This window comes from Prinia subflava, chromosome 1 (assembly GCF_021018805.1).
Source record: "Prinia subflava isolate CZ2003 ecotype Zambia chromosome 1, Cam_Psub_1.2, whole genome shotgun sequence".
NCBI classification, from domain to species: domain Eukaryota; kingdom Metazoa; phylum Chordata; class Aves; order Passeriformes; family Cisticolidae; genus Prinia; species Prinia subflava.
Genome location: NC_086247.1, coordinates 29,658,914 through 29,770,637, shown reverse-complemented (window position 1 = coordinate 29,770,637; position 111,724 = coordinate 29,658,914). Strand labels below are relative to the sequence as shown.

Here is a 111,724-nt window from a genome sequence, read left to right as displayed (position 1 = left end):
CTTCAAGCTGAACTGGTTGCCCTTTTGTCATGGACTAGTTACTGTCAACCTAGCACAAATGCCAGAAGGAAATAGGATTCTAGAGGTTTTTTTTATAGTGTTACTTTATTGATGATCCATGAAATGTCATCAGTAAAATGTTGCAGAAAAAGGCAAAAGTGAAATAAGTATTTACAGTATATTAAAATGATGGTTTCCTTATTTTCCTTCACTGCTTTTCTTTATTTCAATATACTTTCCTTCTTAATTCTTTTGTGTTGTTAAATAAAATTCATTTCAGCCTTTCCTCTCTATTTTGTACCTGTTTGTTCTGTTTCTCCTCTTTTTTTCTCTTGTTTTTAAACAAATTATGGAGGCTTTTGCTGGTTTTTGAAACACATCTCTTTGTGACAGAAAATAGCGTTAGTTATAGTGGAGTAAAAGGCTGTTTATATTCCTCTTCCCCCAAAAGTATATGAGTGCTTGATTTATCACTTGAACTGTGGTTGATGTCTTAATTTTGGATATTTCTCTAGCATCTACAAGCAGGTCTCACTTAATGTAAACATGTGATTAGTCTGTGCCAAGTCACAGCACTGTATCTTGAGTATTATTGTTACCAAAGCAATTACAGAAGAGCTGCTTTAAATATATTCACACCTTTACTTCTGTGTAATTGCATCATATAACAGGGACACTGAAGGCATAACTAGACTTTGACTGAGTTATTTTGCTTTTGTTAGTTACCTTTTTCAGTTAACCTTACACTCTGGCTTCTCTTCCAGTATCATCTTTTTATTTTATTGTGTTCATGATAGTTAAATGTCTGTTTAATCCATGCTTATCTTAGAAAGATCTTCCCCAAAGGCTATATAGACAGAACAAAGTGAGGTCTGGAATATCAGCATAATAGAATACTCCTTATCCTTATAAGGTTTGGCTTTGGTGGGATGGTGGCGGGTTTGTTGTTACTTTTTTGTTGTTGTTGTTGTTTGGTTGGTTGGGTTTTTTTGTTTGTTTTTTTAACAGTCTCTTGGGTGTTTTCAGTGCTTTGGTCACTCTGAATGATCATCACTTAAAAAGTCTGTTCTTGTTTCCATAATAAAGTCTGTGACTGTATCCACAAGCATTGCACTTACGGGGTTCAGGTTCCCTGCCCACTTGAAACAAACAGAACTTTTAGCAAGCACTCATGTTTGTTACTTCATCAAACCTTCATTCCAGAGCCAAAAGTTCACCATGACCTTTGATAACACAATCACTGAATGTGAAAAAATGTCAGTATACTTGGTCCTCATCTGTGGTGTAATATCTCTTGCATTTTTTTTTCAAAATACTGAGATGGGGAAAGGTGTATCCTCATAGGTGTGCAAATGGATAATTAATTGTCTGGTGCCCAGAAGGAGCAACTACCAAAGGGGTTAAGATGGAATTTCTACAGTATGAATGCCTTTCTCAGTTAAATCGGAGAATTTGGGGTGTTCTTACTGTTTGCATTTTATGTTTCAGAAACATCACTGAATTTTGTTCAGAAGAAAGACTGAGAGCTGCTGTTGAGACTGAGCACAGTATAGTAACCTCAGCTTTGACAGTTTGCCTTACCTCAGCAGTGTTCCTATGTTGAACTGCTGTGTTTTTGCTGACTTGTTATTTTGTTTTGCTCTGCATCTCTTTCTGGCTGGTTTATTTTCTGTCCTGTAGTTCCTTGATCTAAAATAATACCCTAGAAATACATGGAGTGCTGTACTGTATATTGACTGACTAAAGTATTGTAGTGGAAATATTATTTCACTTAATCTTTTTGGTCAATGCACAGGGCGGGATCTGTTTCAAGGTTCTTTTCAGTAGAGAAGCAATGGAGCCAGGAAGGAAGTGTGAATTCAAGAAAATAGGCCAGCAATATAAGGAGGCTATCTTGTCTTAGTAGTAAGGCAGGTGGGCCCAGTGCACAAAATAGCTTCCTCCATCATGTGATAAACAGTTAGGATGTGTTGATAATAGCTAAAAAACCCACAAATTGTTCAACTTCAGGTGATATTTTCATTTCAGAACCAACTTCAGGTTCTCAACAGTACTCAAGAACAGAATCATCCATAAATCTGTGGCACATACCCTTGAGACCAACCCTAGTATCACCAGGTTCTAAGAAGTCAAAGATACCTCTTGTTCTCTAACACAGAACACAGAATGCTCTTAAAAAGCAGAAACACTTAACAGATAAGAAAATTATAGAAATAAAGGTAATGGCAGGAACATTCTTACTCTACATCTTCTGGCTGAACTTTTTTTTTTTCCTGCAAGAGAGTAGAGACAGAAATTACAGAAATTACCAATGTGGATAGGTGTTAACTATCTAATACTGAATTAACAAAATATGAACAAGTTTTAAAGCAGAGAGTAAAGCAGCAGGACTTCATGTTCTATCCTTTTACATTGATTTTTACATGCTTTGGAGCTGCTGATGTTTTAGGATGGAGGACAGGACAGACTTGTCAACACATGACCTGTGTATAAATGATCTCTTGGTATTTTCAGGCAACACATGCTTCAGTACACTGAAACAAAATGTTTATAAAAAGACCAGTACTAGTAATGACTTGCTTATGAGTTCTTAAGGTAAGCTTTTAGCAAATTAGCCATCAGTATACGCTTTCAATCCTGTTTGCTGTTAAGAAATTCTCTGGTGCTGATCCATGAGTGTAGTGTGATGGCAAGTAACTTTACAAAAGTTCAGCTGAGGCAGATGATCTTGAGTTCTCCCAAAATGTGTGAGAAAAAACATTCATAAAAAATCCACATCACCTCCTTTCAACAGCAAAGAGAGATGATAATTTGTATTTGCTAAATAATAAACCTATTTTATGGTTAATCAGTTAATGCTTAGATCTAGTTTGATGGAAAAACCTTTTGAACATGAAAAAATATTCAGGTATTTGCATACAAAAGAATAAGAGATGAAATAAAAAATAAAAGGTAGCTTGGCAGTAATTTACAGGAAATAGTGACACATCACCTACAACAGGTATGGGCGATCCTTGTTGAGAGATCAAACCTTGAGCAGCTCAGCATGTGAGATGATCTATTCTACATCTAGTTTGTTGCATTAGCATGTAAATTATGTCTCATTGTGTTCATCAAATATGGATATTGCAAACAGATACACAAAACAGTTTTTAAGTATGAACTTAAAAAGACAGGCTTCCAAGGCAGCAAAGAAAACATGATATTTTTAACCATACAGCATGCTAACAGAGCCATTTCATTACTCATATATTTTTATTTGCAGGTTCTTTTTTTCAATAAAAAAGAACAACACATGACTGTGCAAAGAAATTCAGTATTAGAATGTGCACATCAGCAAAACCATGCCTTTTTCTTAGTAGAATTCAGTTATTATTACGGTCCTCAAGTGGCAAGTATCTAGCCAATGTGTATTAACCATGTCTTTGATGTGGGAATCTTATCATTAAGTCTCAGTGAAATTTCACTGTGTTTCCTGCTAGTTCAGTCAACTCAGTTGCCTGTAAAATGTCTTCTGTTATCTACGTTCTTTCCAGTTCAGTGAGTAGCTGGCTGTTGATGCAAGAATGCACAGACTGGGATGATAGGTATCTGCTGCTTTAATGTTTCTCTCTGTCAATAGAACAGAACACAGATGAGTCCTTGGGGTCAGGATCTACTTTAAAACGTCCTGGGCCTGCCATCATTTGTGGGAATCCAATAACTGGTCCTGGAAGAGGCTGTGCTAGATTTTTGGTGGAATGGTATTGTATTACAGATGAATATAAACCTTCACATAAATTTGGGGAGGGAGGGGGGCTTTAAGCTTGAAGTGTTACACAGGTAGCCTGAAAACCATATCCTCACACATATGTGGTTACTAAAGTAGATGCGGCAGACTTGAAAAGCTTTTAACATTTTAAGAGGTTTTGCCATAACCCATACAACATACCATTGTATTTGGAAATTGATTTCAGGCTAACTATTTCTTCTCAACAAGCATTGTGTGCACTTTATCAAAATACATTGATTAGGAGATAGAATAAAAAGTGAGAAAACACAATCTGGCTGTACAGCCATGAAGAAGAGTCATTCCTGCACATGGCCCTCCTTCAGACACAGGACCTGCAGGTAATGCTTGCAACACACTGTATTTTAGTTTGGTTGGAACAGGATTTTCAAGAGACCCTGTGGAGTACAACCTTCTGTGACCAGGCATACTTTATCAATTAATTCTTTCTTCCTATCTGATGTTCAAATGAAAATAGATTTACTATTCATTCTGATGTACACTGCTGAATATCCATGTGGTAATAGAAATGGCTCGACTTCAGGATGAAGTGTAATAGAATTTCTTGTATTTATAGTGTCCTGTGGATGTTATACCTATATTTACACTGAAACTACACTATATACTTTCCAGTTAAACATCACAGACCAAATAGGAATATGCAACATAAAAATACTGTGAGATATTTAGCTTTTTGAAGTATACACTCCTGTCTTCTTGAAAATTATACATAAGTACAAATAAGGCACAACTTAAGTGTTTCAATAAAAATCTTTGTTTTCACAGCCTCATCTTTGATCCTGCAATGCAGTCAAAATGTAGACTGTGTAACATCTGATTATAGTCATCATTTCCCTAGCAACAGACTGATATCCTCACTCAATACATTATACAGTATATTTCAGAGAACAGAGCATGCCAACAGGGAGGAAGATGGATGACTCAACAGGTCTTTTTCATCCGTAATTCTCTCGTCTGTGGAATGAATTAAGAACTCTGGACACAAATACAACATCTTCATTTGTTTGGAAGTGCAAACATCAACAGGGTATAATAATATTAAGAATAATGATTCTGTAGAAAGTGCTACTGTTAATGGCATTATTATGGAGCTCTCCCCCTGAAAATTAAAAAAAAAAAAAAAGGTAAGCACCACGGAAAGTGCCAAAAAATGGCACACGGACACCTCCTGGTGGCACTGGGGTGTATTTTTAAATAGAAGGATTCAAAATTAGCCAACCCGTAGAAACAAAGGCCCAAACAGCCACAATAGATCTAGGGTAATAAAGGGTTTGAGAAAAGTCTTTGAAAATCATGACAGTGGAGTATTGTAAGTACATCTTTTACATGATTGAATTATGGCCTTGGCTTTTATACTTAATCTCTTAAAACACATTATTTTTCAGAATTTCCCCAGGCACTGCATCTATACCCCATAAATAAGATTCCCATAACTACTGGAAATAAACCTGGGGTTTTAAAGTAGGCCTTGCAACTGGTTGCAGTAGATGAACTGTAATCAGAAGTGAGTTATTGGCTGGTCTTCATGCAAACTCTGATAGCTCTGAGGACAACCAAAAGAATCCCAGCCTATGTTCACCAGTCAGGCAGCACAAATGAAATACTGTACCTTCCTGGTGACATTTACTATCAGGAAATTAACAATCTGAGTATATCAAATAGGCTATAAACTTAAATAGTCATCATAGCAAAACCAAAGAATAGTCATCAGAAATTTGTGGAAAGTTTGTGCCTATGGGAATTTCCCCCCCAAAAAATTCAGAACAAAACAAATTAATGGCCCAAACAAGCAAACAAAAAACCCTCAGAAATGTCATCAAGGCAAATTCGGAAGAAGGGAAATTCCAAAGCATTACAGAGTGTTTATGATAGACCTCTCTTTCCTTGTGCTGTTCCCATGATCTGTGCCAAGCAACTAGGTGTTAAGACAAATAATGAAAGAATTTGGTGGCTATTACCATTAGTAACCCAAGATGCTTCAAAGAGAAGGGGAAAACAGAAAAGAGCTCTGGTGAATAAACCTATTTTATACTTTCCTTCCTAAGTTACCTATGTCTGAAAGGTAACTTAGTGCTGCAGTGGGTTCAATTTTATATCAACAATTTTTTTTCTCTTTTCACTATCTGGAATATGTTCCTTCTCCAACAAGTCTTGTGACCAATCATTCAGGATTACAAAACAGCTCCGCATAAGTCAAATCCACAGAGAAATTTCATTCCCTTTAAAGTAGCCTATCTATGCTTTCACAAATAGAGTCCATAGAATATTGTAATACGAATTATGATGGGGATGGTATGTTGTTTTGCATTGGTACTTCCAAACAGAATCATACAATGGTTTGAGCAAGAAGAAGCCTTAAAGATCATCCAACCCCCCCCCCCCCGCCGTGGGCATGGACATCTTCCACTAGACCAAGTTACTCAGAGCCCCATCCTTGAATACTCCCAGTGAGGGAGCATCCACTACTACTTTGGGTAGTAGTTTCAGCATCTTGCCACCCTTATAGTAATTCATTTCTTCAATATGTAGCAGAAGTGTTATGCTTGTATTACCCAAAACCCAGAAATTGTTCTTTCAGTATTGCAAACACAGTTCTACTGCACACACAGCTTTCTCCCAAGGAGTTACTGGCAACCTAAATGTACACAGCCACCTGTGAATAATATCAGTTGTGAACTCTGTTGCTTTTGTTTGGGAACACATTATTCCCGAAAACTTGTTTTCTCAGAGATGCAAATGATAGATCTGTCTGATGAAAGCTATTTACTTTCCATATATGTATATGTGTGTTTGTGTAAGTATTCCAGGACTGGAAAAGTAGGTAGACATTCCATACCATCGAGCACATGGTGTCACTCTTGGGAATGGTGCTATGTAAGGCCAGGAGTTGGATTTTATGATCCATCAGGGTGCCTTCCAACTCACCTTATTCTGGGATTCTTTGTCAAAGAAAAACAAGTTCAGATATTAAATATTATATACTAAATAGCATTCTTCTACCAAATTTTGGCCATAAAATATCTGACATTATTGTAAATGTCAGTACCTTGTACTGTGCTGTGCTGAAGACACTTGTCTTCAAAAGACAAATTACCTTATTTATTCTACCATGGCAGTTTAACAAACCCTAGCCTTAATTATAGTAGTTTTGCAAAACTTGCATGCAGATCTATCAATACAATACTTTTATCGCTGTTTGACCTGCAGGAGACCTGCTTTCATGTCAGCTACATGCAAGGCCAGTCAACATCTTCCCATGACCTCCCAGCCTCTTTACAATCCCTCCTTACCATTAGATATTCCCTTCTAATATGTCCCATCAGATATTTAGGGGCTGCTCTCTGAAGCATTATTCTGTTTCTCAAAAATACTTCAGTGACTGCTGTTCATGTGTTGTGAGGTCAGAAAATATTTAGAGATGATTACTTTTATCTCCCATATTGAAACAGATTTTTTTTTCTCTGCTGCTTTTATTTCTTTAGGACATGTAAAATTATTCAGTAGATATTCCAGCTTCCTGAATATTTTCACAGTAATAGTGAATGTAAAGAACAGATCAGTTAATTTCAAGCTAGAAAAAAAGGAAGTAACTGCTTTGAGTTTTATGCCACAATACATACCCAGTAATTTCTAGACTCTGCTCAGCACATTCTGCAAAAATTACACTTTAAAAAAAAAAAAAAAAAGCAAATCTGACTTCTACAGGTTATAGAGAAATCTCATAAAACCTCTCTTTACTAAAGATAACACATTTGGAGAAGCATAAAACTTATATGGAGATACACTCTGACTACCAGAAGGAGATTCAGCTGATAAAGTTTTGGTGTTCGAGTTTCAATCACAAGGTGAATTAATGGGGTATTTGCTGCCTGTAAGTTTCACCAAATAAATTGCCCCAGTTCAAATCCAGAAACTCCTATCCCTCATCTAACCAATTGTACTGGTTTGGGCTGAGAGAGAGTCAAGAGAAGCTTCTCCAAGGGATGATTAAGGAGCACAGTTGAGTGTAGGTTCTTTGAATTGCACCCTATAAAAAGTGTTTGGTGGGACTTCCTGTTTAGTTACACGGACAATTCCCTTCAGTGTCTTTAGCACAAATATTTCTTTATACCTATGTAATGAAGAATCAGGACTCACAAACTTGTCTTTTCACCTTCACTTTCTATTAACTTTGCCCTTTCTCATTATAAAATGAGATAGCAAAGGCTCATATTGCAAGTGGAACAGGTGTTTCAAACATATGTACCAGTTTCTCTACAGTCATCATTATGTTTTATGAGCCACATTAACTGGGTGAATGGAGTCTTGCAGTGTCACCCTGTTCTTTTGAAGTTTTCCTAGCCTTCTGAATTGTTTGCCTTCTTGGAGTCAGTTTCTCACGATTCTAACAGTTTCTTAATGTAACTATAGCTCTGTTTACCCAACGGTGTTTTTTTCTTTCCAGTACTTTCTGGAGGAGAAGTTGGTTGACTGTTGTTTGACCAGTGTGGTTGGAGGGGTGGTGATTCCATCCTCCAATCCACAGCCAGTGCCACAAAATGTATAAATATGAATGAAAAGAAAGTTATTCCCTTCTTTTCCGCTTGGACATCTCCGAGTCCCTGTGTGGTTCTTTCATGTCATTTTATGACATTGCAGATTTAGACACAAGATGATTCACAAGGTAGCAGTCCATAAACACAGTGATCAACTGCTGAACATATGATGGTCTACCAACCTGAAAAAACCCAGCTTGAACTGGAAATCAAAGCAGTACTTCAAAAGACACTAATGTGACCAGCTGTGCAAGGTTCTAAAGAAAGGACATCAATAACCCCAGAAACAGGTATCTGGAGTTTTTTCATTTTAGCAACTGCATTGCATCTAAAATACATCACTGAGCTGACAGATAAGTGTCTGCCGTGGTAACAGCTACAAGTCTCTGCTTTTCAGAGTCACAGGATGGGTCAGGTTGGAAGGAACCACTGTGGGTCATCTGGGCCAGCTTCCCCGCTCAAGCAGGGTCATCCCGGAGCACTTTCAGTGCTATTTGATGTGAAATCTTGAAAACTTCTTCCTTTATGAAAAAGCTGTGCATTGAGTTGTACCAATGGTTTTATTTTAAAGAGACAGGATGATGCTACTGTGTTTAATATTGTCTTATTTCTTTGCACTCACCTGCAGAAGGAGGTAGAAGATATATGTCAACTTGGAAGGTGTTTCCATCTATGCTGTGCTCTTTTCTATGTGAACATTTGAGTAGTGCAGCAAAGTGAATGTAGCAGAACTAGCATAACGTATTAAACCAGTGGTAATATCTGAAACTGAACATATTTAATAGAATTCAATACAATTAAATATAATCTAATACTTTTTAACCAATATATGTTTCATCAATATTAGTAAATTGATTTCATTTTTACTATTTCTGTACCATATACGGACATTTCTCTCTCCCCTTTCTGAAGACATTGCTTGTTTAAGCCTGAGACATCTACTTTTAATACTTTAAAATTAGCCCATTTTGCTTGTTTGAGTCCAATATAAAGGCTTTTTGAACATTTTTACATAGGAAATATGCAATTTGAGAGAAGCATGTGCACTCTGCAGGTAACAACTTTGAGGCTATTCTGCTCTTTTGCCTACAGCACAGGGAACACTTAGGAAGGGTTTCAGAAGGATACTGATGAGGCTTTTTCCATTATGTGGGGCCCTACTGACTAAGAAAAGCAATCTATTCCACTACTAAGGCAGGAGCAATAGGTTTTTGGCCACTGAATATGTGAATGAATTCGGAGCAATGAAAGGTGCCCTATCTTAATACTTGATTCTTGAACCATGCAGTGCATCAATAAAATAGCTGTATTTATCTTTAAATTTATATATCTTTATTTCTATCTGTATCTCCATTTAATCATATGGATTAGATATAGTCATAAAGAGATATACTACCCACATTTATACAGATATAAGTATATATATATAGGCATATTATAGGGATATATTACATATTCTGTAATCTACAATGAGTAGAACAGTACAATTTCCCAAGCAGAGAAATTGCTCAACACACCAACCATAATCACATGGCAATTCAGCTATTATTTTTTTCACTTTTATCAACAGGAAAAGCAGATAATTTTTTTTCTGGAGCATTATAATACCTGACAAGTTCAGGTAGGATGAGATTATTTTTTCTTTGTTCAAATGTCTTTGTTAGTTTTTATATTCCAGTAAAGATAATACACTAAGCTTTTTGAAGACACATTACTGGACAAGGAAGCAATTTTATCTTAAAAGCTTTCAGGGTGCAGTTTGACAGCTTGGGGTTTGAAATTTGTCATTTCTAAGAACCAGTCTGCCAGGCTGCATCACAAGAAAGTATGAATGTGCTGTACATGAAGGTGCCACATATAACCTTGAAGCTTCACACATAGAAAAGGTTAGACCTCTCTTTCAATTACCATCTTTTAGCCATAAGCCAATATGCTCACTCGACCTTGCCAGAGAGCTGAAATAAGCGTTGGAGGGAAGAGTTCTGCACAAGGATTGTTTTTGACTAAGCTCATTTAGTGGCTCTGAATATGACAGCCACTGAGTACAAGACTCAGAACTGCTCCCTAAACCCTTTATTCATCAAAAAAGTCAAGTTTCTGCTCTTTTGGACAGCTATTCATCACTTTTACCAATGATCTTTTAAAGTAAAAACTCAAAACCTTAAATAAGTGTCTTAAACATAGCTCAAGGTCCAGATGCTGTGTCCTTTTGTGACTGAAAGTGAGATCTCTTCATTTTTCCTGTTGAAAGCCAGGAAAATTGGGGCATTTTGCCCTTTAAAGAAAGTACCTCAAGCATACATGAAAAAACAAAGGCCAGATGATCGTGACAGTACAGTGTGTCTCAATCTAACAGTCATTCTTCCTAGGACACCACTTCAGTTTGGATGGAGCAACAGTGCCTGTTTCCACAATAGTTTGAAAAATAAAGCTTTGATCCATGGCATCAAAGGTTTAGCTTAATTCCCATGCTTTGTCTGAGGCTTTGAATCTCCACCACCCACCTTCTAGACAAGAAAGTATTCTGGTGCTGAAATTCTCAAGACTTTCTTCAAAAGCATTTCCCCACTGTGTAAAAAGAAATTAAAGGCCTTACTTACCTTCTCCCAGGTGAATGCCATAACCAGGAGATTACCTCACAATGGGTCTAAAACTACACTGATTATTTTCTTTAAGGAAAAAGACTAGAATTGCTAATCTCATCTTCAAAGAGAACTACTCAAAGGAATTTGCATACTTAATAAGAGCAGTCAAGCCAAAGCAGAGAAAGACATCCCAAGCTCAAAAGGAGACATTTACATCCTTGACAAGCAGGTCTTAGACATCACCTTGTGTTATTCTTTACAGGCTTATGTACAGGCACACAACTTCTGTAGATCCCGTTTCTATGCCCATAACCCAGGGTCAGTCTAGGCATCCTCAATGGACAAAGAATTGCAAGAGTTGCATCCTCCTCATGAACACAGTCCAACATTTATTAACTCTTCTCACAAAAGAGATCACAAGCCACCACTGATCCAAAATTCAGATATGACCAACATTTTCTGTCCAACAACAAGAATAATAAAACATCCTTAAATTATAACTATTCAACTAAGCATTGGCATCCAGGAGCATCTTCTGGCATTAATATTCCAGGCTCATTTTGGGAGAGGTTAATGACAAACAGCTGATTTTGAAGCTGTCAGTTACTCACTGCTTCTCCATCCTAGGGTCTTTAATTTAATAACACAACCTGCCTTTTTCATGTGTGATGTTGATAGTTCATAAAAAAAATCACAAAATATCCTTTACCAAGAGAAACATGTAACTGGAAGAACGAAATCTTGGAACAGAAGAAGAAAATAAAATCTGCGAAATCCTTGGAGTTAGTCCTTTTCTGACCTGGCAGTTGCTTTTATAGCATTCCAAGCAAATATTTTGACATTTTTAAAAATAAAGACCTATTCTTCACTAATAAAATACATTTAAAACTAATAAGTAAAATATAGCTTATACAGCTGTGTTTAACAGAAAGATATATCTGATGTGCACATAAATAGGTATATATGTAACATATATAAACAGGTATATGTGACAGAAAAGTATACCATAAATCTGTAAGTATGACTGGAGAAATGGATGAAGTGAGATACTGAAATTAAGTGGTCATCTGAAAAAAGAAAATTACAAGTGGGCAATTCCTCTTCATCTCTCTAAAATCCATTGCTCCTGAGTAGATGTGAGACTGCTGAGGCAAATTCACCTCCTGTGATGTAAAGTTAGGGTAATGGTGTTGAAGTGAATATTACATTTATTTATTGGCTTTTAGGACAGGAATTGACTGTACTCTATAATTTCTGCATCAAACCCATGCTGTAAATCAGATTCATATTTTATCAGGATCTAAATCTGTGCATAGATGCATTTATTCTTAGGGCATTTGCTGCAAATTGCTACTACAGGTCCATTGGTGGAGGGGAGGGGGAGATGACCAGCATATCCAGATATGTCTGTATCCTAGAAAATTATCCTTATCAGAATCCAGTTAAGATATTTCAGAGCTCACTTCTTTCTTTGAACATATGACTACAAATACTGCTACTGTTTACAGCTGTATGGCAGTATCTGAGAAAAGCATATTGTTCTCAAAGTTCAGAAGAGCAAATAATACATTTGAAACACAAACAAAATCCCATTCCTCAAACAAAATCTTGATTATTTTCATTCCCCTCATATTTATTTGACATTCAGCTTTGAGACTTTAAGGAGTCATGAGGAGGGGGATTACTATTATTATTGTTGTTGTTGCTATGTTTTTATTATATAATGCTGAGTTCATTTTTCTTTCATCATAGCTTGATTATGCAAAACTTTCTCACAAAATAGTCACAAAATAGTCAACCATGGTGAAACCCATATAACAGTAAAAAATAAGATCACTGCATGCATATATTTAATACATGGCAACTAACAAATTTAATATATTAGTACACATGAGCAACAGACATCTTCTACATGCTTGCAAGTTTTATCCTTAGTTCAACACCACCCTGACTGACAGATCCATGAACCTGAGTAATGACACCATTCTACACCATCCTCACCTGGTTATTGCTGGGAAGGGTAAAGAGGAAGGTCTCATATGCTAAATTATTTTTACCAGAAACATGGTGCTTCCTAGGAACTTATCAATGATATTTTCTGAGGTCGCGTGATATCATCAGTACACTTGACTTTCTCATTGTCCAAAACAAGGGGTTTATAGGACTGCAGATGTGATTTCCTCCTAATGGAAACCATTAGCATGAGTGTGAACAATGAGCTGGTACACACGGAAGTTTTACTTCCCAGTAGGACCAAGATCTGCAAACCAGATCTTTTCTAAGATATGATGTCTGGTAATTGTTACACATTTTTTGTTCACTCAAAATACAGAAAGAGGAAGGTAACCTTGTCAACATCATATACTTCCAACTTATGCCTTATTACAGTAAAGACATGTGAGAGCTATTGGAGGAATACTTCATGATTTGAATGCTTTAGAAGAGATGACAGAGGACATTTGGAAATTAAACACTGATAAAGCAGAGAACACAGACAGACAGGCAGTGTGCACAGAGATTCTGGAAACCTGATAAACATCACACTTCTGGTTCAAGTTTCTGGTTTACAGCAGCATTTTGGAGAAGGGGGCAGGACAGTTAGATTTTTTTGCAATGACAGCTCTTATTTGATGCTTCTGTGAGGACCCTTCCTCTGACTTTCCCAGCCTCATTCTTCTTTCTGAAGTGTGTCATTAGCAACTCCAGTTCTAGCAGTCTTAGGCTTTGTCTCCAGTCCTGCTGGTCACAGAAAATGTTACCTTTCTCTTTCAGCTGGGACTGAACCTCTCCAACACCAAGTCAGACATCCCAGACTGGAGCATCTTCCAAAAATTATACAGACAAGTCAGAGTTTTGTTTATCTGAATAACTGTAGATGAACCTTCCCTCTCTGACATTTCACCTTGGCCCATGTCATCTTTTAACTCTTCCAAGCCTGAATTATGTAGTGATATCCTTTTCTTTGTTTCAGAAAGCCATTTGTACTCACATAGCAGATGGATGCAGAATAGCATTTGCAAGCTATGAAGTCACATAGCAGATGGATGCCTATTAAGATCAGTCTCTGCCTCCTCTTTTCTACAAAAAATATTTTTTGTAAAGTTTCTCAAGCATTTTGCTTGACTGTCTTGCACTAAGGAAAGAGAACTTACAAAGCTTGTCCTGTAAGCCAGTACCAAAACAACAACAACTTACACTTCTGGGTACCTGAGCAGAAAGGCAGCACATTCAGTCAGGCAGAACATCCTCTCTGGGCAGGGACTCAGATGCCAAAGGACTACACAGTCCCTTTGGCAGCACAAGCTTTAATGCTAACATTTTCATAAAGTTTTGTTTGGAAGAGGCTACTGCAGAGAGGGCTCTGTTCCCCTCACAGTTCTTGACCAAGTCATAAGCTAAAAACCATGGAGGAAATCACTAATGAAAAAGCTACAATAGATTATTGCAGTTATGATAGTTGCAATTGGTGTCACGGGCTTTTTGTAACCTGTTAGTAAGATTTTGATAGAGAATGATAACCCTTACAAACTAACTAAGTCTTACTGGTTAATTAAGCACTGTAGAAGAGAAGGCTACAGAGTCCCTTCATGCCTCACTAAAAAGCTCTGGGATTGAATGCCTTCGCTGTAAGGAGGAAAAGGAGAATTCTTTAAGGCCTGCCTGGATTTCAGGAGGGTTGTTAGGCAAATACCAATAGAATTTTTGTAATGGCATTTGACCACACATTGTTTCACTCTCTGCTCCTACTAACAAGTTTCCTAACTGCACTGAACCTCTACAACTTTAAGAATTCACTTCGAATAAAGAAGATGAGCATTTCTGCACAACTCCTTCAAGAAAAATCCTCTTTGAAATGAAGGAAAGGTTTGCATAGTAACTATAAGAATCTCAGAATAACGTAAGAAACTGTAAGAATGTGAGGTCAGATCTCAGGCTGATGGCTTTTGAAGCACATACTGAACCCACAAAAAGATAAAATAGAGCTTTAGTGTCTGCTGATAACAAGGGGTCACATCTTTTTCTACACCAATTATGTGGGTGTAGCCTTCTTTAGATAGAAAGTCAAGCACACAGGTCAAGCCTTTTAAGAACAACTTTTCTAGTTGTTATTATCAAGGGGAAAAAAGTTGACATCTTGCAAAGTGAAAGGCAGAGCCTGCAAAAAAAATAAAAAAGATTTTGCAGTTTATTTTTCTACCTCACAGCAGATAGATGAGTAGTTATATACAGCATGATCAAAACATATAAAAATATTTCACATCTATTCTCAAGTATAGAGAAGAATTTATACCTTTTAATTATTAATATTTCTGGAATTATGGAGTTGCTGTGAGAAAAAGGCACAATAAACTTGTTTTGTTATTCTGATATTCAACAACAATGCATACCCATATCAAGTCACCTGGTTTTCACCTAGTTTTGGTTGGATAGTACTTTCCAGCTATCTGGAAATGCAGCTAACCGGACCAAGATTTTTTTTCATACTTTTAAGGATGTCTTTCCACTCAAAAAAAGCTTTCTACCAGTCATTTAAAAGAACTGTAGCTAAAATCGATTACTTCCCCTTTACTAGGTAAGGAAGAATTTTTGTTTCTAAAAAAAATCTTGTCTATCTGAAAATAAAGCTAAAATAGTTTCCTTGCCAAGGCCTACAATAATATTGCATGTAGAAAACCTTGTGTCTGTCAATATCACTTCACAAAGCATTACTAAAAGAAGCATAAGGACATAAATCATCTGTACCACACCAGCATCCAAATTCAGCTTCTTTGCTGTCTTCATGGTGGTTTAATGATCCATAGCAGTAATGGGAATATTTCATAAATAAGCAATGCTTTTTGTTAAAATGGTATTTCCTCAAACTAGGAATGGAAGGAGCTTTAAAGCTGAAAAAAAAAGAGAAAAAAAAAAAGAGAAAAAAAAAGAGAATTAAAAAAAAAAAAAGAAAAAAAAAGAGAGAAAAAAAAAAGTCTTGAAACAGTACCAGGAAAGAAAGAATTTCTCTGCAAACAAAAATTTCTCAGCAAACAAAAAATAGGAGAATTTGCATTAAAGAGTGTGCATATGCTATTTTGATAGCAAGTACAGATTTCTGAATTCTCAGTGCAAACAGGAACAATGCAGAACTCTTGCAAATTACTGTATCAAGTAGAATACTGCATGCTGATCCATATCTCCATAGATATGAAACAGTGACCTCATCCCTTCTACTAGAACTAAGAAATCTATTATATACAAAAATAGCTATGCAGTAATTATAAGCCATTGGCAAAGAAAAACCCAATTACCTCAAATTTCAGTGGTAGCATTTGCTTCTAATTTTTGTTTCTGTTTATGGCAAAAATGATAATCATTTTGTTAGCAAACCAGATGTTTATGCATCAAGCATATTAACTGAACTGGCACGCACACAACTATAGGATAACACACACAAAAGATGACTGATTAAGATAATGGATGATTAAACACATCAGCTGATGGAAATTACATTTGAGATTTCTGTGGAAGAACTTTGAGATAAGTACAGAACTGGAAAGAGCTAAAATGACAATTCAAATACACGGTCCAAAATCCAAAAGGTTTGAGGTTTGAACACAAGGAAACAGAATGACCTAAGACATATCTACTTATTCATATAACACTGTAGCTCTGACATAGAAATAATAGTACCAAGGGATGTTCAGGTTCTGCCAGGAACTGTGCTGGACTTTTATGTTTGAAATTAATTATAGAATCACAGCACGTTGAAGAGGGAAGGGACCTCTGGAGGTCATTTGCTCCAATTCCCTTGCTCAAGCAGGGCCACATGTAGCAGGCTGCCCACAACTATATTCAGCTGAATTTTGAATATCTCCAAGAATAAAGATTCCACAACCTCCCTGGGTAACCTGTGTTGAGAGAACTGACACCAGTAAAATAAGAAGTTTTCAGGCTTCAGGCATTAGCTTGAGCCTGTGAGAAAGTGAAGTAACTCTCCCACTCTGGCCTGAGAAATCATAAGACAGAACCAAAAAAAAAACCTTGCAGATATTCTCTTCCTGACACCTAGTGTTCTTCCAACTTATTTACTGGCAAAGATGTTTATAAAAGGTGTGAGGTCTAAATGACCAATCATATTCATTATACCAAAGTGCTGTATAAAAAGCTGTGTCTTTTGATAAACCTTCACTGTATGCCCTCTGAAAGAGATTGGAGTTTTGTATCATTATTCTTGCCATCCCCAATATTGTCACATTGCTGTGCTAGTGCTCAGCCACCTTCACAGAGTAAAAAGCTCTTTCCTGATGTTCAGAAGGAACCTCCTGTGTGTTGGTGTGTGCCCACTGCCCCTGGTCCTGTCACTGGGCACTGTTGGTAAGAGCCTGGCTCTGTACTCTTTGCCCACTCACTTGAGGTATTTCACACATTGATGAAATCCCTCTGAGCCTTCTCTTCTCCAGGCTGACCAGCCCCAGCTTTCTCAGCCTTTCCTCATCAGAGAGATGCTCCAGTCCCTTCAGCATCCTGATGGCCCTCCTCTGGAAGGCCCAGTACCTCCATATTTCTGCTGGGGTATGCAGAACGGGATGCAGCACTGCAGATCTCCAGACCGGCACTGAGGACCAGCGCTGAGTGGAGCAGCACAGGTTCCTCCCCACACCTGCTGGCAATGCTTTGTCAGTGCAGTCCGTCATTCCCTCTCTTTGCCAGAAGGGCGAAGACACTGAGGTAAGGTATCCTGCAGGACTGGTCAGCAGGGAGGGCATGCCTATCTGTAAATACGGGCTAAAGGCTCACAGCCTTTGTATTCAGCAGGTATGCAAAGGGCTGACTGGTAAGACATAAATGGAGCTTGTTTCACAGTGACTCAGTCACTATGCACTAAGCAAATCTCCACATCTGTCTGCTTGTACTGCAGGCACTTTGAAACCCACTTAGTCACATATTTATCTGTAGTGCAAACAGCCCCAGCCCCTCAGCACATGGCTCCATCTATCCCAGCTGCACAGGGTGATTTTATGTAGGACAGGTGAGAGAACTTGGGGCACTTTGAGATGCCCAAGAATCTCCTTTCACAAGATCAAATCACATTTGTATGCTTGAGTCTGGTTTCAGGAGAAGGTAGGTACAAGGAGTCTCTACTGACTCCGCTGCCCCAAATTTTGTTTATGGTGCATAAAATGCATACAAGGGATAATATAGACATAGTCATCCAAGCCAGATCAGAAGTGCAAATGAGGAGCTGGCCTCATTTGACTCTGCTTACAATACAGAAATCAGTGAGGGAAATAAAGATGAGAGGGAAGTAAAGAACCTGAGGTTGCAGAAGCAATCCTTGAGAGCAAAGTTCTGGAAATAGATGTTTGAATACCTGGAGGGAGTACTTAGGAAATAGCCAAATCTGAAATACTGAGAGAAAATCAAGCCAAGAAAGTAAACAAGAGACTGATTTTAAAGTATTCAGAGGAGCAATAGAATTCAGTGGCGTTTCTCCTTGAACTGCCAGTTGCACTGCCAGGGCTTGAAGCTCAGTTTCAGTTCTTTGTTTCTCCTTTCAGTTTTAATTAGACTTTTTATAGAATTAGTTCTCCAAAAGTATTTAAAGAAAAATCAAAGGGAGGAATCAATAAGAAAAGAGACAACCAGCAGTGCCTGCCAGCAAAACACTTTTCTTCTCTCATTACGGCCTGTATTTAATCTCTAACTCCTTTTCATTTTAATTGACAATATTTGGCACCACCTGATATGTTTATGATCTAAATGGCTTTCCCAAATGGACACAAAAATCTACTGAACACTTGAAACATGTTCATGTGTTAAAGACTAAGAAGAGGCCCGTAAGAAATATTGATGTACAGAGACACAAAATAAAAAAAATATTTATTGGAGGAATCTTTCCCAACCCATTTTATTTAATTTTACACAAAATCTGCTGAGAAAATAAAATTGAATCCCACTTAAAATCAATAAAATCCTCACAAATATCATGGAAGTGGCATCAGGAATTGAAACAAACAAAAAACCAAAACATTATCATCAATGTGAAATACGTTGATTCTCAAAATCTCCTTTGTGCCCATTATTAAATGAAAACCAATATCACATAATTAAGTTTTTATTTTGCAAATATTTACCTCTCTTCAAGCAAAAGGATGATTGTCAGCAAGAGGCAGAGGGGACAATTTCAGCTCTTCCTTCTGCTTGTGGTTTTTCGTGCTTTCATTTCCTCTTTCCACATCTTACTCTGCCAGTGTCAGTAACAGCTTGACATCCAAAACCTTCCATAGTTGCTGGATATTGCCTTCATAAGTAACAGCTTCTATATCCAAATAGGGTTTTTTTTAAACTCAATATCTTAGAACAAATATCAGCTTAATCATGCTCTGAATTCAAAGTGTGTCTCATGCTGTTCAATAAAAACAGAAACCTGGACTCCATTTCTGAGATCAATTTATGTAAATCTTTTGAATCAATATGAAATTTCACAGTAAGCCAAAGAAGAGAATCAAGGAAAAGCTATGTCTAATCAAATACTATCCAGTGAATCAAATTATCAAAGATTTTTTTGCATCTCTAAATTCTACAGTTTGATCAAATGGCATGAAATATTTAAGAACATATTGTGAAAATTATTCTGACCAAGCATGTGTCCCCTCTATTTCTGATTTCTGTGATTAAAAATAGAATTATGCCACAGCCCAGTTGCTGATATATTCCAGTACGATGTAGTTTGATGGGCCCATTCTCCAAAGTGAAAGTGTGGACTAATATGTCTGTGTTTCTTGCTTAAGCTCATGTATATTTGGGGAGCTTTTATAAAGATATGAAAAAGAAAACTTTCTGCCAAATGGCAAATTAGGAAATCAAATGCAACATTTTTTTCCTTCTATTAAAATCTACAGTAATTATTAAAGTCACAAATGAGCAACCATTCATCACCACAAATAACATTTTACATCTACTGTGTGCCAAATGTGTCAAGATTCTTCCATAAGCACTCACATGAAGCTGGAAAGATCTGTGAAGTTGTATTATACGGTGAAATTATTTTTTTTATCCAAGTATCTAACTACATAGGAAAGCAAACTAATGCAGAGAAAGCCATCTCAGATTAGCTCAGACTGAGGGCCACCACATTTGCCACGATTACTTTCAGTTTGCTGAAAATTTCCAGTGTACTGATCTATACCTGGAAAGAAATTGATTGCAATACCCCTTTGAGCTGGGTGTTAGAGAGGCTGGAGCATCACTTTTCATCCACACTCTCAGTAGGTGTAATCACTGACACATCTGAATACTAAGAAACAACATGGGGTATGCAGGTATCTAGCATTTGGGGGAAAAAATCACAAATCATTGTCAGACAGATGGAATTCTCACTCTGGCCATGCACAAATGTTACTGGTAAGTGACAGAGCGAGAAAGGCCAAAGAAACATAGAGAGTGAGGCTGTGGCTTTGAAAGGAAAAATAAAAAGAGACAATCACTGGGAGATCAGCTACAACTAGAACAGGCCTGGAGAATTCATTGACTGGGCTTTTTGTTTAACTTAAGGAAAAAGTACATCAATTTAATGATACTTGGATTAGACAAAACTAAATGTTCATCTAAAACTAGATGAAACTTTAGTGTCTTCTTTCTTTGCAAAACTATTTGGTAAAAATTATTTAAGAAGGACTTCTACTGGTATATCCATGGCTATGCATTCTCAAAGAACTGCAAATGTGCAAATTTAGTCCCACCATGCAAACATGATAAGGGATGATGTGCACTCCATAATCTTTTTTGTTGAAGAACAGATGGATCACAAGATCACATTCTGGGAAAGAGGCTGAGTATCTTAGGCGATAAATAAAAAAGGAAACTTTTCCATCTATCCCTTCAGAATATTTTATTCTGAAACAAAATCTAAGTTCAGCCAGAATTTCTAGCCTTACCATGATCTAGTATGACCTGATCCTCTGCATAGTGAAGAAATACACTATCAAATTACAATATAAATATAGATTATTTTGTAATGCCATTTTAATTTTAAAAAATTGCCTTAAAGGTTGAAATCACCTCATCTCATTGGCAGAATCATGGTACATATGTAGAAATTTAATTTTATTTACCATGCAAGGCATTTGGAGGGTTCCAGAAGAGCAGAATATTTCAGCAGCTGGGTGGTCAATTTGTTCATACAATACATAGATGCACCCAGGTTTTACATGTTTACCTAGCAAAGTTCATCTTCTAACTGAGCATTTAGGAAAGACAAACACATAAAGTGCTTTGTGGAACTCTCTGGCTCTGCAAAATCAACTTTGCAGCATTGTTTTGTTTCTCAGTAATCTCTCACTTTTGGCTTGTGCTGTGCCTTATAAAACAGATTGTGTCCTAAACCAGCAAGCTGAAGCATGGAAGTGTGTTGGAAATTAAACGCAAACAGTGCAGGGGATTTACCAAAAGTCAATTTGTTTGGCTTAGATATTCCGTACTCTGAATTGCCCTCTTATTTTTTAGAAAACTAGTCTGCTAGTAGAACTGTAAAAACCAACATCCCAACATATAAAGACTGTTATGCAGGTTGCAAAAGCCAATATATGGAAATAAGAATCAGCAGAGCTACATGTGATAAAGTCACAGTCCCTGGTCTCTTTTTGTTACTGGCTACTCAGATTGAGAAAAATCTACACAACAGCTGGCAATCTAGAATTTAAACTCATATTTTCTTTGTGTTTTGGGCATTATTAAAACTCATTTACTCTTATTTTTTCAGTTTAGACTCAGCTTTATAAATTGAGCAATTCATGTTCTGAGAGAGCAGAAACTGTTTACTCCAGTGCTGCTTACCAAGTTTTATTGTGCTCTTCGGTCTTTCTATCTAATCTGGGACAAACAAAGCAAACAAAACTATAAAACTGTACTGAAGAAAAAAAAAAATTGGGTTGCTAAAAAGATTGATAGCAAAATCACACTACTCCATTCCCGAATATAAATTGTGACTATAACCCACAAAAGAACAAAAGGCATTCTTGCAGGAATTCAACTGAGGAATTATTTTAGTAGGAGAGTAATCACTCTTGTCTGTAGTCCTCAATTAAAGTTAACTGTAAGAAAAAGCTTATTAGGAATATTTAAATTTTAAAGTCCCCCTGTGCAAGCATATCTGAATTCCCAGAAGCTAGTTATAGTGCAAAGTGTATTAATTAAAATACCGCTTTGGGAGAGCCTTCTTTATCTAACATGAAAGATAGTAGAAAGGTTTTGATTTTTTATAAAGATTTTATTCATTGTGACAGGGATTCAAATGGTGAGAAAGAGTATTTGAAATGTTAATGAAATTCTGATAATTTTACAGAACTTAGTAGTTTGGGGTTTTTTGACGCTTCTGCCCCAAACAAATGATTTGCGCTGCTTCACAAAAACCAAGGGCAAGGTATTGTCAAAACTCTGGATTCTGGAGTCTTTTTCTAAAGTGACTAAAGATTTGGAATAGTACAGTGTCGAGACTTTTCTATATTGATATATACAGGAAGCCACATTTATTCCACAGCTCCTCTTGGCCTGTCTAAACTGCTTATCAGATTCATAGCCCATTTCCCACAGCAACCCTCCTCTAGTTGGAGTGATGGCTGGACGTATGATTATTTTTAAATGTCAGAGCTTTTTCACATTGCATTTTACCAAATATATCCTTTACCTTTCTAGATATCTCTCACACAAGAGTGGTTACGTGATAAACAGGAAATAGGAAATTAGTTGAGTTTATTGTTGCCCGTCAGGCTGTGCCAGCCACAAACACCTACCAGTTACAAGCAAGCAAAGAGACAATTTTACATCTCAATAATACACCGGGGATCTGTGAGGACAGTCCTCCAGTTCTTCTGCAAGAGTTCTTGACAGATTCTAGCAGAAAGATTTGGCACCACTTCTTCCCTAAGTTTTGAAATTCAGGACACTTTCAAATCTTAGACCATGATTCCATGTCTCTAGGCACTTTTGAAAATGCTGGCTTACACAACCAATGATCTATATTAACCTGTAACTTTTATCTATGCCCACAAACCATACGGAAAATGGGATTTTCTAATTTATCACAAACTCATAATTTATCTCTAGCAATTTATCCCTGTGGGTAAACTCCTTTTTTTTTTTTACCAAAGAAACCAGAAAAACTGTCTCTTTACTGGCCAGCAGAAGGAGACCTGACTGTTTTTGGAAACTGTGTCAATATTAGGTGACCTCTCTACACACCTGCTAATGTCTGAGCATACCTCAGATTGACTTTTCCCTCTCTTCTTTGAAATTCCTTCTGGAACTTGGGCACAGATAGGCATGGCTGTGCTAGTGTTTGTATTTCAATTCTTTGAAACAAGTTTGAGTAAGGAAGATACAGGTTTTGCATTTAGGGTTGTGTTTTCCTGATTCTTCTCAGAGACACTCGGGACCCCGAACACTCAGGACAGTAGGTCTTCAGACTGCATTACTTTTTAGAGGCCAATATTTCTATCATCATTGCTGACTCCGCAAAACAACTGATATGGAAGAGGAGCTAAATATATACTGGTGCTTACAGGCTTACCATAGCATAGTAAACGTAACCCAAGATGTATTAATAGAAACATCCCAGCAGAGGCGAAGAAGTCTAAGTGAAGCGATAAGATCACTTCTCTGGGACAGTTTAAGATTCTGATCACACATGAAATATGAACTAACATGGAACAGACCCAATAAAGGATATCATGGTGCCTGTGGAAATGGAAAGCATAGCTTCTGAAGATAATTCAGAAGAGCTCTGAAACAGAACAGATGCTAATTCCCTACAAATTAATTAAAGCAGTGAATTAAAGCAGTAAATAATAAAATACATAAGCCAGAAAAAATGTTGGCACAAACATACATGATGCTAACTAACAATTAATAAATTTAGCATATGGTTTGGAAAAGAAATCCTAGATATTATAGGAATGTAGATGCATCAAAGACTTGAGTTTGGCAGAGTAGGTCTCCAAAAGGAAAACACAGGCTTGGGATTTTTTTTCAGTGTGAAGGTAAATTTGTGAAGGCATTCATGTGGCACAGTGGCTATGATCACAGAGGACTAGTCCCCTGTTCCCCACACAGACACCACATTAAAAGACAGCTACTTTTCAGCATCAGGAGTCCTTTAAAGTATGCTGTCCACAATTACAGTTGCACAACACATGTTCACACACCAGCCACAGGAGCCAAAAGAACCTTTTAGTTTTGCAGCAGAATCCTCCTCTGAGGCAGGTATTGACTATTCACCTGTCTTTTACCCTGGAACAGACGATACATTTGGCCAAGCAGATCTTGTAGACCGTATCAGCTAGAGAGACAAATCTCTATAGTCTGTGCTGGGGAAGTTGACAGCTACCTCAGATGTGAACATCACACTGTAGACACTTAAAGGTGGGTGACTTGAAGTTAATGCATGCCAGTTTTTAACAAAAATAAGCTTAAATTTCAAAGAGAAACAATAAACCAAACCAAACCAAATGCACCTCTAATATGAAACCCTCCACTAAACTGAGAACATCATCTGCTCTGGTTTTGAGTTTGCAATCCACATATGGAAATATCATGAAAGGAAGTGCACTTCTGGTACACTATCCTAATGGTTAATTTATCAGGAAATGCTTGCTAGCTATAGGCTTATTTAATTTCTATGTTAAAGATTCAAGGGATCATTTGCAAAGTTGGCAAATTTGGCAGCTTGGTGGCAAATTACTTACTTCTGGCATGGCCTATGATTTTATAAGCATAAACTCTAGAGACAGGCAAATCTGGAATGTACTTTTACTAAATTAACTAGAAAAAATTGCAGCTAGAATTACCATATATATCCAAGCTTTTGGTCACAAATGATGATTTTAATAATATATTAGTCATGATTTACATAGTGGTTGTTTGGCATGCAGCATCTGGATCTCGTTGTTCTGTGCTAAGAGGATGCAGAGATGACAACATGACCATAATCTCCAATTTAATGTCATTTTCATGTATTTGTTTCTTTGTGCTTCATTCACAGATGTGCTGTGATAAGGACAGTAACTGTGATTCTATGGACAAGTGAATCTGTATCAACCAACCTGTCTAGCATAAGAAGAGAAATAATTTGCATGCGCCTGTAAAGGCAGCAGTAATTTCTATAACATTTATTGTACATTAGAAAAACTTTATTGGTTGCTCATGGCATATTGCTGCAAGAAAGACAAATAAAAGATCTTAAGTAATTCTTAAATAATGGCTTGAAGAAAGAAATATTGAGATGCTTTGGTTTGCTAAAAATGTGGAGACCTTTTGTAGAAGGAACAGAAGAATTTCCATATATATCAACCATTATGTATATTCATTAGCCAAGAGCAATTTAGTAGCACTATTTTCCAAAACCATCCATACTCAAATGTTATCCTGTAGTAGGAGATTCTGTCAAGATACAAATCTTACGTTAGCATCTCCTTCAGTTAAAAAAATAAGGGGGGTGGCAGGGGGATGGATTCCATTGTCCCCAAATATTTTCAGGACATGAACCTGAAAACTTTTTTTTTTTCTGTATTTTTCCCGTAGTTGCCCTAGTTTTCCCAGAAGCAAGGGCCAATAAGGCCACACATCAGCACTCATCTCTTCAGCTACTGGGTGCGGAGGGTGGTGGGTCCCTGGCACCGTCCCAGCTGCTGCCCGTATCCATCCAGAGATGCTGTCGGCTGCACAGTCATTTCTCCTTATGGGCTTCGCTTTGGTCTTCATGTACAGGGAGGGTCGTGGAGACTCTCTCTCTGGACATGTTCAAAACCCACCTGGACTCGTGCCTGTATCACCTGCTCTAGGTGACCCTGCCTTGGCAGGGGTTTGGACGATCCCAAGAGGTCCCTTCCGACCCTAACGATCCTGTCATCCTGTGTTTCATGTACAAGCGCTGCTCTTGGAAGGAGATCCTGATCACAGCATAACCTCAGCGTACGGGCTTCAGGACGTGTCAGCTCGCCCCTGAGTCCGAACACGCCTGGTTTTTGCAGGGAGATGCTCAGAGCCGGTGCCCTGCTCCCTTGGGAAGACCCAGCGGGGGCGCAGCCTAAGGGCGGGTGACATCGCCGGGCCCGGCGAGGCGGAGCGGGGCTTGTGACCCGGCGGCGGCCGGCTGGCGAGGAGGGCGGGCACGCCGAGGCAGAGCGGGCGGGAGGGCGGCGGGGCCAGGGCAGAGCAGGCGGCGGTGCCCGGGCAGAGCGGGCGGGAGCGCGGCGGGGCCAGGGCAGAGCGGGCGGCGGTGCCCGGGCAGAGCGGGCGGGAGCGCGGCGGGGCCGGGGCAGAGCGGGCGGCGGTGCCCGGGCAGAGCGGGCGGGAGCGCGGCGGGGCCGGGGCAGAGGCCGCCCGCCCGCCCGGGGCTGTGGCCGCCCGGCCAATGGGAGCGGCGCTTGTTGGCGGGCCGGGAGGTGGCGGCGTTGCCACAGCAGCGGCGCTCGGAAACCGAGCCCAGCCCGAGCCGGCGGTCGGGGCGCGCCATGGAGGGGCTGGAAGGTGAGCGGCAGCGGCGGGGCCGGGGCAGCCGGCGGGCGCCCGGGGCGAGGCGGGTCCTTTGTGTTGCGGCCGGGGCGTGCTCGGGCGGCGGCGGCGGGCGCGGGGACCGGGCACCGCCTTCCCCCTTGGCGGAGCCCCCGCGGCCGGGAGTGCAGGGGGGCGGCGGGGCTGAGGAAGGCGAGCGCCGCGGGAGGGGGCAGCGGACAAGGGCAGGGGCAGCGGACAAAGCAAGGGCAGGGGCAGCGGCGCCGGGCGGCAGCAGGAGCGGGCTCCCCGCGCTTTGTGTCGGGCGCCGCTCGGCTCCCGCACCGGCCCCTCCCTGCGGCGGCCGCGCTCCGAGCCCGCTCGCCGGGGCCCCTGCGGGCGGGGTGCGGCGCAGCGTGCGGGCATCTTTGCCAGGAGCCCTTTTTGGGGGGTGTGGGGGGTGGGCTAACAGATGGCTGAGGTGGGTGTTAAGATCCGCTTATCATGCTAGCGAAATGTTCAGTGCGGTGAAAAAAACTAGGTATGAATTTGCTGAGAGGGTATTTTCAACTTGTCTTGTGCCCGTTGAATTAATGGAAACGTTCGCCGAAATGATACCATCATTTTAATCGGTGATGAAATCTGTCATAACATAGATATCAGCTTGGAATTCATGAAGTTACAGCTTGCAATCTGAGCATTTTTGTAGGCCTGTCTGCGTTTGGCAAGCTGTGTTAACCATACTACTTAAAAAAATGCAGACCTGTTCCGAGAAACTATACAATACAGTCATTAAGTCTTCCATGCTCTACTTCTCTCGAGGTAGCTGAGTGCTTAAATAGGAGTAAGCACAAACTAGCCTTTGCTCTTTATCCCTTCTACAACAGTTGGAGAACTGAAGTATTTTTCACAGAATACCTGTCTTCTGTCATTAGCAGATTTTACAGTAATCAGACCCTGCTCTTGAGCCTAGTGACTTCATCAAGACTCTAAATTTGGACATAACTTGGGATTAAAATCCCAAGAAGTTTCTTGGATTTCCTGGGCATTCTTTGCTGACTGTTAATGGCTTTGAAATTTGAAAGATTTTGTCCAGTGTTTATCAAATGATGCCTTATCAGGCATTCCAGCTCTCAGGACAATGGTATGTTCCCTCTCCAAAAGGGCAGAGCTTGCCTTAATTTTGAGTTAGCTACACATTTGACTGCATTTGAGACTGTACATCATCTGCAGTGCATCTATCAATTGATTTGGCTGTGTGCTAATTTACCAAGGCCATCTATGCTTGCTGTGTTGTGTAAGCTCTAGCACCTTAATTACAAGGGGTAGGAGAAAAGTACATCCAAAGATAACAGCAGAATACTGAAAAAAACCTTGTGATTATTTTCGTAAAATTTGTCCAGTTTCTGACTTTGTTGAAAAGGTTTTATATCTTGTTTGTATTTCAGAAGGTACTGGAAGTGGCGGGAACTGCTAAATCATAGGTGAAATCTCATGTTTTACTGAACCTTTTCTGGAAAGTACTTTCAAAAGCTAGAGCATTTTTTCCATCTTGTGAAATGGTTCTTCTGAACACTTGAGATTACTTTCAGAATAGCACAGGAAATAAGTCATGTCTAAAACTTGAGTTGTGAACACTCATATCTCACACCGTTATCCAGTGTCCTTGAATGCAGAAGTTTTTGAAACTGAAGAACAACTTTCTGCATTTTTATGGGTCTTTTTGTGCCATATTTTTATTTTTTTAAAACCACCACAAAATAAAACACTTCCCTTTCTGCTTCAAAACATTTGAAGCAAGTGGATTTGCTTTTATTTACAGTTTTTCAATTTAGGCTATTTCTGTTCATGTATATTAGCTTAGGCTCAGATTAAATTTTTGTGGAAAGATTGCCCTAGGGCTGAAAAAATGTAGACAAAGCCAATAATAATAATAAATTATTTTATTGGGTATTATGCTTTTATTCAGTCATCGCTCCATTGACAACTCAGAAGAGCATTGCTGGTTGCCATCTTTGATTAAATTTATGTTGGGATGTGCAATTGCACAGTCATACCCATCTGACATAGAAGCATGGGCAGCTTCTGAAATGTGGTTCAGCCTGCTCCTCCTTATGTGAGTGCTTAGTAAAATCGTTTCCCAGAGCTGATGGTGCAGTCAGCTGTGTGTGTGAGGGTCGTGGTTACGGGGATGGGCAGGGCTTTGTGTGCAGTCTCTCGGTGTGTCTGTGATGGTGGAAGACCCCCTCAGGATCAAGATGCTTGTCCTGGACTTTCCAGCCTCAAAAGCTGGTGCTTTTCCTTTGCTGAAGATCAGCATTATAGATGAAAGATCTGTTTTACTTTGGTTTATATAAGTATGCTATTAATAAGAAAAGAATCTACCCAGTTTATAATAATCCTTTCCAAAAATTGGAGACATGAATGTGCAAAAGTTGGCATGTGGAACTGCATTAATGCCATTTAAGAAGCTAAATAATATTTTCAGTGTCGCAGTTGCATTTTCTCACTATGTGCAAATTTAAATATTCTGTGAAATGGCAAAGTGGGTTTCTGTATCACTTAAAAGTTTCTTCAAAATTTAGTTTCGTTGTTCCATTAAGGCTGTTGCTCTGTTAGGTTATTTTTTATCAGTATTGTTATATTACTAGATTGAGTCAAGTTTCTACCTTTAAAGTTTTGTAAAAGTAATGAGTGCATGCTTGTCATTAGAAGTTACAAATCTGATATTAAGTCTAAAGTCACTAGCTCAGCATTTGTTACTTTGCAGCTTGTGTGCTGTTTGGCTGTTTTTCAATTTTCATTTAATTTAGTGATGAAAATAGAGCAGTAGGCTGGCTCTGTCCGACAGTATAGTGATCTCCTAAGGTGAGCTTAAAAATTCATTCATGATTAGTTCCCCAGGTGCTGAATCTCAGGACCATTTTTGATGGATTAACATGTTCTTGTTGCTTTCACTGCTAGATGTCAAGAGAAAAGCTGTCACACTGGCGTGTCTGTTGCTCTCTGTTTTGCTTGAGCGAGACGGAGCCAAGCACTGAATTACTGACTTCATTTAAGCCAGAGCAGTCCAATGGCGGTGTTTGATCGGCTTCTCTCCAATCTGTTGTTTTTTCTGGGAGGATGCCTACAACAGCTGCTTGAGCCAGCTAAATGCCGCTTCCCACACTTACTCACAGCCCATCCCAGCCTAAGGAATAAGGGGCAGAGGGGCAGCTCTCTGTGGTAGGTAGTGGCAGTGCTTGCCCAGCCCCACACTTGGGCAGCCAGGGAGGGCTGGTTGTGGTTGGAAGGGGATGGGGATGGGTGGCTGCTGGCTCAGGAAATAGCCTGCAGTGTCAAACCCAGAGCTTTCCCTGGCGGATCTGCGGAGGGACCGTGCTCTGAGCAGTCTGGGTGTGTCCTCGAGGCCTCTCTGCACAGCATCCTCTGCTGAGAGCTGGGGTCTGTGCTGTGACAGCGTTTGTCCCTAGACCCTGCCCTGGCATGGGGAATGTCTGAGATGCCCTGCTCCACCCGTAACAGCACAAGATCTCTCCTTTGGGGTTTTAGGTTAGTAATGTGACTCCTGAGAGCAAGTGCTTATTCTTGCTTTGACAGAATTTCTGAATGCCCAATCTTATTTTTTTCCCTAATAGTGTAGCAAATTACTGGGGATTAAAACAAAAATAGTATTAGTGTGAGTGTTCTTTTCCTTTTAGAGCTGATCTTTGTCTTACCTCACTGGATCCAGGCAGCAGCTTCCTTACTTTGGCAGCCATTTTCTTTAGCTCCATTTGACTTCAGACTTCAGTTTTTATTTTTTTTAATAGGTATATCTTTTGTCCAACAGAAGAAAGATTTCATTTTATTGGATACTGTTCTTAAATCAGCAACTTGGAAATTATTAAATATTAAAAAGCAAAACTAATATTAATGTATATAATTTTTAATAAGTTGTTTGTCTCTGGTAGCCATTAAAACACAATGATAGATGTGTCTTTGCACTGAACTGATGCTTCACTTGGCATACTTGCACCTCTGTTAAATGATCTGAATTTGGCATTTAACACTCTATAACTGGTCAATGTATTTACTCTTTTTAAAGACTTCATTTTTTTTTATTAATGGTTATTTTACTTAAATAACCAAAAGCTGAGTTTATGCTGATACAATATAGGGAAGTGCACTACCAGAATATGTTTCACCTTTAAAGGAGAGGAAGTAGACAGGAATTTGAGCATTCCAGATTAGTTTCTTCAGTATCTTAGAACTAATAGAACTAATATGCCCTTTTCTATAGTGTTTTAGATTTCTTGCATTTTTAACTTTAATTACAGAAGCTAGATTGATCTACTAATTGACTTCAATGGATTGAATATAGCAGAAAGATGAATGTGTTTTACCTGCACGCAACGTGATGTGATTGTGTCAAAAACAGGTGTTGCATTTCAGTGAAATCTGGTTTCAGGAGCAGCTGAGAGGAGTGGGCTTACTTTCTAAAGAAACTCTGAGGGAGGGGCAAACTTGGAATCAATATATTATAAATTAAGTTTATTATCAGGGGTTTTTTAACAAATTATTTTTTGCCAATTAATATTCTGATTTGGGTGGGGATTGCTCTGTCCAATTACACTTGTGTTGTAGAGTGCATAAGCCCAGATTTGCTTTGGGGATCACTGTTGCAAAGCAGTCTTGGTTTAAGGCAGTCTTTGCCTGACTGCCCTCAGTTATCAGTCTGTAGCATAATACAGGAGAACAGTGTGTTTATGATGCCGAAGCAGAACTCTGTAACATTTCCAGAGGTTTTGCAGGTCACATGCTTTCTAGTGCTTCTAGTTGATCTTAAAGCTTGTTAATAGAAGGCCAGATGATGTATCTGGAATTCAGATCGATGAAATAGTGCTGCTTGTTTGCCTTTGGTTTAGTTGCATTTCCATGGCTTTGCAGGGGACGGTTTCATAGATTTTTCTGCATGACCGTCATGACTGAGTGACTCTCTAGAATGCCTGTACATTAACACTCAGTATGGGAACAAATGGGAGGAATTGGAGGTCTGCACTCAGTTGCAGGGCTAGGATCTAGTTGGGATCATGTGTAGGTGGTAGGACAGCTCACAGGACTGCAGTGCTGTGGTGGATGAGTACAGGCTCTTCAGGAAGAACCAGCTGGACAGCAAGGGGTGACTTTGCCCTTCCTGTGGGAGAGCAGTGAGAATGCAACGGAGCTTTGCTGCGGAACCACCTGGAGGAGTATGAGTCAGGGTTAGCAGGCAGACCACTGTGGGAAAAGCTGTTGTGGCTGTCTGCTAAAAGCCACTTCATGAGGAAAAATATGAGGTCTCCCTCATAATTGGAAGGCTCTATGTATTCACAGGCCTGGGTCCTTGTGAGAGACTTCAGCCTCTGAAGAGACTTTAGTCTGCTGGAGGAACAAATCAGCAAGGTGCAAGCAGCTGGGAGGCCTCTGGTATGCATTGATGAAAAATGCCTGACCCAGGTGATCAAGGAGCTGACAAGAGGAGGCAGTCCTGCAGTACTTCTGTGTACAGACATGTGAGATGTAAAGATCAGGGGCAGCCTTTCCTCCAGTGACTGTAGGATGGTTAAATTCAGGATCCTGAGAAGAGAGAGCTGGGTAAATAGCAGGACCTCAGCCCCAGACAGAGTTCAGGAGAGCAGGCTGTGACTTTAGGGATGTGCTTGCAAGAGTCCCATAAGATATGGCCATAGGGAGAGTTGGTTATTTTAAGGATGTGTCATGTGTCTGACATGTTTTCACATAAAAAAATTCGCTTCATATGAGGAAGGAAGCAAAGAAAGACAGACAGTTGTAGGAAAGGGGAGTACACCATGATGTGAGTTGTGTGTGCTGCTGTTACCATCATTCTTGACTGCATGGAAATCATTTCTCAGTCACCAAAAAAACCTATATAGAATCCTCCTCCAGGCTGTCACTTTGAGGCAGTGGGTCTCGCCTTGATGTGTTATTTTCAAGGAAACCAAACTAAATTTGCCATCATCAGACTCACTCATGTTCAGTGCAATAACAGGGTTTTTGACAAATATAATGCATTTTCATTATCAGACTGAAAAGCTGATATAAAAATTTGCAGAGGTACTATGAAAGTCTTTTCACCTTGAAGGAATAGATGCTGCAGTGCTTTGTGTTATCTTCTGGAAGCAGAAGTGACAGGTTTATACAAGATTGTCAATACAAGAGTACAGGAGAATTCATGAGGCTTTCCTCTAAAATTGGGAGTTGATAGATAAAAGTAGATTGATCTGCTATTTGTTAGACAATTGTGAAAACTTAGTTTCTTAAAAATTTCAATGAATATAAAATTGCATATAAAATTTCAATTTATATGAATGGTTGAATACTAAGAGGAAGAGCTTACCATGAGTTCCTCTTCCTTTGTCTCTTTCCTGCGAACTGCAGAATAGCACAGGTGAGAAGGGATGTGCTTCGTGGGGTGAAACACGTTCATCATCATTTATCAAGCAGACTTGACTGAAATATGGCAAGTACTGTTGAGAATTACAGTCAGTGTATTTGCTTTACTTGCATTTTCATTTCAAAATTCCTTTTGATAAAGTAATGCAAATTTGAAAAACTTCAATCGTTATTGGAATACTTTTTTCCTACTTTGGTACATTCATATTTTCATTATGTTATTTAATTCATTTCAAAATTGCTTTTAAAAAAATAATGCTCAAAATTAAAAAAATTGGCGCTCTAATTTAAAGAAATGTTCAAGGATCTATGCAACCTGGTCTAGTTGAAGGTGTTCCTACCCATGGGAGGAGGGTTGGAACTAGATGATCTTCAAGGTCCCTTTCTAACCCAAACCATTCTATGATTCTGTGAAGTGTTCCCTACCTGTGTCACTGCACTGGTTAATTTTTAGGTGGCTCTTGCTTGTATTTGCTATTTATTAGTCTATGTTTAATTGGTATGTTGATTAAAAAATATAACCCAGTCATTATTGATTGTTGGACATATGTTAGAGACTGGACAGTCCTCAAAGAACCAGATGCTGTGGCTTGATGACACAGATTCTAATCAATGTGGAGAATGAACAGCATTTTTTAATTGTACCATAAATATATGGAACTCTTAAGTGACAAATACCTTGCTTTTGGAGACGAGAATGGAGTTATGCTAAAAGCAATACATACAGTTTTGCAGCAGACTTTGGCAAGTGCTCCTCAAGTGATAACTTCTAACACTTGCAGATTACTTGCTGAATTCAAGTAGATGTCTAGTCCTAAGGCAGGGAATTGTACCAGGGTGTTTCTGCATGTTTGAATTCAGAGAGGCTTGATGCTTCTGATTATCACAGCTGTGTGGGCTAAATAGTTTAGTACTGTCACTGCTAAATAAGGTAAATACGGTAAACAAAAGGTTTTGAAGGGCAGTCAGATTTTACAACATGATGAAATACTGTTACAAAGTGCACTCCTGTTTCTGCATTTGTATCTAAATGCACCCACATACTTGTGAGTATATAGGGCTCTCCAAAAGAGAAAAAATGTAACAAAACTTGAGTTATTCAGCAATACTGAAGGCTTCTGCTCCCTCTCGGTGTGAAGTCTATTTACACAACTGCTTTATCTGTAAACATGTCAGCAAGAACAGGTGCTGTGGCTGTGACTGTGTCAGATCAAACTTGTATGTATTGATGAGTACACACATTGTACTGAGAAAGATAAACTGAGAACTGTCAGCTTGCCCTTTCTGCTGTAAATCAGTTGTGGTATTTGAACACATGAGGACAGAAAGAAAGAGGTGTTCTCTTGAAATCTAGGTTTCAAAGAAGTCTAAACTTACCTATAATATTGAAAGCACCATGATGCATCTCGAGACTGTACAGCTATACCCTCAGACTTAGTGGTCCACCCAGATTTTACAGCTAAACTCTTAACTTCAAGATCAGAAAGTATAGGCAGCTAGACTGTAACCATACTCAGAAGGAAAGTGTGCAATAACTGGTGTAGGAACAAACCCAGTGATTTGGAAGTAGCTGGAGGAGGAGGAGTCCTGACAGGGCAGTTTACAAACATGAGCAGTAAGATTATTGTAGTCCTGCTAATAAGCTTCCAATCTGGTTAAGTCAGGTACCCAGCATTGTACTAGGTTGTACACTGTGTTTGTATCTGAGACCTGGTCTCAGGGAGGCAGTGGAATAGCATGTGGAGCTCCATATCATAGCTCTGGCATCACTTCCACTGAAATGTATTCACATAACAACTTAGATCATATTTATCTTTTCTGTAGATGTGTTCTGTGAGTTATTTCATTCCTTCTCCAAGTTAACTATATTCATTCATGTTTAATGCAAGCATCTAAACTGCTGGTGATTAGTGGTATTAAAGTTAGTAAAAAGGAAAAGTAGTGTAGCTGCTAGATCTTGGGTTTTCTGTGGCTGTATAACCAAAATAATTTTTAAAAGTCCTGCATTGTTGCTAAATTTACAGACTGAAGAAAATTGCCATGGCACTATCTTACTACCAATTTCTATTCTCAGATGAATTTGTCAAGCAGTTTCTGTTCTTCTGTTTCCTGATTTGAGTGTTCCTTTTTTTATTTTTTCACTCCTCCCCACAGTGCATCCCAAAATAAAAACCATTTCGGTTAACTTTTTTCAGGAAAAAAATTGCAACAGATACCACACATGAATGTCTTTTTAAAAAATAAACATAACAAAGCCCGAACTATCTCAATTACAACTTTCACAATTTTATCTCCATGTCTTACTTTTAAGTTACCAGATTTCATGTGGATAACACTGCTAACACTTCTGTAAGGGAAGACTTGTGGATGCCTAGAAAAAAATGTTATGGTTTTGTGGTTTTGGTTTGTTTGGTTTTGGGGTTTTTTTACATTAAAAGTGAGGAAAATCACTTGAAGGGGCAAGTATGCAAATATGAAAGACACTTGGCTTCCTATTTCTCGGGGTGATTTTTTTCCCGAGAAATATTGGTTTAGAGTCTTTTTCTCTGAATGCCCGTGCCAGAAGCAAAAGAAAGAGTCAGAGTTCGTAAGCACAGGTTTCTCAAGGTTGTTTGTTGTCTCTTATCTCTAAGTTCTTTCAGTGCCCAGCAAAGGTCCTTGCTGCAGCAAAAGCACGAGGCAACTCCCCCCAGGTCAGGAGCGCTGGACCTTTTGTACCCTTTCTCTGACCCAACCATCGGCCACAACATTTTTTATTTACAATTAATTACCAATACCTACTGCCTATACTAGACACGTCACTTCCGTCCTAAACCAATCCCTTGTGACCCACCACAGCAGAAGATGGAAGACAAGGACAAGAAGGAAAAAAGACAGGGCCACACCCTGATTCCTCCATCTTGCCTTCCCCATTAGCACCCAGTAATAAACTAACTATTCTTTACATGAAACACTTGGGGTCGTAGTTCTTTGTGCAATGCTGGTAATTCTTCCCATGAACTCAGATCAAAGAGAGTGTCACTTTGGGCCCTGTGCCAGGGTCCCAGACCCCCCTGCCAGGGTCCCAAACCCCCCTGTTGGGGTCCCGGACCCCTCTGCCAGGGTCCTGGACCATCCAGGGCAGCCAGAGGGGTGCCCTGGACTCCAACACCCATTTTCAACAACACTGCAGGAACTTTCATTTTTTAGAATAACTTCCTTATGTGCTTTGGGTCAGTGATTTGTGTTACTCAGGAGATGTTGGCAGTAGAAATAGCTCTAGGCATAAATGATTACCTGCCAGCAACAGGGAGGGTGGGAATGCTGTAAGGAAATCCAGCTCTGTAACTGTAGCTGCACTAAGTGGTAATTGGCATTCCTTGTGCTTGGTATGTTGTATGTGAATACTCCTCATTCAGGTGAGCAGCTATCAAGTGTGCTTCTTTTAATGTGGAATTTAAACACCAAATTCTAGAGTTCAGTGAACATAGAAAAAAACTGTGGGACATGTAGCTTCTTTTACTAAGACAGCTATTTGAAAGAATTCTCAGCCAAATTCTTAATCATATACTGTATACCTTATGTCAAGATCACTAATTCTGATTTATTTCAGCTAATTTATTGAAGACACAAACAGTGTCACTTCATATTTTTGGGAAATGCCTCTCCCACTTGTTTCTGCAAAGCTGAGGGTTGGATCAGAATGATGTCATAAAAAGAAGTTGAGCTCTTTAGCAGAAGTGAGTTTGCAGTGATGTAGGTTGTCATTATTAAGAGTGCTAGGGACTCTGAAGTCATGAAATATATGACTAATACATGACATATATGACTTGAAAAGCAAGTCTGTGCATATCTTGTATTTTTGAGTGGAGTAATTGAGAAAAGGTTACAATCATTGCTGCTAACCCTTCAGATCAGTGGTGAGGGCTGGTTCCTAGCCATCTAAGCTTTGTACCGGTGTTCATGTGCACAGGTTTGTGGATTTAAGAAAACAGACCTATGGAAGAATTTTCAGACATGATTTTTTTTAAAAAGAGTTTGAAAAAATACAGTTAAAAAACAAGTTCCTAGTAAATCTTCATAGTTTTCAAGTATAATTCAAATGCAAGAATAGAAGAAAACCAAGATTCATCTGCATGTTTTGCATTTTTCCTACTCCTACTTGTATGCATCTAAATGCATGGATATTTAGATGGTACAAAAGAAAGCTTGATTATGACTTTCATTTGTAAAGCTTGGTTGCTGTCAGTGCAGTCCTGCTGTGCTGTGGTAAGGACAGGCTTATTCATATCTACGTGGAAAAAGTATATAAATTAATTAAAGGTATGAACTAAGTGTTTTAAACTGCACTTTTCACTTTTCATGTGATTTATGATTCTTAAAGTGCATAGTGCTCCCTAGTATGTTCATACAACTAGTACATGGTATGCAGTTACATACTGGGGGTGAATTTGCTTTAAGTAATTGAAAAAAATCAGAAATAGACAATAATTGCTTATTCGTAATAGAGATCTCATTCAGTTTTAATCTTTGCATTTGGACAAAAAAGGTTTTGGTGGGAACCATGGCTGCCTGAATGTATGTTTGTTTACTGTGAAGTATTTAATTAAATTATTCATTTCTTTAAAACTGGTAATACACTTGGTTAGCAAGTGCGTATGTTTAGATGGAAAACAGTTTCCCACTGGGAAACTGGGAACAAAAACTGATCAAATCATTGAACGTTGCTATGTTGATATCTTTGTAAGTTTAAGATGCTGCTTTGCCTAAAATACAAGTCAATTCAAAGTGGTTTTATTTTAATATAGTGTTAATAGAGGCAGTTGTATTATCTGTAATAGTCAGATTGAGTACAGAGAAAGCTACTAGTAAGTCTCAAACATAATCCAAATTTACTGTCTCTTGATGTATATGTGATATAAAAATATCCCTGTATTCCTGTGGTATATTACCAGGTATAATAGGTGGGAAACCCATGAGTTTTTTGTCTCTGCCACGACTCTGTTGCATAAGGCATGCTAAATAAATATATTTGCTTGCATAGGCAAATGACTTGTTGGTCATCTGTCTGGTTCTGTGGATCTGCTGTATGTCAAATACACTATTTTTTTGTTACCAATGCTTGAATCAGAAATACTTCTGTAAACCATCAGTAATAATCTGAATAAAATATATAATAAAAATAGCATTCAAGACAGTTTCTTGACAAGAGAAAGTGGAATAGTTTAACTTCATAGAGCAAAATAAATGATGAAATCTTTCTTTTCTGTATTTGGTACTAGATTTGATTTCTTCCAAAGACACAAGAATACCCACTAAATAGCTTTATACTTGGTGTGCATTTGAGCTGTCATTGGGACTTACAGGGCATTTTTTATTTGCATATTGATATGCATCCTTTTAAGGGAGTGGAGTTACATAATATAAATAAACAGAATTGCTGATGATGTGTTGCTGGGCCTGACAGCTTCCAAAAGTACCTAAGGACTTCAGTATATTTTTTGCCTTTCTCATCTGCATAGTCTCTGTACTAGTCAAAGAATGTATACTTTTACAGTAACAAGTGTTATTATGGCTAAGTGTCCATAAGGTTAGCATTTTTTAAATAATGTTTTGTCATGAATTTAATCAAATTTTCTTAAAGAAGTATGTTGGTTTTTTTAAGGTGAGGTTACAGTGCAAACTGGAGATCTGTTGCCATGTAAGATCTGTGGAAGAACTTTCTTTCCAGCAGCGCTGGTAAGTGGTGTGATCACTGTTGGGTTTTAGATTTGATAAGTTGATATGAAAGTTAAGCAGTGCTCACTATAGCTAAATAAAATAGATCTAGGTGCTTTGTTTTGGTGGGGTTTTTGTTTTGTTCCCTTCCTGCCAAATAATTACTGATTCCAGTTGTCTCAGGTTTGAAGCTCCTTTGAAGGGGTTTAATTTTATTTTAAGATCCCATCATTTTCTGAAATACATGCCTCTAAAAACATCTTTTCCAGGGTTACAGAATCAATCCTTGTCCTCTGCAGTTTTAAGTCTCAGCTTGTAAATGAGGTGTTTTGTTAGCCATCTCCAAAACTCTCTTCTCTGTTAATAGAAATCAGTCTGTCCTTAAATGTGGATATGAATTTCAGACACCTATGATTTGTTTTGCCACTCAATGCAAAAGCTGTCTACCTATCATCAGTTTTTTTCATGCAAGGACCAAATGTATATACCTTCTACTTTTCTTCTTCATTATCACCAATGTTTTTGTGACTCTGTATGCACATCCATGAATTCCTGTATTTCTGTTGTAAAAGTAGCGACTGGCATAAATATTTGAGTGAAAACAGTCTGAGCTTATTTATCAAAAATTGGGGTGCTTTTTGCTAATTTTTATATCAAGAAAGAGGGAAATAATGTGTTAATAGCTTCTGTTTTCAAAACTAAGTTCTGTGTTCTCCTTTTATTTTGCTTCTGCTTGTAGAAAAAGCATGGACCCATTTGCCAAAAAACTTCTGCCAAGAAAAGGAAGACGTTCGATTCCAGCCGACAGAGAGCAGAAGGAACTGACATTCCCACAGTAAAACCTCTTAAGCCACGGGTATGTTATAATTTACTCTGAACATGAACATTTTAGGCATACTATATATGCATTTTAGTTAAGGCTTATTTCTGCTGGCAGTTCATGTTAATTAGATCAACTAGGATTTGGAAGAAATCTAACTATGATTTTATGTACTAAAATAAGATGCATACTTGGCTTCAAGTAAAAACTTAATATACAAAGCTTTCTTTTTTTGCCTCTTAGCCAGAACCACCCAAAAAGCCTTCTAACTGGAGACGAAAGCATGAGGAATTTATAGCAACTATACGAGCAGCCAAAGGACTTAATCTTAAAGATGGAAAACTCCCTCCACCACCTCCACCATCATATGACCCTGGTATGTAAAATAGTCCAGTTTGTTAGAGACTTTTCTTTAAGTTAATGTGTAGAAATTTGAATTGAAAAGGAATTTGTTGGGCTACAACATTCACAAGTTCTTGAAGATGACTTATTGTCCCTGTGCAGATACTGGGTTGTGACTTTGGGTCTGGCTGGCTCACATCCTGTGGAGCTTTCAAAGCCCATGACTTTGTTTTTAATGTGTGAAAAGATAGCTGGGGCCAACTTGCAGCTTGCTGCTGTCTTGTAAACATAGGCTGGGCAAATTGTTTCAATCCTCTGTTTGTGCTCGCAACAGTGGAACTGCTCACAAATAGCAGACTGCCTTTTTGATTAGCTGACACCCACAGCATATTTATGTTGTAGGAATGCACTTTAGTGTTCTTCAAATGTAATCTCTCTCCCATTTCTTGCTGAATTCATCTTTAGTTTCATGTATGTAGTGTGTGTCTTAATGCCTTATGTAGTGGGGATACTTGTGTATGTGTGATGTGTGGAGTTCATGTTAGCAAGGGCATGACAGTCCTTTGAATTGAGACTGAGTAAAGTGTTCAAGCAGTCTGATGTGAGTGAGAAGGAAATACACTTTTCATTTAACTTCTGGGATATGATAATAGGTTGAAGAATATATTTCTTCCTTTTGTCCTAAGAGCTAAACTGTTTGATTAGCTGAATGGCTATTTTCAGAAAGATTGGGAAAAAGCTTGTGTTTGCTTTTGCCTGTCTGTGATCAAGTGAGGATGTGAAGTGTTCCCCACCCTGTTTCTTTACAGCAGATGTGTTATTCCAGTATTAGGATTGTAGTTATGCATTCATTCTGAGAGGCTGTATTATTCAGCATTCTGTACTCACAATGTTGAAAAGCCATATAGCTAATTTTAAAAAGTAAAGTCATCTTAAAGTCAATAGCAAATGCTGTGGATAAGAATCACAAGGCTTGATCATGGAAAGAATCATTAATAATCCATATAGCATATCTATAAACTATCTAGTTGTTGTTGGTTTTAGTCTTCTGGCATCATCCTGCTGCAGTTGGTAAGACTTGGGAAGAGAAACCAGGAATGAAGAGACCATGCACAAATGATCAGTGGATACTCGTCTTAAAATAGAGCAAGAGCAGCTACTGATGCTCCTGTTTCACGTAGGAGAGTGGGAAGATTGTGAACCTACCACAATTGAATCCATCCTCCCCTGCTCAGCTCTGTCTTGGGCACACTTGTTTCTAACAAGCAGCAAGTCTTTTTCCTTTTAATGGAAAGAGTCTCATATTCATATTTTCTATTTAACTGCTCTGAGCTGGCAAATAACGAGTATTGCTGCTTCTTCCATCTGCTCTTCCACTTTTTCTGAGGAAGTGCAGAATAGCCTCAGATTAAGACGGACCTTAAGTCACCCTGAGCTTGACTGTGTATGTGTACTGCCTTCTTATTTTGATTAGTTTTTGTTTTACAAAGCTTACTCTGAATCCTAGAAGTTCTTCTGGACAGTGTGAGCAGTAGCCAACTGCCTGACTGGTACTATATATTTTACAGAAGGATGAAGATACAATTCCTGGTTCTTAAGAGTATACATTCATCCTCTACAGTCTGATACATCTGTGGGCTTTGAAAGTTTTCTGTGGGAACTGAGCTCTGCACCAGCCGGAAATGGCATATTATCTAGGGGCTTTCACAGCTGCTTTCTTTTTTCTTCTTTTTTCTTTTTTCTTTTTTCTTTTTTCTTTTTTCTTTTTTCTTTTTTCTTTTTTCTTTTTTCTTTTTTCTTTTTTCTTTTTTCTTTTTTCTTTTTTCTTTTTTCTTTTTCCTTTTTCCTTTTTCCTTTTTCCTTTTTCCTTTTTCCTTTTTCCTTTTTCCTTTTTCCTTTTTCCTTTTTCCTTTTTCCTTTTTCCTTTTTTCTTTTTTCTTTTTTCTTTTTTCTTTTTTCTTTTTTCTTTCTTTTGCTTTTATTGGAATAATTTTGGTTTGGCAACATAGCTATTACAGTTCTGTTTCTGATTTTTTTGTTTCTTATAGCTGACGTTTGAGTGTTCTGACAGTAGCAGAGCGTATGTAAAACAAATAAATAAAAAATTGTTGTTGTTACCCCATGAGATTCCCATGCTGTCACTTCCCTGTGTTCTTCCTCTGTCCTTAGCTTGATCTTCTTGGGTCACAGTTCATGATTTGATGACCATTACATACTCAAAACTCTTTATAAATAATCCATATGTTCGTTAAGGGACAAGGATTTAAGCCAGATACTGCATTTTGACTAGTAACATGTAATCCAAAACTTACTTTAGATTTTATAATGTCTAATTGTAATTTTGGAGGCAGTGATTCTTGAATTTCATCTCAGTTTCTTCAATACATTTCAAAAATGACCTAGAAACACACTAATTTAACCTGCTTTGCCAATGTCAAGCTTATTTTAAGTTGATGCTTACGTAGTTTTGAATGCTCTAATCTGGGGCATATAGCATTAATATCTCTGAAATACCCAGTCTGAAACTGCAGTCCAAACATTATTTTCCAGGGACACTGTATTTTAAGGTGTGTATTTCCAGCATACAGATGATGTATCTTTTAATATTTTAAGCATTTATGTAGCCCTTTCTGTTTTTTCCCCAATGAGAGTAATATTTCCTGTATGTAATACTGTTTGCAATGTGATTAAATTAATCTTGCAAAAATAACACAGCCACTAGTTAACTTTCTTTTGCACATCTCTAGAGATAGCTCCTAATTTTGGCTGATTTTCTTCTGATTCTTTTTATTTGTTAAATTTCTGATTTTTTTTATGGTCGCTTCCAGTATTGCAGTTAGCATTTCTCAGTTCTTTCAAAACTGCCAGAGGAAGCAGATCAGTTGTGTTTTCCTGCTTGTGTGGGAAAGATTTTAATGTATTCCCATATCTTGAACAAACTGAATTGTTTGTGATTTTTTAAAAAAATTTCTGTTTGTTAATTTGTTTAGCTCCTTCTCCACTTCCTTCCACCTGATCTCTCTGCCATGTCCTTGTACTTCTTTGGGTACCTCCTCTGCAGAAAAGCATCTCTTAAAGTGTTTCTGATTTTGCTGAGATTATTTCTAATCCTCAGATACTCTTATCCATCAAATGAGAATATGCTTTTACCTACAAAGTGTATTTCATTTTCAGATTCAAGAAGCCATAATTTCCCCTGGACAGGAGGCTGGTCTTTAAAAGACTTTAAAACACACTCATTTTTAAAACAAATTATTAATATTAGATTTTTATGTTTTTAAGATTACATTCAGTGTCCATACTGTCAGAGGAGATTTAATGAAAATGCAGCTGATAGACACATCAATTTCTGTAAGGAGCAAGCTGCACGTATTACTAATAAAGGGAAATTGGCAGCTGATACCAAAGGGAAGCTTCCTGCTCGAACACAGGTGAGCTATAACACTTTTCTAAACTTGTAACTTGCATTCAATGTCAAATCAAGCTTTTGAAATAGTGTGTTGCTTTTAAAAAGAATTAACTATTTTATTCTGTTATTTTATTGTTTGCACTGACTGAAATTAGACACTAAGCATGGACGAAGCAGCAGTTGCAAAACCAAAACCAGTCATAAATGTAATTGAGAAATGTGCAATTGACAGGTAAAGATAGGAGGAGGAAATAGAGGTGCAGTTTTTTGTAAAGGAAGTTGAATTACTGTTCTGCTGGTTTCTAAATCCAATTAGAGACTTTTATAAGGGGCAGACAAAGCCCTGTACCTGACTACAGGACAACTGACAGCAGTATTGTGGCTAATTAGAGGCTTTAGAGGGACTCAGGTGTATTACACAGTATTTTGAATCAGTGCAGAGACTGGTCCAGACCACACAGGTGAAAGTAAGATTTGGATTTGAAAGACAAAAATAATTCTGCCTTTGAGTATTCTCTTTTAAATTAATTTGTAATGAGATGATACTTTTAATCTTAATTTAGCTTCATTCTAGCTATGGAAAAGGTTGATAAAAGCTGTAGAAAAGAAAAAATGCAGAAAGACATATAGTTGAACAACAAAGCCACTGAGTTAGAGAATGTTTCCTGCTAGTATCATCTGTAAGTATTAGAAAACAGACTATCAGAAACCATTTGCATGTTCCCATACCAGAAACAGGTTGCCTAGTAGGAAATCATCATCTGTTCTCCCACAGTACCTGAAAGAACTACCTGTTGTGTTATATAGATAGCTCGATTTAATTGCTTAAATTTCTAGGTTGTATTTTGTTACAGTACAAACCTGCTCCAGTTAAGAAGATGCCTTCTGTAGGATCAACACCATCACCATCATCACGCTTACCACAGCCAAGTGGTGTTAGCAAAACTGTTGTAGGTATGAAATTAATGTTGTGAATTGTTCCATGTCCTTTCTAAATAATAGTTCTCAAACTATGCATAGTTCTGCAAACTATGTTTATTTGATATAGTAGTATAGAATAAATTTGGAAGGGGCATTGGTTGTCATTTATCTAAAAATACTCTTGAGCACTTAGAATTCTGGGTTATATGTTAGGTCAATTTATTTATTTTTTCTGAATTGAATATGAAAAATTATTTGGTGTAGTAATGCATGATTGTATTGAATACTAATCTCTCACCTGAAATTTTTCTAATGCTTAATTCTTTAACTAATTTGTCTGTTGAATATGATCATAAGTTGGTGAAAATACATAGTTAAGGCATGTATATTACAGTCATGCAAACAGTGGTCTAATTTGCATTTCAGATATCATGGAATATCAAATGTTCTATTCATACATACTTTGACTTTTCTTTCCCTTTTTTTTCTGAGCAAAGTAATTGATATACAGCATGTTTTCTTAGAATACATTACTATGTCTCAATTACATATTTTCTATACATTTTTTGAAACGTTTTCTTTTTGTATTTTGATACTGGCTCATATCTCTGTATTTCTAAAACTCTTGTTTCGAATATTGCAATAAATTTTTTAATAAATTGTATCATTTCAGCAGCAGAGTCTTATATTTTTCATGTTTACTTTTCAACTGCCAGGTGCCTCTTCAAGTAAATCACCATCTTCATCTGGATCCAGTGGGAGCAAAATTCAGACATTATCACCAGCTCATAAAAACTCGCTGGGAATGGTGAACCCACAAGCAGGGTGAGTTCCATCTAATGTTGTCATTTGTGCTTGATTTTGTATTTATGTTATTATTCTCGTTCTAGAAGTCTCTCTGGTTTGTTTCACTTGCTTTTTGTTCTTTTCCTATGAGCTCCAGAAGTACAGTGTTTTGCATTTATTCTTTTTCTGTAAATACAGCTAAAGTTTAAGGAGCATTGGAGAGGGCAAAGATTTTATCAAGTTGATTTAACAACAAAGGAGGACGAGAGATAAAAATAAAGTATAATAAAAATTACAGAATAGGGAGAAGTGGTTGGAGCAATGACTTTTTTAGTGTAAAAGTGAAGGGTCCTAAAAAAGCAGAAAACATTAGACATAATTTCCTACACTTCACTGATGTAGAAGAAAGAGGCTTCTGCTATAGACTACCAGGCAACTGTGACAGGATCTTCTCTCTCAGCACAAAAGGATGGAGACTTTCTCTCTTCCCTTTCCTGTCTTAAGAGGCAATTAATGAATGAACACAAAGAAGACAAAACCAATGCACTTAAAACAGCAAGGAGTGCTACATGAAGATTATTAGAATTCAGTGTAAGTGCTGGTGTGATCAAGGTTGTGACTCATGCATTGCTGGAGGGGTAAACATTTCACAGAATCTCATAGAAAAATGTGGAAGGGATTGAAGAGAAGTAGTTCAATTCTACAGAAGTTTGAGGAGCAGCAAGGAGCACGGAAAGCACAAAACATAAAAGGAAATGATTGCAATTATAACAATGGTGATTGAGAAAGATTCATTCCTATAAAAATGAGTATCCGATTGGGGAAGACTGTATAATGTGAAAAAAAGCGGTATCTTAAGTTCATGAGGAAGAAAAAGGACATTCTGAAAACTCATGGGGTTGGACAGCAATTAATTACAAAACTAGAGATTTTTGGTTTATCACTCTTAAATTTTACAGGTTATGCATGACTATGAATTACAGCTCTGTCATGCTTCCTCCTAATGCCCTGCAGCATCAGGATTCAATTCTGTCCCTCTGTGCACTATCTACTCATGATAACTGTTCCAGACACAGGGCACATGCAGAGTCCATGAGGTTGACAAATGTCTTCCTTTTATTATTTTCCCCCCTCTCCTGGTATCTCACTAGTCTTTGGTCAGCTTCACTATCTTCTGTAGGCATCTATGCTACTGACTGTCAGAAAATCTCAGCCCCTAATTCACTGATTTTCTTTATTTCTCCATTTTTAGAAGTTGAATTAACACCTACTGATGAGTAGCAAACAAGCAGGTCTGCAAACCACAGTAAAAAAGTCAGTTGAGATAACTTGAAGTTTCTGAGTCCAGTATGTAACCCAGCTGTCCGGGAAAGTGTTTTTCCTGTTGAAAGTTCCTAATTGAAGTCTGTGTTTGTCTGTGAGGATGCAGCAATTTTAACAAGGGAGTTGTTTTGTTAACAAGGGAGTTCTGTTTAATTTTACCAGTCAGTTGCTGTTGCAATAAGCGTATGAAGTGTAGTAGAAAATAAACCCCCCATGTGTTCCAGCTATACCTCAGAAATCAAAGCGTCTGGGCACAGCTTGGCTCAATTTCTGATTATAACCAGTTAGGCATTATGGCTGGTTATATTCAGTAAGAACTTTTACAATTCCAGATTCACAAATAGTGTAGTTTATTGAAGCAGCAGATCATCGACTCTTGTTAGATTGCTGGTGATAAATGCAGTAGATCTACAAAATTTAAGTGTGCAGTGCTATGTATAACTGTTCCCAGCTATATTCTTGCTGCAGACGGAGGCACAAATCTTACCAAAGAGTTATCCCTGCCTTGGGGAGAGGAGAGAGGAGCAAGCCCATTGTTTGTGAAATAATGTCATGTTCTCATACTCTCAAAATGGAGGACTTCAAATATCAATTTTAGACCTTTTGGAAAAGTGGAGGTGTGACTATAGTCAAATATAATTGGTTAATAGTTGCTGTGGTCCTGGCTGGTGAAGAAGCAGCATTTTTCTCATGTTCATATTGGTGGGTGCATGTTTCAATATATTAATTATCTTTGGATACCTTTGGCTGAATTGGTTGTAGCAAAGGCAGCACTGAGCCCTAATAATTCAGTACAGGTGAGGGAGCAGTGAAGGCTGCCTGACATTACTCCTGTCAGCATGTTACAGCCTCATATCATTATCTTCCCAAAGGTACAGTTTTGTAAGAGAGGCTGGTTATGCATGGCTAAGGTGGACTGAGGTTGGTACCGAGGCCTGGGTGCACTCCTGTGCTTCACTGAGACACCACTGAGCTGTGAGACCTCTGCCTCACCCCAGGCATCACTCAGTTGTTAAGCTTTGCTCCAGCCTAGTGCAAGATAAGCAAGTGGCTTAGCTCACATTTTTGCTCAAACAACCTCATGATATCCCCACAAACTCACAGCATCTCTGTATCTTGACATACTAAGTCTGGCAATTTTTTGCAGTTGCTTACTGGGCTTTGTTTTTGGTAGAGACTTTTGTCTCTGTTGCTTGGAGAAAGAACTGTGACATGATGAAGCTAAAGAGCAGCTGGGGAGATGTTTGCGCAGGTTTTCTTTGTTTATGCATTCTGCTAAGCACAAATGCATGGCTTCTGGTTGGCACAGCTCTCAAATAATGATCTCTGCTGAAAGTCAGGAAATGTTAGCTTGGCTTATAACCTCAATTGTCCACACAATTTCCAGATTTTAAGCGTATGGGTGTGGTGAGTGTGTTTCTGCCTGCAGTCCTTCTCATTGCTCTAAAAAACTTGTTCTCTTCGGTTTTCCAACTAGCCCTTATGTTATTTGCTGCTCATACTAACCACTCTTCCACAGGTGGCTGTTAAATATGTCTTGTTCTAAGTGTTGTGTCTGTGACCTGGCATTTCTTTTTTTAGCTTCATTGCATTCACTTCTGGGGACAGATTTGTCAGAAGTTACATTGAAGCAAAGACGTGTGGGAGCCAGTTACATCATGGAAAAGTTAGGTTCCTCAGATTGGGCACTGGTGACAATTCTGGCCATAATCATCTCAACTTGTGCCTTAGTATTGGGCATGAGGGGGAAATACGTTGGGTTCTCTTGAAATGCCTACAAAATTATGCCAAAGCAGGTACTGAGACACTAACAGTCAATGTCCTACATGAGACTGAAAATAATTAATGCTTTAGTGACAGATTTTAAACATTAAAACATCTTATAATTTAGGCTATAGATATGCAGCTGGAATTACTTTCTAAAATAGAAAAACTTTTGAACATTAGCCTTCAGTAAGATTAAACAAGATCTATTTCTTTTACTACATTTATGATTTAACCAATGACATTTAACAATGACAAGCCTTAGTTTTGAGATCTGGGATTCTGTTATACCGAAGTCAGACAGAGCTTATGCTGGAAGGTACGGTGTCAAGCTCTTCTGAGCTATTAGTGAAAGTTTGCTGAGCAGTGTTGTGTGGGGGTAGTTTAAGGGCAATCTTTTAAATGGAATGTTAAGCAATCACTTTTTCTTTTCTCCTTGTCAAATATTGAAGAGCCTACACACATTATTTTCACCAGGTTAAGTTCCAGGTTCTGCTGTAAGAAACAAGTTCCTGCAGTTTGCACTAAGTGAAACTTACTTCACAGGGGGTGGATGGTTTAGGTATTGCTTCGGTATGTAACCTTCCATCTTTACCTAGATCGTTGTAATTCTGGATTTTCCAGAAACGTAAAAGCAGAGACGCTTAATAGTAGAATTAGAATTCTATTGTGCAGCGTCCAGGATGAATGAATTCTTTGTACGAAGTGGCGGGACACCCCTGGCTTCTCTGGAGCCGCGGTCGCCGCTGGTGCGGGGATGCGCAGAGGGCCGGCAGGGGGCGCTGTGCCGAGCGCGCGGCGTGCCCGCGGCCGGCAGGGGGCGCTGGCGCAGCGCTGCCCGCGCCGGGCCCGGCCGGGCTGGGGGAGCCCCTTAAAGGGAGGAGCTGGAATCACATCGTCTGTGGACATCGCAGCACACTTCTACTTTGTTTGCGCAGAAGAGGAGCCCTATTTTATGAGCTCACTTACTGTAAGTTAGTTTTACTGTGCGGTGCCCTTCTTGATGTAAATTTGAATTCTCCTGTTCTGCTCCCCAAGTAAAGGACGACTGGGAGAGGACAGCACAGTATCATCGACAGAAGCTGTGTTAGTGCCACTGAGGCTTACCTCGTAATTGTAGATCACAATGTATCAGCGAAGTTCCGCTGTGAGTTTTCTTTTTCTGCCTGGACAGAGTAAATTCACAGACAGGCCTTCCAGTATGAATGAAAGTGTTGCCTAAGGGCATCATTTCTGGGTCATACAGAGGCAAGTGAGGAGGAGCATGTAACTATTCTAGTCGGTAGGAAAATCTTCAGTCATTTGGGTGAAAATAGTTTTTATCTTTTTGATGTTGAAAAACTGAGAAAAGGAGAATTAATTCTATATAAATTATCTGTCAGTTAGGCTTATAATTTGATATCATGTTATGAATCCAAGTTTGATACATATTTTATAACAGTATACAAGTTAGTGGTGTCTTACCTTTCTTGAGACATATGGTGGTTGTAGTAAGCTGTCAGAAGTAATCAGATATTCAGGAGAAAAAAAAAATGGGTAGGTTCTTCCTAACCTAAGGGTAAGCAAACAGGTCAACTCCACACCCACATGAAGACTGTTTTGCCCAGCAGAACCTGTCACCACTGTTTGTGGCCCGACAGGGAGCTTTTGCATGTACAGATGCATTGTCTGTACAGGTTTCACTTGTGAACAGTTATGTTTGTTTTCGGTTTTTTAATGGAACTTGGAAATTATATGATTTTTTTAATATGGCAAATGAACCCTTAGAAATTAATTTTTAATTTATGTTTTCTTTTGGGGATAAAACATACACTTAAATGTTAATGTTCCCCTCCTGGGAATCCTGTCTGCTAATGACACATCCACTGTTGTCTCACAGTGGAAATACAATATGAACACCAAATGAATACCAGTAAATTTTAAATTCCACTTACATGTCTGCCATAAAGCATTCATAACCTTTAAAAACATCATCTTTTTAAAACAGTTTGTTCCTTTTTTGAAGACTGTAATGTACAGGGTTTTGTTCAATGAAATCAAGATATGTAAGTAGTTGTCTTTGAGATCTTTGCACTTCAAAAATTTCTTGTGATCATGTTCTTTTCATTAGAATGTGAAAGAGCTGTCAGCTTTGGGTTTTTGGTTTTGCTAAGGTGTGAAAGAATAGTGTAGTGCTTTATTTTGACAGTGTATGACAGCTTTTAGGATATTTCTTTGGTGTTCTACTCGTTTCACAGATTACATTGGTAATTAGTTAAAGTTCAAAAATAACTAAGAAAATAATATTAGATTGGAGTGTGTGTCTTACTGTGTCAAAGACCTCAGTCTTTCTTCTCAGTTTCTTGGGACTATGTAAAGAGTATATATTGAGTCAAACAGGAGTTAATTCATTTGAAATAGAACATCTGTTTGGGAAGCTATTTGAAGGTTCTCAATGATGATAGGATGATAAAAATGCAGAACTTAACCTGAAGATCTGATTTCTTAATCTAAGTTGTGATTTCTGAAAAGCTAGTTTTCCTTATGATAATGCGAGTGAGGGATTTTTTTGTTGTTGTTGTTGGTTGCCTTTTTAAAAATGTTTTTAAAATTTGAGTTTTGATTTATTCTTTTTGGTTTGGCAATGTTATCCATAATACTAAAAAAAAGTATTAAAGTATTGACTGTGTATACAGAACTGTCTATTGTGAATGGGGTTTTTGTTGTTAAAACAAAGCTGGATTTCTTTCAGGCTGTCCTCTATTCTACCTTTACAAATAAAAAAAAAAGAAAAAATTTTCTTCTTGCTAATTCTAGAGTTGTACATCTATATCTGTTATTTTCCAATTTTAAACTTATTATGACTTGTAATTATGAGCCCCCTTTTCTAGGTGTGTTGTATGACATCATGAAAGCTGTTCTTAAAAGAGTCCAAATGTGAATACATTGTGCAGGGTGTAACAATAATTTAGTGTTTGTTTGAAAAAGAATTTTAAAAAATGTATTAGTAACCTAATCCAATGTCTGTGAAATCCATTCCTCATCAAAGCAAGAGGAAACCCTTTTGTTTGCTGGATAATTAAAGTCTGATTTGTACTTTTTTTGGAAATATAAGTATTGAATTGTGAGTATTTATAATTCCTTTTTTTGCGCAACTTGAATAGCAATATAGCACTATCCTTATGAGCACCCCTTTATATGTTTTAATAGTAAGATGGACAAGTTAGGCCCACCACTGCGACCGGGAAGAGATGTGCAAAGGTTTTATGACAATGATACAAAAACAGACAGTACCATCAAAAGGCCAAATGAGTTGTTACCTGTAAAGAAGTAAGTATTACAAATCAGTGTGGTTTATCTTCTTTGCAAAAATGTTTCTCCTAAGCAGAAAAGTGTGCCCTTGATGAACATCAGCTGCCCATATGTCTTCCATATAAATGCTGAGGGAGAACAGTAGATTATATAATTAGTATCAGAGTGAGGTAAACAGCTTGATAGGACAGGGAAGATGAAGGTTTCCCTCAGATTTGATTTCTTCTGTCAGTGCTTGATTACAGATTAAAAGTAACACATTTGCATCTTGATTACGGATTAAAAGTAATAAACTTGCGCCTTTCTAAACCCAAGATAAAACTGATTTCCATGATGCAAAGCTGAAGGACGTATTTAAGCCTGTAACTACTGGTTTTTGACAAAGTAATTTTATTTTCTTAAGATCAGATATTTCTCTAACTCCCACAACTGTAAGGTAGGTGTGATGGTCCAAAAGCATAAGGAAGGCAGACTTTGTAATGAAAGGTAAAGTCTTTGGTTAATTCCAGTTTATGTCATATAAAGATTTCAGGATATTCAGAAGTGTTTATAAGATCTAAGTTTGGAAAGAAGGTTATTCCAATTATTCTAATATTTTAAAAAGGCATTAGATATTAAATTGTAGTTAAGCCCTTGTTATATTTTGGAAGATGCCAAATTCAAATCGGCTGCTTTTTCGTATCATAAAAGAGAAATAAGTAATGAATTATGTGGCACATACATCCAATGTATTGCTTTACATTGCAGAAATGTGTCTAAATCTCTTGATGCTGTAACCAAAGCTGTAGTATCTTTGAAAGAGATACAGAATATTTGACTTTGGTCTTGAAGAAGCAAAAGCAATGAAAGGAATGGGAGCTCTTTTTAGACAATCAGATTTTCTTTATGTTTTTTTTGCTCCTACATAGGTTTGGTTAGAGTTATAAATCTCATAAACCATCAAAAATTTGCTCAGTTTTTCATTTTATAATACATTATTAAGATGTTGAAAATTTAGCTTAATGAGTTGCTACATCCATAGAGCAGTGATTTGATTTTCTTCTCGAGAAAAATTCTTTAAAAGTATAGACACTTCTTCTGCTCTTCATACAATCCCTCTTGTATCCCTCAAGTATCTACTGAGTTCAAGAATTAAATCTGCCTTACTTGCAATAGATTATTCAGTATATTGCATGCCAACAGCATCCAGCAAGTGTGAATGTTAGCAAGATATGCTAACCATTCTTAAATTCAGCATAGCAGTGCGGATGGTTGCAGTTTATGCCAAAGGTTTCTGGACTTTGGGACACATGCCATTAGTCAGCAGAAAGTTATTTATGACTTTGCACAGAACTATAAGCTGTTTTGGGTAACAGTGACAGCTGTCAAGAATATCTGAAAACACTCTGTCTAAGAAGCAAGATTTATATATCAGTATTTTATGATAGAACTGAACCACATCACATGCATAGAAAAAGACAAGCTTCTTTTACAAATTACTTTCAGATTTTTATTTTGCAAGTAGTGGTAATTCAACTAGATGTACAACATGAGCTGCTTTAGGAAGGGAAGTCACTTTCAATCTTACTTCTTTTGAAATCAAAAGTGGATAATAAATTTCTTTAGAGTATGTCTAGTTTAAGAGTTCCAGCTGGTATTGGTACACACCTCATATGCTGTCAGGCATTATTCATACTTCATGTGATACAGGGTAGACCAGAGATTTATATAGCTTTTCAAAACAAAATGCAAAATCCAGCCAAACAGAAGAAATAACTGAAGTGAACAAGTATATAGAGAAGGCAGAGATGGGGCAGATCAGAAGAAACTAAGCTGTGGTGGCACAAGTTGAATAACCAAACAAAAATATCTGACTTTGTTGGAAGGCATCTGTCTCTAGAGATCAGATTGCTACTTAAAGATGCAATTTCAAGATTTGTCACCAAGCATACATGAAACCTGATGTTAATTGTGTGTCTAGATTTGGGCTGAATAAAGTTGTAGACAGTGGCAGCCTACTCTTTGTGTTGATTTACTCACCAAAAATGTCAGAAATCATAGAATGGGTAAGGTTGGAAGGGAAGTTTCTGATCTGAAAATATATTTAATTTTTCTTCTATATTTTTAGAAAATTTGTTGTGGAAAAAGACTGCAGAAATTATGCAGAAAGCTGTATTTAATTATCTTGGAATGAAGATGTCCTTTTAAACCTTTAATGAGTGATATTTTTTATCTGTTCATGAGACTTTGCCTCCTTTAATATACAGGATGGACTATGCACTTTGAATGTAGCTTTTCAGTATTTCAATTTCCTCCCCTCCCTAGCTCAGTCAGTGGCCTGAATGCTGTATTAAGACACTGATTTCTCTGAAATTTCTTTAGTATACACCTAGTAATAAAGCGCCACGTGAATTTTCAGAGTACTTAGTGAGATGAGGATATATGATGCAGTTGAAATACAGGGGAGAATAGTGGACTTGTTTTCAGGTCAGTTTATTTCAAGTGTCCAGGACTCCTAACCTGATGTTCAGAATGGATTCAAAGTATAGTCTGAAGAGACTTCAATTTAAGAAATTAATGCTATTACTTTTGAAAAAGTAGTATGTTCATCCCAAGGTGAAAATTCAAAGGAAACTTAGTAATAATTTTGATTTTTTTTTTAATTACTTTGAACTGTCTAAACAGGAATTGAGACACAATTCTATTCTTAGCTTCATTGCCTATCCATGATCCCATTATGTTTCTGTGTGTGCAGCTGAATTTTTCTTTATATGATTTTCTGTCTTCCATAACGGGTAAAGTAACAGTTCAGTAGGTTCTTTCTGCTGTAGAGCTGTAATGAATTTTACTCAATGATAAGCAAAGGTCTTTCGTCATTGTATAATGAGATGGGGAAAATAGCACAAGATGAGTATTTAGCATCTGTACATCGTAGCAATGTAATTTAGGTTACATTTGTGACTTTTATTGTAGAATCCTGTAACTTCCGAAAGGCTGACATAACTTCCAGTAAGTTTTAATTCTGATATAACTGATGTAGTGCTTTTCAGTCTGCACAGAATTGTTTTTTTTTAAATTTTTTTTTCAATTAAGTCCATCTTTAGAATCTCCTTGCAAAACAAGGGAGCGGACTGGAAAACTAATGGAGAAGGTTAGTGTTCTGCTTAGTGAGCCACAGTCTTTGATCATTCCACGCTACCTGTTGCAAGTAGAAGCCATTCTTGTTAAACTTGAATACTTCAGTTAGATATAATTTCAATTTATTTAGTCTTAAAATTAGTTTCTGATTTCCACCTTTGTGCTTAATTACTTGATCGCTTGCTTTTCCACTGGTTGAAGTGATAGAAGGAGCTGAAAAGTCGTTTGTATTCCATATGCATTACATGAAGGGAGATATGTTTTATGGAGCGTGTCTACAATTCAGGAGTTACTACATGGTCCTCGGTTGTGGCAGTGTTTCACTTGAAGTTACTGGAGTTGAATGCATTTCCTTATATGTGATTGGAAAACCAAACCAAGACCAGATAGTTTATCATTCTTCAAGAAGCAGTTAGGTTTTTCTGAAGGGAACGAATGGTCTCTTGGTGACTATTTTTTTCATGGAGTCTTGTTTTAATTTTTTTTTAATGTCCTTGAGTGAATCCCAACTTAAATTTTATTTATGCATTGGTGTTCAAGAATGAGAACAGAAAAACTTAGTCATGCACAAGATGTCATAGTATGAAGATTTGCCAAAGAAGAAATCCCAGTGAATGGTAATTCTTTGGAGCAATGATGAAAACTTCTGTCCTTTATCACTAATGATAAAACAATACCTCTTCCAATTTATTTTTCTTAGTGCTACTCAGATTTTTCGGGGGATTCTGATGTTTCACTACTCATCAAAATGTTCTCAGTGTTTGGGATGTGCTGATCACTGTATACTGGCTTCTCATAATTCTCATGAGTCCTGAGAGAAGCAGTTTTCATATCTGTATGGTCAGGCTATTGACTCCAATAGGATCTTTAGGAACACTGGGACAGTTTAGAAAAAATTGAGGCCTTAATGCCCACCTGGATGCACTTTTGGGTTTTTTTCCTTCTATTTATATTCATAAATATAATTGTGCTTTGAAGAAAAAGGATTTAAGGGATTATCTAAGAAGAAAAAAGTCTTGTTCGCTCACTTCATATTGGTCACAAAGTATTGAAAATATGGCATCCTTTCTACAGATCTTAAACTACTAAAATGTGCTCTCTATTTTCCTAAAAGACCTGCCAGTCCTAAGAAGTGACTTATAATTTGTCAAGGTAGAATATACTGAGCAACCAATAATGCAGGATCTACCTGTTAGGAGGTGAGACACATGAAGAGGAAGGGACTTGCTTTTTCATTTAACTTGTCATTGTAAGGTTCAAGTCATAACAGTTCAAACCATGCAAGTTCATGCCAAAGCTCCTCTGTCTGCTGTTGGTAGGAAATGAGGGTTTTTTCACACAGTTAAATAATGGTGTGTATGTATATATATATTTTATGTGTGTATGTATATATATATATATATATTTTATGTGTGTATGTATATATATAATTTGAAAATGCATATTCTTGTATGTATTTCTCTGTGTGTATAACTCATCAGATATTTTTTCTATTTTAGAGGCGCAACAAAAACCCGAACATCAACCCCTCCTAGTGTGGCAAGAGCCATGAGCACGGGTGCTTTAACAAACAGAAGAAAAACTAGCAATTCAGATACTTGCTTAAGGTAGCTTTTAACTTTGTGGATTTTATCATTAATAGAGCCTTCATTAAAGGGGATTACTTAGTACAAAAGAAATTGGGGAATTATTCTCTGCAGTTAATAGATGATCAATGTTATCTGGCTTGTATAAGATGCTCAATATATTTTGCATGTTTATCGTCTGACAGCACACTTTTGTCATCAGCTGTCTCAGATGTGCACAGCAGACTCTGTTGGAAATGTCAAAAACCACTTGGGAGCTGTTGAAAAAATAACCAAATATTACTTCAGTAGAAACAGAATGAAATCTGCCTGCTAAGCACACAAATTGTCTTGCCCTTTTAAAGGGTAGGATGAAAATTATACTGCTGGTTTAGCCTTTCTTTTTTTGACAAGCTAAGTTTTTAAGTTTTCAAACACTCCAGGTTAATCTAAATAGTCTAATTTAATCTAATGAAATATTTGATCCTGCTCCTAGAACTCTGGTGGTTTTTGTTTTCTTGCAGGGAAGGTGGGTATCTGGAGATACGTATGGGAGCCTGGGTAGCGTTGTATGTAAGATATACCACTGTAAATAGGAAGTGCAGGCATGAAAATGATAGCAACAATAACAGGGATTAGACTAATTTTATATTAAGTTATACTGAACTGACTTACAGAGAACGTTCTTCATCTGGGAATTTTCAGGTCTGATGGGAAAACTGGGTATGACACTGGAGACTCCCCATCCTCAGTCAATGGAGGAAGTGCAAAAAGCAGTGAAGGAATTTCACCTGTACACTTATCGAAGTTCTGCCATGAATGTGGAACAAAGTATCCAGTGGAATGGGCAAAATTCTGTTGTGAGTGTGGAATTCGAAGAATGGTTGTGTGAACACATTCTTTAAAGCAGAAAGAAAACAAGAAATTGGAACACCTGCTATGTACTGTTGCATGGAAAGCTTGAGCACTCCATCCAGTTAGACTTAATGCTGCAAACGTCGAAACATCATTTTGTAATTTTCTGAGTGCAATCCTCTGGTTACACAGTTATTTATAAATGATATATACTGTATATAAAAATAGCAGCTGTCTAAAACTGTGCCATTCAAGGAAATACTCTTTACTCTTTGTTGAAAATATTTAAAACTAAGGTAAAAACGCATTAAATAACCTAAATAGCAGAAAAGGTTGAATGTTTGTTTTTTTTTTGTAAATCCTACTAGGCAAAGGATTTTTTAAATCTCTTATATAGGGTAACACTTACCTATGAGGAACTAGCCATGAACAACTTGGGCTTCAAATCTTTCTCTGTGGAGGCATTTCCTTCATCTGTGACAGTAATTTAGATGCTGTGTTCTAAGTGAAAAGAGCATGAGCAACATCTTATAAATTCCTAGATGAAAGTGTGAAAAGTTTGGCTCTTTAAGCTCTTTAACAGTGATATGCTAATTGGACTTTACAGTTGCTTCCTAGGGTTTTTTAAAGACTCAAAGTGGAAAGACTACCTGAGAATTCTCTTTGCATCTAAGAAGAAAGGCAAGATTTTCTTTTTGTGACTTTTCATGTTCTGTTTTTCAGTAAAAACATTATTTTTTAATGTATTTATAAAAACAAATACGGTATTAATTTTATTATTATTCATTTTATTAAGTTCCTTTTGTTTTGAAATACTTGTCTTCCTCCTCCTGTGCTCCACCATGACTAGCATATCTAAAGGTGTTGTGCATTGTCTTTGTCCTGTTTATAAAGGTCCTGCTCATTTTTTTTTCTTTTCCTCATTTCTTCAAGGAGAGTCAGTCTTTGCTTATTCTACCTAAATGTTGAACTATTATTTTGAATACAGCCTTCTTGATGTATCCAATACCAAAAAAAAAAGTTGTATAAAAATGAATGCTATTAGAGCAGTAGATCTTGATGTAAGTAGTGAGTCTTTTTTATTCTTATACACATATGAATGCATAGGGAATTAACTGTGCTTCGCTCGTGTATGTGTCAATACCTGACTTTTTTTTTTTCTTTTTCAATTGTGTATTCCTGGTCCCAAAACAGCAGTCTCTTCAAGTTAGTAATAGACTTCACATCAATCCATTGAGAAGAAGGGAGAGGCTCAAAGTTTTTTGATGTTTTACTTATTACACCGTAAATTACTAAATTACACATTTACTAATAAAACCATTCACGAGCCAAATCACTTAGCTTGTATCTTATTATAGTAATTTATTTAATGGAGTTTTGCTTTGAAGTACTTGCACCATCTTCATTATGCGTGATAGAACAATCTGAAACAATTTAACTGTGCCTTTCCTACAATAAATACATTTTTGTCAGAAACTGGTACTTTCAGCTCACAAGCACCATTAGTTTCAATTCATTTAATTTCTTTACAACTTACACAAAGTATAATGTAGTGTTCCATGTAGTGTTCCATGTAGTATTGTGGTTGTTGCTTGCATTCTCAAAAATTGTGATTAACAATGAGGCCAATTTGGGAGAAACTGTGATTTAAGAAAAGCATCTTTAAAGCAGATACCAGTCTAAAAGAATGAGCAATTTAAGAGACTTGATGTAGTTATGTTGCAGGCCACAAGCTATTGATGTTTTAAAATTAGTTCAGTGAATGTCTTGCACGTTTTATACATTTTTTTTTTTTTTTAAGAAATTATACTTCATTCAGTGTAGTCTTTTCATAAGATAATTGGTGTAAACTGGCTACGAGCATGATCGGAAGGATGACTGGTAATGATAATTAGAACTGACAAATCCTAGCCAGTTTATTTTCTAGGAGTTTAGATTCTAGGATCCATATTATGGCACATTCATGTCTGTATTTGGAAAAACTGGAACTCTGCATTTTTTCCATAGATAAACCTGCTTTGGAAAACTTGCCCTGGACTTGGGCCATGGACATTTGCAGACTGAAGTATTGGACCTGGGAGTCCATCAGCAAAGATACCAGTCCAGAATAGGTTTGATCAGATAGTGAATCTACTCTTAGCTGATGAATTTGCAGTTGTTTCTGCTGGAAAACGCATTTTTCCACTTATTAAACTTGCTTTCTACAAAGGGAATATTTAGTATGGCACTTAACACCTTTCAGATTTTCCAGGACTATAGTAACAGTAGGAAAAAACATATTGACTCTTTCTCCTTTGAATTGTAGGTGGCAGATTTCCTAATTTCAAATCAATACTCATACAGTTCCTGTATTTTCTGCTTTGTGAGCTGTATGTGAAATTTTTTGCTTTCAGTGCAGCATTTAGTAAATTACTTGAGTGGCACGTCATTTGTTTGATTTACACTTACGTGATTTATCATGAGGATTAGATAGGGAATTAACCTGAACAGAAAGAAGGGTTTTTAAAACTGATCTTTTAATTTGGCCCTACAAAGAAAGTCTATGAAACATAATTGACTGTTGAGAGTAACACTGGATAATGTGTGTGTGTTGTAATCCACAGTAAATATAAGCAGACAATGAAGTTCTTTTTGACTGTGTAGTTTGGTGCTGTATGGTAAGACTTATGAGAGGCCCAATGTTTTGTGTCTGTCAGCTGGTTTTGTTAGTGAATGACATAGCTTTCTGAAGTCTGTGTTGTTACAGACCCTAGCCTGTATTGCTCAGGGTATCAGCACAGATCATTGTAATTCCATCTCAGTGGATGTTCGTACAGAATAGTGGATTTGTTTTTGTAACGTCCCTGAAGAACTGAATGTGGGAAACAAATTTGTTATATTTAAAGAAAAAAAAATTCAGGGAATTGGACTGAATTTTCAATCTTTAGTGTATTATATGTGTCAAGAAGTTCCCAAATTTAATTTATTGGTGATCTACATCCTAACCCTCTTGCCCTAGTCTTTTCCACACCCATATGCCTTGGTTTTCATGGGAGGAAAAAAACATGAACTATGCACTGTCTGTTTATAGTGAAATTTAGTGATGCAATTGTTGTGATGATTCCTATACCTATGTATAACCCTATGACAGATTTACTGTCTGCCATTTTATCTTCCAAATGTTCTTACTAAGGTTCCTCCATTCATTAAAGAATGGGGAGCAGGCGGAAGGGTCAAAGGAAAAATTCCATTTAAAGAAACAAGGAAGAGGCTGGTTTTGATGTTTGGCCTGAGGGAGTTTGCATTCTCTTTCTACTTTTGTGATTTTTTTTCTTATACAAAGGACCTCTCTATGCCAGGAAGTAGTGCAGGATCACCGGAGCTATGCTGATAGAAGTGCAATGGAGTTATGAAAAATGCTAGCTTCAGTAGTAGAAACAGCATAGCACAAAGCTTAATCTCTGTATGATGTACCTTACACAGGGTTATATTTATGCATGATGCACACACCCTAGGTAGTTTGAAAACTGGAATCTCTAAATATACAGCAATTAAAATATGTATTTATATGAATAATTAATTTTACACACCACTGCAGGAAGGTGGGCACAGGGAGGTGCTTTACCCCCATTTCAGGTTGTAACTATGAAAGGAACATATAGGCAGAATTTTTCAAGTTTGCCAAAGAGAGTCAAAGAGCCCTTGAACTCCCTGGAGGGAGTGGGAAAGCTCCCCCTCAGAGTTCCCTGGCCAGGAGGGCAGCAGGCCGGGGGAGCTCTCCATGGTGCTCCGGCACTGAGCCACTCCCGCAGGGCTGCGGCAGCGGCTGCTCCAGCGTGGCCACGCGTCCTGTGCCTTCACAGGATGGGAGCTCCAGATCCTAGTGTAGCACCTCAGCCAGACTTTATGCACCGTGGAAGTTCTCTGTCATCTGCAAGGGACTAGCTCCTAATTCACCATCACACCTGAGAGCTGGTGCCTGAAATGCAGGGAGAGCATTCCCGTGATGTCTGCTTACCGAATCAGTGGAAGGAGGTATGACTGCAGTACTTCAATTAAACAAGATATGTGCACACTGATGTAGACTATATAAATAGTCTGCATATAAAAGTAAATGGTACTGTCTATGTTTTACAAAGTGCTAGTTTCCATCACTAATATACAGAGTCTGAGTGTTTTTAATCTTGGCTGAAAAAATCTGTGTTTAGTAAGAGCACTTTTTTAAAATTTTATTTCTATCCAGTTTGACTAAGCTATGAATAGTTATATGGGTTGTATGAGAAGGTAGAATTTTCATCTTTGTTAAGATTTGTTTTAGTGGCTCTGGTGAAAATAGTTTTATCGCCTTTCAAGTACAGCTTATTCCAACTTGTGATTGTTTTGTTGCTGGTTGGTTTGGTTGGTTTTTGCCAACTTGCTAAGTAAGGTTTGAGTGACCTAATTGTGTTGTTGGAAGAAGTGTTAGGTAAAAGACTCCATTAGCTGAATTCAGTAGTTACTTTGTTGATATTTTCATTCCAGTATTCACAGAATAAGAGATTACTCTTGCATACTAGTTCATTTTTTATTTTGTTTTGGGTTTGGTTTTTTGGTGTTATGCCAGTCCAGAATAATACACATTTCTGGCGGATCCTATTTAGTCCCATTCCACTTTATCTTGCCAGAAAACAGCTTCTTCATATTTCCTCTTAATAAGTGTTCATTCTTTATAAAAATGAACAGTAGAGAAATTAAATTTCCCCAATTTAAACATCTGAGTCAGCAAAATCAAATACTCAGTTTAATATAGCTGAATACTGAACCCACGTTCTAAACAGAAGTGCGTGGTTTACCATAGTTCTATATTTCAATTTGGCTTTCTGGCAGAACCGTGAATGGATTTGGGTGGGATCTGTAAAGTGCTGAGTACACTACAACTGTTACAAAACCTACTTGGTGTGATTGCTCTAACTCTTGGTGTTCATCCTTCATATGACACTTAATATGTTTCTCTTCATAAGTTTATTTATTAATGTTCTGTGTTTTTAAATGTTCATTCATGTGTTGGAAGTGATTAATTTTTTCAGCATTGCATTTATTATGTTTGCCTTGCCCCTCAGTACATGGAATATTTGTTTGTGACCATCCAGTGAGGTTTTTTTTTGCCTGAATTCCTCTGTTTATTTGCCTCTTATTTTGTATGTTTATTTTAAAGTGTCATTCTGTTTAAACTAATAAATGTAAATCACCACCTAATGCTATTTTGCCACTTGTTAACAATAAAGCAAGTATACCAATAAAACTTTGTGTGATGTGCAAGTTTTTGTAGTCAAATGTAAAATTATCTTCTATAATGTAGCATACAGGTAGGTAATATAATTTTAGCCTTATGAATATTGTGATGTCTGATCCCAGGTACACAAAGAATAAGGTTTTTAAATTGAGTGAGGTGAGATTTAGATGCCTCAGTCACCTTGAAAAATATACCAGATATTTAAATCAGTGTGATCTGCTTATATAAACTTAACTCTGTATCTCCTCTATTTCCCCAGCTATACTGAGAATTTAGTTTATGTAGAGCCCATCACTGTGACATCTGTAGTATTTAATTCTTTTTTTTCTTCTGTTTTCTCAATATTAAAATTGTAAGGGATAGTAACTTAAGCTTGGTCTGGGTTTGTTCTCCTTCATGACATTAGAGCACAGTTTTGTTGATGAAACTATTTAAAAAAAGGCAGAACTTTGTATTTACATTCTTCAGAAGTTCATTTATGTGAGCAGAAAATACAATAAGGTTTTGGTTTGCTGATTTGGTTTTTTGGGGTGTTTTTTTTGTTTGTTTGTTTTTTGTTTTTGCTAGATATGGATGAATAGAAATCAATTCCTCTTTTCATTCCTTTTTTTTTAGGGGAAATTTCCTTCTGCTGAGCTCTTTAGTATACTTGGAGAGATACAGATTTGCAGGGTACACTGTTCAATGGAAAAGGAATTGACTGGATGCATACAGCTGGAAAGTTGTGGTCAGTGTCTCTATGTCCAGGTGGAGGCTGGTAACAAGTGCTGTTCCTCAGGACTCTTGTTTTTAGTTTCAGTGCTCTTTTAATATCCTCATCAATGACACAGTGATGTCAAGTGCACTCTGAGCAAGTTTGCAGATGATGCAGAGCTGAGCAGTGCAGCTGATACACCAGAAGGACAGGATGCCATCCAAAGGGACTGGCTGCCATGACTTCTCAAATATCATGGATAGTGACTTAGACACTTCCTCTGACAGTTCCCTCAGAACCCACAGATGTATCGCATCAGGTCCCGTGGATTGTGCACCTTCAGGTTTCTTAGGTGGTCTCAAACCTGAACCTCTAGCAACAACATTGTGAAAATTCTTTTAATACCAAATTTTTTATCCTTGACACCTTCCCATGTACTTCTAAATCGTGATTTTGACCTACTCATTTCTTTTCTATGGCTAAATGAAAAAGTGCATAAGTGAAAGGGACAGGGAGCTAGGCATGATGGTGATAGTACCATGCACAGTTTTTGTCCCTTTGCCAATTCCTGAAAAGCACTTTAGTGCCACATTTGTAAGTTCAGTAGACCATAGGAAGTTGTCAAATGGAAGGAACAAACCAAAGAGAACAATTCACTGCATTTAGCAGTTAGTGTTTGCATGTAAGCTATGACTCAGGAAATTTGGCAACAAGAATCAGACAGGCAGGATATTAAGAGAAGTAATCAGAAGAAATCCACAATTTCATAATCACTCTATTTTAAATTTCTGCTCTGGATCTACCCTTGGTTTTTCCCCCAGGGTAGTCCTGGAATTGATTTATTTCTCTCAAGACTTAAGTTGTGGACTGCTGCTTAAGTAACTTAAACTGACTGACCTTTCCATTTCGTAGTAGTTAATACTGCATCTGTGTATTTTTGCTTTAATTCACACTGCCGTTTCATTGCCAAGTGGTTATTAGGAAATAAGTGCTGGCTTTCAACTATTCCTCAATTTCCAAAATATATCAAAACAACTGTGCTTCAATTTCAGAGACCAACTGAATCTACAGTCTCCTGGGTCATCTTTCAGGAGAAAGTATTTCCAGCAAAGTCCTTACAATTGTGGTTATGTTCTCATTATCTGCATTCTTCTATCACTCATCTATCATTATCTGAGATTATTATTTCTCAGTATGATACTGAGAAATGTTTCCTTTCCCTGTTCCGTAAAAGATTTATGGGTTGGGGTTGGTTTCAGTTTTCTAAAGTGTTTGGAGTTAAAGTTGCTATTTCATGAAGAGCTAAAGAGAATATGTGAAAGTCACAGTTTACAAAGTTACCACTCCCACCTCATCATCACCATAAATACGTGGGGGATTGGAGTTGGGTGTATTTCAGGAAAGTACGGTGTGCTTGCATTGCTCTTAACCTCTTCCCTCTCAGATTCAGTACAGCGATCTTATTCCAGTCAAATACATAAAGGCAGAGCTGTCTACAGTCAACTGAGCAAACAGTTCTTTGATGCACATCCTACTGCTTTTTCAGACGTTTGGTCTGAATACCAAAATTTTTACAGAGTAGTTTTACATAAAAATTCTTTAAGCACAGATAAACCAATTTATATTAGTTTGCTTTGAACAAGGAAACAACAGGCTGACTTAACTAAAGCTTTCCTGAAGTATTTAGTCCAAGGCAGATGGCTGGTATGGAAATGTTTGCCTAAACTGGGCAGGTTACAAGCAGCTAAGAAATGGGTATTTTAAAACAGGAAGCCCCCAGCTGTGCTTCAAATGACTGACTATCTCTGAAAAAAAAAACCTAAAAATGAAGTAATGGCAGTCAAAAAGTGAACAGTCCAATTTCGTAGAAGACAAATATTTTATTACCAAAGGAGTTATATCAAAGTAACTGCAAAAGAGTAGTAAACAAATATAAAAATACTTATATTTATTCAAAATTAAATATGAGCACTTTATTAGTTAAATGCCAATATATTATTCTCTGACAATATTCACACATTTTAAGTCATGTTTACCTAACATCTTTAAACATGTTATATAAAATAATAGCATATGAGAAATCACAATCTGAAGCTAAGGAATTCTAGGTCCTCCTGCAGCTAACTCTGGGCTGATCAAATGCATGAGTGTACTGCTGTTTCCAGTCAACTGAACAACCTACATTCAGGCATCTCCTTTTTCTTCCACAGGATTCAGTCTTGCCTGTGCTTCAGCCAGCAGAAGCGTGCTGCATCTCTCAAAAATCAGTACCCTTTCTAAGCTTTTCAAAAAGCTAACTTTTTCCCTGTTTTTCCAAACCCAAGTCAGTTAGCAGACCCATCAGACCCACACCAAAAACACTTTGGTGTCAGGAGAACATACCCAAGAAAAGCTGCTGCTTTGGTAGATTGTTACTTTTGGTCCTTGATGCATTTTACATAGATATAAAGAAAGCTGCTTTTTTTCATCTACAGATTCCCAGATGTTTTTATAAATTTCAGTAGACATGTGCCTGCTTTCATATGACAGTATTACAAAGTTACTTGAAAAATCAGAAAATTCAAAGTAGTTTCCAGAGCACAAAGGTTGGACACAGACTTCTGCAGAGTCCTTTGTTTCAAATGCTGGTCTTCCATTCCCACTTTTTGGACTTCAGCAGCTTGGTTCAGCCATTTCTGTTTCTGTTGTCTCCAGGAACAAGGTACAGTAGCCTTCCATCAGACTTCTGGCATAAAGTGTTCATATAAACGAGCAAAGTTACTTGAAGTATGCATATAAAATGCAATGATACCAAGTAATGCCACTTTGAAAGAAAAGATCAGGATTCACCTGCAATCACCTGGAAATTATTTTTTCAAATTTATTCCAGCAGGATCGAAGGCTAGATATATTTTCTTTCAGTTCACAAACTTCTTGGTTACATTTCTTTCTGGACTGTTCACCTGTCTCTGTATCTTCTGTATTAAATACACGTGAGCAAGCCTGAAACAGAACAGATTGTCTTATTATCTGAGAACTGGTTATTCTATTCCTGTAGCCATCTTTCAAAGCAAACCAATTGCCTTCCATCTGAATACTGAAGAGACCCTACCCATGGGACTTTGAGAACATGGCTTTAACTCTGAGCAAATAAGGACACCTGAAACCAGTGTGTCCAACTGAGAACATGTACATCCTCTATCACAGATTAAAATTTATCCCCCATTGTCTGGAGGACTGAGAAAGTAAAGCCAATTAAATTGTGAGCCAAACTTTGACCATATGCATTGAGACTAGTGGAACAAGACAGACCAGTTCCAGGGGCTGGGGCTGTGCCCTAGTGTTCAGGATCTCACGCAGACAAAACTATTGTGGTTCTTGTTCATACTCAGTGACTGCTCATAATTTTTTGCTAAATTACTTTAATTGGTCTTTAAATAAAAACAGGAATCATAAGGTTAGGCAGGAGTTGCAAGTGTGACACTGACTTCTATAACTTGACTGAGATACCTTTAAAGTAAGGCAAATGTTGGATTCACTAGAGGTGACAAAGCAAAATACAGACACCAATGTTACTTTGAAGATCTCGTCCCAGATTATAAATCTATTGACTTCAAGGAGAAAAATAAAGAGTTAAATGAAGCCTTCAATCCATCTATTTAAGTATTATATCCTTTGGTGCCTATGAGACTTTTTGATGTTGGTTAATTTTTTTGTGTTCAGTAACACTGAGCCACACTTAAAAGAACACTCTTCCTTTGCTACAGTAGTCTGTAGATCACTGTGCAACGTTTAAGTGCCACTTTGAAAAGAAGATTCTGCCAAAGACTAAAAAACCGAATATTATCATATCTAATTGTTCTTTTTGAATTTGAGATATTGTGGTTAAAATAAAGACCAACGAGATTACAGAAAAGAGAGAATCTCACTCTAATTGTTTGTTGAAACAAACCAAATTAAACATAACTCTTATGGTTAGTGAGAAGTTACAACTCTGACTCTAGAGAAGTTCAAACGCCTTCTTTGCACAAGTCTGGTCCTTGTCTCTCACTGGAGAATTAACTCAGTTATTTCACCACTGAACCAGAGCAAGTATTTTCGCCAGAGACTTCAAGATTATTTTCTTAGTCTTTGCACTGGGCTTAATGTCTATTACAAGACAAATGCTATACAGAGCAAACTTCCTCTGGCATAGAACATGTGCAAGGTAGTTGTATCTTTTAGAGGTAGATGTGAGAGTCTGTGTTGAAGAGCTCTAGAAAACAAGGCAAATAGTTACAAGCTATTGCTCACTAAAGATGAGTACAACTCACCTTTTCTTTTTTAGGTCTTTCACATTTACACCGTAGAACTTGTAATGTCCCACATGAGACGAATGCTGCTTTCTGTCTGAAGGCTTTGCTGATTCTTGGCTTATTAAGAAATCTGAGCATGTTGCACGCCATGCTCTGTAGTGATTCTATTTCCTGTCAAGAGAGTAAGGAAAATATGTCCTGAAAACTTTGTGCACCATTTATTCTTTGCAATGTTGGTTTATCTTTAAAAAACCCCAAACCCTCCATCAATTACTGTCAGTTTCTTTTGCTTTCGTAGTGCAAATTATTTTCAATAAAACATGTAACTAATCTGACTTACCTGCCATCTTTTTGAGATATTTAAAGCAGCGATTTTTAGTAGTAATAATAATAGCATAAGGATGTTAGGGAGAAATCACAGCTGTGATCAAATTAATTGATGCAGTTAGGAAAACAAATTACTTTTGCAGCCAGTCCTTTTTTCAAGTCACAATAAAATCTGTAGCAACAGCTGACAATTATGCTTTCTGGCATTTGATATCTGCCCAAACTACTATTTTAAAGCTTTCAGGTCTGAAATGAAAAGCTTAGCTAATATAATTTTCTGTAGAAAAATAAAAACACAGATTGGAAATTTTTAATGTTTACTTCCGTTGGCAAAAAGTGTTGTGTCTATTTTGAATTAAATATATAGAAGAATCTTCATAGTAGGAAAAACACCCCCACAATTCTCGGAAATAGAATTGCTTAACATTTAAAGGTTTCAAATATCAATTTACTTGACACATCATATAATTCCAGATTAAAAAAAAAAAAAACACCCTGAATATTGTGATTTGACTTCTAAAATTAAATACTACCCTAACACTCTATTTTATACTGGACTGTTCAAAGAACTCATTTAGGTTTGTATTCTCTAAATTCTGAAAAGTTAAATTTTACCTCAGTATCATTGCAGAAAAACACTTTGATATTTTCATATTTTTTATTCTTGCAGCACCTGTCAGGATTCTCTGCAGACATATTTACCTGTAAAATACCATATATGTTTAGACATGGAAGTACTGTGCCAGTGCTCAGCCACCCTCACAGTAAAAAGCTCTTTCCTGACGTTCAGAAGGAACCTCCTGTGTGTTGGTGTGTGCCCACTGCCCCTGGTCCTGTCACTGGGCACTGTTGGTAAGAGCCTGGCTCTGTACTCTTTGCCCACTCACTTGAGGTATTTCACACATTGATGAAATCCCTCTGAGCCTTCTCTTCTCCAGGCTGACCAGCCCCAGCTTTCTCAGCCTTTCCTCATCAGAGAGATGCTCCAGTCCCTTCAGCATCTTCAATGCCCTCTACTGGACTCTCTCCAGTAGCTCTGTATTTCTCTCATACTGGGAAGCCCAGAAATGGACAGAAATCTGTTCAATTTAAATCTTCATATTCTATCAAATTGCTTTATTCTTTGGAAATTTTGAAACATGGAGCACTGTTTAAATCTTAGGTTTGAATTGTAACATTTTATACACTGAATACAGTGTTTGTCAATGTTTGTCTCAATAAATACATGTGTCAGCTCTAAACAGATGGTAGCACTCAGCATAAGTAATAACAGAAGATGGCCTAATGATAATATGTTATCAAGAGTTTATCCTCTCTTGTAGTTTTTTCTTCCACTTTCACACTTGTCATCAAGATGACAATGGAAGCCAATCAACAGCAGCTTTGTCTTCCTCAGCCTGTATCCAGACATTCCAGTTAAGCCAAAAGGCTTTAAGAAAGACAGTTCATGACAGTATTGCTTTAGATCTCTTCAATCAGTCATGCATATGAGCACGTTAGACAGTTAATTCTTGAAGTTATTCTGCAGAAATTGCCTGTATTTCAGATGTTCACTCAAGATAAACAGAACTTTATCCAGAAAGTGCTTTTAAAACCAAGAGTTTAGGAAGTCAAATATTCACTGACAAGGAAAAAAACCACAAAACAACAAAACCAAATTAAAAACCCCAAACCACCAACGTCAGGAAGCTAATGCACATCTTTTCTTGCACCACAACAGATATTACTGCAGTCCTGCAGCAGCAAAATTTATAGTTATATATTTATTTATGATCACCCTAAAAACTATATATCTGTCACTTCATTCGCTAACTGTTATGAGTTTTTCCCATCCTCCCTAGTTTCCTCAGATCACCTTTAGTATAATGTACAGTAACAATATCTGAAGGCAATTTATTGGCTGTGTGTAAACCAACCTAAGGGAAGTCCTGTCCTCAGAAAAGGCATTAGTGAAAATTTAATTTCCTTACAGAGATCTAGTATGTGACTCACTCTCCTGCTCTGCAGCAAACCCATAGCTGTTCCAAATACCTGGCTGAGGAACTGAAAGCTATTGACTTTGGCTCTGCAGCTGCAGGAAAGTTGCTACTGGTCAGTTGCTATCACCCACACAGCACACGTAATATTTGCTGTTAACTTATAGTGATAATATTCTGATTATACATTATACAAATTTCTCTCAAATGGGGAAAAGTAAAGTCAGAAAAAATGAAGAAACTTGCACAGTAGTTACTTGTGTTTGTCTTCTAGGAAGTAAAAGCTTCAGAGCTCAGGACATTCACATTAGTTTTTACAAGCATTAATTCATAAAGGTTTTATTTATGTAGTTATTTTGGTAATACTTTTACTTTTCAAACAGTCCTCTATAAAAACCGCTATGTCTTAAAAATCTCACTAATATTTATTGCAACAACAACAACAAAACCACCAAAACTTTCAAAATGTATCTGGAATAATGGCATTGCTCCATTCCAAACCTTGAGGGCACCATGGGGCACCGCCTGTCTTGTCACCTCCACCCTACAACAGGACAGTGACAAGGCATTGCCCTATCCAGGCCAGGACAGCCCCCCAACCTCCCTGACCCTGCATCTTGAGAAGGGTGGGATGCACCTCATGGATCTCCACCACCAGAAGGCAGCACAATCTGCCTCCCAAAGGGTGTTATTCCTTCAGTTCGTTTTCTCTTCTAGGTCAGCTATCTTCTAACTGCTCACCAAGAAAGCTTATTTTTGTTCTCTAGGGAATACTTGTCTTTGTCAGAAATAAGACAGCAAACTAAAGGACATAGTTATCTATTTTAATATGAAAATTTAATATTCTCCCCAAATTTGATGCTTCATTCAGAATAAAGTAATTTATCTGCAGAGAAATACCTTTCTCTCCTCATAATCTCAACAAACATAACATGATCAAAATGTTAAAAAACCATTCCCTGACCCTAAAGGTATTTTGTTTCCAGATGAGGGTTGATATGTCTTGGTAGAGAATGGTTGGAAACCATTGCCACAGTGCTCTGAAAGATGGTGGTAGTTCATGAGTGTGAAGGAATGTAATGGCTCCTGATTTTGCCTTTAGAAACAGGCTGTATATTATTTTTATTCTGTGCAAATAGATCTGGATTTAAGACTGCAACAGAATGGTGAATACTCATTTAGTGACAATCTGTCAGAAAAATCACCTTTTTTTTTTGTGGGAATGTCTCTACTAATACAACTGTGTTAAGTGTTTCCCCACAAAAGTATTCTTGACAGATTAATTGCTAATAATTCATGAGGAAGAACTGGAAGGTAAATTTTGGGCATGGATTGGTAAGCTGTTAAGAAACTATTTTGCAAAGCTGTAATAAATGTGGCTGAGCAAGCCATAATGCAGGAAATTTACACATGAGTATTAAGTTCTTCTCTGCTGCCATCTAGATAAGATAATTTTTATTGGCTAAACAAAATGTATTAATAGGTACAAAGAAACCTATTAAGATACAAAGAAACTTTTACTGTCCTATGAATTTTGTGCCTCTGTGCATTTGTATTTAATGGACAACATAAAACTTCAGTCAAGAACTCTAATTAGTAGAACAAATTCTGGGTGTAATGCTTCCTTCTCTTGATAAAAACATACAAACAGAAGTAGTAATGAAATTACTTTAGAAACGAGTACTTTTTAGTGAAATATATAATGTATGGTACATGATGCACAGGCACATGTATCACAGTATTTGTACATGCAAATAGGCACTATGCACTGATTTCAGAGATTTTAAAGAGAATGAATTGTTGCACCCCCTCAAATAAAACCACCCTTCCAACATAACGTGAGACTTTAAATCAGTCTTTCATCATGTTTCAACATTAGAGCTTTTATTATCAATTGTTAGCATCTAAAAATAATCAACATTTTTTGGAAGCCCAAGAGCTACTACGTACCAGCTCAATGATGTCGTGACTTAGTATATTCTCATACTTCATGCGAATTTCAGTTGTTTTATTTCCCACTGCACAACTAGATGCATTCACTGGAGACAGAACAAGGAGCAGTGGCAGAACTGGTAAGGTAGATCTAAAAAAGGCTGGATTGCAAGAAGAACAGTTAGGTACATATTAATGTCACAGATTGTGTGCTGTATTAAATACATTCTGTAATCTGTTAAAATAGTTTAAAAGTGATCTTTATATAACCAAATGACTTGTGCCTTGCTAGAGGGAAGGATTCAGCTCCAGATTAACACTCTTTGGCTGTCTGAACTCCCTCATACCCCAAGATGATTCAGCTAGTGTGGATAAGAGCCTACAAGTATTGGGCTGACCAGCTACTTGGTGACTGCTTGGGCTGAATTCAGCTTCAGGATCCACTGCAAGCACTGAATTTTATTGGACTGCAACCACATGGGACATATGTAGAGAAGTCTCATCTTGACTGTCCACTTTTCCTTTGATAACTTCTACAAATCCCCATGAACACATCTTTACAACAGAGGTGTGTTTAAACACATTTTCAGGCAGACCAAATGTACAAATCCATGCTACTGGCCATAACATGAGACAAAACAGCAACACAACCTTCTCCACAAGATTTTTGCAATCTTTTCAAGCAAACTTCACTGCCTATTACTTTGTTTGTCCCTTTAGCAGACCATCTTGCTTTGTTCAGACTCCTGATGTTCTGTTCTTGCATGGCACTCAAGAAAACATGAGTTCTGTGAGGATAGGCAGAGAGAAAAGACCAAAAAAGAAGAACCTGAAGGAACTTACAGGAGGCTGAGTAAAAACAGCAACTGCATATGGAATAGCTGTGGGATAGCAGCCAGGAAAGGAAGAAGGAATGTCCTGGCCCCAGCTGCTACTTTCTTTCCTCTCTGGCAGGGATGGGCTGTTGGGTACAGCCAGTCCCACACTCAAGAGATGGGCACCTCTGGACTTGGGCATCACAAGCAAATCACAGCCTCAGAGAGGAGTTTTGAACAACTAAAAAAAGGGCAATAAAACTTGACAAAAATTTGTATTGGCCCACCTAATTTCTGTGATGTAAGAACCACAGTCACACCACATGCTCACTGCCACTCAAAGAAACACAGTCCCTTACAGCCCCTCCCAGCCCTCTCCCACCACACACAGCAGACTGAGCCCTCCAAGAAGAATGCATGCTTTTCCTCATTAGTGAAGCCTTCTCTTTCTGATAGATTGCATGTGAACATGCTGTGATGTACACCTCTGTCCTAGAAAAAGGACTGGAAAAATTTTACCTGCACAAGTTAAATCATAGAATTCTTGTGGCAAGCTGCCTGAAAAATTTAATGGGAAATTTGAAGGGTTGAAATCCAGATTTTCTGACCTTTTCATATACTGATCAACCAAGGCCTATTAATGTCTCAAAAAAAAAAAAAATCCAGCCTGATCATCTAAAGGAATTTTAAATGGATCTTCCATGTAGTAAATTTAAAAACTCAGTGACTCCACTATTATCTTCAAGCTTCAAGTGGACACACCTGACTTCTACAGAGCTTTATCTTTGTAAATCCCTATGCTAACTATATTTCTGTTGAATGATTTATCAGTTTGAAGCATTAAGATTTAGTATTTTAAAAGACACTTACAAAAACCATTCAAGAACTCAATTACAGGGCAACATTTTTCCAATCTCCCATTGCACTCTTGATTCCAGTGCAAAAGATGAACTGTAATGTTTGTTTGCAAATAGGGCAGTACAAACAACTTGGATATGCTGCTTTCCAAATATATTTCAAAGGATGAAAATAGCAGTCTTCTAAATTAAAACAATCTGCCTCCATCACTTTAAACTTGGTTTGTCCAGCAACAAGAGGTGAAACACGCAAAGTCACTTTTATTTTGTCATTTTAACTTTCTCTGCATTGTACAGATTGCCAATCCTTTTTAAATTAGGAAATTACAGAATAAAAGCAGGTCACGTGCTGCACACTCATGAAGTCCCTTGAGCCACTGCTGAGTGGTGATCAAATCTTTTCAGACATTTCTAAATGAGTCCTCTGGAAAAGACATTAGACAAGTGTCCTTAAAAATTCTAGGAAATGTAAACTGAAAATTGAAAGGGATTTTCCTAAAGTTAGGTAACTTTGAACGAATGGGACTTCACGGAACTCCATATGGCCAGGAATTCTAAAGAAAGAGAGCATGTATTACTGGTAATAACCCATCTTTCCAGTAAACTCCCAGAAACTCCTAAGTCATATCTGGAAAGCCCCAAAACTTCTCCTAGAAGAGTCAGGAACAGCTAGTATTCCAGTATTTCCACATATAATAATAATTAAAAAAAAAACAAAAAACAAAAAAAACAAAAAAAAACCAAAAAAACAACAACCAAAAAAAAACCCCAACCAACCAAAAAACCCCCCCAAAAACCACAAAAACCTAACAAACAAAAAACTAACCAACCACAAAACACCTCTAGGCTTTTTAACGTTAAAAACCCCTCCTGTGCATGCCGCCCGGGGCACGTCTTTGGCGGTACCCAGTGGGATCCTTGCAGCAGCCCCGGTGCCCCGCAACCCATCCCAATCTCGGCGGGCCGCTCCCTCTGCCCCCTTTCCCGCTCCGCAGCCCGCAATCCCCACGGGGAACGGGTCACTCCAGTTCTTTTCGTTCCGTCCCGCTGGAGCCGTGCGGAGGGGCGGGCGGGCGGGCGGTCAGAGCTCCCTCCCGGGAGCGAGGCAGCCCCGGCGCTGCGCCGCACCTGCTCCGGGCGCGCCCGCGGGGCAGCAGGTGCCCAGGGGAAGGTGGGCGCCCAGGAAAGGTGGGCGCCCAGGGGAAGGCGGGCGCCCAGGGGAAATGGGCGCCACGGGCGCTGGGAGCAGCGCGGAGCAGTGCGTCCGCAGCTCCCCCGCCCCGCGCTGTCCCGCTTCCTCTGTCATTCCCGACCTGCCCTTCCCGGCAGCAGGCGTGCCGGGAACCGGACTCTTTTACTTTCATTCTACGGGTGAAAGATGGAAAAAAAAGCAAAACTGGGAATTTCCCCGGCTGTCACCAAGGGTTTAAAAGGCACCGGGCAGCACCGCTCCGGCAGAGCAGGCGAGACGGCGGGACCGAGGGCTCGGAGACGGCGGAGCAGGTGAGGAGCCAGCGCGGCCGGGGGTGCGGAGCAGGGAGCCCAGCCCAGCCCGGGGCAGGTGAAGCGGGGCGCCTTCTGCGGAGCGGAGCGGTGCGGTGCGGGGCGCTCCTTACCATGGAACATGGTCCGTGCGGACGCTGTCGGGGAGCCGCGCCGACGGGTCCGCGGTCATGGTGGCGGCGCCGCCTTGCCCATGACGGCCGCAGCCCGCGGAGCGCCGCGCAGGGCCCGGGAGGGGCCGGGCCGGCTCAGCAGCCCCCCGGCGCCCGCCCGCCCGCGGGGGCCGCGGCGCTGTCCGGAGCGGCGGCGGGGCGGCCGCGCTTTGCCTTTCCCATGGGGCTGCGCCGGCCGCGGGTACTTTCACTTTCTGCTCCGCCGCGGCGGGGCTGCCCCCGGGCCAGGCGGCATCCCCGCTCCCCGCCCGGAGCGCCGCGGGCCCGGCGGAGCGGTGTGGCGGGGCCGGGCCGTGCCGGCAGGGGTTACATAGAGCCCCGGCTACACGCCCAGTGCCGTGTGTGCGGCCGGGGAGGGAAGGATGGATCTTGGCACCGCGAGTGGAAAGAGCCGTTCATCCGCGGGGAGGATATCCTTAAAAAAAAAAAAAAAAAAAAAAAAAATCACTGCGTGTTGTGGAGTCGCTTTTTCAGAGAGCGGCTTAGCTTGAAAGCTGATGCGCTGCCCTTTCGCTCCCTCAGCTGCCCTTGGATGGGTTGTGAAAGGCGGGACTGCCAAGAGGGCTCTGTCTCCGGTCAAGGGTTACCCCAGGCTGTTGGCATGGGCTCAGAAGCAAAAGGTGGATAGTTTCTGCAGAGTTCGTCGTCTAAACCCTTTCCCCCCCTACCCTCCCTGTCTTTCCCCGCAAAAACATTTTGTGGATTCTGAAAGGATTAACAAAGGATGGTGAATGGCTCAGGAAAATGTTTCAGTCTAGAAGACATCCATATTCTAAAAGGCAAACCTGTAGAACGATGTGTTTTCCAGGTAAATTCAGAATGCAAAAATTTTCATGTGCAGTTCAGAAAGCTTGGAATAAAACAGGGTATGAAATATCTTAGTAGTGATCCCTTCACGTCTCCTGCCCAGAAACTGTCTGAGTTTTGAGTTCTACATCACTTCTCCTGCTCTGCACAAGAACAGAGTGCTGATTCCATAACCCCTCTTTCTTCTCACAAGAGTACTTTCCTAAGGGGAGATAGACACTGAGGTGTGAATACTAAGGAGCAAATATGGGGAATGCTCAGGATAGTTTCCTCCCATTCTCTTGAACTGAAATTGTGCTGCGTCCTTCCTGTGTGAGGAGGTCCTTAGCCTCCCTTATTGTCTGTGAATTAGACTCTGCTTTAGATTGGCTATACATTTCTTTTTCTGTGGAAAAGAATTTAATCAATTCTTCTTCAGAAGTATTCTGTCAAGATTCAAGAGGGAGGTGGTTTTCCACCCCTTCACCTTTGAGCTGCTTAATTTTACTAATGATTGCTCATGACTACGATTTGGGCAAAGAGTAGGGATTGGTATCAACACAGTTCCACACAAGGAGCACCTATACTTGTTTGTTCCTTAAGTGAGTGCCAGACTGTATGTGATGTATTATTCAGTTCTTGAATTTGAACAAGGATTTTTGCCTCATTAATGGCTAAATTATCTAGTTCTTATTGTGTCTTAAGTTGTCACTTTTTTGCTTGTTTTCATTTGCTGTTTTCTTTTTTCTCTTCTGTCAAATATTGTCTGAAAACATCTCTGTGCATTTTAATTTGTTGGCATGCTCACCTCAGAGAATGCCACAGGAGTCTTCTTTTAGGGGGAGATTAGTATCTGGTGTAATGCAAGCAAATTTGTGACTATCAGTTCTACGGTCGGGTACTTAGAGACTTGCACTTTCAATAGTCAAATGTTTTGAAAAAGCTGCACTATGAAGCTCCAGTCATGCAAAAATCTGTCAACAAGATCAACTTTCCTTCTAGGCAAGTAGTTCTTCCAATTTCCTATAGTAGTACGTGTGCGTTCACAAAATGAGATAGTTTATGCAGATTGTCAGGGTGCAAAGTATAAAGGAAAAACCTTCTTTAGCTGCTTTGTTTATGGTAGTTTTCTGGCTGAAATGTCAGGAAGACTGATAATTGCTTCAATGATGTAATTGAGGGAAGAAGTCAGCATAGTAGTTTAATGCATTAATGGAAAAATGACTGAAAGGTGATACGGGAGTTTTTAACTGGAGTTTTGCTCTGTTCTTCAGTAATAGCAGGATTTTTTTTTTTTAAGATGAAAAGTCTGGTAAATGTGTAGCAAACTTTTTCTTCAAAGTGACAAATGGTGTGATCTGTACTTTGCTCCATATCATGTGTTCAGATCCCAATCAATCCTTCTTACTTGACCTAACCCTAGACTGTGGCATAAATATGGCATAAATTTGTGATAAACATGTTCTTTGAGGTATCTGTATGTAGAGGGTGCTTAAATGTTCTAACTTTGTCTGTAACTTTTATATGCTTTTAAAAATATCTTGAATCACTATATGCATTTTGTTTTCAAAGTGTTTCTTTTAGTGATTTAGCAATATTTTGGGGTTTTTTTTCTGAAAAAAATTACCTGCCAAAAGACCAAATTCAAATGTTCAGAAGAATACTGTATTTTTTAAAGGAAGAACAAACACCAACCAGTTGAAAAATTAAAAGATGGAATTTAGGATCTATTGTGTGAATATCGTCTTAACAACCCATTTTAATCAAGAAATCATGAAAAGAGTCCTGAACATATAAAGGTCTATCCCAGCTGAGTCTCACCTTGTTTAAATGACTGATATCACTTTGCCTGTTTTGCAAAGCACAGTTGATGCCGAGCTGTAGTAGAGACCTCTCCCTCTGGAGTGGAATTAAGCTGCAGCTTGTCTGGGGCTGTGGGTAAAATCTTTGGAGGTAGAATAAAACTGAAATATTTCTGTAAAATTTCCAAGACATTCAGTGTTCCACTTCACTTTCGTGCTTTGAGAATTTATAGAGCTGACTGTTTTAATAGGAGATACATTAGCCTTATTACATAGATAATTTGACTAAGTAAGATTCCAAATAAGCAACCTCTGGAAAGATGTAGTCCAACGCAGGGCATTGCTGCAAATGTGTGTAGTTTTCTCTTTCACACTACTTTTGAAAATAACTTTTTAAACCATAAAAGAGGGTACTTCAAATTGCATATCTAACAAGTGAAAGGCACCAGTAATTTTAGCTTTGTGTATGAACATTTTTCACGTTCAATACATTTCGTGAGGACAGTTTCTCTAAATGAGTTTAAATTTAGAGATCCAACTGTCTCCTGACATGGTCAAATTTATTCTTAGAAAAGCAGGCATTACATAGTAACCTCCATCAGAATACTAATATTGCTACATGAGAACTACATGACTGCAAAGCACATAATTTCTTGTTAAGATTCAGTTCTCCAAAGACTAAGTACTTCTGGGATTGTTGCTTTCTCCAGCTGTTGCCTGTCAGCTTGAAAAGCTCTTTTGATCATGACTTTAGATTTGACTCTAGGCTGCTTGCAAACTTACAGTACCATTAGTGAATTATCATATTATTGAATAACATTAGTTAAAAAGGGATAAATATTTTTCTGTCATTTTGTAATAAAATGTATGTGCTCCTGTTGTCACAAACCAGTGGAACTCAGGCAAGTGTTACCATTGTTATGCTCTTATTTTTATGAATAAATATATCTGATATTTTTATCAGCTGGGGTGGGGAGAAAAAGAGACGTATTCTCCCCTACTTCTTCCACTCAATAAATCTGAACCCACAAGAGAACCCCTGCTTAGCTGGGATTCAGACTTATGTTTGTTGTGCACCCAAAACTCTCATTGATACTTAGGTCTGGGAAGTCCTAATCTTCTGCTCTATTTAGGCAAGACCAAGGGACCTAACATTACAATTTCACCAGAACACCCACTTTTTATTAGTTATTGTTGCTACTTTTTGTTTACAAATCCTTTGTCCTGTCACTGAGGTGAGCACTGAAAAAACCACACAAACTGACTGATAAACTGTTTTTAATGTGGAATTATATCTTACATTCAAATGTAATGTATGGATCTCTTTTTCTCTGGGGAGAATTAAAGAAAAAAAGAAAAAAAATATATTTCTGGAAAACCAGTAAGGTAAGATTTGTGGAACTATGGGAGACTCACAGGAATGTTTTGTTATCGAGCTCCAGAATAGAAGTGGTAATTACTTTCTCTTCCTGTCTTGCTGTGCCAATAAAGATGCCAATAAAGATTTTATCAAGAGCAATGGGCCAAATAAGGGTATTTTGAGAAACCACCACGAGGAGGGGGAAGACTCCCAAGAGCAGCACTCCCAGTGTTGAGGAGAGGTGGCAATCACGCTCCTCACTTCTGGCTCCACAGCATGAATCAGGCTTTGCCTCAGCTCAGAATTGTTCCTGGTCTGTCTGCTGGTGCCTGGGGTGTGCCCCTACCCCAGCCGGGACTGTGCCCCTGGCTCACATCGCCTGCTGGTGCCTGGGGTGTGCCCTAACCCAGCCGGGACTGTGCCCCTGGCTCACATCGCCTGCTGGTGCCTGGGGTGTGCCCCAACCCCAGCCGGGACTGTGCCCCTGGCTCACATCGCCTGCTGGCCTCAGCTCCAGGGGGACAGTCCTCCTCACCACGCAGAGGTTTTGAGCTGATTCTTGTTTGTTTCGGTGCCTCAGATAAGGCTAAATGTGGGAGAAATGAATATTTCAGCCAGGAAAAATGAAAATCGTGTTCCTGCTTTAGTGAGGCATAGAAGAAAGAAGGGGTTTGGTGTTGGTTTCTGTCAATGCATATTCTTTCACTTTTCCTACTTTAACAAGTGTCTTTTAGGGAGGAGGGGAGGTCTGGTAACAGCAGTAATCATTGCCGATATTAACCCATACTGACATGATGGCGATTTCATTGTATTTCAGGCTCATGAAATTTCCTTTGGGTTTGGTGTGGTTTCAAGAGTTTATTTTCCAAAATTATAATAAAATATTTTTTATGATTTGAGTGAACCTGTGTGTCTTAGTGGTCTTTCTTTTTACAATGTTGTATATATAAGTACAAAAAAGCATTTATTGAATTTTTAGTTTTTGCTCTCCTTCATTGCCTATTATTTGTTTTGAGAAAATGTGTTTATTGAGTTGATTTCAGGCAAACTGTCCCTGAAATAGTACTCAATTTCTTCCAATTTTTTCCTTTTCCTTTTTCTTCCCCTTTTAATATGCTTTTAATTTTTTTTAAGATAACTGGAAGTCTTCCTCCTGGTTTTAAAGGCAGCCAGAAAATCACCCTGAAAAGTGACAGCAATTTAATTTAAGCCACCGTGGCAAGGAGTAAAATTATATATCTGCAATTTTTTAGAACCAGAGGACTACCTGAGAAATGAGTGTGAGGTCTTAAATCTTGGAAATATAATACAAGGTGCTAAAGGTTGTTTTATCGTGGCTTTGGATTAATATGTCTGTGTTCAATTACAGTTCCAATGAAGGGTTTAGGTCTAATTAATTCTTAAATTAATTAAAAGACATTTTTCTCCATCTGAAAGAGGTGGTGGGGAGTTGTTGGTTTTCCTTTGGTTTTTCTTGTGAAATCCCTTCTCTGATTAGTGTTTATTTTAGGAAGATATGTTCTGTGTCCTTTATACATAACATAAAGCTGACTCTTTTCTCACAGTGTGAAAACTTACTTAAATATGATGAATTCCATGAACTTCAGGGCTTTTTGATTTTGCTAATCGTACCTTTCCAGCCTTGATATGGTTTTACTTGATCAACTTTTTCTTGATTTATATCTCTCCACTTAAAAAAACCTTATGAGATGTACTCTTTACTATCAAGAAGCTGTATTTATTGCATGATAGTGAGGAATGGAAACTCTCCTGAAGAGGAAGCCAGTTCTTAAAACTAATCTATTTAAAAAAAAAAAAAAATCAATACAAATGGTTTGAATACAATACAGTGGTTTAAAAAAGAGAACTCTTATTGTAAGTGTGGATTTTGTGAGCCTAAGCCTGCAAGCCTATGCCTGCTTAGCCCAAATTTAACATACCTAATTTACATGCTTATTTGTAAGCAAAAGATTAATTTGCAGATTTGAAAGCTGAACTTTGAAATTCCCCCTTTGAAGATTTAAATTATTTCTGACATTTATTTTGCTGCTGTCTGGAGTTGCCCTAAAATAATTCCAAACACATCCGTATCTTTGAAGATTACAAATTATGTTGTAATAGTAGTGGAAACAATTTCAAATGTACCTTTCTTCCTTGAGTGATCTATGTGTGGTTAGAGTGGGAGGGGGTAGTTAGGAAAGAAGAAAAACTACAATTAAAATATGATGTATTAATGCAGTTTGCCCAATAAGCATAACTTGGCAAATTAAAACAGTGCTTGCTGAGACTTGAATTTCTTTTTTTAACAATGTACCATTATATATTACATGAAGATCTAGCCACAGTATTTCATAAAAACAGTGTGCAGGCACTGTGTTTTTTGTTTTATGTATCCATTTTAAAGGGCTGACTTTGAAACAGTGAATATGTGCATGCTTGTTCTGTGATGTTTTAGCTTTTTATTGCCTTTGCTTTGTGTTCTCTCCCTCAGCAGAGATAACACCACCAACTCTAAAAAAATGACCTGAAATTATTCAAACCTACAGAAAATGGATCAAATAATGATATGAGCTATAAAATGAAAGGGAAGAAATGAGTGAGTGCCAGTAGTAGATGTTTTTCAAATACTTTTAAATTACATTCACAAATTGTTCCCAAAATATTCAACAGTGACATTTTTCAGAATGATGATGAAGACTCAAGTTAAACATGACTGTTGAGACTCTCCATGCCTTTCATCCACAATTACTACTGTCTAATTGATCAGTCTTTAATAGGCTGTTGTGATTTCAGAAACATACTCTTGAATGTCTCACCATGAACTGAAGATTTGGGTCTCTTTCAAGGTATTAAAAAGGCGTGTAATTATGAAGAAACAACACCAATAGGAGATGCAGCCAATAAAGGTTGGTATATTAATAGTAAAGGCTTCCTGACTCCACAGTTTTTAACCCCATCCTCTCTAGAAGTGTTAACGAAATATACTACACATCTCTTATTTTTTTATCCCTGGTTTATTTGTTGGAATTCTGGGCCGTACAATTTTGGAAGGAAAAATAACTGGCCTGTAATTCACAAGTTATTTCACAGACAAATTTCCATTTTGCTACGAGTTTTATTTGATATGTTTTTATAGGGGCACTGAGAAGCTGTGGCATCTCCTCTGTGTGTCACACCCAGCATTATCACTTATCTTTTCTGACCCAGATGATAGAATTTAGTGCCTTTTTTCTGTGCATGGCTAAGATTAGGGCAAGGCTGTGAGCAGGGCATCTGAAGATGTGTTTAGGTAAGACTGTGTGACTGGGACATTTAAGGAGGTGAATGGGGGTTTCAGCAGGGGGTTATGGGTCTCTTTGGGAATGCTAGTCTACTTCTGGCATCCTGGGCCCCTAAATCAGGAGGGCTTTTGTGAGGGGTAGAATTGCCACATCTGCCACAAAGGCAGAGCCTTGCAGATATTATGACATCCTACACACTGCCTTGAGTTGCTTCTGAAGAACCCCCTGGCAGGAGATCCCTGTGCCACAGTGCTCACACATTTGTGTTATGATCCCTTAAGTGACCTCTGGTACAGCAAATGCAGCCTTACTTGAGGTACTCCTGGGAAAAATACCAATCTCAAATCTGTGGGACATTGTTTTTGCACTTATCCTGCCCCAACTTAATATTTCTGTGCCCTGCTCTGTTTATAAGGGGCTTTTTTGAATGCAAATACTATACCCAGTGGTAGTCATAACATAGCTTGTGAACCTGGACACAAAGAGCCCTCCCCGGTGCCAACTGGTGGAGATATTAGCACCTTTGCTTCCATGGGCTGGGGCTGAGGCGTAAGAAGATGTAAGGACTGCTTCCACTAGCTGCAGATCCTGGGCCACAAGCTGAAATTGCTGTCCCCTGCATTTCCCTGGCATGCAAACCTCTCCTCAGTGGGAATCAGAGCTCACTGTTACTCTTTGGCAGGTAGAAGAATGGGAACTTCCTTGGTTTGCGTGCTTTTAGGAAAAGAGTTTCTAGGTGAGTCTTGGAGACAGATGCAAAGAAAGTACCAAATTTTCTGACTCTTACAAAAGAATAAAAGAAATCTTTACTGTTGTATAAACCAAGACACCTTGGCTTGTTAGCACTTGGAGATGTTTAATAGAGAATGGACCCAGAAGAAGTTGCATTCAGGGTCTCAGTATGGAGACAGCAAGGCCAGGTCAGCAGAGGCATTGACGAACCTCCTCTAGTGGAAGGTGTCCCTGCTCACAGCAGGGAGGTTGGAAAAAGATGATCTTTAAGGTCCCTTCCAAAACCAAAGTATTGTAGGAACTCAGTTGGTCCCACAGCAGCCAATGACCCTGAATCCCCACCTCTTCTGCCTCACCACAGCTGAGTAAAATAGCAGAAACAAACCAGTGCTGTCTGAATGGGCTACAAAATTGTTAAAAAGACAAGCTTGTCTCACAAGAAGTGTTTTAGTTGATACAGTGGAGCATATGGAACTGTGAAGACAACACTATACGGGAGTTTGGACTGGAATATCAGGAGTGCATTCCCTTGACGCTGGATTGCATAAAGAACAATGTGAGGAAATAATGGTGCATGGGCACCAGTCATCACCCCCAGTAAGACCCCAGCTCCCAAGGACTGACTTCTCTTGGGCTGAGTTCTCAGTGCACTTTGGCATGTGGCTATCAGTGTGTATACAGCTTACCAAGAGTTGCTTAATGCGTGGGAAATGCTAGAAATTACCAGCTTTTCTATTTCCCTTTTCAAAGATTATCAGTCTCTTCCTATTCTGTCCTTTCTGTTCACACTGTTTGGAGACAATGTGTGGCACAAGTCAAGTCACAAGTGTCCTCTGGTCATCTAGAAGCCCCCTGAGGAAGGACTCTGGAATAAATTTTAGCCAGATGCTGGAAGCTTAAGCTAGTGGAAAACTGCCTCTCCCTGACTGTCAAAAGACTTTTTTAGCCATTGTCATGTAAAGAAGACCTCCATTGTCAGTAACCTCTGGCTTGGCAAATTACCTAGGAGCCTGTCAAGAAAACTTACATCCTACAGTGACCTTTCAAGCTTGTCTACATCCCAGATGGAGATCCACCCAGGCATTGACCAGAAATTGCTGTGATCAGAACAAGGCAGAGCAGTCTCATCAGGGAGGGAGAACAGGAGGACATCCTTCTGCTCCTTGCCTGGGAAGGTGTTTCAACACAGGCTTCAGAAAGTGATCAAGACATTTTCCACAAGGCATGTCTATAGAAAATTCAATGGGATGCCAGCTTTCCTCCCTTGGATGTCTGGATTCAGTGGGATACCTGCCTCCCAAATACTTCTGGTGACAATTAAGTCTATCCTTTGCCCTTTTCTAGAAGTATTTAAAAAAGATGCCAGGTCCATAAAGTTAAGAAGTGCTCAGGATTGTCGAGGGTGCACAGCTGGAGCACAGCTTGGGTGACTGGCTTAGGTAGAACCAGGAGGAGTATCCAAAGGCAAGACTGTGCCAGACCAGATGGGAAGAAAGTTATCAAATACTCAGGGATTCCTTCCCTCCCTTTTCCTTCCTGTGCCCAGGGTGTGCACTAGGGATGTATGGCCTGGTGTGCCAGCCTGAGAGGGCTGAAATGGAACTGGCTCCATAGGAATGATAAAGTGTCCTGTGTTCACAGAGAGCTGGGGTGTGACAACTTCACCTTCTCAGACTTTCTGCACAATTTGTGGGCACAGAAGAGTAGAAGGCCTTTGTAGCCTTTTGGTTTTCCCTCCAAAAACACTTTGTGAAAATATTTTTTGGTTATCTTGCCTCACCAGACATGAATTGAAGAGCATAAACATGGCAGATTGGTATTTCTTTTTAAGTAATATTAAGAAAAGAGTGTTAAGCAAGATGATAAAGTGTACATGATTTTTCTGGTGCAACACTAGTTATTAAAATGTTGGAGGTGCCCTTTGGAGGTGCCCTTTGGAAAAGCTTAAGGGCTAGCCTGGATTTTTTCCCTCATCTGTTCTCCTCACTCCATAGGGAGCCTGTCAGAATAAAATCAGTCTAGTGATAAACTCCTTTTCAGAGGTAGCCTGAAACACAGCTGTGAGTCTGGTTACCATGGCAGGAGGTGGTCTGATGGCTGGATGGGATGGCGTTGGGGTTGGTTCATGACTGTCGTGTGCTGACAGCCCCAGGGGTAAGGGATGAAGCTGTGCTGGCCTGGGCCTCGTGTGCCTGTCAGGGACTGAGGCACTGCTCAGTCCTCCTACAGTGTGTTGGCATCACTGCACTCACAGCTAACAAGGAAGGAAAGGAGTCGTTTAAGAATAAAATGACAAAACCATGCATTTCATTATATTATTCAGGCCGGCTGAAATAACGATTTAGAAAACGCCATTTTTCTTGGAGGGAACATAGCAAAAGTTTATTAAAAGGCACATCCTTTTTATGCAGCGTTTCAGTACAAATGAATATGATTGGCCATTTAGGCCAGCACCTTTATTGTAAACATCTTTGCAAGTAAACAAGTTGGAAAACAGCAGATGCAAAAGATTAGAAATTGTTTGGAGTATCTTTTCACGCAGAGCAGATCCCTGGGAAAGTCTGTCTGACTTGCTTTCTCACAAGGTGCCTGCTGCCTAAGAAATTCTCTTTCTGTCAGCTCCCACACCATGCCTATGTGTGCAGGGCTGATTGGCATCTCAGGTGTCAGTCACAGCCAGCTCCCACCTAGGTTTTTCCTTGTTAAATTACATCTCCACAATTGACTGTTCCTGTCAGAACTGGGCACCAAATAAATGGGAGAAAGAGACGGGGCAAACCCGGGTAGTCTGGAAATGGCTCTGATCTTTCAGCAGGCAGCTGATGCTCTGGGTGTGGACAGGCTGTGGCTGCCCGTGTGAAACACTGCCCTATGTTGCCTGGCAGTGGGGCAGGGTCAGCAGCTGAACAAACCAGCGAGTCAGGTGAGAGATGTGCCCGGAACAGGGCAGGCTGGAAGGGGTTTGGCAGCGTGGATGAAGGTGCAGTGGCTGCTGCACAGGTTTACATGCTCACAGTGATTTCTGGAGCAAGGCTGTAGGCTAAACAGTCTGAAAAAGCTTAAGGTGCAATCAGGAATGCAGGACACTTGAGCCCCAAGAGAATGCAGTTGCCAATGTGTTGCCTCGCTTACTAGGAGAGATCTGCCTGTTGGTGCTCTCTGCAATGCTTGTGCTTTTAAAAATTCGATTGTCCATTTCTAACAATTTGAAAACACTTTTGGAAGTGACAATTGGGATTGACATATAGGTTTTGGTTTTTTTCAATATCTCTGTAATTAGCACTGAAGAATTAGGAGATTAAAATATTGCACTGTACCGGCGTGGTAAAAGTGAATAAAGTGTTTCTCTAAGTAAGATGTCTTTACCTTCTATTATTATCAGGATATCTCAAGTGTCATGCTTTACTACTATCTTCAGCAAAGAAGGTTGAATGTCTTTTTTTCCAAGACTACTTTGAGGGGAGGAAGTAGGCTAGAATAGAGTTTTTAAGCTGGAACAGGCCCCTCACCCCCTGCCCCCCCAATAATTTTTAGCATTAGTTATATATAAAATTGTTGATCCAAGATCTCCTTGGCTGCTGCTTTCTTTTTATGTCCCTATACCTTTAAGCTGAATAAAGATGCCTGTTTCCAGCCTGACAATACTATTGATAGATTATTTTAGGAAAATTAAAGTAAAAACAGGCTGGTTGACTTCTGGAAGAAGAAGCACTGAAGAAAAATACTTGCTAGGCTGGAACTCCCACAAGTGGGAGAAAATTGGCATAGCTCACACAAAACACTTTTAATGTTCCAGTTAAAACTTGAAATGATCTGTCAGCTGTGGCAAATATTTGTTCTGGCTTTTGCAGGTATCTGTCAGTGCTGGCTGGGTCTGCCTGTATGTGCAAGTGTCAAAGGGTGGCCTTCCCTTGCTGTTTGAGAGTGCTTACAGTAGGTTAGGAAAGAAGGACTTGCTTTGGAGCAGCATGGAAATAAGTGACAAAAGCTTTATGGGATGTGTTTCATTGTTCAACAGAGTTAGGGCCAAAATAAAAGTGCTGCATATAGCGAAAACGTTTGCGTGCTGTTTCTTATATCATTTATGATATATTTTGTCCTTTATCAACAAGTAATTTGATTCCATATCCTCCTTTTCAATAACGAATGAAGAGTTCATTTGCTTTCCCCTTTCTGAGTCATCTGTGAGACGATCAGTTTTTTTGCCCTTGAATACAGATTGCCCATGAATACAGATTGATTTCAGAGGTACATGCTTCTGAACAAGATATGCAAAAAAGTAATATCAGTAGAAGGGCCAAGGCTGAAATATTGTTTATTTGATTCATAAACTGATAAACTGGTGGGTGCATTGCTAACTGAATCCAGTGGCATTCGCCCCAGTGATTATTATGCAGTTAACTGCTTCATCCAAGTGCCACTGTCAGGCAGTACTGTCATTAAAAATTAACGTGGTGGAGACACACGCCGAACTACCACTGCTAAGTGTCCTCCTGATTGTTTCTCTGGCATGGAAAAAGAAGCATGCAGATAAAACTGTCTTTTATCTAATAGGTCATTTGCCTCCTGCCCTGAAGAAAATGACCCATTAGGCAGCAGGAGTGCTCTACATTTTCACAAAGTAGAAGATAATTATGGGACACAAAGGCTGGTTAGAAACCAGAAGAACTATTTCTGTTACGTGTTTATTATCTCTGGTGGAACTTCAAGTCAAACAGTTTAGAAAGCCAAAAACTTCTGAATTCTGCCCCTTAGGTATTGAATAAAACTAATGGTCATAAAGAACCTGATATTTTTCAATTAAAGTGAATAATTATACACCTCAAGACGCCACGTTATTTCAAATGCATTTGTAGAACAAAAACTGTTTGAGCTCAGAATAAAAAAGATTTATTGAATAAAAATGCCCTTTTTTGTTTTATCTGAAACCATGTTGGAGAATTGAGTAGGTCTTTAACAAAGTTGCCTAAATTCAGCAACTTGCAAAAAATGAGAATATATATTCAGTCTCATCTCCAAAACCACGAAGGCCCAACAGTCGTTCCGAGTCCCTGTTTTCTGCCTCCTGATTTGGGTGGCTGGAGCACAGCTCTGCAATCCTTGTTTAGTGCGATGGCTTTGGGCCAACACATGCAGCTGAAACTTGGCAGTCTAGGTAGCCTGCAAAGTTAAATTCTGCACAGACATGTTTACCTTTTTGTTAGCTACAAAACATGTTTGAGAGATTACATCAAATACTGTGCTCTGATAACTGGAGCTGTAGCCATGCCAATTTGGAAACTTAAATGGCTGATGGTTTACACATCAAATTTGTTCTGCAGTGCAAAACTGCAGTGGGTACGAAGCTTTCCCTGTGCTTCCTCTCTGGCTTAGGCCATGTCTTTAACAGATGCCAGTTTAACAAGTTCAAATATGCTGTGTATGTCTAGATGCTTTAGCAAGTATTCCTATAGCTGCTGGTAAAATTGAGATTATAACACTCTGACGTCCTGTTGTATGTATTTATCTGCAGTTGTATGTGCTTCAAAAATGGATTAGGTGAGTTTTCATAGTAATTTAACTTCTACTAATTCCTTCCAAATGCACCAAATTTTCCTAATGTGCCATATTTGTACAGATGTTTATTTCTGCATCCATACTCTTCATTCTTGGAAAGACAGAGTTGGAAAAAATACGGCCTATGCAGAAGTGGATTGGTTTCCAGAATACCTATTGTCTTCCTAATTAATGTAGAAGTTCTGGGCTATAAATCTACACAGGTTACTGCTCTGAGAAGTGGTGGTGTAATGATTTGACATGTGAGGGTGTAAAGTGCTGACAGTGAAAGATGTAAATTCTTCTTTTATAAACTTCAGTGATTCACTTATTAAATAATTTACTTCCTTGTAGCACCAAGTCACACAACAATGGAGTAGCTGTTGGACACAGACCTGTAGACTCTTTCATAGCTAGACCATAACCAATACTTACTGTTTGAATATTGCAAAAGTAGCGTCTTTGAAAAAGCACAGGTTTTACTTTCGCATTTGATAGAATCCTTTTATGTGTAATGTATTCCAATTTATTCTATAGTTGATTTTTAACCAATTACCAGTATGCAAAACACCCTGTCACAGTACTGGTTACATTTTGTATGTAGTCGCAGACTATAAAACATTTATGATCTCTACTTTTTTTCCATTAGATCTTCTTCCTTTTTAGTGAAAGGATTGTATAGGAACCGGACAACTCTAATTTCAACCCTTTTTTGTGCAAAAAATAAATGAGATTTTTGTGGTCAGGAGACAAAAAAAAACTTCAGAGGCTCAAGACAATAAATAAGATTGTTAAAACCAAAACTTCCAAACCTTAGAACTAGAATCAGCCTAAGTCAAGTTTGGAAATGTTTGTTGTCAGTACTTTACTGAAGAGAATTTATTTAGAGCCAGTTAATACTTGGCTTATAAGAAAATATATTGTCTAAGCAGTCCTTCCCTACGCACTACATCATCACTGCAGCCTCCCTCCTCCTAATGCTATCTTTTAAACACTGCTGCCAAAGGATTTGTATCTTGTTATCTCAAGATTCTGGTTTCACTGGTTGATATGAACAGCAAGCTGGCTATAATGAAGATACACAGTTCCTTCAAGTTGGGTGAAAGACACTCTATGCCTTGACAGAAGGAGTGGCTTTAATCTAAACTTGTGATTTGTTGTAAATCAGATAATCAACGTGACAGAGGGAATTATGAAACCTTGCAGCCAATCTGATAGGCAAAGCTAGAGAAAACCAAGTACGGTTCACTCCCTGTTTTGTTTTTTTTTACAGGACATGGTGCTGCACTAACACCACTCTGGGTAAGAGCAGGGCTTAGGGTTACATCTGAAATGTCCTAACATAGCTCTGGCCTAACAGAGCAGAACCAAAAATTGCTTGCCCTTTTCTAAATAGCTTAGGTCAAAAGTAGATGGCACTATAGTGTGCTCATATTTTTATCCTCAGATTTGTATTGCCCTGACAAATTATGAAATATTACATTCATGATCACGTGTGAGTTTGTATGAGTCATCATATCTGAGTTTTGCAGAGCTTAAAAGAAGCACAGATGTTGGAATGCTGTTTTCTGGTGACTTTGCACTGTCTTTATGTCTCTGAACATTATTCTGTGGGTTTGAAAAATGTAGCAACCAAACATATTTGTAGACATGGATGCTCTAAATATTTGTTCATTGAAGGGTTTTGGAACTTGTGATCTGCAGAACACTTGTTGGTGGCCTGAAGACAGCTGGCTGATCATGTTGAGCAGGCACTGCTCCAGACACTTCTTGCTTACAGGATGGTGTCTCATCCAGTTCTGCAGGGTAGACAGGAATATTGTGTGACTGCAAATAGAAGTAGGGAGATTTGTATATACACCGCGATACAACCACATTATAAAAGCCTCGAAAACTTCCATTCTAGTATTAAATACCGGTAATGCTCCCTGTAATGAAATTATAGCCAGCCAGGCCTCCTCTCTCAATTAGAAAAAAAAAAAAAAAGGCTACTAAACAAACCATTACTTTTATATGATTTTATTTGCTCCTTTGCATAGCCACTCTACTCTCAGGATTTTTGGAGGTTTTTTGTGTGTTTGTTAGACTTCATCTTCTTCAGTTGTATGACATGGCATTGTAGTGGTCTAATACATGAGATATATTTTAAATAGATTTTTCCCTAGCCTAATTATTGAGGATTTTATTATATAAGGAAAAACTCCATTTGTCTTTACTGTCATGATTTTGAGTATATCCACATGTGAATGGATGTAGACTTTTTAAACAACTTTTCAGGCTTGAAATTAGTGAGCAACAATATAACCCCAGAATTTCTGTAGGCTGGCCCTTCATTTCTGAACCCTTCACTGCAGAAAGAACAAGGAACAGGGAACAGCAACATTACTCCAGGAGGCCCACTCCTGAGAGGAGGTCACTGCTGTTACAAGGAACTAGAAGTGTTTTGCACCAGTTATGCAAAACATGGTTCCAGGTAGGGATGCTTGTTTTGGGGGAAAATGGGTCTATGTCCTTCTGACCCTGAGCTGTAATCCTTCAAGTTCTTCTCAAACAGGGAAGGTTTTCTCTGAGAAGCTTCCTTAAAGTAAAGGGTTAAAATTAGATAATTGCACTGAGAAGAGTTGGAAATGAAAATGAATTTCAGTACTTCAGTGCAATCTCATGCACCACAGCTCTTTACAGATTTTACCTTATTAAGTGAAAACCAAAAGCAAATCCTTTCAGTCTTGGATATGCCTCAAGACCACATCCCTCTGTGTGAATTCTTGGGAGAAAGATAACAAACTGTCTGCACTAGGCAAAAATTTTGGATTTTTTTTCAAAAGATACATGTGTGAAGGGTGTGACTAAATAGATGAGACTTCCAGGAAAGAGAGAGTCAAGAAATTAATCAGAATACAAGTAGGAAGAATATCTAAAATGTCAAAGACCAGACATCTGTTATGAGATATGGATTGTTTTCTTGTCTTCCATTTACACCATTGCTCTCCTTTCTCAGGCTACTCTGTGTTCTACTTTTGGGAATGTAGTGATTAGAAGTATTTGATTATTCAAGGACTTTTATTCATAAATGAGGAGAGAAAAAAATATGTCATGAAATAAATTATGATGTTTATTAGTGTAAATGTAAAATATTTATATTTTTCACTCTTTGTTTCCAATCTTCTTTTTTTTTCTTTCTTTTAAGAGGTCATCTGATATATCCTTATGTAAAAGATTACCAGAATTTTTACTGGTTACTTGAATATAGTCCCATTCATTTTTTTACTTGATGTGAAGTGCAAACTATTATAAATAATCTTTGTAGGGAGACATGTCTGTAATTTATACTCAGTACTACTCAACAGTAGTCCTTCTCAAATAAGAGAATTTAGAGAAGCAAGTAAGAGGCAGGATGTTGCATCAGCCAACATTTTATGCAAGCCCAAATTAAAATAGTTTGAAATTCTTTGAAAATTAGAGCTGCTTGCAATCTCTGAAGACTTGAAAGACAGGAAAAGTGCTGAGAAAACAGATGTGGTAGGGAAGAGGAAGCAGGGAAAGAGGAAAAGTTGGGATAGGTGGGTGGTTGTAGACCAGTCAACTACCTCCAATTTCCAGATAAGTTCTGGAATAAAAATTCTAAATACATATACGAACATGAAAGATCAAAATGAAACAAATTATAACCAACAAGTTGTGTTGAGCCAATCTTATTTCTTTCTAGGTTAGGATAATATGTCATTTGACCAGAGAGGAAGCCCTAAATTTAATCTGCCTTGGTGTCATTAGGGCTTTTGATAGTGTTATTCATGACAGGCTTGTACAGTAAGAGACATATGGCCAAGGCAATGTATAACAAGCTGGGTGCATGACCTAGAATTCAGATTTCAAACAATCTTGTCACCGAGAACACTATCAAAGAAGTAGAAAATATGTTTTGGAAGGGTGTGTTTTGTGTCCCCTGCTAACACATGTACTGCCTATGTAATGGAGAGTATGCCATGGGACTGTGAGGGGTATAGTGCATGCTGGAGGATAAATACTGAAAAAAACCTGGATGAATTAAAGTAGTTCTGGGAGCAGGAGAAGGAAAGTAAGCATTTCAATAGGAAGATATGAAAGATCTGCACCTGGTAGTAGTGAGCCAATACAAGGCAAAATACAGAGTTGTGAGTGTGACTAAAAAGCAGACAATGAATAAATATTGACCTTTTCTGTGCCATCTCTTTCTGTGCTTTTCCCATTACAGTATGTGTGGAGAGTGTATTTTCTTCTCTCCTTTATGACCTTTGCCTGAAAATGGATCTGCCTTTATACTTTGGACAGCCTCATTCTGTCCTTCATGCTTCAAAAAGATATTTGCACCTCATTCATTTCCTGTTGTACACTTTCTTCTTGAGTTCAGAAAATTGAGGACCCACAACTGATCTCTTTTTAAGTTTCATCTCTTTTTTTTCTTTTTTAGATGATTCAATTGCTCAAATTTTTTGGAGATGTATTTCTTTCCCACCATCCTGAAATAGAATCAGTTCCTTTCAAGTGGTATCTTCTATGTTGGTGTCCCTTGCTCATCTTTTTTTTTTTTTTTTTTTTTTTTTTTTTTTTTTTTTTTTTCCCAGAAATGCTAAACTAGCATATAATGGTTCTGCTGCTTGACCTACCTACGTATGCACCGCTGATTCTCCTGGCAGCACTGCTGACCGTTGGAAGTCTTCTCTCACTGCTTTCTTTACCTTCTCTGCCAAACCATCTTCTCCCTGAAATCATTACCAGATTTTGCTTTTCTTCCCCAACACTAGGACACAGACTTTTTGGACAACTACAGGGATACCTCTTCTGACAGGATTCTGGGTCTACTCTCATTTACCAGGTCACTTTCAACCTAACACTTCCAGCTCCCTCTGCCAAGGGTGTGCTCTCCTGGCACAAGCTAACAGGACATTTCTCCCCCCAAGGCTTGCTCTGCCACACATTCAGCCTACGTCAATTACCCAATCCATTCTCAGCTATGCTAACTGGCCCCAGCTACCATACTTTGTATTTCCTACATTTAGGGGCTTCCATTCATATTCCTGCATTTCTTTCACTGGGAAAGATGTCTGAAGTGTTTTATAGAACTACTGTTGTCATTCCCTTGCCAGCTTGTATTTTAAGGAATTTTAAGGTCTTATTTTAAGGAATAATCATGCCAGATCACTTTCTGATTTCTAGGCAGACAGAATCAGCAGATCATCAGTAAAGACACTTCCTGTGAAGAGAGGAAATATTAGTGTTAAGGTGCTGCTGAAATACAGATCTGGAAGAAGACGACTCAAGCATACTCAAGGAAAATAAAGGTTTGCAAGAACTGATGCATACAGTTGACATCAAGAGAACAGAGATCCTTTGGTGCAAAAGGAAGTGAACTCGCTAGTTACTGCATACCAAAGAGGGAGAAGAGGATTTACTCTTGGCTAAATCTAGAGACTGAGCACAATGGGAAGGAGCTAGATAAACTAATGGATGATTGATGTGTGTAATTAGCTTGCAAATAACTTCAGGCTAGATCCTTGAAGACGGCTTCTAACCAAGGGAAAAAACCCAAATATATTTATGTGTTTTAGTGTTTAGTCTATGTTGTGGCAGAGATAAATAAAGATTTAAAAAATAAAAAGGTGCAGTAACAATATGAAAATACTCTTGTTAGGAGGCTGTTGGAGATTAAATAAAATGGCCAATAGTATTTTTCAATTCTGAGCTGTAGCAAAGATTTTCAATACACTAAAGTCTGTCTCTGAAACTGACTTTTTTCTTTTTTTTTTTTGTTGATACAAACACCTGTATATCTCCGATATAATTAAAAGCAAGAACAGATTTAGCAAAGCCACACTCGTATTTGCTGATTCTTTGAATTTGGGAGTTAAAAAGAGTAGGTTTCTGGAGAGAGAAAAGATAATTTTTTGATTTGAATGATTATTTAAAGAATAAACTAGTAACTCCTGGTTATGTTTAGCTTATGCTTTGTCCCCAGGAAGTGATAGCTCATCTTAAAACCAATGGTTGCCTAGTAACAAGCAATTATTATCTAATTTGATCACTTACAGACAAAATATTGTCTTGGCCAGTAATGATGGTCAGAAGCCTAAAGTTTGATTTTATCAGAGCTTTAGAGGTTTCAGCAAGATTCATGCATTGTTTTTGACATTCCTATAAGCCTCTTGCAAATTCCTTGTTATGCATGGAACAATTTCCATTATGTAATTTGTGTTTTTATTCGAGGATGGAATAAGGACGCAGACTTGGAGTTTCTTTTTTTTTTTTTTTTTCTCTCTTTTTTAATCCTCTCATATCATATTTTAAAAATACTTTTGCAAGAAAAATATAATTCCATGCAAGTCATCTTTGCTGAGAGCTTTGGCTGGATGAGAACCAGCAATAGCTGCAGAATCAGTGTTTGTCACTCAATTCTCTCAGTTCATCTGAGTAAGAGGGTAAGTTCCTTGTAGATGTGAGTTTGCTGACTCTGAGCTTCCCCAAAATACTGAGAGAAAATATTGTCACAAGAACCACAATGAAATGACTTCTTATTGAAACAAATGAGTTCTTATTGACTGAGCATCATTTGTGCTTTCACAGATTTGTGTTAATTGCAAACTAGATTTTTTACAAGGGCCAATGTTTTTTCTGAAAATTAAAAGTGAAAATAGAACACATAACGAATGTAAGAGAAAAAATATAACCAGCATAACAGCCTCAATTTAGGAGAAGCAGGAATTTTCCAAAGATGTTTGTTGTCTCTGTCAGCTTTCAGTACAGTAGCTTCAAATCAAAATTATTACATTCTCTCAAGGAACACTGCTTAGAATTGTAATTATTATTTACTTTATTGCTGGTGTGAGTGCTTACACAGTAAGAAGGATTAGACTAACCAAACAGTTCGACCTGGGATAATCAAGTAGCCTGCTGTGGACTGGAGTATGATTATAGACATTTTCAAGACTAGAATACCAGGGGGAGGTGTAGGAAGTGTCCACTCTTTCTCCAGGAGCACCCATTTTACTGATTTTGGCTGCACTTTCCCAGGAAGCAGCTGTTGTATTTGTTCTCTTTGCTGCTGTCATGGAGGGAAAATCAACATTTTATTGTGCTGGAAACATTTCACTGGTTCAGGGGAGGCCAGCAGAGGCTGGGTAAAATGCAAGTAACTCTCTTTTAGGGCATGCTTCTGTGTAAAGTCACACACCTCTGTTATTGACAGTCTCATGGATATTTTTTAACATATTTTTGAACAAGTTGCAGTATCTATTACCAGATGTGGTAGACATCTTATACACAAAAATGAAACATCGTATAAAACTTGCTTTAGTTTATTAATGAAGAGAATGAGTGGCATTTTAAGTACTGCAGAACAACCCTGATATGCCTGTAATGCCATCACTTTCCTCCTTGTAACTATAAGGCTGCACAACTTGCCTTTTTAGAAACAGTTTTTGTACAAAAAATTAACTTCACGTGTTGTGGTCTGTACCTTGAGTGCAATGATGAACATGGCACATGGTGGAATTCTGGCCTTTAAAAATGTTGCTTATTTTGATATGCCACACCAATATAATATCTCCTAAAAAATCACATAGAAAACTTCATGTCCCAGTGAAACAGCAAGGTATTTTCTCACCAGTCAAGCATGATGTGGGATCCTCGTGTAAGGATTTAAGTCTAAAGAATGCCTTTTTCTCCCCCTGGTTCTTGTTCACTCTGCATTTTCTGCTGCTTAATGAAGGAAATAAAGGACTTCGAATCATGAAGGACCATCAAATAAACATGAGCATTTAGTAAGATGATGTCATCTTCATATTTTATTGATCCATGGAGAGCTGAATTGAAACACAAAGGAAGAAAAGGAAACTCTTCATTATTGCTGTATCTGATGTTAGCTATTCTTACTACATTGCAGTGTCACCTTTTATTTCCCTCATATGAAAGAGATGCTGTAAAAAAACTTTGAAACATCTCATAAAATAACCACAAGAATGAAATATAAATTTTATCTTCAGTATTGGTTCAGTTTATCCTAGAGGTAGACCTTTGTGTGATGCTGCATGCTGAGGGAGAACTCTGCCAAGAGCATCTTCCCTCTCCAGGTGGGGAGCATGCAGGAGCTCCGGGTGGAAGGTCAGTGTCAGAGAGGCAGAGTCAGGGAAGTGCTGAGGAAGGAAAGGAGCCTTCTGAGCTTCGCTGAAGTCTCCTGAGGAACTGGACCATTATGTTGCTGAGTGTGGTGGTTTGGTGCAGGAAAATAGTGCCGATAAAGGAACTATATTTTTAGAAATCAGAGTGCGAGGTCCTTTTAATCTGTTTAATGAAAGAGTTTATCTTCTTATTCTATAAACCTTAGGGCCAGGAATATGTAAACGTGTAACCAGCGCATGGCAAAACCTTGCCTATGGCTCAGACTCCACGAGAGGGAGCCAGAACTGTCTTTAAAATCAGCAGTAAACCTTTTGAAAAAACGCAGCCTCAGCTGTGCCCGAGGCGCTGCCACTGCCTGGTGGCCAAGGCAGCGTTTCACCCGCGGAGCTGCTGCTGCCCGGGCTGTGCCCCCTCACTTCGGGCAGCCCAGGCTGGCAGGGCAGCCAGGGACATGCTCCGATCCACCCCGGCTGCCATCACCTCCTCCTTCTCCTGTTCCTTCTCCTCCTCAGAACTTCTGCTGTGCAAAGACACCAGTGCCTCATTGCTGGTAGCCCTGTTGGGATCATCGGCGAAGGATGCTGCTCCTTCCCTGCATCTGGAGTTGATTATTCCGCTCAGCTGGGGCAATAAATGCAGGAGGCAAACTGGGGGGGTGAAACCGGAATTAAAGTATGCAACACCTGGCAGTGCAATAGAAAGTAAGAATGCTTTTTGGATCATTGAATTGGATGTGCAAAGACGTACTTCCTACTGACTTAAACACTAACAAAACAACAAAGCCTCTAATTCCTTCTAGGAATGCATGTGCTACATGGAAAAAACACAGATGTATAAATTCAGACAGTGGGTGATAATGGATTTCAGAACAACTTGGAGTTTTGAAATTTACTGCAATAAAAGTTAACTAATCTGAAATCAGAGTCAGTGATACTAAAAAATACTATTGCTAAAAAACTTCCTTTGCCAAATAAGGAAGTCAGCTGGAACTGATGGTTGAACACACGAAGCTTAAACTGAATCCTGTGCTGGAAATGTGGAGCTAACTGAGCAAAGCTGTACACTAAGGGTTGCCTGTGAAGATGCTGAAGATGCCTTTTCAGGAAGGATTTGGAGTCAACAAGTGTCCAAAATCTGAGACAGAGGTCTGCAAGGAGAAAAGCTTGTAGGTGCACAAGGAAAATGAAACATTTTGTAAAACTTAAATGAACAAAATACAAACATGCCATTGTTTTAAAGTCAACAATTTCAAGCAAGTACAGTCTAATTTTTGCTGGGAAAACTATTGTTTGTTGCATCACTGGATTTTACAAAGCAAAAAATACTGTTCTTCAGGATTTGACAGTAATGTGTGTGAAAGAGAGGCAAAATCCCTCAACTACAGAATCACAGGATGGGTCAGGCTGGAAGGGACCACAGGGGGTCATCTGGTCCAGCCTCCTGGTCAAGCAGGGTCAACCCAGAGCACACGGCACAGGATTGTGTCCAGACAGTTTTTGAATGTCTCCAGTGAGAGAGACTCCACAACCTCTCTGGGTAAAGTGTTCCAGTGCTCAGTAGCCCACACAGTAGAGAAGCTCTTCCTCACATTCAGGTGGAATTTCCCATGCAAGAGGCCCATTGCCTCTTGTCCCATTGCTTGGCACCACTGAGCAGAGCCTGGCTCCCTCCTCTTGACACCCTCCCTTCAGATACTTACAGACATGGATGAGGTCCCCTCACACAGCTGCCTTGCCACTGGGGTCTGCTGTGTTTGTCCAGTCAGTCTTGTTGGCCTGAGCCTGGTCTGATGGACATGACTGCCAGAGCTGAGGGGCATCAACAGCTGGCTAAAAGAGTGAATGAAAAAATTTGTCTTAAGGCAGGGGTTATGTTCTGGATTGTAGAGTATGGTTTTCATTTATTTGTAGAGGGGTGTGGATATACAAACGCTGCATCACACCCCAGGGCGGAGTTCTTAGTGTGTCTTCCTCACACTGTAGTGGGGGCTGTGGGAAAAGGGTGAAGCACTAGGCAATATCTTCTTTGTTCGACACCTAAAAACATCACTTGACATATGTAAAACTGACCTCTTCATAACCAGGAACTGAATTTGGTGATTTTGTTTTTGCCATGGCCAAACAGCTTTTTTTGTCCAAAAGCTTCTCATGATGTACATTACTGCTGATGTCTCCACCACTTTGCCCTTTGGTCTGCTGGAAGCAGCCAAATACTGAAACATGATGCCCATGAGCATTATGCAAACAAAGTGAATATTTACATGTAGAGAAGAATATTGACATTTGCATCTGCCTTACAGCGTCCCCTCAAATTACACTGAGCAAGAACACATTCAGGCTTCTTTGTTAGATTTGTATGCTATAGGAATTATGACTGATTCTTAAAAATGCAAAGTGCATTACTAGTAAGCTCAGACACCAAGTAATGTGTCTGAAGCTAAAATTTATAGTCAACTTATGGTTGACAGCTAATGCAAACAACTGGAAGACCATTCAGAACCAAAATGCATTTAAAATATCTCACGCCCAGCAATTGGAAGTGCACTCGGATTTTTCTTCAGCCAGGTTGTTTCACTGAAAATAGCCCTTAAGAGTAATTTATTCTCTTTTTAATGTTAGCAATCATATGACAAAATAGTTGCCTGGGAAGAAGTATCTGTGAGAAGCATCTTAGCAAGTGCCTTAATTGTTAGTTAAAAATAACTTTTTGTCAGACAGGGGAAGAAATACTTGCAAAATACCCGTTTGGCTGTTTTTTTGTTGGTTTTTTTTTTTTTTTTAAGATTGCTGTTATATAAATATTACAAAATCATAAAGCAAACACTTCCATTGGGAAATAGTTTCTCTCATTTGTTCTCCTTTCTTGGTGGTGTGGGGTTTTTTTGTTTTTGTTTTGTGGGGTTTTTTTTGTTTGGTTGGTTTTTTTTGGTTTTTTGTTTGTTTGGGTTTTTTTGGGTTTTTTTTAGTTCATTAAAAAAGGGCAAAAAAACCCTTAGGACATAAAGGGTTAGCAAATATACTGGTACACTTACTGACTTCTTTTCTTTTTTTAAAGTGACAAAGGCAAAACAGAGGCTGTGCTGACCTTTAGGAAAGAAGATATCCATGGGGAAAGGAGGTTTCTTTCTGACAGACAGGAAGCTATCCAATTCAACCATTAAAGGTAGTGAAGGAGGATGTTTAAATCATCTGTTATCCCAGGGAGTCAAATACAACCTCAGGCTGTTGTTTCTCTAAGGCTAAAAGTGTACTTACCCAGAACAACTCATTTACAGAAACTATAAAATACTCTAATGCACTCAGTTTAATCAAATAGGCTAGCTATCTGTTAGTGTTTCAAGGCAATATTTTTAAAATATTTATTGTTTTGCTTTCAATATTTATTTTTCTCCCTGTGCACATAACCCCAAATTTCACATTCTGATTTTTATGCTACATATATACATATTCCATGTCTTCTTTATATTACAAGGCTCTCTGTTAATCAGTTGCTTATGCAAAATGTGGAAGCTCCCAATGCATATCTAGATATAAAAAATAGTTACAGATAATCAATATTTACTAAAGCAAAGAGTGAAAATTAGAAGTCTCTGATGGTATAGGTGTAATCATAGTACAGACAATAGTACTAAAGCTCGTTATGTAAACACAAATGGTTGTACTGTAGGGTAGATGGCTAACCTGTGAAATTAAGGAAAATCAGACTCAGCATGGCGCATATTCATTTTGAGAAAAAGAAAATACATATGATGTAAAAAGGACATCCTGTCTTCAGTGATCAGAGAAGACATCTAGAGTAGTAGTTACCTGTTAGCAGCAGTCTCTGTTGGTTTTCCTTACAATAGATTGAATGGCTACACATTTTCTCTTTTGTTTGTTAAAACTTCACTTACAAAGGCAGCCAAAACTGTTGTTGAAAAATGTTATTATTAAAAAAGCATTGTGGCTTCATGTGGGGAGTGTTCTCATTCAGTGAAACTTGAATGAAGCTCATGAAAAACTGCAGGGGTAAGAACTATATAAGAAGATACAAACTCCCAATGTAAGAGCTGAATCATTGCAAAAATGAAATTGCAATGCCACAATACCCAGCACAGTGGATAAAGAGCAGAATACAGTGGAAGGAAGATAGCCTGGCTCTCCCACACTGACTCTGTAACCTAAGTGCATTCTGCTATGAAACCAAAGTGTAGAGTTAAAGATAAGTCCAGTTACGCAATTTAAGTTAAAGCATTTTGGTACAGCTTGTTCTAATGCCTGTAGAACCTCTCCTGTGTCACACATCTGGGAAGGGAGCTCACTCTAGTTCACACATTGTGACTTCTCCCTGCTGTGCCATTGGGGATGGGGTAGGTGGGACACACTGTCCCTTCCCCTGCAGTGAGGATCCACAGTGTGTGGATCTCCCCATTGTGGTTGGAGAGATGGCCACGACACTCAGAGTGCTTTGGTAAAATTTCAGGCGGCTTCAAGCATCAGCTCCTTGTTATCTAAAAATCTTTCATACCTTTTCTGTGTAGCCGCCCACGTGCAGCTCCACACAGCTCTAGCTCTTTCCCTCCTTCTTCTCTCTTCTGCAGTTCCAACTCGCTCCTTCCTGTCCCCTGCACAGCCACCTAACGCTGTCCCTTCCTCCTCACAGCACAGCCAGCAGACCCCAGCGGAGTCCAACCACCCAACTCACTCTTAGATCACACCCACAGCTGGGAGGGCAAGGCTGTTCCCACTCTTGAGTCATTAACACAGCTGCAATAGATCAGGGGCAAGGCTGCCTTTAGCACTCTGTCTCCCCACACCTCACCCACCCCGTGCTGCTCCTGGTCAGCCTGAGAATGGGGCAGCTGAATATTGCAGAGTGCTGTGAAGTGCTGATGTTCTGATGGCTGGAGGGTATCCCCAGGTGATGGCAACCTGCAAACACGTTCTAAAATAAGAGCTTTGTATCCTCTGCCAGGCACTTTGGGCTCCCTCTGGGAATTTTTACTGGAACAGGACAAACTAATAATGATCACTGTTACAACAAATGGGAACTTCAATGTGTGCTAGTGGTGTTGATACAACCAGAAGCTTTCCACAATTGTGCTTTATCTGCATAGCATGAAACTATATGAAAACTAAATACAGGTAATAATGCTGAGCACAAGTCAACTGAAAATTCTAAAACAACAATTAGATAAACTTGAAATTTAAAAAAATCTCCATGGAATAGGAAAAGAGTAAGGAAAAAGAGTTTTCACCTAATAGGATATAAGAAAATACAAGCTGTTCTGGAATTTATATACAATACCTCGAGAGATTGCTTTAATATATTCAGGAATAAAAGAGGGCTAGTAGGCAAAAACTACAAAAAAACACAATGGAAGCTGAAACTGTCTTGGATTCATTGATGTACATATAATAATGTTTATAAAGAAGCATGGTTTTAAACACATTTTCCCAATAAATATTCCCTAGAAAACTCTAAAGTACATATTCATTGAATAACGTCTTAAGTAGGATGACATTTGTTAATGATTAGTGAAAATAAACTAAAAAGTCATCTTTACCAATGCATATTAAAAAAAGATAGTCAGTAAAGATATATAAAATTATTTCATCTCTTTGTTTGGAAATATGTTTCTCTGTTTTAGACGCTTACTCCAAGTAAAGAAAAATTTTCCAATGAAGTGAAAATATACGACGGGTCAACTGAATCCCTGATATAAAGCTCTCCTTTGAGTTCTTCACTGTGGGACTGATGTTTCCAGCCTGAAATTATTCTTGCAGAGGTTTAAAAGTCAGGTGAATCTCGATTTCCATGCCAAATTCAGCTCAGCTGTAATTACATTAAATGCCACATAATGTATATACATTCATTTCTACATGCTTTTTAAAAAATAATGTAGCATATACTTTGTTACAAGTGAAAATTTACTTAATAAGAATACGTAGTAATGTGAGCACGACACACTGATTTATCTGGCAGCATGAAATTAGATTTATGCTACAGTATTTTATGTGTGTTGAATCAGAGAAAGTTATAATAGCTCAAGGGATTTGCATCTGACAGGGGTACTTTCTTGTTTGTGTTCTTAAATATTAAAATCCTATTTTAATTAAATGATGTCTGAGATTTTTCTTTACTCTTTTTGAGAGTAGTTGAAAGATGAAATTTGAAACATGAAAGATGGCTTCATGTTATTTTAGAGTATTTATTACTTCTGATGTACTTTTTTTAAAAAAAGGAAATTATAAAAGTTAATTTGAATGAAAGACAGTGAAAAAGGAAAGGAGAAGAGTACACACACTGCATTTGCGGTAATAATTTGTTCAGAACATGCTGTGCTTGCCTGAGAAAGGATTTGTCTAATTACTGAACAAAACTCTCCTAAATCTGTGATTTTAACATTATAACTTTGCATAATGAAAGGTAGTAGACCATGAAAAGGTCTGGTTTAGCAGTTTTCACAATTGCATTTTGCATTTTGATTACAAGTGAATTACAAGGAGCAATGGCTTCTTTCACTTTTCAGGAGTGTGTCCACAGCTCCATGCTGTTGGTTTTGCATAAGTTTTAACACTTCTAAAACTTGTTAGAAAGCCACTGATTTAAAAAAAAAAAAAAAAAAAAAAAAGGCAAGTGGAAGTATGTAATCACATCCCCAGACTAAAATCATGTCCCAGTGCCTTCTCCTTTCTGGAGCTTTTGTCCTGAAAGGCAGAACAAATACTGGCAACACCAGACACTCATCACTCTCTGTAGCACAGAGGATGTGGATGTGTATGCACACACACAGTCTTTCACACTGGATCACAACTCCTGGCTGCAGTGAGGAAATTAAATGTAATCGCTTTCGGTTTCAATTTTGTCTTGTCTGTTATGCATTGGAAAAGACTTTAGGTCACTGTCCCAATGGCCTGCCCCAGTCCTTATCTCACAGGTAAATAGGAAGCAATTGTGCAGGATAAGGCAGACTGTTTACTCAGCAGCACGGAGAGCTTTACCTGGAATTATGCCTTATGCACATGGAATAACTTCCTCCCCTTGCTCACCCCCTGAAGGTGATACTTTACCAGCTGCCCACACCAAAGCATTCGAGAGTCTCACAGAAGCAGTGGGAAATGATGTGGAGGCACAGTGGGACCCTTTAGAGGGAAGGCAGCTGGGAGAGGCATCCCTGGGGAGATGAGGGTTTCCCAGGCCTCGCTGCCTCCTGAACTGTGCTACCCTCTCCCCGCCATGACTGTCCCCCTTGCCACAGAGTGGAGGGGAAGGCTGTGTTAGCATCCCCTGCAAAGCTGGAAAAGCCATGACTGGTACATAAACCCAGGCACCAGCAATCAGCCCACTGGGGTAGGGAAGCACTTGTTTTCATATTTCTCCAGATCTCTCCACAATTGAACATTCCATCAGCTTTCTTTGCTGTAAATTCCTTTTCCTTTTTACCTTATATTTTTTTATTTGTGCAGCTGTTCAACTCTTTGAACCCATATTTCTGAAGTAAAAATAACAAGCGTGAGATAAAATAGGTCTATTCTAAAATACATTCAAGGTGATGAAGGATTGGGGATTTATTTTCAAGATGTTCATGAGAGAAATTGGCTCTTGTGTTAGGGAACCATGGCATTTCAGTGGTTTCAATCTCCAGAGCTAGAAAAAACCAGCTTTTTCTTCTCTTCAGGGGCAGTGGAACTGAACCACATCCTCCAAAACTGCAGATAACAGAAGGTGATATTTGACACTGGAGTACTCATGTAAAAGACACTTCCTAAAAATCTTTAGGAAAATTCATGCGTCATGTGAGGAGAATTTTTCAAATTTTAGGTTGTTGTGAAGTATTTGACATAGATGACCAGAATGGCACATTTTTTAATAACAAAATGTAAATATGTGTTGTTAAAAGTGCCCTGTCTACGCTCCAATGAGCTGGAAGGTGAAAAATTAGGGCCTTTTACTGTGGTTATGAAAGATGCATCTAGGTTCTGAATGGGAGAGAAAGCATGCATCCCCTCTGAGCCTTTCAAACTCTATTAAAATTTCTAGATTTGTCTATACTTTTGCTCTGTAAACCCCATGATTCATAAATTTTCAGGTGGGTCTGCTTGCAAGGAGCAAACTTGATTTAGGGCACTCCTCTCTCCATAGAGTTAAAAACCAGTCCCTGGTTAGAAGAGTGTTGGCAGCACAGGGCACTTGCACAAAACCCAAGATATCTTGTCCACAGGTTGCTCCCAGCCCTTTGTTTTGGTTCTATAAAAGAGGGTCCCACCAGCAGCACTATTTCTCTACACAGCTACATTCTGAAGCAGTGCAAGGTACTGTTCCAAGCTCTGCAACAGTTGTTTTATTCAGTTGGATTTCCAGTATGTTTTCAGGCTCATAAGATTGGGGATGAATACTTGTACTGGTTTGAAAGCAAAACCAGTGAGACTCCAAGTCAGAAATACAATTTAATAGAGAGAGGTGAAACAAAAAAAGTAAAAATAAAATAAGATAAATGCAATAGTACAAAGGACCACTGACAGAGTCAGAATGCAAACCTGACACCCTGTTGGTCAGGGTGTTGGAAGCAGCCCGAAGTGAGTCCTCCCAGAGTGACAGATGTGGCTCTGTTGGAGTAGAGATGATCCTCAAAAAAGGGCCCAGTCATCCTCTGGGATTCCAGTGGAAACAGGCCTTTGGTGTTTGGGATTGCTGGTTTTAGGCTGGTGGAAAGGCTTTGGCTCCTCCCACTGGGTGGAGCATCTCACAATGGAATGAGGTGATGTTATCAGTCATGTGAGAGGCCTTAAATGGCCCATTCACAGGTGATGTCCCTTGGAGGAGGAGGAGTGGAGGAAGAGATAAGGAGGCACTGCCTTATCTGGTGTTATCAGTTGTCCCATTAACAGAGGGCATCTCCCCTCATTCCACCCCTAGAGTTACAAGAGATAAGGAACAATATCTCCCAGCCAACTTTAACAGAAAAATATAGAATACACATTTTTGGTTACATTTCTCAACCCAAGACAATACTTAACTACTGTATACTGCAGAAAATTACAATGAATTTTTGCATGTTCATTTCTACAGTGTTGGTCTTTAATTCAGAGCAGACAGCATTTGCCTGAACATTCTCACCCTAATCCTAGCTCTCAGGAAAGGAAGGGCGGTTTCAGCACTGAATACACACGGGTTATAGACCATGGCTGGCTATGCAGCCATTTCAGGAATGGTAACCATAGTTGTGAATATGTTACCATTTATACTTCCCAGCAGCAAATTCACTGATTGTTCCCAGAGACCTCCTGAGAAACAAGTTGCCAAGTGACTTGAGATGTAGCTCCAATATGCAGAAAAGCAACTTTCAACTTCTTTTCTTTTTCTGCTTTTTTGCTTTTTTAATCTTCAACTGGAGGTATTTCAGAAGTTGTCCTACATGACATTCCTCTGACATTGCCTCAGGAGCTGCTTTTCCTTGAGTGTCTGCTGAAATAAAGAGCCATGATCTCTAGCATGTACCTTACTAAACCTGTAGCTCTCTGAGGACTGGGCAGCTTTGTCGAGGTAGCTGACCATGTAGTTGTGCCTCTGTAATTGATCAGCTCAACTTCACCCACGTTAACAAGCTGCTTGTTCCCTGGCTGGGCACGGGGGGATTTCCTTCCTCCCAGAGCTACCCCTGGAGAGGTGTGGCTGGACCCTGGGGTCAGGTCAGACAGCCTCATGCTTCTGAAGGTGGAATCCCACCTGTGTCTGGCACAGGGGTTTGCTGAGCACAATGGGCTGCCAAACTGTAATTTTATGGTCATACAATGGTTCAGGCTGCAAGGAACCTTAAAGTTCATGTGGTTCCAACCTTCCTGCCGTGGGCACGGAACCCAGGGAACCCATTCCCCAGATGGAGACAGGTTTGCTCTCATGTGGTCAGTCTTTTCCTAGTGACTGCTGCCAAAGAGTCTGTGATCCAGCAAATGCACTCGTTTCCCTCAATCCGTTTTCAGTTAAAAAACCCAAACAGGATGGGAAATCCTGGTGAGTTTCCTGGCATATCTGGTTCCATGAGTCAGCATTTCATAAATAAGTAGTTATTTAAGTCAGTTTTGTCCTTTGTACGCAATATTAAGGTTTTACTAGCAAATGGTGAACTGTTTCTCTTTCTGTTGACTTTCATCCAGGGCCAAGGAATTTGCATGAATGTTACTATTTCTGGCATGCCTTGAGACTTTTCTGGTATTGTCAAGAAGAAAGTGCTTTAGAGAAATGCACAGCGAAATGCACAGATTGAAGATCTGTGCACACAATGTGTGATAAATTTGTCAGCAATTAATTTATTTATGAAAGTCACAATAGATAGAGGAAGCCTCTTAGGATATACTACTAGAAATCCCATAGGTATTTCAATTTCTTGAACACTTTGCCATGTGAACAGAATTTTCAATAAAATGCATGCATTTTTGTGCTGGTAATTCAGTCTGAAAAGCAAACAGTTGGGTTTTTTCCTCTATTCATACATACCCTTGAAGTATTTTTGGCAGCAATACCAGGAAGACAGATACTCACTGAGTATCTGATTCTCAGAGCTGCATGGCAGAGGATGGGGGGTGTTTATGGTGACTTAATGGCAGCGTTGGAGCAGATGCTGTCACATCTCCCAGCTAAGGGAGCAAGTAATTCCTGCCACTCACATGGTCCCTCTGATTAAGTGATTAAGGAAGCCATTTGCTGCCTTGCAGTGTTCTCTAATTTGCACACGCTTAGATGTGTGCATCTCCATTTAATTTGTCTCTCCCCCACCCAGCTTGCAACCTAATATGGAAGAGCAGACTTAACCTCACAGTGATCTGTTCTGGGCCAGTATTTCATAGACAGAGGCCAAGACTACTACTTATTCTGATAATTTTAGTAATGATACACTAGAGAAACATTACCTAGTTTTTCAGCTTTAGACTGATCTTGATTAGGAAAAAAAACCCACATTAGATTAGAGTAGTCCTCAGCCTCTTTTAGCACAGACAGGGTTAAATACTGAAGGGACATACTTTTCATTTTCTATCATGGAAGTACAAGTGGTAACAGTGATGACTGTGTAACTGAGGAGGTGAAAAATGACCAACCAGTGATGAGCAAACACTGGCAGAAAGCATAAAAGCAGACACATAATTCACAGGCCAGACAGCAAGAGATAAGACACTGCATACGAATAAGAATATGTGGGTGTGAAAGCAAGCAAGTGCTGAAGAAGAGGATCTGACTGCTTCACTGAGAGTGCAATTACACAGAAAGCTCTTCTGACTGCATTTCATCAGTAAATACTACCCAGTGGCATAAAACTGGTAAAAAAACCCAAAGAGCTGTGTGAAAATGGCAGGCTTGTTTCCAGGCAAAATAAATTACAATGACTTAAAACTACCAATATATAACATCTGCCTTGTAAATAACCCACTTTGTTCCTGTTTCTTCTGAGAATGTTTAATTTTGGCTCAGACTTACATGCTTTGTCCTGGTTTCAGCAGACCATTTGAACAAGACTGTGCATTCTGGATATCAATCCCGTAGATAGGCTGGCTGACAGAATGTACCTTAAATCAAGCAAAATTAGTGCTTCTTCCATTAATTAATACATTTCTTTTATTAAAATCTCTTTTTAAAAATCACTGAAAAACAGAATACTGATATTTCTTGATTTTCATGAATACCCTATGGTGTAATAAAATATAAGCCTGTGCTTAGTCATTTGGTAAAAAATCTTTAAGGGCTTTCACTGCAGGTATGGCCTGAAATAAGAGCAGTCCCTCAGGCTCTCAGGACTTTTTTGGTGGCTGCAGAGAAGAAAAGGAGGATACTCTTTCCAAAGCTGTGTGAGGAAGAGGATGGGACCCAAAATGAAGAGAACTTTTTTTCACCAATAAGGATCTTCAAAATTTTAAATTTAATGAACTTTTTTTTTTTTTTTTCACCAAGCTCCTTATGCCAGATTTTACAGCTGATCTCTGTGGTTCTCTGGCTTGGGATCAGCCTGTGAAGGCTGTTGTGAACCCCAGCTCTAATAAGACGCCTTCCCAGGCTGAAGGAAACCTGGATGTGGGAACAACCTCCTTCCTCTCCTGTCAAATTCTGGCTGTTCCCAATTGTGTCAGGTTCAAGCTGATTGGATTTTCAGAAGTAACAAACTCGGGTTATACTTTATCCCCTTAGAAAAATTTTAGATCCAGACCAGCAAGGGTTCAGTTTTCACCTCAGCCAGTATTTTTACCTTTGGTTTTGGTATTGCATGTCTATACTGCCCTATTTGTTTTAGTACTGGCTGCTATTTCCTTGTTAATGTATTAAGTTTTTAAAAGAACGGATCTAAAAATATATATTTATTATTAAGAATATGTCATGGGTTAGCACTGGCTAGATGTTAGTGCACCCATGAATATATGTTTTTTTCCTCTAACAACTCCTGTGGGATGAGATTAGGAACAGAGCAGAGCAGGCTTAAATCTTGAAAACAAAAAAAACCCCACCAAAACTTTATTAATTACATAAGAACAGGGACAGAAATACTCTTAAACACACACAGAGACAGAAATAAAAACTTCTTAGAACATTTCTTCTCCTAGTTTCTACCTTCTCACTCATCACTCTTTACAGACCAACCCCTGGGTTTTAGATCAAACAATCACCACTCAAAAACAAACTAATCTTCAATTCAGCAAGGGAGAGAGGAGTCTCTCTCGCACCACAGACTGTTCTTCAGAAAACACGGGTCCACTCCTTATGTGTTTCCATGTCACCCATAGCACCGCCCGGAGAAGTCTGCTAAGGTGACACTTTCTTTTTCCTATGTCCAGCGCTCTTACCGCTGTCTCATAGGCCAAAACTACATACAGGGCTTTTTAAGGATGCTGCATGCCGAGCTCTCCCCCTTTTCACCTAGGGGCCGGGGTTCCAGGAGCAGGTCTGCCCTGAGGGCAGAGGGTGCTACCTCACCCTCCCCCTCTCTTCTCTGCTCGCTACTCACTTCAAGTGCCAGTCACTGTAGCAAAAGCAAGGGGCAGCTGTATCTACTCAAAAATGCAGTTTATGTTTAAAAGAGACTCAAGTTTAGTCTATGGCTGACATTATGCAAGAAAAGTCTAGCTCTAAGGCTACTCCTCTCATTTTTTCATCGAGTTCTTTCTCATCATGCTTTATCATCTCGGTCCCAGGCTGCTTCCCTCTCTCCGAAAACCACCAGTCATGAGAATCAATGTCTAAGAAAAGTTTCTTTCTGCCAAGCAAGGGTTAACAGTTTCTTCTCAGCAGGGTGCTGCAGGCGGAGGCACTCCCAGGCTCGGCAAACCCCACGTGGCTGAGCACCTTCTCCCGGAGTTTGGGGAGAAGGAGGGGGGTGAGAACACACAGAAGGCACTTCCACAGTTTTCTACCCTTCTATCCTGGACGGGGCAGCTCAGTTCCAGTCCTGTCCATTCTCTTCTCCCCCCGGGCCCCAGCTTACTTTAGTTTCACCGCGTGGTTGTCTTGAGCCTAGCTACGTGGCTTCCCCCTCCCCCACTCAGCCCAGAGCTGAGCAGGGGAGAGATGTTTCCACTGCTGAAACCGGAACCCAAAAAAGGCCGACCCCCCCCAGACTCCTGCTTTTAACTCTTTGTGTCCTCAGAAGCGTGTCCAAACCTCCGAGTAACCAACCCAGGTGCCAGCAGAAAAGCTGATCACTGATTAGACTGCCCACATCCCCCTAAAAGAATTCACCTCCCCCCTAACCACGACAGAATACTTGTTCTCCCAAAGTCACAAACAGACAAGCAAAGCCTTTTACTTGCATGCCCCAAGCATTCAGTGAAAGACAATTTATGAGTAAAACGCATAAACACTTTTCATTGTTCCAGTTGCTGAGCTCTGGGCCACTTCACTGCATTTGTGGAAGTACTGATTGCACTCTAGATTCTTAAAGCCAGACTAGATTTCCTGCTTATCTGTTTACTTTAACTGCCTTTAATGATCCAGCACATATGGCCTGATGCAGTAATCCTGGGTTACAAGCCATCTTGGGTTTTTTGCTGGAGAAAGATTCAATTACTCTGGCTGTTTCACTCAGCTCTTATAAAACTTGGCTGGAGTTTTTTACTGTCTTTCAGAAGAAGTTGAACTCCTTCAGTGGAGGCTTCTCCATGCTTTTGCAAGTTTCAGGATGACCCTAGATGAATATTTAGTTTGAAGGTCTTCATTTGTGTATTTAAGTACCAGTACAAATCACTGCATACTCAAATGTACTTCCTTGAAGGTTTTAAAAATTTAGTATTGGTATTGTTCTTCTTCCCAGCTGGTGATACTTACATTGTCTGGATCTGATTTAGCCAAATGACAAAAACCCCACTTGTCTTAAGTGACCAGCTCTCCATCCAGATGTCTCATGGCTCAGTTTTCCAAATTATGTGCCTGAACTATGCAATTTTTAGTACTGTGTCTAACATTAGATTTTAAAAATTATTTGTAAATCAGGCAAAAGTGACTGAATGAAATATAAATATAGTTTATAAAGATAGAAGTCTCCACCAGGATCTGCTATTCTGGCATTAAACAAAAATAATCAAGCTCCTAACCAAATTTATTCTGCTCAGCTGTATTAATTTTAATATTGTACAGCCTGAAATATTTGTAAATTTTTTTGTACTCTGTGCAATTTCCATTATGTTTTGAGGATGGGGCTTCATTAAATATCCTTAATATTTTGCTTTTGCATAATATCTGTGCAAAATCTAGATTGTCTCTTAATGTGACAGAGCTATAGTCCATATTCAAGTGAAAATCAATGCAGGCAATTAAATGGGAAGTGTATATTATGTGGCCAAACAACTGGGGTAAGGGACATTTTCAGCTTCCTTTTCCCATGCTTGTATAGGCAATGAGGGAAGGGAAGTAATTTTCTAAGTAGACTTAGACTGATGTGATCAGGTGTGAGATACTGCAGATATATGTAGTACATAGGAAGTGGGCTTGTGTGTGGGACTGGTTATCCAGTTAAATTTCTCCTTCTGCATATGGAATATCCAGGCTGTAGGTGAGCAGACATGTTCTGAACCTGCAGAAGGCTGTTTGAGAATCCAGGTCAGAATAAGTAAGTGAAGTCCATAATGATGCCAAAATATCAAGTAAGTCGTATTGTATCCTCTCTTCTCTTTTTCTTCCAGAACACTTGGAGCCCCAAATAATTAGACACTCCCTTGGAAAGCACTATCAGCATTGTAATCATAATTTGATTGTGAAATTATAGTATTCAGTTGAGGAAACTTAAACATTTTTTATAATTAAGAGTAAACTTGATATGATGGAATAAACAAAAGCTGCTAAACTAATTGCAAATTGGAATATATGTTTGACAGTATGAAAATTACAAATGAAATGCAATTAGTGGCTGGAATAGTAACAATCTGATTTTACTCACTATGCAAATTTTAATTTCCTATCTTGTAAATAATAAACCTCATAAACAAGCCAACAGCTAGATTGACATGATTAATCAGTCTTTATTAATATGCTGCTGGTGGGTGACCAGTTTTAAACAATGAACATAGAAAATGCATAGAATTGGAAATGAAAAGGATCTATCTTATTTGATACGAATG

At 38.7% G+C, this 111,724-nt stretch overlaps 3 protein-coding genes across 5 annotated transcripts; 2 read left to right on the top strand and 1 right to left on the bottom strand.

Moving 5' to 3' along the window:
• The first annotated feature begins 26,252 nt into the window (after positions 1–26,252).
• Positions 26,253–61,963, top strand: ZC2HC1A (zinc finger C2HC-type containing 1A). Its single transcript, XM_063392132.1, has 11 exons — positions 26,253–26,414; positions 38,458–38,531; positions 39,250–39,366; positions 39,574–39,706; positions 42,955–43,103; positions 43,936–44,035; positions 44,719–44,827; positions 46,078–46,080; positions 51,065–51,184; positions 55,783–55,890; positions 56,554–61,963. The coding sequence occupies exons 1-11, from the start codon at positions 26,399–26,401 to the stop codon at positions 56,738–56,740; spliced, it is 1,116 nt and encodes a 371-aa protein (XP_063248202.1). The 5' UTR covers positions 26,253–26,398; the 3' UTR covers positions 56,741–61,963.
• Positions 61,964–64,514: 2,551 nt separating this feature from the next.
• On the bottom strand, positions 64,515–76,183 carry IL7 (interleukin 7). The gene is made up of 5 exons (XM_063392118.1): positions 74,446–76,183; positions 71,176–71,318; positions 67,865–67,951; positions 66,941–67,093; positions 64,515–65,630 (listed from the first exon to the last, which is right to left on the bottom strand). Exons 1-5 carry the CDS (start codon positions 74,453–74,455, stop codon positions 65,484–65,486), a joined length of 540 nt encoding a protein of 179 aa, XP_063248188.1. The 5' UTR covers positions 74,456–76,183; the 3' UTR covers positions 64,515–65,483.
• LOC134547916 (collagen alpha-2(I) chain-like) lies at positions 71,499–93,849 on the top strand. 3 transcript variants are annotated; one of them, XM_063392097.1, is made up of 3 exons: positions 71,502–74,332; positions 92,449–92,536; positions 93,195–93,849. In XM_063392097.1, exons 1-3 carry the CDS (start codon positions 73,706–73,708, stop codon positions 93,251–93,253), a joined length of 774 nt encoding a protein of 257 aa, XP_063248167.1. In that variant the 5' UTR covers positions 71,502–73,705; the 3' UTR covers positions 93,254–93,849. The 3 variants fall into 3 exon arrangements, with proteins under 3 accessions (XP_063248158.1, XP_063248167.1, XP_063248177.1); XM_063392088.1 differs by lacking the exon at positions 93,195–93,849 and having other exon boundaries at positions 71,499–74,332; positions 92,449–93,175; XM_063392107.1 differs by lacking the exon at positions 92,449–92,536 and having other exon boundaries at positions 71,521–74,332.
• Positions 93,850–111,724: the final 17,875 nt, after the last annotated feature.

Coding starts and splice junctions, on each gene's coding strand:
- ZC2HC1A (XM_063392132.1), top strand. Junction 39,707..42,954: donor TCCACCATCATATGACCCTG/GTATGTAAAATA, acceptor TATGTTTTTAAG/ATTACATTCAGTGTCCATAC. Junction 43,104..43,935: donor AGCTTCCTGCTCGAACACAG/GTGAGCTATAAC, acceptor ATTTTGTTACAG/TACAAACCTGCTCCAGTTAA.
- IL7 (XM_063392118.1), bottom strand. Junction 67,952..71,175: donor GTCACGACATCATTGAGCTG/GTACGTAGTAGC, acceptor GGTATTTTACAG/GTAAATATGTCTGCAGAGAA. Junction 67,094..67,864: donor TTTTCTGCAATGATACTGAG/GTAAAATTTAAC, acceptor CTCTCTTGACAG/GAAATAGAATCACTACAGAG.
- LOC134547916 (XM_063392088.1), top strand. CDS start 73,706: ATGCCGCCCGGGGCACGTCTTTGGCGGTACCCAGTGGGATCCTTGCAG. Junction 74,333..92,448: donor GCTCGGAGACGGCGGAGCAG/GTGAGGAGCCAG, acceptor TTTCTTTTTTAG/ATGATTCAATTGCTCAAATT.